General features: G+C 57.4%; 6 protein-coding genes and 1 pseudogene across 26 annotated transcripts in view; 6 read left to right on the top strand and 1 right to left on the bottom strand.

The window, feature by feature from the left end:
- The first annotated feature begins 19,300 nt into the window (after window positions 1-19,300).
- On the top strand, window positions 19,301-20,270 carry LOC137751078 (epiplakin-like; annotated as a pseudogene).
- On the top strand, window positions 20,146-22,166 carry LOC137751077 (epiplakin-like). The gene is given in 4 exon segments (XM_068525500.1): window positions 20,146-20,245; window positions 20,354-20,524; window positions 20,572-21,262; window positions 21,264-22,166. Coding segments are annotated over 4 exon segments (1,635 nt in total). The 3' UTR covers window positions 21,937-22,166.
- Window positions 22,167-23,952: 1,786 nt separating this feature from the next.
- On the top strand, window positions 23,953-29,794 carry NRBP2 (nuclear receptor binding protein 2). Its single transcript, XM_068526173.1, has 18 exons — window positions 23,953-24,405; window positions 24,875-24,997; window positions 25,063-25,164; window positions 25,262-25,351; window positions 25,526-25,566; window positions 25,661-25,755; window positions 25,885-25,908; window positions 25,981-26,064; window positions 26,135-26,190; window positions 26,286-26,381; window positions 27,451-27,583; window positions 27,700-27,802; window positions 27,913-27,963; window positions 28,046-28,181; window positions 29,123-29,176; window positions 29,266-29,329; window positions 29,423-29,478; window positions 29,569-29,794. Exons 1-18 carry the CDS (start codon window positions 24,277-24,279, stop codon window positions 29,635-29,637), a joined length of 1,506 nt encoding a protein of 501 aa, XP_068382274.1. The 5' UTR covers window positions 23,953-24,276; the 3' UTR covers window positions 29,638-29,794.
- A 5,209-nt stretch (window positions 29,795-35,003) lies between these two features.
- PUF60 (poly(U) binding splicing factor 60) lies at window positions 35,004-47,400 on the top strand. Of its 5 annotated transcripts, none has more exons than XM_068526144.1 (12): window positions 35,004-35,116; window positions 39,545-39,643; window positions 41,886-41,981; window positions 42,096-42,185; window positions 43,091-43,141; window positions 45,176-45,337; window positions 45,410-45,502; window positions 45,651-45,864; window positions 45,943-46,133; window positions 46,263-46,398; window positions 46,594-46,829; window positions 46,974-47,400. In XM_068526144.1, the coding sequence occupies exons 1-12, from the start codon at window positions 35,093-35,095 to the stop codon at window positions 47,271-47,273; spliced, it is 1,692 nt and encodes a 563-aa protein (XP_068382245.1). In that variant the 5' UTR covers window positions 35,004-35,092; the 3' UTR covers window positions 47,274-47,400. The 5 variants fall into 5 exon arrangements, with proteins under 5 accessions (XP_068382245.1, XP_068382246.1, XP_068382247.1 ...); XM_068526148.1 differs by lacking the exon at window positions 35,004-35,116 and adding an exon at window positions 35,516-35,583; XM_068526145.1 differs by lacking the exon at window positions 43,091-43,141 and having other exon boundaries at window positions 35,005-35,116.
- Window positions 47,401-48,376: 976 nt separating this feature from the next.
- Window positions 48,377-69,231, top strand: SCRIB (scribble planar cell polarity protein). 14 transcript variants are annotated; one of them, XM_068526087.1, is made up of 38 exons: window positions 48,378-48,585; window positions 49,793-49,910; window positions 50,019-50,097; window positions 50,188-50,277; window positions 50,379-50,435; window positions 50,536-50,599; window positions 50,691-50,765; window positions 50,834-50,978; window positions 51,382-51,500; window positions 51,713-51,912; window positions 52,019-52,185; window positions 52,260-52,387; window positions 52,482-52,616; window positions 53,475-53,642; window positions 54,148-54,540; window positions 55,279-55,341; window positions 55,825-55,914; window positions 56,358-56,435; window positions 57,324-57,647; window positions 57,739-57,819; window positions 57,903-58,157; window positions 58,460-58,570; window positions 58,670-58,963; window positions 59,067-59,246; window positions 64,902-65,012; window positions 65,095-65,142; window positions 65,304-65,378; window positions 66,181-66,243; window positions 66,828-66,911; window positions 67,050-67,175; window positions 67,268-67,427; window positions 67,514-67,667; window positions 67,764-67,949; window positions 68,038-68,180; window positions 68,258-68,295; window positions 68,420-68,494; window positions 68,722-68,773; window positions 68,852-69,231. In XM_068526087.1, the coding sequence occupies exons 1-38, from the start codon at window positions 48,427-48,429 to the stop codon at window positions 68,995-68,997; spliced, it is 5,034 nt and encodes a 1,677-aa protein (XP_068382188.1). In that variant the 5' UTR covers window positions 48,378-48,426; the 3' UTR covers window positions 68,998-69,231. The 14 variants fall into 14 exon arrangements, with proteins under 14 accessions (XP_068382180.1, XP_068382181.1, XP_068382179.1 ...); XM_068526090.1 differs by lacking the exon at window positions 66,828-66,911; XM_068526085.1 differs by having other exon boundaries at window positions 68,722-69,231.
- A 3-nt stretch (window positions 69,232-69,234) lies between these two features.
- Window positions 69,235-89,445, bottom strand: IQANK1 (IQ motif and ankyrin repeat containing 1). The gene is given in 16 exon segments (XM_068525499.1): window positions 69,235-69,425; window positions 69,478-69,728; window positions 69,799-69,933; window positions 70,014-70,107; window positions 70,200-70,384; window positions 70,563-70,622; window positions 70,679-70,833; window positions 79,614-79,699; window positions 79,702-79,738; window positions 79,810-79,879; window positions 79,881-79,975; window positions 80,043-80,207; window positions 80,926-80,981; window positions 80,984-81,058; window positions 89,204-89,288; window positions 89,383-89,445. Coding segments are annotated over 16 exon segments (1,803 nt in total).
- Window positions 89,446-101,804: 12,359 nt separating this feature from the next.
- FAM83H (family with sequence similarity 83 member H) overlaps window positions 101,805-103,832 on the top strand; it is a 10,913-nt gene continuing 8,885 nt past the window's right edge. The window contains exons 1-2 of one of the 4 annotated variants that reach the window (XM_068526108.1): window positions 102,087-102,238; window positions 102,974-103,832. The exon at window positions 102,974-103,832 is cut by the window's right edge and continues 2,895 nt beyond it. The gene's annotated coding sequence lies outside the window, so the exon portion shown is untranslated. Of the gene's footprint in view, window positions 101,911-102,086; window positions 102,239-102,478 lie in introns of those variants that run through there. The other 3 variants (XM_068526111.1, XM_068526109.1, XM_068526110.1) reach the window with 3 other exon arrangements.

Here is a 103,832-nt window from a genome sequence, read left to right as displayed (position 1 = left end):
GGCCTGGGCTGCACAGGCAGGTACTACACGACACCTGTGTCCCCAGTGGGCTCTGCTTAGTGAGCACGTGCACTAGCGACACCCCAGCACAGGCAGATGCTGACAGAAGGAACCTCCCTGGATGCAAAAAAAAGTTTCCACTGGACATTTGTCACCTCAGGTCTTCTGCCTGTACGTTCTGGGGAAGCCCACGTGGAGAAACTAAGCCCGCGTGGCCCCAGGTGGGCTGTGGCTGTGCCTGGCGTGAGCGAACACAACCTTCTCTGGGGGTCTTGCCCGCAAGGCCTCGCAGGATTCCCAGAGATAAAACCCAGTCTTTCAAACACAATCTCACAATTCAAAATTACAAGGCAAATGAAAACAAACCATTATGAATAAGTCAGCATAAACAAAAGCAGAATTAGAACCCAAGGGACTTAGGATATTGGAATTATTCAATGAAGAATATATAGTAAGTTTGTTGAAAATGATTATGAAGTGAAAGAATTTATAATATGAGAAATTAGACTCCATCTAAAAAACTCAAGAAGATTGTAAAGGAATTTAGTTGAACTTCCAGGAATAAGCCACATAATAATGTTTAAAACTCAGTGGATTGATTCAGCAGTGGATTAGACACAGTTGAAGAATAGTAAATTGGAAGACAGATCTGAATAAGTTACTCAGAATTCATTCCAGAGACACAGGGAGATATGAAAGAGGTTAACAGACAGCATATAACAAAATACTCTAACATTGGTCTAACTGTAGTTCTAGAAGAAGATCCTGAAGGAAATAGGGAGATAATTTTTGAAGAAATAATAGGTGATAATTATTTTCCAAATTGATGAGTCATTATATCCAAGAAGCACAATAAAATCCAATCGCGGCAAATGAAGTATCCATATCAAAACACTAGCAAAATTATAGAAAACCAAAGACAAAGATAAAAAATTTTATTTTATTATGATTATTTTTTTGGCTGCACTGCTTGGCTTTCGGGATCTTAGTTCCTCGACCAGCGACTGAACCTGGGCCACAGCAGCGAAAGCACAGAGTCCTAACCACTGGACCACCAGGGAAGTCCCTGAGAAAAAATTTTAAAGCGGTTAGAGAGAAAAAACAGATTACCTACAAAAGGATGACATTTAAACTCATTAGCAAAAGTGGAATCTTCTTAAAGTGTGGTCCATGCATCCTGGATCTTTTGGAAATGCAGGATCCTGGGGCCTGGCACAGGTCCACCGAATCACAATCTGCATTATAACAAATATGCACATTAATGCCATTTAAAAATAAACTTTAAATTTTAGAATAGTTCAAGAGTTACAGAAAAATAGTGAAAATACAGAAAGTTCCCATACACTCCATACTCAGTTTCTCCTATTAACATCTTATAGTAATATGGTGCATAAAATCCCACTCCTGAACATGTATCCAGAGAAAACTCTAATTTGAAAGGATACATGCACCCCAATGTTCACTGCAGCACTATTTGCAGTAGCCAAGACTTGGAAGCAACCTAAGTGTCCGTCAATGGATGAATGGATAAAGAAGATGTGGTACATATATACAATGGAATACTACTCAGCCATAAAAAAGAATGAAATAATGCCATTTGCAGCAACACGGATGGACCTAGAGATGATCATACTAAGTGAAGTAAGTCAGACAGAGAAAGACAAATATCATATGATATCACTCATACGTGGATTCTAATTTTTAAAAATGAAACCAATGAACTTATTTACAAAACAAAAACGGGCTTCCCTGGTGGCGCGGTGGTTGAGAATCTGCCTGCCAATGCAGGGGACACGGGTTCGAGCCCTGGTCTGGGGAGATCCCACATGCCACGGAGCAACTAGGCCCGTGAGCCACAACTACTGAGCCTGCGCGTCTGGAGCCTGTGCTCCGCAACAAGAGAGGCCGCGACAGTGCGAGGCCCGCGCACCGCGATGAAGAGTGGCCCCCGCTCGCCACAACTAGAGAAAGCCCTCGCACAGAAACGAAGACCCAACACAGTCAAAAAATAATAATAATAATAAATAAATAAATTTTATTAAAAAAATACAAAAACAAAATAAAAACAAAAACAAACTTACAGATATTGAAAACAAACTTAGGGTTACCAAAGGGGAAACATGGCGTGGGGGGAGGGATAAATCAGGAGCTTGGGACGAACATACACACACTACTATATATAAGATAGATAATCAACAAGGACCTACTGTATAGCACAGGGAACTGTACTCAACATTCTGGGCTAACCTATATGAGAAAAGAATCTAAAAAAGAATGAATAGGGACTTCCCTTGTGGTCCAGTGGTTAGGACTCTGCACTCTCACTGCCAAGGGCCCGGGTTCAATCCCTGGTCAGGGAACTAAGATCTCACAAGCTGTGCAGTGTTCCCCCCCCCCAAAAAAAGAATAAATGTATATATATGTATAACTGAATCACTTTGCTGTACACCTGAAACTAACACAACATTGTAAATCAATTATACTCCAATAAAATTAAAATGAAAAAAAGGGAATTTATAGCATTAAGCACCTATATTAGAAAAGAAGAAAGGTCTCAAAGCAATGACCTCAGCTACTATCTTATGGAACTAGAAAAAAAAAAAAGAGGAAATGAAACTCATAGTAAGAAGAAGAACAGAAATAACAAAGATCAGAGCAGGAATCAATGAAATGGAAAACAGAAAAATAATAAGGAATAGGGAAAAATCAATGACACCGAAAGCTGTTTTTTTTAGACAATAAAATTACTAAATATCTAGAAAAACTAACCAGGAAAAAAAGAGAGCAGATAAAAATTACCAATATCAGGAATGAGAGAAGTGACATCACCACAGATATTAAAAACATGAAAACGGAATGTTATGAACAAGTTTGTATCAATAAATTCAACAACCTAGATGAAAGACACAACTTTCTTAAAAGGTAAAAACTACTAAAGCTCACCCAAGAAATAGATAACCTGTATAGCTCTGTATCTGTGAAAGAAATTGAACTTGTGGTTTAAAATCCTTCCCACAAAACAAGCCCCAGTCACAGATGGCTTCACTGGGAAATTCTACCAAACATTTACGGAAAAAAATAATACCAATTCTATACAAACTCTCCCAGAAAATTGAAGAGGAAGGAACTTCCTTAACGGGAAAAAAGGCATCTAGGAAATACCCACAGCTAATATCATATTTAATGGTGAAAGACTGAATGCTTTTCCCCAAAGATCAGGAACAAGGCAACATTGTACTAGAGGTTCTAGCCAGTGTCAGTAAGGGGAAAATAATAATAAATAAATAAAAGACATCCATATTGGAAAGGAAGAAGTAAAACTGGTTTTATTCACCAGTGACATGATTGTCTACGTAGAAAATCTCAGAGACTCTACAAAAAAGCTGCTAGAATTAGTAAATGAGTTTAGCAAGACTGTGGGATATAAGATCAAGATACAAAAATCAATTGTACTTCTGTATTGTAATAATGAACGATTAGAAATGGAAATTTAAAAGATCATTTAAAAATAGCATCAAAAGCATGAAATAGGAGTAATTCTGACAAAAGATGTGTAAGACTTGAACACTGAAAACTACAAAACATTGCTGAGAGAAATTAAACAACTAAATTGATGGAGAGATAGACCTTGTTCATAGATGGGAAAACTCAATATTGTTGAGATATTTCTCTCCGAATCAAACTATAGAGTCAATGCAGCTCCGTCAAAATCCCAGCAGTTTCTTTTTTTAAAGAAACTGACAAGCTAATTTTAAAATTATTATGAGAAAGCAAAGGACCAAGAATGACCAAAACAACCTTGAAAAGGAAAAGCAAATTTCAAGGACTTATACTCTCTGACTTGAAGACTTACTGTAAATATATAGTAATCAAGACAATGTGGTATTGATGTCAACATAGATCAATGAAGTCCAGAAATAGAACCATGCATGTATTGTCATTTGATTTGAAATAAAAGCACAAAAGTAATTCAGTGCAGCAAGGGTAATCTTTCAACAAATGATGCTGGAACCACTGGATATCTCTATGTAGAAAATGAACCTCACACTGTTACAAAAATGAACTCAGAATGGATCAAATTGGAATCTTAAAACCATAAAAATCTAAAACAAAATAAATGAGAAAAGTATTTGTGATTTTTGAGTTAAGCAAAGATTTCTTAGACCTAACACTAAAAGCATGATCAATAGAAGAAAAAATTGATAAGTTAGATTTCATCAAAATTAAGAATTTATGGGAATTCCCTGGCAGTCCAGTGGTTAGGAGTCTGTGCTTTCACTGTCGAGGGCCTGGGTTCGATTCCTGATCGGGGAACTAAGATCCCACAAGCCAAGAACTCTCAATACTCAGTAAAAGAAAACAGACCAGTTTGAAAATGGGCAAAAGTTTTGAACAGACACTTCACCGATGAAGATATAAGGATGGTGAATGGCCCATGGAAAGATGCTCAACTTCACTAGTCATCAGGGAATAAAAATTAAAACTATGATGAGAGAACATTACACACCCACTAGAACACCTAAAATAAAAGCACTGACCACATCAAGTGTTGGTGAAGATGTGGAACCACGGGAGCTCTTAGATGAAGCTGTTGGGAAGGTAAAATGGTTCAGCCACAGTCCTAGGTATTTACCCAGCAGAGAGCAATGTGTCCATGCAGAGACTTGGCTAGTCATAGCAGCTTTATTTGTAATAGCCAAAAACTGGAGGGTAACCGGATGTTTATCAACTAGTTGGTGGATAAACCAATTGTGGTCTAACCACACCATGTAAAACAGCTCAGCGATATAAAGAAGTGAGCTACTGATGGCTGCAACGCCATGGATGAATCTCAAAATAATCATGCTGAATGAAAGAACCCAGACAACAAAAGAGCACACATTGTTTGATCCCATTTATATAAAGTTCTGGGCAATGCACAGTAACCTAGAGTGATGGAAAGCAGCTCATTGGATGCCTGGGGCTGAGGGGTTGGAGGGGGTCGAGGAGACTCAGGAGGGCCTGGGGAACCCATCAGCCAAAACCTATTTAAAATCAACCCCTGTGATCTGGCTTTTTCACAAATAGGTCTTTACAATGAGAAATCTCACACGTGCCCAAGGAGACATGGCCAATTTGCGGCATTCTTGGACAGAGGGTAAAGTTGGAAGTAAACCACTATCGATGAAAAATTAATCAGTCGATCTGAGAAAGAAATGGAAAATTTTATTTGAGCCAAATCTGAGGATTATAACCCAGAAAGAACATCTCAGAAAACTCTGAGAACTGTTCCCTGGTTAGAAGTCAAGACGCAGTTTATATAAATTTTTTGAGACAGAGGGCTGCACATCAAATGAGGTATTACTGACAGTTTACACAATCCAGGTCTAAGCGTCATGCTGGTGGGTCATGTGCCCCCTACCAGACGGAGGAGGAATGTTATCTTTCAGGAGTCGTCTTGCTGATGCTGGGAGAATGTCCTCTTCACGGTCGAGCAGGTATTTCTGCCTCTGGGGAGTTCTGGTCGGTGCGCAATGCAGATACATGATTCACGGTGGGGGGAGAGGGGGCCAAAGGGCAGAGACTTTTTGTTTACAATTTTCTTGTCTTGCCAGAAAATATGAGTTTTATTTCACACCACGTAACCCAAGTTACTTCCAACGGGTGAGATATTCACGTACTGTGATAAGTAGAGGTTAAAATGAGAAAGAAAAGGTGGATTTCAAATATCAGACATGAGTAACATGTAAAATAGAAGGCACGCCTGGTCTAAAACATTTTAATGCCTTAGTGTGTTTCAGGACGAGGATGTGGATTTTGATTGATTCTGCACTTTGTTAAATATTCATGTTAAAATTGACCCTTAAAAGAGTGGAGACACAGTGTGTCTGTGGTCGGGAGTCCTGACATGAAACAGGGGAGGTGACGAGCGTGGTGTAACAAAGGGGTCATTGACAAAGATGTGGGCGGGAAGGCCTCGGGCTGGGGCCTGGGTGGCCTCAGGCCGACCTGGGCGGCCTCAGGCCGACCTGGGCTGGGAACTGCTGATACCGCTGTTGACTGAAAAGAGTGCACAACTGAGAACCATGAAAAAGCTGAGAACCATGTTTTCTCTGGCAGACAAAACCGAGGGCTTGCGCCCGGAGGACAGCCTCTCAGATGGCTCTGAGGTTCTGCTCCAAAGAGGTCACGGAGGGGCCGAGATACACAGCAGTTTCTGCAACAAAGATCAGGTAGTCAGCACATCAAAAGATTACTGTTCATTAAAGAAAACCAGACATCTCAGGTTAAGGAATTTAGCGCTTTTCTATGTATGGGAAGATGCAAGAGTCTGGCTCACTGAAATTCCTTGGACGTACACCTCAGCTACCTGGGGGCTGTATCCTGTGCTTTCTCATCCTGAGTCTCCTCAGGACGCACCGTGGCAGGGTGTGGGTGGCCGCAACATCCTCTGTTTACTGATATGTCAGGGGATATTCTTCACCCACACTGTTATGGCAGAACGGGTTTCTCTTTCCCCTGTTTCTAAGGGGTCTGTCTGCTGTTTATTAGCCTGGTTCTGCAAGGTCCCTGGGTGACCACGTAATATTACAGATTTTATTGTCAAAACAGCTGACCCCAGTCAGGGAGCACAGGGGTGCCCAGAAGTTCTGGAAACCCAGTGACTGTCACACTCGTGCTGCCAGCAGGTACCTCCTGGTCAGGCTGCTGGGCCCTCTTCAGTCTAGGAATGGACTGAGGTGCAGCCAGACGGGGCCAGAGCCCCTGGCACACATGGGGGTCCATCCTCCAGGGACCGAGGCAGTGCTGCTCCCTGGCATGAAGCTGAGCCTGTGGGTCCAGGCTGAGCCCTTTGGGGACCACGCACGCTGCTGGCAGAGGGCCTGGCATGGGGCAGGGGAGGCCTCCAGGCAGGAGGCAGTTTCACACACCCCCTGTGTGAGGAGTGGACAGTCTTTTCAACAAACAGCCCTGGGGAAACTGGGTGTCCACATGCAAGGAAGGAAGTTGGATGCTTACCTCACACCGTATACAAAAATTAACTCAAAGTGGTTCAAAGATTTAATTGTAAGACCTAAAACTATAAAACCCTTAGAGTAAATCATCGAATAAAAAAATGCATGACTTTTGATTTGGCACTGACTTCTCAGGTATGACACCAAAGGCACAGGCAACAAAAGAAGAAAAAAGACAAATAAGACTTTATGAAAATTTGAAAATTTTGTTTATCCAAAGACACTGTCCTCAGAGTAAAAAGGCAACCCGCAGAATGGGAGAAAACATTTGCAAATCATATACCTGATTATTATTCAGAATATATAGAGAATTCCTAAAAACAACAACAAAACAAACAACCCAACTCAATAATGGGCAAAGGACTTGAACAGACATTTCTCCAAAGAAGATATTCAAATGGCCAATAAGTACACAAAAATATGCTCAACACCACTAATCATTAGGGACATGCAAATCAAAACTACGAGGTACCTCCCCACATCCACCTGGACGGCTACTATGAGAAAAACAGAAAATAACAAGTGCTGGTGAGGATGTGGAGTAATGGAACCCTTGTGCCCTGTTGGTGGGGATGTAAAATGGTACAACTGCTGTGGAAAACAGTACGGAGGGTCCTCAAAAAGTTAAAAATATAATTACCATATGATCCGGCAATTCCACTTCTGGGTGTATACACAAAACAATTGAAAGCAAGGACTCAAATAGATGTTTGTACACCCATGTTCAATGCAGCATTATTCAGAATAGCTAAAACATGGGAGCAACCCAAGTGTCCACGTATGGATGTGTGAATAAGCAAACTGTGGTCTGTACATACGACGGGACATTATTCAGCCTTAAAAAGGAAGGCAGTTAAGACATGTGCTACCACCATGGATGAAACTGGACGACATTATGCTCAGTGAAGTCAGCCAGTCACAGAAAGACAAGACTGCAGGATTCCACTCGTATGAGGCACCTGGAGTCGTCAAAATGATAGAGACGGAAAGTAGAAGGGTGGTGCCAGGGCTGGGGGCGGGGGAGAGTTATGGCTCCATGGATACTGTTTCTTTTTACAAGATGAAGGGCTATGGTCATGAATGCACCTAACGCCACATAACTGTACTCTTCAAGAAATGGTTCAGGTGATAACTTTTATGGCATTTGTATTTTACCTCAATAGCAAAAAAAGGAAAGAAGGGAATAATTGTGAAAAATTGGAAACGACTTAAGTATCCAAGATTTGGAGAATTATTAAATTGAAAAAAAAAAAAAAAAAGAATCAAGCATTTATCCTGTTTTTGCTACACAAACAGGGACACTGGGTAACCAAACAGTAGGAGACAGGAGTTTCTCTCTGCAGAGACACTCCAGCCAGTGAGCACGGACGGGTAGCAGGCGGGAACGTCTGCATGGGACAGTTACCACCCTGAGCCTCCTGACGGGAGCCCAGACCACGAGCAGACCTGCCAGAATCCCAGCTGATTTCACCCGTGTCCCACCCTGAGACATTTCAGAGCCGGGGGGTTCCCAGGGGGCACCGAGGGGCCGTGACTGGTGCTGGACAAGGGCCCTGCAAAGAGGGGAGTGGGCTGATGGGTTGGGGTCCTGAGCGCCCGCTCCCCCCCCCAGGGGCAGCCGCACCCTGAGGGACCACAGCCAAGGGGAGAAGGAGAGCAGAGGCTGGGAAATGCCCCCCCGCATCCTGGAGAGGACAGGGGCTTCTCCGATGGCCTGACCTGAGGCCACTGGACAGAGACGGTGCAAACACAGGTTTGCCCTGGCCCTCTCTGCGGCGGCGCTTCCCACCCTCGGACCGCCTTCGCGGCCCGTCGGGGAACCAGGGCGTGGCGGTATCTACATCTGGGTGCTGGTTTCACTCTGTCTGGTCCTCCTTGGTCCGACTCCTTCTTTCTTCATGATTGGTCCAGGCCAGGCGGGAGGAGCGGGGAGACTTGCGGGCTCCCTGACCGCGAGAACGTCCGCTCTAAGGAGGCACCGGCACCTTCTTGATTCAGACGAGCGCTTCTCATTCTCATTGTAACATATTTCAGTTATGGCTTCATGGCCTCCAACAATTGGTGGCAAAAGTGGATATTTATTATGAGAGTTTTCCAGCAGATGGCAGCAAAGTGTCTTGTTCGAACAAAAAGTAGTATTTTACTCCAGCTTTCTCTTTTTTAATCTTTCTCTTTCAGTTACCATCCTATGTTACTTAAGAATATATATATTGAAATATAGTTGATTTACAATGTTGTGTTAGTTTAAAGTATACAGCAAAGTGTTTCAGTTATACAAACATACACAATTTACCCCAGCTTTCTGACAGAGAAAGGGAGTGTGGTGTTTGGTCTGGAAGGCTCCACACCAACGCCTGAGGAAGAAACAGTCCAGTCGCTGAAGGGGCCGACGCTCTGACGTCGTCCGGAGCAACCTGTGCTTCTTAACAGGCAGGGGCTGCTCAGCTGGAGGACCGACCAGCAAGCCAGGGGCTTCTCAGCTACAGGACCGACCAGCAAGCCAGGGGCTTCTCAGCTACAGGACCGACCAGCAAGCGTCGTCAAGGAAATCCCCCACTGGGAATATCAAACACGGGACACTGGTCTTGAAACCTGTCCTCCGCAAATACAGATTTCTAATCTCCAAAACAGCAGCCACAGGTAGGACGTTTTTGGAAACTTATTAAACATGTATTCTTCCAAAAGGTGACATTTTTAAAAATCTAGAGCCTGGTTTCTTTATAATATATGACACTCAAAAGATTATGTATTGGGCTTCCCTGGTGGCGCAGTGGTTAAGAATCTGCCTGCCAATGCAGGGGACACGGGTTCGAGCCCTGGTCTGGGAAGATCCCACATGCCGCGGAGCAACTAGCCCCGTGAGCCACACCTACTGAGCCTGCGCGTCTGGAGCCTGTGCTCCGCAACGGGAGAGGCCGCGACAGTGAGAGGCCCACTCTCCGCAACTGGAGAAAGCCCTCGCACAGAAACGAAGACCCAACACAGCCAAAAAAAAAAAAAAATCTAATTCTAAAATAATATTAAAAAAAATATTATGTATTTTGCTTTGATTTCAACCTCTTTTGGCATGAAAAAAATGAACTGATGAGTGAGGATGGGGACAAAGCATTTATCCACAATCTTAGTAAACGTGAAAATGTGATTTGCACATCACTAATAATAACGAGTGTGAAAAGTTTTTTTTAGAGTTTGAAAAAGATAAGCTATGCTATGGAATAGACATTATATGAAAAAAATTTAGGCCGTGTACTCTGACTGACTGATCACACACAGGCCTCTTCCCTTTAATGGCAGAGAATATTCCCAAGAATTAGACATTCTCCACAAAAATATCAGTTGGACATCTACGTGGGAAAAATTATAATGCAACTAAAAGCCAGTCAGTGCACATACATATAAGTGAGTGTGAAGTGCTAAACACACTGCTTCCCAAACACAGCGACGAACACGGACGCTAACAAGTCCACCTGCAGGGACGTGGCTTCTTTTCGCCCCACCCCATCCCACCACGCACACGGACACTTGCTGATCCCCGAGCTTTGCACACGCCCTCAGGTGGTGATGATCATCTAGCTGTCGTATCTGAGGTTTCATTCAAGATTTCCCCTGCACACTGTTCGATTAAAGTTCGTTTATTGATTTGGGGTGATGTGAATATAAAATGTTCCTGTATAAATATTGCTAGAAAGAGAACTGAGTGATACACATGTTCTATGAAGTTCAGGTATTAAACCCCAAGTTGTTCAATGGCAGAAATGTTACCTTGTAGGTGATCTCTGGGCTGTGCCTGTAGTAGGTTCAGCTTTGGGCGAGGCACTATCTAGGGGTCAGAAGAGCATCCAAACAACTGCACACATGAGATAAAGTCAATAGTTTTCACTCGGCAGAAATCATAGGAAACTGTCATAGCGTGACGCCAGGTCACTTAAGAGGAAAGCAACCATCAGTGTCAAACAATGCTACTCATTATTTAGAGTAGGGGTCCCCAAGCCCCAGGCCGCGGACGGGTAGCGGGCACGCGAGTGACGCTTCATCGGCCACTCCCCATGCCCCCCATCACTCGCATTACCCCCTGAACCATTCTTCCCCCTCCATCTCCGCATCCGTGGAAAAACTGTCTTCCACAAAACCGGTCCCTGGTGCCAAAAAGTTGGGGACCGCTGATTTAGAGGATGAACTACAAAACTGAATGACTAAATCATGACAGGTGGGATAAGTGTGATGGTTTTGAATGAGGGGCTGTGTGGTCACGAGTACTGTTCACCAGCGCTACGCCATCCACTGCACAGGAGGACTGCATTGCCACCCGTTGTGGTCAGGGGGACCATGTGACCAGTGCTGGCCAGTGGGGTATGAGAGGAAGTGGCATGTGGCCCCTTCACACCAGAGCATTTAGCTGCCAGTGTAAGACCTTCCCAAGTTCTCACTCCTTAAGCCAGGAGGACCAGCGATACTCCAGATAATGGTAATTTCATCAGCCTGGGTCCTGAAGTGAAGGTGGCAGAGCGGAGCCTCAGCCAGCCCCTGACACGCAACATGAGTGAGGGTAAGCTTTCAGAAAGGAAAGACGAAGCAACCCAAGTATCCACCAACAGATGAAAGCATAAACAACATTGGGTATATACATACAATGGAATATTGGGCAGCCTTTAAAAAGAATGAAATCCTGATGTATGATACAGCCTGGATGAAGTTTAAAGTTACTATGCTATGTGAAATAAGCTGGACATAAGAGGACGAACATGGCATGATTCCACTTATATGCGGTCCCTAGAGCAGTTATTCATAGAACAGTGGTAACCAGAGCTCCAAGGAAGGCACCAGCTCTGGCCGGCCAGGGACAGCCCAAGGGCCTCGGGAGCAGGACAGTCACCCAGGCTTGCCCCCCGGGGAGGGCTCCTGGAAGATCTGAGCTGGAGGTCACCACAGGGAGCTAGAGCCACAGGGCGAGTAGCCGGAGGCATGAGGACCAGTGGGCGCGGCTGGGGCAGGGGCGGCCACACGCAGCCTGCCCACGCCTGCAGGTGAGGCACAGGCAGGCATGCTGCCCACCCCTGGGCACAGAGAGACCCAGGCCTGGGCAGCCTCACACCTCCTTCCCACAGCGAGGAGCTGGCCCACACCTGGGTCTCGTGGCCTGGCAGCAGTGCTGCCTGCAGCGCCTGGGCCCCGCGGACAAGAGGCTCCAGGCTGCACTCCCGGCCACAAGCCGCAGCCAACTCGGGCACGTTTCCCAGCGGGACCTCGTGGGCGGTGTCCTGGCGTTTGGTGAGCAGGGACGGGACGAAGGCAGCTGGCCTGACGCTCCTTGGGGGGATAGGGGCCCAGGCCGGAGCTCACTACTCTATCGGGTCAGGCCTCTCCAGCGGCCAGCAGCAGCCACATAGCATAGCCAGTGTGGGGTACGCAGACAGGGACAAGGACACAGGCGGCCAAAGGTCGGCCCAGGGTCCAGGAAGCCTTGGTGAGCAGGTGTGAGCGTGGGCCTGGGGGGTGGGAGTGAGGACAGAGCCACGGGAGCCAACCCTGGCACCCTCTACCCTGGAAGCCCGGCCCCCCAGCCCCTGTGCCTGTGCAGGTGTCTCGTGGTGCCCTCATGGTCCGTGTTGGAGGTGGCTGGGTGGCCCTGGATGAGTATCTGGTCGAGAACGACCCGGAAAGAGGTGAGGCCTGGGGAAGGGGAAAGACTAAGTCCTCAGGGCCGGGACTGGGGACAGAGGAGGACAGGCCTTGGGTCCTGACCCTGGGGGTCAAGGGGCACCTGCCCCACCCCGTCCATCTGGGACCTCTGGGCAGCAAAGGGGAGGACCAGCCAGAAGATCCACGAGTGGTTCCCGTCCTGGGCTGTGGCCCCAGCCTGCCAGGCTCTGGGCCTTCTCCCTCAGCAACTCCAGGAGTCCCCGGCCCCGGAAGGTGGGTGCTGGGACGGGCGTCTGAGAAGGGGCCCAGGTCCTCCTGGTGGACAGAACACCTGCTCCGATCCCAGGTGGAGGTGCTGAACCCATGGGGCAAGGCCTGGTCATCCCTTCCAGACACACTGGAAGCCTGCTGGGGACAGAGACCCCATCTCTTCCACGGTCAAGGCAGGGAAGCCACTCGGTCATGAAGGCAGCCTCTGAGGACAGCCTGGCCCGGCAGCCCCAGGACCGAGCAGCAGCGCAGGCAGCCGGGCCCGAGGCGGTGAGCAAGGCCTGGACGACCAAGGACACCGGACAAGAGGGGCACCTGGGTCGTGGTCAACGCCTGCACCAGCGGCCCCATGGCCCCCCTCGTGCAATAAAGTCACGTTGGTAAAGCGAAACTGCTCGCGCGGCTGGCGGGGCCGCATTTACCTTGCAAACTCCGTTCAAAGGCCGTCAGGGCGGCGCGGGACGCACCCTGCTCCCTGCGGCCGACCGCGTTCCTTCGCGGTGACTCTGGGGGAGCTGACGAAAGGGGCTGGGTAGGAGCGAGAGGACCTTGCTCCTCGGCAGCCGCCCTCCTCCCCGCCTAGGGGTGTTCACAGACCGTGCGGCCGAGGGGCGCGCGCGGGGGCGTCGACCCGGCCCCGCGTGGGCTTCCCGGTCCCGCGCCCGCGCCCCTCCCGGCTTCAGGGCGCCCGCAGCCGTCGGAAGCACCACGTGCCGCCCCCAGACCTGGGCGGGGCCGCCGAGAGGAGGGGCCTGAGCGGGTTTAAACCGGGAGGCGCCGGTCGCAGGCACAGCAGCGGACGGAGGGACTGCGTACGGAGTGCTGCGGGCACCGTGCGGGCAGGTGGGACAGCCAGGCCGGCGCGGGCGGGGCGGCCGCCGAGCGAAGCCGAGACACCTACGGGGGCTCTCGGCCCGGGGCCTGCAGAGGCTGGGGCGGGGGCGCCACGCGCCCGGAGGTGGCCCGGAGTTCTGGGCTCCGCTCCGGGCGAGCGGGGCGCTGAGGCCCGGTTCCCTCCCAACTAGCCCTGGTGCGCGGGAGTCCTGGCAGTCGCCCCCGAGCCTGGTTCCCCGCACGGGCGTGGGAGACGTGGCAGGGGTCTCGCCTGCCCAGCGGTTTCGGGGCAGGACTGGTGCGCGCCTGGGTGGGGCCGTGCAGGTCAGATTCCTTCCTGCCCCGCCCGCTGCTTTGCAGCTGGAGCCGGTCCGAGCGCCCAGGGCGCGAGGCAATTAGGCTGACAAATTGAGAGGGTGGGACAGCTCCTGGCCCGGTGCTGGGGTGAGGGAGGCCAGTGCTTACCGACGGAGGGAGCTACCTGCCGTCGGGGGTGGATGGGCACCAGGGACCCCTGCGTGGGGCCATCTCGAGACCCTTGGGAGGTAGAGGCGGGAGGGGCTCTGCCACGGGTTCCAGCCTGCGTGACTCTGCTCTCTCCCTTAGCCGCCCATCGTGCCGAGCTTCTGTGTGGCCTTGACCTCTGCAGTCTGCACCCAGTGCGGGCGGGCGGGATCTTTCTGCAGCTGCTCAAAGTGGGCCAAAGGCCAAGGTCACTGCCTCCATGTGTGAGCCTGAGGCAGCCTGGCCATCCGGTTCTGTTCTGATTTGGCTCAGATGGACAGCCAGAGAGGCCCCTCCGCAACCCCCAGACCAGCCTGGCGTGTGCGGGCTGCCCTTCAGGGTACTGATAGGTGACGCCCCCTCCCAGGGATGTGGACCCACCCTCCTCAGGAATTGCCCTCCCACCGCTTGTCCCCTTGGGCCACCTGAAGTGGGGCTGCTCCCAGGAAGCCGCAGGAGGGGCCTCTTCTCAGAGCCCCTTTCCAGTCCTGGGAAATCCGTTCAGCCCCTCCCCGCAGCCACGAGGCCACCCTCCCCTCTGGCCACATGCCACTGCCACTTCTGCTGGTAGCCGCCTCTCTGGGACATCTGTCTTTTGGCTTCTGTGCGATTGGGCTCGTCTGTGTCTCCCACTCCCCAGGCCCTGGACACCCCTCACATGCCCTGGTCTGTCTCTCCCGAGCTCCAGACCCCTCTGTCCAGCTGCTTCCCCAAGGTCCCCACTTCAGACTCAAGGCACCCACTCCCAGGCCCCTCTTCATGTCCTGCCTGGTCAGGGACCAGGGAGGCTCATACCAGGCCCAAGGTCGCTGCTGACCAAACAGGCCATGGCCCAGCCACGGTTACCCAGCTGCGTCAGGCAGACCCTCAGGCACAGGGCCTCTCCCAGCCCCTCACGCCCTCCCCCCACAATGGCCCTCAGGGCCCCAGCACCCTCCCTCCCACGAATCCCTTCTGTGCAGGAAACTTGAGGCTCCTGCTCAGGAGTTTGTCCTGTTCCTCTGGTTTTCCTTGCTGGGCTCCCCGGCCCGGCACAGCACAGCCTGCAGGGTCCCCCCGGCTGCTCCTGACCCTGTGGCCCAGAAAGCCCTCCCGCCTTTTCTGGGTAGCGAAGTGCCTTTTTTCTTTCCCACCCTGGTCCCCTGCCAGACTTCAGGTGATCGGCTCACTGCTCCAACCACCCCGGTAGCCCTGTTACCTGAGGCTTCCTCTGGCTCACAAACCCTCTGAAGGCCGTCCTGGGACGTGGCACACCATACAAAGGAAGCAGGCTGGTCACTGGGCAGGCGGGCAGCACAGCACGCGTCCAGGTCAGCTCGCGGAAGCGGAGGCTGACACGGTTTCAGGGAGTGGCCTCGGGAAGGCTCCTGGGGAAGGAGGGGAGGAAGCAGATGGCAGGGAGACAAGCTGGCTGGTGGTGCGGTCTCAGCCACCCCTAGAAGGAGATCAGGGCAGCCTTGCGTCCACCATGGTCACACCGAGACCTGGAACCCCGCTCAGGCGTCCAGCTGGTCACTCGAACAAAGCCTTTTGTGTTCTTTCCCAAGGCCTGGATCTTAACAACGCTCCTCTCTCCCCACCCCATGTCCTCTTCCCATCTTCTCAAAGGCCTGATGATGTGCCCTGTGCGCCCGCACTGCATGGCCTGCTCGCTTCGGGAAAGCTGAACAAGTGCCATGCTTCCTGGAACCTGGCCGGGGGCGGGGGCGGGAGTGGGTGAGCGCCAAGCCACCACCTCCATGTCTGCCTGGGCCTGGCACGCACTCCGAGACTCTGAGCAGCAGACCAGCTGCAGGCGCCCCCGGGGGTCTGGGCCCAGCATCCGGGCAGGGAAAGGGGGCAACAGGGTTTTGCCCAGGGGTCTCAGCAGGCACAAAGGAGCACCTCTTGGGCCCAGCTATGGGGAGAGAGGGGCCGTGGGGGGATTTAGGGTTCAGGCTCTGCAGAGCGGGTGACGGAGAGCTGCTCACAGCCAGCACCTCTGGGGGCACCATGGAACTTGAGGCTCCTTGCGAGGCCGCTGGGCATAGGTGTCCGGGAGGCAGCTGGACACGCGGTTCCACGACCCCAGGACAGGCTGGGCTCCAGCTGCCGTCAGGGGAGCTCTCCGGCTGAACGGGGAAATGTCACCAGGGAGGAGGGTCCCCCATGCCCCGTGACCCAGAGGTCGGGAGGTCAAATCGGAAATACGTTTGTGGGGTTTGGCAGTTGGAGTCCGAAGTCACCTCAGCAAGAGCTGCGGAGCGGGGGTGAGGGCGCGTGGGGCCGAGACTTCTCCCGAGACCCCGTGTGAGGCTTTGGGGAGCTGCGGGAGGTGAGGACAGGTGTGGAACCAGGACGTGGACTGGCTCCTGGGGCTGGGAGGGAACAGTTACCGCAGCCCGGGAGGCTTCAAACAACAGACCCTTATTCTTCCACAGTTGAGGGGCCAGAATCTGGAATCAGTGCTTCTGGCGTTTGGTGGCGATGCTGGGTTTTGGGGCCTGAAGCTGCATGCCTCCAGTCTGCTTCTGTTGGCTGGGCGTCCTCCCCTGTCTGTCTTCCTGTGAGGACACAGTCGTGTTGGAATAAGGGCCTCTCTACACCAGTGTGACCTCACCTTAACCTTAATTTAATTACATCTGCAAAGACCCTATTTCCAGAGGCCATGGCCCAGAGGACACGGGGCCAGGGTGGGCAGAGGGGGACACAGCCGGGCTGAGGTGGGAGACTTAGGACAGAGGGCAGGGATCTGGCTGAAGCCCGGTGGGGAGCCAGGAGGGAGCAGAGGCCAGGGCAGCAGTGGGTTAAGATGGGGGAGGATTTGGAGGGGTCACTGGGAAGGGGGAGGGAGAAGAACACGAATACATGGAGACCGCCCAAGGGCAGGGTAGGGACGGGGCCTTTGGGGGGCCAGAAGGAGGGCCGGTCGTCGGCGTGGGTACTGAGGCCAAGGGTGGGTGGAGGCCGAGCCTCTGCACCAGGGCCCTGGGGGGAGGGGCGAGGGTGCAGGGTTGAGATGGAGGCCAGAGGATGGCCTATAGGAGAAAACAGAGCCCGCACCCCCCAAGGCTACCGTGGGGTCCCTGTGCTCACATGGTCCCTCCTGGGAGCCGCAGGGCAAGGGGAGGGACCGAAGCTGTATGTGACACCCCTCCCCCAGGAGGGCCGGCCGCACTGGAGGTGGGTCCAGGGTGCGGGGTTGACCTGGCCGTGTCTGCCCTCCCACCTGCCTGGGCCGTCTCGGGCCCCTCACAGAGTCTCTCCGTCCCCACAGGGAGCACAGTGGACCCCGGCTGAGCACGTTCTGCGCGATGAGCAGCCACGCCTCTCCTCTTCACCTCCTGGTCACCAGTGGCACTGAGACGGCTGTCGTCCCCGAGACCGTGACGGCCGTGCTGGGCACCGGCACCCCCACCCCGTCCGGGCCCCAGGCCAAGGCAGCCACGTCCACGCAGGCCAGGAGCATCGCGGGGTGTACGTGGAGGCCTCGGGCCAGGCCCAGCGTCTCTGCGCTGTCGTGAGGCAGGGTCTCCTGCCCTTTGGGCTCGGGCTGGCTCTGCTGGAGGCCCAGGCGGCCACCGGGGGCCGCACGGACCCCGGGCAGGGCCAGCTGCTCCTCGTGTCTGAGGCCCTGCGGCAGGCCTGGTGGGCCTGGAGCGGAAGAAGAAGCTGCTGGCTGCTGAGCGCGCCGTCACCGGGTACCCTGACCCTCTGGGGGTGGGAAGCTGGCCCTCTTCCAGGCCGTAGGGAAGGAGGTTGTGGACAGGGCACTGGGCTGGAGCTGCGGAGGCCCAGCTGGCCACGGGCGGCCTGGTGGACCCCATCCAGGGCGTGCGCATGGCCCCTGAGCTGGCCTGCCAGCAAAGCCTCTTGGCCCAGGAGACATGGTGTGGGCTGTTGGAGCTTGGGCCCGGCTCAAGCGCCCCAGGCTTCCTGGACCCCAACACGCTGGAGCAGCTGCCGTACCGGGAGCTGCTAGGCAGGTGTGTGCAGGCCCCCAGCACGGGGCTGGGCCTGCTGCCCCTCAAGGTCACTTTCCGTACGCTGAGTGGGGCACTGAGCCTGGCCGAGCTGCTGGAGGCTGGGGTCCTGGACGGGGAGACGGCCCGAGGCCTGCGGGAGGGCAGGCTGGCGGTGCCGGATGTGGGTGCACGCACCGAGGTGCAGCGCCACCTGCAGGGCACCGGCGGTGTGGCAGGGGTCGTCCTGCTGCCTGCAGGGCACAAGAAGAGCTTCTTCCAGGCCACGGCCGAGCACCTGCTCCCCATGGGCGCCACGCTTCCGGTCCTGGAGGCTCAGGATGCCACCTGCATGCTGGTGGACCCAGCCACCGGCCGGCAGCTGTGGGTGGACGTGGCGGTCAGGGCAGGCCTGTTTGGACCAGAGCTCCACAGGCAGCTCCTGGCAGCAGAGCAGGTGGTGACGGGGTATCATGACCCCTTCAGTGGCACCCGAATCCCCCTGTTCCAGGCCATGAAGAGGGAGCTGGTGGACCGGCCTCTGGCGCTGAGGCTCCTGGTTGCCCAGCTGGCCACAGGCGGGCTAGTGTGTCCTGCCCGCAGGCTCTGGCTGCCCGTGGAGGCCACCCTGCACGTCGGCTGCCCGGACAGAGACTCGGCAGCATCTCTCGCAGGCGGCTGGCTTCTCGGACCCCGGCATGCAGGAGAGCCTCAGCTACGGGCAGCTGCTGGCCCACTGTGTCACCGACCCAGAGACGGGACTGGCCTTCCCGCCCAGCTCAGTGGGGAGCCCTGGAGAGGAGCCACAGGGGCCCCCGTTCACTGAGCACAGCACCCGGCAGGCCTGAGAGCCGCCGTGGCCACCGTCTCCACGGGCACGTTCCAGGGCCGGCCCGTGTCGCTCTGGGAGCTGCTGTTCTCCGAGGCCGTCCCCGTGGAGCAGAGGGTGCCGCTGAGCCAGCAGCACAAGGACGGGGCCCTCTTGGCGGAGGAGCTGGCGGCTGCACTGAGGGCCGCCCACGAGCAGGCTGCAGCCACTGCCAGGACCACCTTTGCTGGGTGAGGATCCCCGTGACTCCAGGAGAGCTGCTGAGAACGGAGATCATCAACCAGGGCATGTACGAGCAGTTGGAACGAGGCCGGACCATGGCCCAGGACATGGGCAGCCTGGCCTCAGTGCAGAGGTACTTGCGAGGCACCGGCTGCATCGCCGGCTTGCTGCTGCCCAGCTCCCAGGAGCCCCTCAGCATCCACGAGGCTTGTAGGAAGGGGCTTCTCAGGCCTGGCACGGCCCTCACCCTCCTGGAGGCGCAAGCAGCCACTGGCTTCATCACTGAAAGAAAACGAGGGGTATTCGGTGGAGGAGGCACTGAGGGTTGGTGTCATTGGGCCCGACGTGTTCGCGAGGCTGCTGTCGGCTGAGCGCACCGTCACCGGCTACACCGACCCCTACACCGGGGAGCAGATCTCTCTCTCTTCCAGGCCATGAAGAAGGACCTCATCGTCCGGGAGCACGGCATCCGCCTGCTGGAGGCCCAGATCGCCACGGGCGGCGTCGTTGACCCCGTGCACGGCCGCCGCCTGCCCATGGACGTGGCCTACCGGCGCGGCTACTTTGATGAGGAGATGAACCACGTCCTGGAGGACCCGAGCGACGACACCAAGGGCTTCTTTGACCCCAACCTGCAGCTGCTGGAGTGCTGTGTGCGCGACCCCAACACAGGGCTCTACGTGCTGCAAGTTGTAAAGAAAGGAGAAACTTACAGGTATGTCGATGAAGCCACAAGGCAAGCCCTGCAATCCAAAACTACCAGAATGCACGTGGGGAGGTTTGCCGATCAGAGGGTTTCCTTCTGGGACCTGCTGTCCTCTCCATACTTCACAGAGAAAAGGAAGAGAGGGCTTGTCCAGGAGTACAGAGCCCGGAACTCAGCCTAGAGCAGTTGCTGGAGATCATCCCCATGACAGTCAAAGAAACAGAAAAGCAAAACCAGGTCATCAAGGTGGCAGCCATCGGAGGCGGGGTGACAGCTGCAGAGCTATTCAACTCGGGAATCATCGGTAAGAAGACACTGGATACACTGCACAGCAGGGGTGGCTGAGGGGCGGGGCCTCCAGCAACTGCAGCACGTGAAGACCTACAGCCGGAAGGCAGTGGCTGTATTGCAGGGGTGGCCACACCCTCCACCCAGGAGGTGATGAGCATCTACGAGGCCAGCAGGAAAGGACTCATCCCCGTGGGGTTTGCGGCCCAGCTGCTGGAGGCTCAGGTGGCCACGGGGTTCATGCTGGACCCCCATGGCCACCAGAGGCTCTCTGTGGACGAGGCCATGGCTGCCGGCCTGGTGGGCGAAGAGCTGCAGGAAAGGCTCCTGAACGCTGAGAAGGCCGCCAAAGGCTACGCAGATCCGGCCACAGGACACACAATCTCGTTCCAGGCGATGAAGAAAAAGCTATTGAAACGGGACTTGGCACTCAGACTGCTCGAGGTGCAGGTGGCCACGGGGGCATCGTGGACCCGCTGCACCACCACCGGCTTCCGCTGGACACGGCCTACAGACGCAGCTGTCTGGACCAGAACACGTACCCACTCGCTGAGGAGCAGAAGTGCATGCATAAAAGGTTTGTGGATCTCAACACGCAGGAGAAGGGGACTTACCAGGAGCTGCAGGAGAGGGGCCACCGGGAAGAGGGCATGGACTGGGCCCTGGTCCCCAGGGTCAGCGGCAGACGGGACTCCAACTTCATCAACAAGGCAACCAGAAGGGCCCTCAAAGCCGAGCGGGTGGATGTCACAGTGGGAAGGTTCAAGGGCCAGAGACCATCGGTCTGGGAACTGCTGAACTCAGAATACTTGACAGAGGACAAAAAACGTGAGTTAGTAGTAAAATACAAGAGGGACACGGCACATGCACTAGAGAAGGTAGTAAAAGTTATTTTCGAGACAACTGATGAGAAGGAAAAGAGCAATAGACAGTTATGGTTCAGAGGGGTCAGGAGGCAGATCACAGCCTCTGAACTCTTCCAATCAGGCATCATCACTGAGGAGGACCGGAGGGAGGGCAGGCCACCGTGGAGGATGCCAAAAATGCCAGGGGGTAAAGCGCTACCTGGAGGGCACCAGCTGCATCGCGGGCATGCTGGTGCCCGCCAAGGACGAGCCCAGGCGCCAGGAGAAGAGCATCTACCAGGCCATGTGGAAGGTCGTCCTGAGGCCAGGCACAGCCCTGGTGCTGCTGGAGGCACAGGCAGCCACCGGCTTCGTCATCAACCCCGTGGAGAACCGGAAGCTGACTGTGCAGGAGGCGTTTGCAGCCGGGATGTTCAGCAGTGAAACCTACCAGAAGCTGCTGTCAGCCAAGCGCAGCGTCACTGGCTACACCGACCCCTACACCGGGGAGCAGATCTCCCTCTTCCAGGCCGTGAAGAAGGACCTCATCGTCCGGGAGCATGGTATCCGCCTGCTGGAGGCCCAGATCGCCACGGGCGGCGTCATCGACCCCATGCGCAGCCGCCACCTGCCTGTGGACGTGGCCTACCGGCACGGCTACTTCAACAAGGGGATGAACCGCGTCCTGGAGGACCCCAGCGACAACACCAAGGGCTTCTTCAACCCCAACACACACGAGAACTTCACCTACGTGCAGCTGCTCCAGAGGGCTACTCCTGACCCAGAAACAGGCCTCTTGTTTCTTCTCTGTCTGGAAAGTGAGTGGGTATTCTTTCTAATTGGTTGTTTTTTCCAACCCTGAAAAACATATGACAATATTTTTAAACACTTTTTAGTGTGCCGGTATCTGTGTGCAATGTGTTCAACTTACGTGTACAGTGACATTCTACTCTCTTCCATCCTTTTTTGCTTCTGGTTCCTCATTGCATTAAAGGAAAGGCATTGTCCTTTGTGATTTTTTTCTTTTCACCCTTGGTGTTATCAGTTGTGAATTTTCAATTAAAATTTCACAAGTGGCCATTTCTGATAGACTCTGATGTATTTAGAGTGAAGGACTTTCCTTTGTTTCCTTGGCCTATCACACTGAAGTGTATGCATCAATTTGTTATATTCCCATTTTAATTAAATCCGTTCTTTTCAGTTATCGATTTTTCTCCTGTTTGTTGAGTAAACCATTTCCCATCAATTTCTCGCTGTAGTAAGTGCCTTTTGGGTCTCAGTTTGAGGTCCACCTGCCATTATTTTCCATCCTATGGCTGTGCTTTGAGGGGGCAGAGGCTGATTCTGTCCCCTGGTGCAGCTCTCCCAGTTGGTATGACCCCCTTGGTTTGCGTCACCAGCTTTGTTCTGGAGGTACGGCCTTTACAACGTACAAAGAATTGTTAGTATGTCAACAAAGCTTTTTTCTTTGATTTCAGTTTTTTGAAGGTTCATCCAGAGAACTCTTTATCCTTATTGTAGATATGAGGTTAATCACGGGAGATAAGCATTGACAACTTAGGTTGGCATACAGTCGTATCCAGAATGGTCTCTGCTTACACTGCAGTTCAGGTATCAGACGCTCGGATGAGCCTGGAACTTCAGACACTCATTGCACAGTGTCTGGCTGGGGCAGGTGACAGAGGGCCAAGTCTTGCTGGTCCCTCCTTTGCGACACAGAGCGTTCTGAGCAGTGTGAGTGATGGTTTCACAGGATCGCCTGAGGTGGGTGGAGTGGGGAGTGCGGGGGCTATGCTGGTCCACCAGGATGACGGCAGTGGAGTTATGTCTATGCAGAAGGTTGGGAGGAAGAGAGGTGTGCAGGGGACTCTGAGAGACCAACAGGCTGAAGGCCTTTGAACCCGGGGGGAGGAGCAGGAGGTCAGGGTTGTGGTTTAAGTTTGAGAGAAGGCACACACGTGTCCACTACTTTTCTCTCCAGAAAGACATAGTGAAGGGAGGGTGAGGGCTCAGCAGGTGTGAGCGGGAGGAGACTATTGAAAGGTAGTGGGGGTTTGGGATAAAGGGGGTTTTAGACAAGAATTCTAAAGCACATCCCCTGTTGACATGGCTGGAGAGTGTGGGGGGCCTCTGGGGTCGGGGCTCCCTTCTGATGGCTCCACTGTTCCTGAAGAGCCATCAGCAGAAAGCGGAGAGAAGGCCATCCCGGAATGTGGGAAGGTGGGTGTGTGGACGTGAAGGGGAAACACCGAATTGCAGGCCAGTGGGAGGTCTGTGGTCACTAATTAAAGTCCACCTGCTTGCGTATTTTTGTCTCCTTCGGGGACCCTCCCACGTGTTCCTTAGGGGAGGGGGGACGTGCCGGGAGAGCTGGCCTCCCCGACGCCCATCCCTGGCCTTCCCCCAGACCCTCGCGGTGATCCCCGGGCCGAGCGGGCTGCGCGCGGCCCGCTCCACGCTGGGTTCACCCCAACGCGGGCGCCCGGGGACTGGGCCGGGTTTCAGGATGTGTGTGGCAGGAGTGTGGTGGGGAATCGGTGCAGGAAGTACCAGCGGCTCCCAGGGCTGGGCAGGGCCGGTCGGCGCAGGCCTCTGCGCGCCCGGGGAGGCCCCGACGGACCCGGCTCCGGGCCGCCACGCAAACCCCTGCGCCCGGGCCGCTCGCCTCAAGCTGGTGCCGGGGCAGCCGAGAGCAGCGAGTCCCGGGAGGAGCCTGGCTGGGACCAGGCAGCTCCGCCGGGAGGGGGCCTCGGGAGGGGCGGGGCCTCTGGGCGGGGCCCTGGGCGGGGAGGGCGGGGCCTCTGACGGGGCGGGGTCCGCGAGGCGGGGCCTTCGTGGGTGTGGGCGGGGATCGTGGGCGGGGCCTCGGCCGGGGTGGGGCTCCACGCGGTGGGCCCCTGGGCGGGGGACAGGTGGGGTCTCCGCCGGGCGCCGCAAAGTCTCTACCTTCTACGGGGAATCTCCGCTCGGGCTCCGGCCAGGGGAGGCGGCTCCGGCGGGGCAGGCGGGCTCCACCCCCCCCGGCTGGCCGCGCGCCCGCGCCTCCCAGTTCCCGGAGCCCGAGTAGGGGCTCGAGGTGGTGGCGGCGGCGGCTCCGCTCCCAGCTGGGCGTCTGGGCGCGGGGCCAGGACGGGAGGGGAGCGGCGGCGGCGGCGCTGGGCGGCGGATAGCGCGGAGGGCGGTGGCCTGGACCCGCCGAGCCATGGCGGCCCCGGAGCCGGTGCCGAAGCGGGGCCGGGAGCGGGAGCGGGAGCGGGAGGACGAGAGTGAGGACGAGAGCGACATCCTGGAAGAGAGCCCGTGCGGCCGCTGGCAGAAGCGGCGGGAGCAGGTGGGCACAGCGGGGAGGGGCGGGTCGCCACCCACCTCCGGCGGAGGGGCCCTTGAGACCACGCGGGGCCGTGCGGACTCTCGGGGAGCCAGAAAGCCGGAAACCTCTCCGAAGCGTCGCGCAGGCGGCCCCCTTCTTGACGGGCCCTTGCACTCCTTTAGCCTGGCGCCCACGCCCTGGTGAGGAACCCCCGATTCCCTAAGTCTCCTCCCGAGACCACCTCCCCATGCCTCTGGGACTAGCTGTTAGTCCTCTGGGGACCAGCCTCAAAAACACCCGGAGCATGCCCCAGATCCCCTCAGCCCAGCCCAGGATACCAAGCCTCTGCTCCTGGGTGCCCAGCTTCCCCCCAGAGCAGGCCAGCGCCTGCCTCACATGCTCGGGCTGCTGGAAAGGAGGTGAGCGGAGACCTAGCCCGCACCCTCTTCCTCTCCCCCACGCACCAGCTCACTCGTGCCCCCCCCACCAGGTGAACCAGGGGAACATGCCCGGCGTCCAGAGCACCTTCCTGGCCATGGACACGGAGGAGGGGGTGGAGGTGGTGTGGAACGAGCTGCACTTCGCTGACAGGAAGGCCTTTTCGGCCCACGAGGTAAGGCCTGCTGCCCCCCACCCCGCCCACCCCTCCCCAGCCTGGTGACCGCCCCCCCTTCCCAGGAGAAGATCCAGATCATGTTTGAGCAGCTGGTGCTGGTGGACCACCCCAACATTGTCAAGCTGCACAAGTACTGGCTGGACGCCTCGGAGGCCCGAGCACGGGTGAGCCCTGGGCACACCACGGGGAGGGGGCCGCCAGTGGGTGGGGCGGCTGTGGGCACCCACCGTTGGTGGAGCCCGTGAGCCTGCCGCCTCGCAGGTCATCTTCATCACAGAGTACGTGTCATCGGGCAGCCTCAAGCAGTTCCTCAAAAAGACCAAGAAGAACCACAAGGCCATGAATGCCAGGGTACAGGGAGTGGGCTGGGTCAGCGTCAGGGACAGGGTGGGGTCGGGGTGCACTGGGGACAGAGGTGGTGAGGGGGTGCTGGGCGGCCCTGGGCACAGGAGCGGGGCTGGGCCGGGGCACCTCGGGCCCAGCTGCCTTTCCTGCGCTCATCCCACGGAGTCCGTCCGCCGCCAGGCCTGGAAGCGCTGGTGCACGCAGATCCTGTCCGCGCTCAGGTGAGGGCCTGGGCTTGCCCGAGCACCTGCCCTCGGCGCCCCCACCTCCCCGGCACCCCTGACCCAGCTCCGCCTGCTCTCTCCTCCTCCCCAGCTTTCTGCACGCCTGCAGTCCCCCCATCATCCACGGGAACCTGACCAGCGACACCATCTTCATACAGCACAACGGCCTCATCAAGATCGGCTCTGGTGCTGGCGGAGCGGGGCTGGGCAGGGGCGGGGGGCGGGGCTGGGGGACCTGTCTGGGCCGGGGGTGGACGACGCCCAGTGCCCCATCACGCTGACGCCTGCTCTTTCTCCCCGCGGTGACCGGCTCAGTGTGGCACCGGATCTTCTCCAATGGTGAGTGGGGACCCTGGGGGGACGGAGCGTGGGAGAGAGGTCCGGTCTGCTCATCCCGCGCTCTCGCCATAGCGCTCCCAGACGATCTTCGAAGCCCCATCCGTGCTGAGCGGGAGGAACCTCGGAACCTGCACTTCTTCCCGCCAGAGTATGGAGGTGAGTCTGGGAGGTCCCCCCTCACCCCCGGCATCCGCCTTACCTGCCCTGACCTGCTCTCCCCTTTCAGAGGTTGCCGATGGCACTGCCGTGGACATCTTCTCTTTTGGGATGTGTGCACTGGAGGTACTAACCCCGTGGTCTCTGGGCCCCTCCCAGCTAACTCCTCCCATCCCACCTGTACTGTCCCTTCCCCATGCCTGACCTTGCCCTGCCCCCAGATGGCTGTGCTGGAGATCCAGGCCAACGGGGACACCCGAGTCACAGAGGAGGCCATCGCTCGCGCCAGGCATTCTCTGAGTGACCCCAACATGCGGGTAAGCAGCTGGCCCTGCCCCTACCGGCTGGCTCTCAGTGTTCCAAGGAGGGCCGGTGCGGTGCTTTGGGCAGGCCTGGAGGTGCAGCAGGTCAGGGCCAGGCCCGCTGCGCAAGCCTCCACCCCACCACCCCCGCAAGGAGGGCCTTACTGGGCGTGCATGTTGAGTTGCAGACGTGAAGGCTCTGAGGGCACATTCTCAGCACAGAGAGACCGGAGAGATACTTCCCGTGTGGGCACAATTTTTATGCCTATTTTATAGATAAAGAAACAGGTTTAGAGAGGCTTTAGAGCGAGTGGTGGAGCCGATGTTTGCATCCAGGTCTGCCCGATTCCACATCCCCGCCTGTAAGCCTTCAGGAGACCAGTTAGAAAGGACGCGGTCCTAGCCTGTGTTGGGGGCAAGGTGGGTGGGGAGCCGGCAAAGGGCATGCGGACGGACGGAAGCTGCAGCCACAATCTCTCTGGCCAGAGTCTGGCGACTGTCTGGCTTCAGCGCATGACCTCTGGGGATGGGGGAGGGAAGTGACGGGGCCTGGACAGGACTGACGAGGAGGTGGAGCCAGGATGGACCGGAGAGGCAGTGGAGGGCATGGATGTGGGGCAGGGCAGGGACACTTCAAGGTCATCTCCGGAATCGGGCCTGACCTGAGGCAACCAGAAGAGGGGCAGGCTGTAGGTAGGCGGGCTCTGGCTGGGCTGCACTGACCTCGAGGCCCGCGCTGATCTTTCAGCACTCTGCCCAGCCCCAGGGCTGCGAGGCGGGGGCTGGTGTCCTCCCCGAGCAGTGCAGCTTCACCTGTGAATTGGGGACGACAGTGCCAACCCGCCACGATTTTTGTGAGGGGAGCTGGAAGTAGAGCACGGGCAGTTCTGGGCCCAGGGCAGACACAACTGCCCTGTTTGAAGAATCAGGTCCTGGCTTGTCTGCTAACGGGCTGCCTCTACTCTGTGCACGTTGCTCCACGAAGGCTCCCACGGGGTTGGACCCTGCAGGGGCCCCTTCTCCTCACACAGTGGGGCCAGAGTGGAGGGGCTCCACCGACTGCAGCCCCCTCTCCACACCCCAGGAGTTCATCCTCTCCTGCCTGGCCCGGGACCCTGCCCGCCGGCCCTCCGCTCACAGCCTCCTCTTCCACCGTGTGCTGTTTGAGGTGCACTCGCTGAAGCTCCTGGCCGCTCACTGCTTCATCCAGCACCAGTGTGAGGGGCAGGCCGGCCTGGGGGTGGGCCAGGGCCTGGGGTCGGGATGCAGAAGGAGGCCCCGCAGGACCTCGTGCTTCAGGGCCCACTGCCCTGTGTGCTCCCACGGCCCGCAGACCTCATGCCTGAGAACATGGTGGAGGAGAAGACCAAGGCGACGGACCCGCACACGGTCCTGGCAGAGATCCCCCGGCCGCCCCGGCCCCCGTTGCAGTGGCGGTGAGCGGCCTGCAGCCCGGAAGCCTCCCCTCTCCTCCCGGCCACGCCCCCCCAGTCCTGCCCCCCCCCGCAGGACCGCCGCCCTCATGTTCTCTTCACACCCATACTAGGTACTGTGAGATCTCCTGCTTGGAGCTTGACAAGTTCCTGGAGGACGTCAGGTGAGGGCTGGAGTGAGGCTGGGGAGTGGGCAGCTGTCAGGCCTGAGCCCTCAGCTGCCACCACCCCGCACTGTGTCCCTAGAAATGGGATCTACCCACTGATGAACTTCGCTGCTGCTCGGCCCCTGGGGCTGCCCCGTGTGCTGGCCCCACCCCCCGAGGAAGCCCCAAAGGCCAAGACCCCGACGCCAGAACCCTTTGACTCAGAGACCAGAAAGGTAAGCCTCTAGCCTCCACAGGCCTGCCCACTGCCCAGACGGGTGCCCTTATCAGGGGTTTCAAGTCCCCCAGCCCGGTTCTCCTCCAGGCTGCCAGGAGAGACCAGGTCCTGGCTAACCCCCTTTGTGGGGCTTGGGGGGCAGTCGTACAAGCTGGGATACCCCCTTTCCCAGAGGCTCCACAGGGGAAGACCCCTGCAGGCCCCTGTCCCATACACGCTGCCTCTCGGATCCCACCTCCTTGGCTTGATGATTTGCTGACATCTGTGACCTGGTGTTTCCGCCAAGGCCCCCAGGCCCTATTTCCCCCGTCCCCTCCTCCTGCTAGGCTCCCCACTGGCCAGGGGCCTCCCCGGCCACCCTCTCCCTTTCCTTGTCCACACCCACTGGGCTCCAGAGCCTCTGGCTTTGGCCTTGGGTGTGTCTCCATGGTTACCTCCCTGATCTGGGCCCCCTCTGTTCCCCACTTGGATGCTGCACAAGCCCCCAGCCTGGCTGCCTTCCCCGGCTTCCCAACCAGAATTTATGTTCTAATAGCCACAGCTGGGGGTCCTCAGCGCACGCCCCCAACCCCCCCCCGCCCAGCACGCTGAGGCCTGGTTTTGCTGGCATCCTGTGCTTCTGCTGTCATATCCCTGCACACCTCGCTCCTCCCCCACCCCCTTCCCACAGCTCTCTCTTTGTTCAGGTGTTCTCTTCACCTGTGAAAACTCCTATTCATCCTTCAGTACCCAGCTTCAATGTCTACTCTGGAAGTTTCCCTCAACTCGCCAGGCTCCTAGCAGTGAGATGTGCTTCCTAGGCTCCCCTTGGAGACCGTCCTCATTTCCGGTCTTTACGACCCCTTTGTGTCTGGGCCCCTTCGACACAGCATCTGCTTTTGCTGCCCAGTTGCTGAGTTCCAGCCTTCGTGGGTGACCTTGGCCTCCCCCTTCCCCCAGGTGATCCAGATGCAGTGTAACCTGGAGAGAAGCGAGGACCAGGCGCGCTGGCATGTGAGGGGGGGGCGCCGCCCACAGAGGCGCGGGAGCGCGGGAGGGGCGGGGCCGACTCCCGAGCCCACCTCGCCCTCCCGCCTCCCCAGCTCACTCTGCTCCTGGTGCTGGAGGACAGGCTGCACCGGCAGCTCACCTACGACCTGCTCCCAAGTAGGCCGCCGGGCGGGACCCTGGGCGGGCGCGGGGCGGGCACGGGTGGGCGGCGCTGCGGCCTCACGCCCAGTCCCCACGCCCCTGCCGCAGCCGACAGTGCCCAGGACCTGGCCGCCGAGCTGGTGCACTATGGCTTTGTCCACGAGGTGAGGTGCGCAGCCGGGTACGGCCAGCCTGGGAGGGCCGCAGGGTGGGCCGCGCCCCACCATCCCCCATGCCTCCCTCCCGCCCTGCAGGACGATCGGCCGAAGCTGGCCGCCTTCCTGGACAGCACCTTCCTCAAGTACCGTGGAGCTCAGCCGTGACCCTGATCCCGCCTCAGCACTCCAGCTCCCCGGCCCCCGGGAACCAGACCTGGTGGCTCCCGTGGGGAAGCTCGGCATTGGCCCCGGCGTCTGGGTGGGGGACCAGGGCCCCCTCGGCCTGTGTGCCTGCTAGTGAGGACCCTCCCCCTTCCACAGCTCCCAGCAACCCTGCGGTGGGGCTGAGGGTGGTGGGGCCAGGCCCGTCAGGGGCGAGGGAGCCAGGGCTGGGGCTGGGGGGCTGGTTAGGCCCCGCATGTCCTTAGGGTCAGGATCCCCCCCCATCGGCCAGCTTCCACAACTCAGCATCCCTCCCGTACCCTTCATTTCCACCCCCGACGCCGTCTGGTCATGAGGGGCTGCCCTGCAGGGAAACGCAGCACAGTGCTGGGGGGCTGAGGGGCGGGGGTCGGCCCTGGACAGATGTGTGCCCTGGGAAGTGCTCCATTCCAAGTTGCTACCGCAGAGCCACACGAGGAACCAGAATCGCCGCCTTAAACCCATGGTAAACCACCTGCAGGTGTCAGGCGTGGTGCTGGGCACTGGGCAGGGCCACGGCCCTGCAGCTCCATGTGGCTCTCGCACCCCGCCCCCCGGCCAGTGCAGACCCTCCAAAGGGCTATTTTCTGTCCTTGTTCCCTGGCCTCGAGTGGTCAGGGTCAGGCACCCTCCCTGCTCCTCCCAAGCTCACCACCCCTCCTGCTACCTCTCTTACCTCCTCCTGTGGCAGCTGCCTTCCTGGGTCCTAAGGCTACCAGCCCCGGCTCCCTGTCTCCTCCACCCCTACCCCCCATAACCCTAGCCTCCGTTCACTTGGACCACCTCCCTTCATTTTCAAATGTAGTTGATCACTCTTAAAGATTTTAAACTGCATGTATAAATTTAGCACATTCAGGTTTCTAAGCATCTCAAATGTCAAACAAGAAAAGCTCACCACTGTGTTAGTTCTCTGTTGCTGCTGTCAGGGTTTACCACAAACTCAGTGGCTTAAACCAGCACACTTAGATAGTTCTGTAGCTCAGAAGTCTGGCACAGATCCCACCAGACTAAAATCAAGGTGTTAACAAGACTGCGTGTCTGTCTGGAGGTTCTAGGGCAGAATCTACTTCCTGCTTCTTCAGGTTGTTGGCCTGCAGGTGTCAGGCGCGGCGCTGGGCACAGGGCACGGATTCATTTCCTCGCAGTGATGGGGCCGAGGTCCCCACTTCCTTGCCTGCTGTAAACTGAAGGCCACTCTCAGCTTCTAGAGGCAGCCACCTCCATTGGCTCACGGCCCCGTCCTCTGTGTTCAAAGTCAGAAACTTCGGGGGGAGTCTGTCTCATGAACTGTGTGTCTGGTTTTCTGCAGCCGGGAAAGCTTCGTGTGACTAGGTTGGGTCCACCCGGATAATCCAGGATGATCTCCCCATCTCAAGGTCCTTCATCCTAATCACATGTGCAAAATACCTTTCACCAAGTAAAGTAATATTCACAGGTTCTGGGGGTTGGGACACGGACATCTTTGCAAGGGGCAGGGGGTGGGTGTCATTATCCCACCTACCACATCACCCTAGCCAAAACCCTAAACCAAAACACCTTACCAAGATGTATCAAATGAAATAAATGCACCAATACGGTGAATCTCAAGTTATCTTAAACATTCCAATACTCTTTACAAAATTATTCAAGTTCTCACACCTTTCAATTTAAAATTACTATCTAAAATAACTTACACATCTAGTTGGAAACGCTGATGCTGTCTGATTCTGCGTCATCTTAAACAGTTTGAGTGTCCAATGCATAACAGATTGTACCAGTGATTAAACTGAACTCAAAAGGATCAATACTATCATTGCTTCATTTAATGCCTATGTTGAGGTTTTCATTTTAACTTTTATCTTTTCAAAGTTATATACACATTATTTTAAAAGTGGAATTTTTTTTAGGCCAATAATAAATAATAAATACTGTCTCTAACCCTGACCCTTTCCAAATTCAACTCTCTTAGCTGTTTCTTCAGGCATTTAAAATGCATGTTTCACAAAATCGAACGCATGGTTTTACTGTCTTTTTATTGGTTTTTGACATCACATGTCACCTGCTGGTGTCCTCTGGGGGGAAGGGGACCACTGGCCTCAATCCCCTGACCCAGCATCATCCCCGTGTGATGGGTAGTATTACCGCTTCATTCCCACAGGTCTCAGCAGAGAACAAGGTGTCCTAGGATTATATTTGCTTTCTTGCACAACTTTTTGTTTCCCCTGGAGTTAATCATTGCCTTTTGGGGGGCTTAGTTTTCTACGTGTCTCATTCATTCCTCCCTAGATTCTCCCGCAGAAGTGTGAACCTACTCTGTCTTGAGATTTGTTGCAGAGCTGGCTGCTGTGTCATCTTTTCCTGGAGCCCCCAGCCTGCCCACTCTCTGCCCCAGGCTACTTGTTCTTGGGTTTGTGACCCAGCTGTCAGCATGGGCTACGCCTTCACCAGCACCTCCCTCCTCTGGTCTCTGGAACCCATGCTTTCTTCTTCCTTCATTCACCGTCTGTTTGAGGAGGAACGTCCTGAGCGAGGATGCATGGAGAGTCACGGAGTCATTCCTGTTTGCCCTCACTACTCTCACATCTGCTTGTTCGTGCAGCTAGGGACAGTGTTGGGCTGGTGGAAGATTACTTCTTGCCAGGACTTTGAGGGTATTCTGTCATTTTCTTCCAGTCCCAAGAACTCCCATGCCTTTCTGAGTTCTGACCCTTTGTGATTTCTTCTCTCTCTCTCTGGATCTTCTCTTTACCCAAGTGCGTTGGAAATTCTCAACGATGTGTCCTGATGTAGACCTCTTTCTTTTATTTTGTTATTTTTAATTGAAGTTAGTTGATTTACAATGTTGTGTTAATTACTGCTGTACAGCAATTTCCATTATGGTTTATCATAGTATATTGAATATAGTTCTCTGTGCTATACAGTAGGACCTTGTTGTTTTGTTTTTTAAATATTCAGTTATTTATTTGGTTGCGCCAGGTGTTAGCTGCAGCTCGAGGGCTCCTTACTTGTGGCATGCGAACTCTTAGTTGCAGCATGCATGCAGGCTCTAGCTCCCTGACCAGGGATTGAGCCCGGGCCCCCTGCATTGGGAGCACAGAGCCTTACCCACTGTGCCACCAGGGAAGTCCCTGGACCTTGTTGTTTATGACCTCTTTCATCTATTGTCCAGAGATCCCAACCCTTCAGTTCTAGGAAATTTTCTTTGCTTTTCTGGTGATTTCTCCCCTCTCCTTTTCTGGAATGCTTACTTAGATGTTGGACTTATTTTTTGACAGGTGCAATATGTGCTGGTTAAGGGCATAGGCTCTGGAGCCATTCTGCTGCTTCCTGCTGTGTGACAGTGGTCTGTGACTCCACTTTCTCACCTGTAAAGATGGGGATAATAATGGTCCCCACTTCATGGGGTGGTTGTGAGATCGCACAAGTTAACTGTGAAAAGTAACGAGAACAGTGCCCAGCACACAAGCACTCTGAACGCAGCAATGCCAGATTTTCACAGGGGAAGCTGCCACCAGGGGGTGGTGCTTTTGCCCCCCACAGTGGTGGTGGCAAGCCCCAGCCCATCCACCCCTTTATCCACCCCCTCTGTTATGGAGGCCTCTAAGGCGCCCGGCCAGCTCTAGCACTGGGGAGCGCTGACAAGTGTGACAGTGACTCCATTGTCTGCTCTCTAGCTATATGGTTTTGTTGTTGTCATACATTCTGGAAAATTACAGCTTTATCTTTCAACCTTTCTGTTTAACTGTTCGTTTTCCTCTCACGCTTTTCATTTATAAGTGCTCTTTCTCGTTTGCTGAATGTTCTTTCTTTATGGCCTCTTGTTCATGTTTTCGGATGCAACAGCCTCTCTAATCTCCCTGAGGATACGGTTTTAGCTTTGCTTTTTTCCTCCTTCTTCTGCTCGCTTTATTGGCTGTGTTCCTTCTGAGTCCCTTTTCCTTTTGCTTTTTTGTTTTTTCCTCTCCCTCAGCTGTCTGGTGATCCTGGGTTGCCCAGTTGCATTTAATCTTAGTGGCTGGGGCTTATTGCCTGGTGAGCTTTGAGATCAAGGATCGAGCCAGGCCATTCTCCTGACCACCTCCCAACTGCCAGGCTTTTCTTCTGTGTTGGGAGCTAGTGCAGAGATGAGCTCTTCTCTCTGAGGATTGTGGGTGCCACATGCTTGGGGCCGGACTCGGAGCCAGGGGTGGAGGTGGCAGAAAGGCGGGAATCTCACGTATTCCCCCACTTTCAGAACAGGACCCTGCCCCCGACGGCCAACCCAACGGAGAGCGCCTCTGCTGGAGCTCACCTCCCAGCCGCAGCCGGTAGGGGCTGAGCCCTGGAGTCTCTCTTCCTTTTCACAGTTGCACTTGCGTGAACGATCTCCTGGACCCCGACCTCCAAGATGCGAAAGCAGCTGCCGCTGTCCACCTTTCTTCAGCTCCACAACATTCCACTCCTTTGTCTTCATGGGTTGCTTCCTTTATAAAATCCTTTTCCTATCATTTTAGAGGGAAGGGAAATGAGGCAAATATTGTTGGGTTTAACCAGGGGTGTCTGTATTTCATGTCAAACTCTCCCAGGATGGAGAAGAGACCTGCCTAGTTGGGGAAGACACCTTGCTGCCTCAGGCAGGCTGAAGTTGCTAAGCTGACAACCTCAGGGCCTGAGCCTCACTGAGTGAGGGTCTTGGGACCGGGTGGGCATGCAGCAAGCGTCCAGGGTAGTTCAGCACCAGGGATGGACACCAGGAGCCTTTAAGAAACAGTTCAGAACTAAGGGGACTCTGAGTGCATACCCTGCCCACGGGATTGGTTCAGAAGCCTGTCTCTTGGGTTGCAGTTCTACCGACTGTATGTCAGTGACTCTACGACGCCATCAGCGCAAAAGATGCAGTGTTTCATGGGTCAGTAGGAAAGAGAAAATGCGGCCATTAGGTGACAGCACACCATGCATTGGTAGGCGCATTCAGAGATGTTATGACGCAAAGATGCATCTCGAAATCTGAGTCCGAAATACAGCGATTCTTTGTCACTGCTTTCAACCGCAGCCCTGGAGAGGATCGGGCCGTCTGTGCCCTGCCTCGGGTTTTCCTGCAAAGCAGGCAGAAAACCGACCAGAGGCCGGAGGGCGGCAAAGGACGAAGCGAGCGGTGGACTGGGACGCACAGAGGCCGGCGGAGGGCGGGGCTGGCGGCGAGCAGAGGCCGGGCGGCAGCGCGCGCGCCCCCAACACGCCCCCGGCCCCGCCCCTTCTGTCCGCCCCTCCCGGAGCGTTAACTGTTTCTCCCCTCACCGGAAGCGCACTCCTTTTTCCTTCCACGTCGCCCGGGGAAAGGGTCTTAATCGCGAGAGTTCCGTCCTCTTGAGAGTTCCTCCGCCGGCACCCAGATCGCGCGAGACCGCGGAAGGAGCCGAAGCGTGCGGCGCGCGCGCGCGGCGGCCGCGACGGGCGCAAGATGGCGACGGCGACCATAGCTCTAGTAAGTGAGCACCCCGTGACCGCGGGCCGCCGCTCAGATGGCGAGAGCGGGTTGTCGGCCCGGCCAGGGCGCCGAGGGTCCCCCGGGGATGTGGCGGTCGCTCCGGGGCCCCGCGCGAGCTCCCGCGTCCTTTGGTCGCGCGAGGCGGGGGCGGGGCGGGCGCGAGGCGGGGGCCGGCCTGCGGCCGCAGCTTCCGGCCCGCAGATTGCAGCTTCCGGCGGTCGGCGCGGTAGGCCCTGGCGCGGTGGGGACCCGGGGCGCAGCTGGGGGCCGTGCCGCGCGCCGAGCCGGGTCCCTTCGCGGTGAGGCCGGTCGGGCCCCGGTGGCGGTCATCCCTTTCTGTCGATGGGGTGCGCCTGTGTCCCCGACTTGAAGGCGGGGCTCCTGGGAACCGTGGCGTTTCTTCTCCCGCTAGTGTGAAAGGGGCCGCTGGGCGTGCGGGGGCCTGTAGGAAGCGATCGGGCCCGGTGAGGAGGGAGGCCTTGGCTTCTTGCGTACACAGCTGTGAATTTGCTCTCCGCTGATGCTCAGCGGGGAAGAGGTTTCCAGCCAACAGGGACTCCGTCCTGCTATCCCCACTCAGGAAGGGAAGACGGGGTCTCTCATTGCATGTTTCCTGAGCAATCACATTGTCCCAAGCGCTGTGCGAGGACTTGGGGGAACAGTGGGGAACCAGAGACAGTCTTGCCCTTTTCCGGGGTCTGGTGGGCACTGGAGACCAGTACCCACCCAGGGTGCCTGAAGTGCTAGGGGGGTGCGGGCACCTAAAGGAAGGAACCCCTCCTGCCCTGCTTAGTGCTCGCCTCCGTCAGCCACGTGGAGCAGTTAGCATAGATGGACAACTCCTCCTCACACAGCACTTCCGTGGTGAAGTCTCCCTTCACTCTTCTTCCTCCCAGGCGTGTGCGACTGACTCCCCTCCGGGACCCTTCACACGGCGCATCCCTTTCTTTACCTGCCACTCTCCCCCGACCTGTACTCAGACTGATGTGGTGAGGTTTGTCTAAGAAGGCAGCTTTTGCAGGTAGATGGAGGCTGGACTGATAGGGGAGATGTCTGAGGGTCAGGGGGTGTACTTAGACTGCCTTGGCCATGCTCTCAGCTGGGGGCTGATGCCCAGAGAGGGGACCGAACCTGTCGCACTGGGGAAGAAACTGACCCCTAGTGAGAGAGAGGCCCCAGGCTATGAGGGGGGCCCAGTGTGTGATTCTCAGGCCTAGCTAGCTTCACTGTCCTCTTTCTGCCATGTCCTGCTTCCTGTTGAAGCCATGAGAGCAACTACTTTTGTGAGAGGGACGTTAGAGAGAAAAGAGGTGAAGGTGGAGGCTTGGAGGCCACCAAAACTCCTGGGAAGGTGTAGGAGCAGGAGAGGCCAGTGAGAGTCATGTCCCCAAGCGTCCACAGACCTGCGTCAACACCATGCCCCAGCCTTGCTCAGGGGGACTCAGCTCTGCTGTGGCACAGGGCCAGACACAGGTGGTGTCATAGTAGAGGTGGGTGGGGGCACTGAGTCTAAACCCTGTAAGCTGAGGTTTTCGATAAGGGTCTTCACTGGCCGTTTGACTCCTTTCAAGAGGTTAATATATGTATGTTAATAGGTGTATGTAAACCGTAAAGGCCCAGGCTTACCTCATCAGCTTGTGGGAGTGAAGTCCAGCTTGTGGTCCAACACCTTCCTCTTCCTACCTTTTGAATGGATAGGTTTCTAGAAGGGTTATCTGTTTCCCTGCAGTCCTTTTGGGGCATATTGAGAGCTTGGTCTCTGTCTTCTGGTCCATGCATGCTGAGCAGTGCTGGTTTGCTGTCCTAAGCTGTGGCTTCAGCTCTTGTGGGAGGTGGAGTGGAGTGGCACAGTGATCTCGTGGGGAAGGACCCAGGAAGATACAGCAGTGCCTCTTCTGACTTGGGAGTGCCTTCCACCTGGTGGCTGCAGAAACGGGCCATAGCCCCTTCCTCTGACACTCGGACTCACTCCCACTTGGGACCATCATCCTTGGGTTCCATCTGGCAGGAGCGCTGGGACCCTCTCCCCTCCCCGGGGCACAGTTGCTTTTTTTCTCCTTCTGTGGGTCCCAGCCTGCATGTCAGTTCACAGAGAGGCCTTTTCCCTGGAAGCTACGGCCCAGTGTGCCTTATGGCCCCTCTCTTCCCGCCCTGTGCTTGGTGTTCTTCTTAGCACTTGTTAACTGCAGAAATAATCTCACGTAGGTGCTGGTTGGTATGTCTCTTGTCTTGTTTTGCTGCATCTGCAGTGCCCTGCACAGAGCCTGGCCATGCAGTGGACAGCATGGCACCATGTGAAGGGGACTGAGCGGAAGGAAGGCAGTGTCCTGCAGTGGCCCTGCTGTGGTGACTTGGCTCTGGATGTTGTAATAATACTAATGGTCATTGAAACCTATGGATTGCTTGCCATGTGCAGATGGATTGCCTTAAGTACTTTATATGGAACCACTCACTGAATCTTCCTGCCAGCCCCAGGAGACAGGCCTGAAGAGCCTGAAGCCTGGAGATGTTAAGTAATTATGTAACTTTTTTTTTTTCTAGTGGAAATAATCCTTTTGCCCTGGGCTGTTGATCACTGGCAGTGCTGGGGTTTGGGTCCCAGAATCATGGGGCAGCACTGCACCCCACCCCACCATACACACACACCTGCCAGAGGGGGATTCGCACCCCTCAGGGCACTGCTGCCTGGTGGGGGCGGGGTGGGGGGCTTTGTGAGCGCAGGGCGTGCTGCATTCATTGCCAGAGGATGACAGCATGGGACTGGCTGTAATGATAAATGACAGTTTCCTTTAAGCTCTTTTAGCATCTGCTTAGAACAGACCCCTAGGCTCCGTGGGACTGGAAACTTTGTTTCTGCCATGAATGGGGTAGGATGTGCTTCCTAGAGTTCCTGGTGAACTGAATTTTCCTGGGAAGTCTCTTCTGAGCTGTGCTCTGATCTCAGCCCTGTCCTGGTTCCTGTGTTGGCTATTACAGTAATTTGGGGGAGTGGTTTATAAGTGTGCCCTCAAGTTGACTCTGCTCACAGGGGTCTAAAGGTTGGATTGTATCCCCAGACCTAAGTTATCTCTTGCTGTGGGTCTTAAGAGGCAGCCTCTGCTCTGGGTGTGTTCTGGGGGCTGCCAGGGAACTTGGGGCAAAGCCAGACTCTAACCCTGTCCCCAGATGCCATGTACCCACTGGGTGGGGCCTGTGTCAGCAGGTCCCCCCTTTCCTTTGTCTCTCTCTGGGGCACAGTTTCTAAGCAGCAGTGGTGCCGAGTTCAGAGGGGTTCCAGGGAGGCAGCAGGGCTGGGTCGGCCACAGCTTCTGTGCCCACTGGCCACGTCTCTAGTGCAGTCAGGTTTGTGCTGCTGTCTCTCCTTTGAGGCTGGAACTCCTGAGACATGCTCTGGCCAGGTCGGCCCAGCCTTTGGCTTTGTTTGTGCACGGACCCTCGAGGGTGGGCATGGCTGTCGCCTGTGTTCAAGATATCTGTGGGTCTCGTCCTTGATCTGGGAGCGGGTTCCTGCTGTGCGGCATCTGAGAAGGTGGGGAAGTCTCAGGGCCCTTCCACTAAGACCCTCACCCCTGTGACGTTGCCCACCTTCTGCCCTTGGCCTGCCGCCCTTCTAAGCCTGGTCGGGAGCTTCTCCTTCCATTGGGCTGGCTCTGCACGGCAGTGCTTCTCGGCCCCTCTAGGCGTGACCAAGCTCTCATCTGCCCTGAGTTAGACAGCCGTGGACAGTTTGCTGGGGGAGGGAGGCGTACACTTACACATGCAGACCCCCTGCCCGGCCCTGCCACTCAGAGGGCAGCCCTCCTCAGAGCTGTCTTCAGGAGGGGCCTGGGACCTGCCCCATGGGCTTGGCCAGAGACTGTTGAAGGCATTGGGGCTGGTGCTGAGCTGTGGGCTGGCCCAGGCATGTGTACAGGGTGCTAAAGAGGTGCCTCTGTTTGCCTCAGGAGGGAGACGGCCATCTGTGCTCCTTGTCGTCTTGTCCTGCGCGGCCTGGCCCAGCCTGCCAGTAGGAAAGGAAGTGATCTTTAGGACCTCAGCTGTGTGGCCAGAGGGCAGCTCTCGACCCACTCCTGCCTTTTGTTGGCCTGGGGCAGGAGCACAGCTCAGCTCTCTACCGTGTCTCTTTCTGGGGACTCGTTGCCAGCTCGGGGCTGCCCCAGATTCTGCTCTGGTTTCTGCCAGGCCAGCCCCTTGTGCTGGGCTCTGGGCAGCTGCAGGTGTGCTGGAGGAGTGGGCAGGGTGAGGTGCAGTGAGGCAGTGTCAGGAGTGTTCAGGGGCCATGTCACAGCTGGCTCCTTCCTGGGCCCCTGCCGGCCTCCCTTCCTGGTCCGTGCGGAGCTCAGCTCTTAACCAGGAAAGACGAGAGAGGGCCTGGGTGGCTGGGTCTTGTGAATGTCCGTCACATCGTCTCCTTCCTGCCTGCAGCAGGTCAATGGCCAGCAAGGAGGGGGGTCCGAGCCGGCGGCGGCGGCGGCGGCGGCGGCGGCAGTGGTGGCAGCGGGAGACAAATGGAAACCTTCACAGGTACTGACCTTAAGCATCCTCGCCCTCAGGCCCGCCTGCCCGCCCGCCCGCCCGCCTGCCTGCCTTCTCGTCCCTGGGCCCAGAGAGACCTGGCAGGGGGTGGGGCGGGAGGAGCCCGAGGGACTCTTCTCTGCCTTCTGGGCAGAGATGCCTGTCCTGCCCTCTCGCCACCCAGCCTCCAGCCACCCAGCCTCCAGCCTGGCTCTAGCCTCCTCCTCCCTGCCTCTACTTGGCGTCCTCCCTGCTTCTGTGGTGGGTTGAAGCCTCATGTGTCTTCAGACACCAGGCAGATGGTGGCTGTGGTCAGGTGGGGTGTGAACCTCAGCTGGTGGGAGCCCTTCACCGTCGGGGTCATACAGAAGGGCAAACGTGTTGTTCCAGAATGTGCAGAGTATTCTTAAGAGCCAGAGATACAGAGTTTCACTTGAGATCTCTGATTTAAGTAAAACGTGAAAGCAGAACCATGTGTAAGTCAAAGTACAAGTCTGGGGGCCTCGGGCAGGGCTTCAGGGTAGGCGTGGGAGATCTGGCCAGTTCTGGTCGCCGAGCCGGTGGGAGTGTGGGAGGGGGAGCCGGGTAAGAAGTTTCTTCACGCTTCTCCACGGCAGCGCCTGCGTCCGGAGGGTTGAGGGGCTGTTCGGCTGGGCCCCCAGCACGCTCGGGGGAGGGCCATGGCACGCAGCCTGGACCCTAGGAAGTTACGGGGACTGAAGCTGGTGGGCCCCTCTAGCCAGCCCTCCCCGACCCTGGCTGGCTGTCTAGCCAGCCATTGGTTGGTAGGAGAAGGGCTTTTTGTTTATCAAGACAAAGAGGAGATTGAAAAGTTTCTAAGGGGCTGAAAGGGGGTAGCATTGGTTACCATGGTGACAGCCTGCTCTGGAGTCATAGCCCCAGGCTCTCGGGCCTCTCTCCCACTATGGAGAACTGGGCTTGGAGCCAGCGAGAAGGAGGACAGCCTCGCAGGGGCCAGACTCGGTCGCCAGGGGAGGGGCTTCCAGGGCTTCCTGCCCTTTGACCCTGTGCTGGAAACCCCGCATTCCAGCTGGTCAGGGTGGTGGTTCTTGGGGTTTGGGTCATCCAGCCCCTTCCTGCCCCCTTTGTACCTCTGTCCTTGTTCGTCACTCCTGTGCTGGCGACCTGCCTCTCTTCTCTGCTGTCCCTCCCGAGGCTTCATGCTGGGGGCTGCAGAATACCCCCTCTGGAGCGGTTGCTGGCCACCCAGCAACTGGTGGATAGGCAGGTGTGTTCTAACTCCCGACACACATGCTCTTCTGGGTCTGGTGGCCGTGCTTCTCTTCCAGCTTACACAACTGTTTTCTTCCCCCTGCAAACAGCTTAGAAATGAGTTTTGATAGAGGGCATGTAAACAATCGTAGTAGCATCCACTGTGGTCTGCAGCAGGCTGGGACACCGCCACCGCCACCAAAGCGTCTCCTCGTCCCTGTGCTCGCCTAGGGTGCTGGTGGGTGTCCGCTTCTGTCCCCCTGTGGCTGGCCTGCTCCTGGCTTCTCTTACCAGGGTGCTATGCACAGCCCAGGGAGGAGTTTGGTGGAGGCGGGTTGGAGCCCTCCTCGGGGCTGCGGTGGCCTGGGAGAACAACTCCGGGCTCTCCGGGCAGTGTGCACAGCGTGCAGGGATGGGTTACCGCCTGGAGCTGTGCTGGGAGGGAGCCCTTGCCCATACTTGCTCTTTGAGTGGCCCCTGGATCTCGTCCCGAGCAGGGAAGCCGAGTCTGGGGCCATGAGAAAGTGTGGGTGCCAGGCAGTCTGGGAGCGAGGAGTCCCAGGACCTCCAGAGAGCCCTGGCCCCTCCCCTTGTCTTAGAGGACAGCTGAGGCCGGCTCTCTTGTGCAGCATGGGACGGGGGTTCTGGGGTCAGGCTTGCCATGAGGGCTGGGCCCTTCTTACTACTTGCTACCTGTCTTGGTGACTCCTGCACACCTGGGTCCTGCAGCTGCTCTGGGTTACCCAAGGGCCCCCAAGGTGTCTGTCTGCCTCGGTGTGTGTCCTCCCGGTGGGTCCTGGAGGAGACCGGCCTGGGACAGGCATAGGGATGTCAGGTGGGCAGACCCACGTCCAGGCCAGGCGGGAGACAGTCTCTGTGAGGACCTGTCTGCCCCTGGGAGCGGGCTGAGCTGCAGGCCACGTGCGGTTGTCGGGGCAGAAGGTGGGGTGGGCTCCTGGGGCCGTGTGAGGGAGGTCTTGAACTCGTTCTTAATGATTTCCCTGCTCCCCATCACCAGGGGACGGACTCCATCAAGATGGAGAATGGGCAGAGCACAGCCGCAAAGCTGGGACTGCCTCCCCTGACGCCTGAGCAGCAAGAGGCCCTCCAGAAGGTGAGCGTGTGCGTCCTTCCCCGGGCGCTGCGGCAGGGGAAGCCGCTGGGCGGGGGAAGGCCCGTCTCCCCGCGGGCCGGGCGCCCCCGTGCTCCTCAGCACCTTCTCCCACAGGCCAAGAAGTACGCCATGGAGCAGAGCATCAAGAGCGTGCTGGTGAAGCAGACCATCGCCCACCAGCAGCAGCAGCTCACCAACCTGCAGGTGAGCTGCCCCCCACCCCCCCCGCCGCCGCCTCTGCCTTCTCTTCCTCCTCTCGTACCTGCGGCTGTCCCCGCAGGGTGGCGTGCTGCTCGGTTTCTCAAGGACTCCTTGGGACACCCAGGTTCCTCCCTGAGGCACGAGTGGCCCAGCCTGACCCACCTGTTGAGAGCCCACTGCCCACCCCCCCCCAACCCTCCTCTGCGCCCTGCCGCCCTTCCCGAATCGGCTCCTCTTCTTGGACTTCAGACTGTGGCCCTGAGCCCGTGTGCCCCCAGGCGGCGTGGCTGGTGTTGCAGCCCCTAGGAATGTTCCTCCCCGCCCCCATGGCCTCGGATGAGAGCAGTCAGGGCGCCCTGCAGGGAGTTCAGTCCTCGGCTTGGGGCCCAGGACTGAGAGGACAGGCTGGGGACGCCTCCACGGGGCCCTGCTCTAGGCCTGTGGCCAGAGGCTGCCTTGGCTCTGGGGAAGAGGACAGGGTGAGGCTGACAGGTGCCTGGGCCTCGAGCCCCCCCCCCCCGCCCCCTGCCCCCCGCCCCCTGCCCCCCGCCCCCTCCCCCTCAGATGTTCATACTGCCAGGAGACACCCTGGCTCTTCACTGTGCTCCATCCGTTCCTCCCCTCCCCCTCCCCTCCCCCCCCCCTCCTCCTCCTCCTCCTCCTCCTCCTTCTCCTCCTCCCCCCCTTCCTTCTGCCCCGCCAGCCAGGCTGCGGGGCGGGGCACCTGGGGCTCTGAGGCCCCCCTGGGCAGGTGCCGGCGGCTGGCCACTTGGCCGGCAGTGTGGGAAGGCAGGCGGGCCTCCTGGCAGGGCGGGGACTCCGGGCCTTGCCGCTGTCTGCGTGAGGTGTGACGAGAGCGGAGACTGCTCGGCTCCAACAGACTGAACTCTGTCTTTACTGTCTTTCAGATGGCAGCAGTGACAATGGGCTTTGGAGATCCTCTCTCACCTTTGCAATCGGTCAATAGACATGCTCACTTCTTCCGGGGCTCATGTCCTTAGTCAGGGCTAGAGGGGGGCAGTGTGGCCTGCGTGCTGGGGACCTTGCTCCCCATAGCCGGCCCTGCCCGCCAGCTCGGGACGAGCGCAACAGAGCGCCAGGCGTGGCGGGGCCAGTGGTGTGGGGGGCACCCACCCCGGGACCGCCCGTGGGGAGGCCTACATCTGCTCTGAGGGCCCGCCTTAAAACTAAACGGCCAGGTAACTGCGGAGGGCAGCCGGCCAGGAGGGTAGCTGCCCACGCCAGGCCCGCCTGTACCCATGCCGCCTGCACGCACGGGGTGCACCGCCGGGCCTCCAGCTCCGCCGGTCTCCAGGCTGCTCGGGCTCCTGGCTTGGGGTCAGGCCCCCGAGGAGAGAAGGCTCTTAACTCATGGCCCCATCAAACCCTGGAGGGAGGACGGATGGATGGGGTGGGGGGCTGGGGGGACCCAAGCGAATGAGAGAGGGAAGGACAAGGACCGGGCCTCGGGCCTGGCTGTCAGCAGGGGGCGGAGGCCACGCGGCCGGGGAGCAGGCAGAGGCGGTGGCCGTGGCCCTGGCTGCTGTCAGCAGGAGTCTGGGAAGGAGAAGCCCCTCCATCGCCCAGAGGCAGGCTGAGGAGGAGGCCAGGCCCCTCTGGGGAGTCTGAGGGGGAAACGCGGCCTTCGCTGGGGGTCATCCCTGGGCGTGCCGCTCTCGTAGGGGAGACGCAGTCCTGAGCTCGGGGGCCAGACAGTCGCTGTGTCCTCTCTAGGAAGCGTCTGTCTGTGGGGACAGGTCAGGGAGAGGGCTCTTGGCACACCTGCTGTTGGGGAGCCCGCACTGAAGAGGAGACGTGCTCCTATCTTGGAGAACTTTGACCTGAGGGGCAGCTGGTTTCATGTCTGGGGCGCCTGGTGCGAGAGGGGATATAATTCTACTTTTTTGGTGGGGGGGTCCTTGGTCTCAGCAGGGAGCCTGAGGCCTGTTTGTTGAGAGCATAGTTTGAGGAGGGGAGTCCCATTTGGGGGGGGAATTCTAGTCTGGGGGAGATGTGGACCTCATTTGTAGGCCCCTTTCTGAGGGACGGGGGGCCCGGCCTGTTCTAGGCCAGTTGATGTATCTAAAAGAAGCTGGCCTCTGGTTATGGGGAACCTCGTGAAGGTGTGGGGCTCCCCTGTTGAGGGGCTAGAGCCAGGGCCCCGTCTCCTTTGCCTGCCCTGGGCCTGTGGTCTCCTCCCTGGGCCCAGCTCCTCCCAGTGGCCCATGGCGTGTGGCGCTAGGACCCTCCCTACCAGGCATGTCATATGTGAGGTGGCAGGGGGGGAGCTGTCTCCTTGAGGGAATGGGGAGGTCCCCCGGCACAACTGCCAGGCTCGCCCCAGCGTGGAGGCGGTGTGTCTGCCCAAGCAGAGCCCAGGGGCTTCTCCTTTCGGCGGCTCTGCCACCTCTTGCTGTTCCCGGGGAGTAGCAGCCCTTTTTTGTGAGGGTTCAGGCCCTGGGGCCCTGCGCGAGCGGCTGCTGGTCGTCTTCTCTCCGGGGAGCCCCGTCTGGGCTCCTCACCTCCTCCCCGGGGGCTCTTCTGGGCGGTAGCTGCCCTGTCTTCTGTCCCCTCTCTCGCCTCCACACCAGTGGGTCCCTGCAGCCTGGCGGCTCCCCCTTCCCTCTCTGTCGGAGTGCACGGCCAGGACACTGGGAGGACCTCTCAGCCCACCCGGGTGCCCGGCCCCAGACTGGAGGGCTTGCGGCCCTGCCTTGCGACCACCTGTCAGCTTCGCTGTCAGCCTGCCCGGGACCTGGGTGGGCAGGGGTGCGTCCGTTTCCTGCCTCCAGGCCTGCCTTTCCTTCCTGGGGGTGGGGTCCTGCCGACCCCCACCACCCTGACTGCAGGGGCTGAGCCTGCACCACGCTGCCGTGTGGGGAGCCCTCCCCAAGCGGAGCCGGGTGGGTGGACCAGGAGGGGAATGGGCTGCCTAGCCTCCCACCACCCCCTCACAAGCCAGTGGCTCTCTCTCCCCTTGTGTCCTGCTCCAGATGGCAGCTCAGCGACAGCGGGCACTGGCCATCATGTGCCGGGTCTACGTGGGCTCCATCTACTACGAGCTGGGGGAGGACACCATTCGCCAGGCCTTTGCCCCCTTTGGACCCATCAAGAGCATTGACATGTCCTGGGACTCCGTCACCATGAAGCACAAGGTGAGATTCCATCTGCCCTGCCTTGCCCCACCCCCGGGCTCTCCAGGCCTAACAGCGTGTTCCTGCGTCCAGGGCTTTGCATTTGTGGAGTACGAGGTCCCAGAGGCCGCCCAGCTGGCCTTGGAGCAGATGAACTCTGTGATGCTGGGAGGCAGGAACATCAAGGTGAGGCCGGGGGTGGACCTTGGGGTCAGCGTGTGGCACGGGTGTGCTCTGTGCTCAGTCCCCCCGAGATGCAGAGCAGCCCCTCCAGGAGCCTGCAGCGACCCGGCCTAGGCTGACTGGGCACTCTTCATCCCTGCCTCTCCCCCAGGTGGGCAGACCCAGCAACATAGGGCAGGCCCAGCCCATCATAGACCAGCTGGCCGAGGAGGCGCGAGCCTTCAACCGCATCTACGTGGCTTCTGTGCACCAGGACCTCTCGGACGACGACATCAAGAGTGTGTTTGAGGCCTTCGGCAAGATCAAATCTTGCACACTGGCTCGGGACCCCACGACTGGCAAGCACAAGGGCTATGGCTTCATTGGTGAGCTTGGGGAGGCGGGGTGGTGGTGAAGCCCACCCGACACCGTGGCTGGCCCTCACTGCCGCTCCTGCTCTGCAGAATATGAGAAGGCCCAGTCGTCCCAGGATGCCGTGTCTTCCATGAACCTTTTTGACCTGGGTGGCCAGTACTTGCGGGTGGGCAAGGCTGTCACACCCCCTATGCCCCTGCTTACACCTGCCACACCTGGAGGCCTCCCGCCTGCTGCTGCTGTGGCCGCAGCTGCAGCCACAGCCAAGATTACGGCTCAGGTAAGGGCTGGTGGAATTGTGTGGGTTTGGTGGTGGGCACCAGGCCCCCCTGATCCTGTGCGGACTGGCTCTTTGGTCTTGAGTGGAGGCAGCCAGACCGGGGACTAAGCACAGTGGCCTTGGTTGCAGGAAGCAGTGGCTGGAGCAGCGGTACTGGGTACTCTAGCCACACCTGGACTGGTGTCCCCTGCCCTGACTCTGGCCCAGCCCCTGGGGGCGCTACCCCAGGCTGTCATGGCCGCCCAGGCCCCGGGAGTTATCACAGGTGAGCCTGGGTGGGTCGAGGTTTCCCTCCTTCCCCTGCCCCCTCCTCTGGGCTTGATGCCTTCAGCTGCCCTTAATGAGCTTCCTTAGTCCCCTGTGCCCCGGGCAGTTCAGCCATGCTCAGCGGTGCTGTGCTCCTTCCTGGGAATGGTGGAGGTGGGGGGAGTGACTGCTGGACCTGGTGGGTTTGCTGCAGGTGTGACCCCGGCCCGGCCTCCCATTCCGGTCACCATCCCCTCTGTGGGAGTGGTGAACCCCATCCTGGCCAGCCCTCCGACACTCGGTCTCCTGGAGCCCAAGAAAGAGAAGGAGGAGGAGGAGCTGTTTCCCGAGTCGGAGCGGCCAGAGATGCTGAGCGAGCAGGAGCACATGAGCATCTCTGGCAGCAGCGCCCGCCACATGGTGATGCAGAAGCTGCTCCGCAAGCAGGAGGTGGGCAGCCGGGACCGGCGGGGCGGGGCGGGGCTGGGGCGGGGCGGGGCTGGGGCGGGGCTGGGGCGGGGCGGGGCTGGGGCGGGGCTGGGGCGGGGCGGGGCGGGCCAGCCAGCCACAGCTCTCAGCTGTCCCCCCCCACAGTCCACAGTGATGGTTCTGCGCAACATGGTGGACCCCAAGGACATCGATGACGACCTGGAGGGGGAGGTGACCGAGGAGTGTGGCAAGTTTGGTGCTGTCAACCGTGTCATCATCTACCAGGAGAAGCAGGGCGAGGAGGAGGATGCGGAGATCATTGTCAAGATTTTTGTGGAGTTTTCCGTAGCCTCAGAGACTCACAAGGCCATCCAGGCCCTCAATGGGCGCTGGTTTGCTGGCCGCAAGGTGGTGGCTGAAGTGTATGACCAGGAGCGTTTTGATAACAGTGACCTCTCCGCGTGACCTTAGACCCACTCCCTGGACTTGCACTTTCTCCTTGTTTCCTCTGGGTTTTATAGAGTGATTCGGTGGTATCTTGGGCCCAGCCGCCCAGCCTGTGGATAAAGGTGCAGATGCTGCTGGCCCTGAACGTTCCCGTCTGACAGTGGTCTTGTGCTTATTGGCTCCCGTTGGGGCGCGGGCGCGGGCGCGGCTCAGGGCGAGCACCCGCGCCGTGCGGAGGCACTGGGCCTTGACGGCGGAGGCACTGGGCCTTGACGGCCGAGACCTGAGTGCCGGGAGGAGGGCGTTCGCCGGGGTCAGCAGGGGCTGCTTGGTTACTTGGTGCCCGCGTGGGGCCGCGGAGGAACGTGGGGGTGGCTTTCCTGCTCTGTGGGGCTTCACTGTCACCTGCGCAGGCAGTGCTGCGAGAAGGCTGGCCCAGAGCCCCTGAAGTCCCGGGACACGTTTAGTCTGTCAGGCAAATGAGCGCCGCCTTGGCCCGGCGCCCTACCCTCCGGGAGCCCACGTCCCTGTGAGAGGGGCGGCGGGCAGGATCGTGGGGTCTTGAAGCCAAGCCCGGGGAGGGGGCCTGGCGGGCGGGAGGGGCGGCAGGAAGCCTCGGTCCCGGGAACGGTTGGGGCGCTGGCGTGCGGGAGCTCAGGCCTTGAACGGACTTCAGCTCCCACCATGCCTTGCGCCAGGGGGAGGGAACCGAGCTTCCCGACAGACCGTGCGTGGTGCCGCTACGAGTCTTCGAAGGCACCGGCGCCGCGAGGCCTTGTGGGGGTTGCAGTTCGGGGCGGCGAGGGCGGGCCTCGGCTTCCCGGCGGGCTGCGCGGCTGCCGGCGGTTGTCGGCGGGGCAGTCCGGCGGGTAGTGGCGGCGGTTCCGGCTGCGGCACAGCGGCGGGCAAGCGGACGGCTCGGGTCAAGTGGGCCGGGCGGGATGCGGGGCTGCCGCCGCCTCCTGAGAGTCTGAGCGTCGGCCGGGCCGCGCCCCCACGCCCAGGCCGCCGCGGTCCGAGCGTTCCGAGCGCGGGCCGGGCCCAGCGCCGCCGCCGCCGCCGCCGCCGCCCCGGGCCGCCCCCGGCTCCTCCCCCGCCCGGGCCGGCCGGGCGCTCATGCGGGCCGAGCCCCGCCCCCCGCCCGCCGCCTGAGCCCGCGCCCGCCCGCACCATGCTCAAGTGCATCCCGCTGTGGCGCTGCAACCGGCACGTGGAGTCGGTGGACAAGCGGCACTGCTCGCTGCAGGCCGTGCCCGAGGAGATCTACCGCTACAGCCGCAGCCTGGAGGAGCTGCTCCTCGACGCCAACCAGCTGCGTGAGCTGCCCAAGGTGAGTGGCCGCTGGACCTGCCGCCGGCCCAGCCCTCGCACCGGGTCGGCGGGGTCGGCCTGGCTGCGACAGCCCGCTCCTCTGAGCCCTCAGCAGGCGCTGGCCCGGGCGGGACACCGCAGTCTCCAGTCGGCCTTGATGGTTCTTACTGGCCAGAGCCCCACCCCGGCCAGCCCCACCCTCCTCACCCACCGCCGGCGCTGGCACCAGGTGGCAGCGGTCATCAGGTGCCTGCCTGGGGGCGGGGATGGTCACAGCCTAGAGGAGGAGCTGCAGATTGAAAGCCGTGGGGGAAGGTGGATGGGGTTGGAGTGCATCAGGGTGGAAGGTGAACCCGGCGTGACTGACGGATAGGAACTTGCTGGACTGCTCTGGAGGTGGGGAGGCCAGCTTTCTGTCCGGACTGCTCTTCTCTTCCTCCTGGGTGCTGGGGTGGGGTCGGGGGCAGTCGTCTTGAGGTGCTTGTTCCTGGCAGGTCTGTAGTGCGTTTACTTCCCGCTGCCTTGTTCCTTCTGGACAACTTATTTTTCTTCTCTTAAGGCCACTTGGGAGAGGAGGTTAAAGGAAGCAGGGCACAAAAGGGTTTCCGTTTTGGAGATGGGGTGCAAAGTGGCCTAATGCTTGGGGGCTGCGTGCCACAAAGGGTGTGGCTCCACTCTGGGCTTGGACCAGGGCTCCTCACGGTCATCTCCAGGTCCCACCACACGTTGCCTGCAGCCCCTGCACGCATGCGGCCCGTATCTGTGGCTCTCTCCTATTTTCATTATACTTTGTTTTGGTAGTTGCCGAATTCTTGTCACGGGCTCAGGCTGGGGTGGTTGCTGGGGTGCAGTAGCAGAAACCACCACAGGCTTTGGAGGGCCCACTTGCTGGGTGGGTGGAAGAGGTGATTCAGGTGGTGGGTGGAGCCTTGAGGGAACACAGGGAACAGGGACTCATCAGATCAGAAAAAAAAAGTGACTTTCCACCTAAGACTTGAACGCGTAAGGTAAGTCACGTGGCCGCGTTGTATGGGGGGGGGGGTGACTGTGAGGTGACACAAGTTAGAAGTGCGGGAAGATGTGTGTGTATCTGTTTTTGTTTCCTTGCATTTCTCACTGCAGACCAGGGTGATGGGACAGGACCCGGGGTTCCTGTGTGGCCTGGAGCAGGGAGGGGTCTTCTGCTACAGGGCCCATCACCCCTGACCCTACCCCCTTGCCCACAGCCCTTTTTTCGGCTGCTGAACCTGCGCAAGCTGGGCCTGAGTGACAACGAGATCCAGCGGTTGCCCCCTGAGGTGGCCAACTTCATGCAACTGGTGGAGCTGGACGTGTCTCGGAATGGTGTGGAGCCTGGGGCGGGTCTGGGGTGGAATCTGAGGGTGGCAGGAAGGGCTTTGAGCTCCTGGAGGCTGTGGGCATCTCTCCATGGTGACCCCTCTCTCCTCACAGACATCCCTGAGATCCCCGAGAGCATCAAGTTCTGCAAAGCCCTGGAGATTGCAGACTTCAGTGGGAATCCTTTGTCCAGGTGGGTGGTGGCCGTGGCAGGGGTGGTAGTGGGGCTTGGGAGGTCCTGCAGCCTCTGCCTGGGCATCTGAGGACCCCTTGCTCCACTTAGGCTCCCCGAAGGTTTCACTCAGCTGCGCAGCCTGGCTCACCTGGCCCTGAATGATGTGTCCTTGCAGGCGCTACCTGGGGACGTGGGCAAGTGAGTGCATTCTTGGGGGGTGGAGGGGCTCAGTAGAGCGCTGTTCCTGCACCTCTCCCCACCGTCCTGCCTATCTCACGCCCCGCCCTGATCTTTTTCAGTCTCGCCAACCTGGTGACCTTGGAGCTCCGGGAGAATCTGCTCAAGTCCTTGCCTGCGTGAGTGGGCTTGGCCCTGCCAGCGGCCGGCCTAGGCCTCTTGGCCCCAGGGACCACGGGCCGTGTGGCCACGACAGAACTTGCTCTGTTTTCTCTGCAGGTCCTTGTCTTTCCTGGTCAAGCTGGAACAGCTGGATCTGGGAGGCAACGATCTGGAAGTGCTGGTGTGGAGAGGGCGGGGCTGTCGTGGGTGGGGCGGGGCCAGGCAGGGTAGGTGAGCCTTGGCCGTCACTCTGTCCCTGTCTCTTCTTGCAGCCTGACACCCTGGGGGCCCTGCCCAACCTGCGTGAGCTGTGGCTAGACCGGAACCAGCTGTCGGCCCTGCCCCCGGTGAGTGAGGGTGTGGCTGCGCCCGCTTCACGCTTGTCCGTCCCCTGACTCTCTGCACCTCCCTCCAGGAACTCGGGAATCTGCGGCGCCTGGTGTGCCTGGATGTGTCAGAGAACCGGCTGGAGGAGCTGCCTGCGGAACTCGGGGGGCTGGTGCTGCTCACCGACCTGCTGCTCTCCCAGAACGTGCTGCAGCGGCTTCCTGACGGCATTGGTTAGTGCTGGGAGGGGTGTGGCTGGTGGTGAACCCAGGTCTAGAGAGGGGTCCTGGGGTAAGGACCCTGATTTTGCTGGGTCCTGGGACACAGCCCTGAGGAGGGGTGACTGGCCTGAGGCCGGAGTGGGATGGCTGGTGCTGTTCCTGAGGAGCCGAGGCAGTTTGTGGTGGCAAGTGGGGATGGTGAGCTCGTGAGGGCACGATGGCAGGTCGGGGGGCAGCGGGTGCGTGGGAGCTGGTGGGCGTGGTCAGGTTGGCAGCAGGATGGCAAGGGTTGGGGGGTGAGCTCTCAGTGTTCTCGAGGCACAGGAGGCAGGGTGAGGGGCAGGCTGTTTCAGTCGTGTGGGTGGCTGGGCTCCCTGCCTCACTGAGCCCCGTCACCGTGTTTTCCTAATGCCAGGTCAGCTGAAGCAGCTGTCCATCTTGAAGGTAGACCAGAATCGCCTCTGCGAGGTGACGGAGGCCATTGGGGACTGTGAGAACTTGTCAGAGCTGATCCTCACGGAGAACCTGCTGACGGTGGGGCCCGGCCCCGCTGGTGGCTGGTTTCAGAGTTAGCATGGGATGCAGAGGGGGGGACGTCTGGAGGTGTGCAGAGTGGCGGGAGACCAGCGGCTGGAGGGGTCGGGGCCCCAGCGCAGGGGCAGAGACCGCCCCCTGAGAGCATTCATCTCCCTCCTCACGCTACCTGGGGGCTTCTGCTATCTCTGACCCTCCCTCCTCCCGGCCAGGCCCTGCCCCGCTCCTTGGGGAAGCTGAGCAAGCTGACCAACCTCAACGTGGACCGGAACCGCCTGGAGGCACTGCCGCCTGAGATTGGGGGCTGCGTGGCACTCAGCGTCCTCTCTTTGAGGGACAACCGCCTGGCTGTCCTGCCGCCGGAGCTCGCCCACACGGCCGAGCTGCATGTGCTGGATGTGGCCGGGAACCGGTGAGTAGCCCCCATGCCCGCCCGGCCTGGCTCCCACTGAGCTGACCGTGCCCGCTGTGCCCCCCCACCTCCCCCACCCGGAGCTAACCGTGCCCCTGGCCCCCAGTCTGCAGAGTCTGCCGTTCGCACTCACGCACCTCAACCTGAAGGCCCTGTGGCTGGCGGAGAACCAGGCGCAGCCCATGCTTCGGTTCCAGACTGAGGACGATGCCCAGACCGGCGAGAAGGTGCTCACCTGCTACCTGCTGCCCCAGCAGCCCCTGCCCAGCCTCGGTAGGTTGCTGGGGGGCGGGATGGGGCGTGGCCTCGGGCGGGGCGGGGCTTCCCCTTGATGCGCGCTTCCGCAGAGGACCCGGGGCCGCGGAGCCCTTCGGAGAGCTGGGGTGACGCCCCGCTCAGCCGCGTCAGCGTCATCCAGTTCCTGGAGGCCCCCGCGGGCGACGAGGACGCAGAGGAAGCCGCTGCCGAGAAACGGGTATGGGGGGGGTGGGGTCCCCGGGGGGCTCCCTCCTCCCCACCCCCGCCTGACCCCGGCCCCGCCCCGCCCCTCACCCCTGTGCCCACTGCAGGGCCTGCAGCGTCGGGCTACGCCTCACCCCAGCGAGCTCAAGGTGATGAAGAGGGGTGTGGAGCGTCGAAGCGAAGCCGACTCCTGCAGGCCCGACTCGGCACAGCGCTCACCCTCACCCCCGCCCTCGGAGGAGGTGCCTGGGGGGACCCGCGGGGCGCGGGAGGGATGCCCGCCTTACGGGCTGTCCTGCTCGGGAGCCCCAGGCTGGGTGCAGGGTTCCGGGTCCCGGTGTGGGCATGGGGAACCGGCCAGGAGAGGCTCCAGGTTGCAGTGGGGCGGCTCAGGGCCAAGCGCCCACACCCTCCCGCAGAGCAGGCTGCCTCCACCGAGGGCTGCCGGGCAGACACGGGGGGTCGTGTGGCGTGGACGTGCGGGCAGCTACAAGAGAGGAGCCAGAGGCAGCTGGGTCCTTGGCAGAGGGGACCGAGTAGTGGGCCCATTCCCTGTGGCGTCTTTCTCGGGCGTCTATGTTGTCAGCTTTTGTGAAGGGGGCTGGGGCCAGAACCAGGCAGGCCTAACTCCACTCATTCAGGAGTTTTAGTAGCAGGGTCAGGGGAGGCTTCAGGGCCCCTGGGGTACAGCAGGGCAGCTGGTGCCTGGGGGACAAGTGGCAGGGCCTGTGTCTGTGACACAGAGCCTTCCCCCCTGGGAAGCTGCCGCAGCTCGTCTGCAGAGGCGCGCTCACGTGGGGGTGCCTGCCCTTCCCCGTGCTGGTGTCATCGTGGGTACTCGCAAGACCTTCGAGGGTCCGCAACACAGAACAGTGGCTTTGTGTGCCCATAGCTGTTTGGTGGAGCTTGGCTTCCCTGGGGGTGGGACAGTGGGCACCCCAGAGGGCTGAGCACAGATTCCACTCCCTGCAGGGTAGGGGCAGCTGGGAGGGGGAGCCCACGAGGTGCTGTGGTCAGGCAGCAGGGAGCCCCGGGGTGAGTGGCCTGCACTGTGGAGTCCCCCGGTAGGCGGCCTGACCCACCACCTGACCCCGCCACAGGAGAAGAGGCTGAGCACCGAGTCTGGCCTGAGTGCGGACTCGCACCTGTCTGCCAGCACAGCCTCCCAGGGTGAGCCCGAGGGCCCGCTGGCCGAGGTGGAGGGGCCGAGCCAGCAGGAATCCACGCCAACCACCCAGGAGGAGGTCGTAGAGGAGATCTATGAGGAGGTGAGACTGGCCTTGGAGACTGCTTGCCCAGGGGTGGGCCTGCCGGGGTGGGCCTGCCTCCCCCTGCCCCTCCTCCTTCCCAAGCAGGTTGCTGTCAGGACCAGTCAAGGTGCAGGTGGGTCCCGCAGGTGTGCTCTTTCCTATGTGGAGCCCAGCAGGAGCCATGCTTCCCCAGGCAGGGGTGAGGGCCTGGGGATGAGGGCCTCCACCCCATGGCCAAGTTTGGCATGGGCCCTGCCCTCCCACATCCGTCACCGCCTCACATCCCCCTTTTGGGTTGTTCCCAGACCCCCGAGGGACCTTTATCGTGGCCCTGACGGGAACCCCAGCATCAGGCTGCTGAGAGCACAGTGCACGGGGTGGGCAGAGCCTCCTGGCGCCCCGATCCCCATCCTTCTCTGATCCGAGCGGCGGGGAGCCTCTCAGAGCCCCTGTCTGCTGCCACCTTCCCTGGGCCCGAGTGGGGTTGGGCCAGACCGACGTCCTCTCGCTCGGCCTCTCGCAGCCCACAGTGCGCTTCGCGGAGGACACGCTGCTCCTGCCCAGGGAGGATGGCGAGAGCGAGGAGGGGCAGCTGGAGGCCCCCTGGCCCCTGCCGGGTGAGAGACAGAGGCTTATCCGCAAGGACACGCCCCACTACAAGAAGCACTTCAAGATCTCCAAGCTGCCCCAGCCCGAGGCCGTGGTGGCCCTGCTGCAGGGGACACAGCCAGATAGTGAGGGCCCAGTAGGGTCTGGGGGCTGGCACAATGGCCCCCACGTGCCCTGGGCTCCTCGAGCCGAGGAGGAAGAGGAAGAGGAAGACGAGGAGGAGGAGGAAGCAGCGGCAGGAGCCGAGGAGGCGGACGAGGAGGAGGAGGAGAGGGAGGAGGCCGTGGCCTCTGCACCCTCTGTCAAGGTGGGTCTAACCCCACGCGCCAGCCCAAGCCGGGCCGGCCAGGCCCCTCGGTCCGCGCTGGCGGGATCTCAGGTGACACTCGAGGCCTGTGTCTTGAAACCAGCTGGTGAGGGAGGTGCCTGTCCCCACCTGCCCGCCCTCCTCCCCAGGCTGGCTGCTGACTCCACCCAGAGCTCCCTGCTGGCCTCGCAGCCCCATCCCAGGGCTCTGGCGGCCACTCCTTCTCTGCCCGGGCTCCTCTGCCTGCCCTGGCTCTCCTGAGGGCTGGCCTTCAGGCCAGCCGTGGGGCCCTCACCCGCCTCCTTGTCCTGGTCCTCAGGTGGCTCTCACGGGGCTCCTGGGGTCCGGTCTCCTCCGTGGGCTGCCCCTCTGCCGCAGCGCCCCTGTGTCTGCGGCGTCAGTGATTCTGCCCTGAGCACGGCGGCACGATGCCGTGACAGCTGAGGGGGCCTTGGACAGTCAAAACCGGGACAGCCAGGCCTAGGCTCAGCCCGCGGTGGTGCCCCCCTGTGACCCCGTTTGGCAGGTTGGCAGAAGCAGCCAGGCCTCCAGACTGGAGGGGACCCCGCGCCTGGGGGCAGCGCCAGGCACAGGCACAGGCAGGAAGGGCCCGGCACTCAGGCTGTGGGGGCTTGGTGTGGTCTTTTCTCTCTTTCCTGCTCGCGGTGGGGCCGGGCGAGGCGGTGGCGGGGCTGGGCGTGGCTGACCTGCATGCCCTTGCTGGTCCTGTCCTGACAGGGGGTGTCGTTTGACCAGGCCAATAACCTGCTGATAGAGCCCGCTCGCGTTGAGGAAGAAGAGGTCTGTACTCGCTTGCCGCTCTGTGCTCTGTACCCCAGGCTGCCGCTGGCCTCGCTTCCCGGGCTGCGGGCTCTGCGTCTCCTTCCCCCGCTCCTGCGCAGGCCTCCTCCTGCCGCCTCAGAGCCAGGGCCTGGGGCGCCTGACGGCCCTCTGGCACAGATGGGGGGGACAGGGCGCTGGCCTCCAGGTGAGGGTGGCCGATCTCGGGGGGGTGCTGGGCATCTCCCACCTCCCTGCCTGCGGCACCCCGGCCCTGGCACTGTTAGGCAGCCTTGTCACCCTCAGGCGAGGGCTCTCTCCGGGCTGTACTCCCTCAAGCCCCGGCATCACCCGCCCCGTCCAGCTCCTCTGTGGCCCGAGCCAGCCCTGGGAGAGGTGGTCGGTGGCCGGAGGGGACTGGGCCCTCCCCGCCTCCCGCTGAGTCCACCGGCAGCCCCGCTCCCTCGGCCCTCTTTGGACACCGTGTGTCTGTTCTGCTTCCAGCTGACGCTCACCATTGTGCGGCAGACGGGGGGCCTGGGCATCAGCATCGCGGGCGGCAAGGGCTCCACCCCCTACAAGGGCGACGACGAGGTGAGGAGCCGCTGCTGCCCTGCCCACTCCGTCCTGCTTGCGCCGCTTGGTGGTCCTGAGGACTCTGGGGTCCCCGTCCCCCAGAGAACGAACGGGGATCTGGAGGTCGGGGCTGCCCCGTCTGCCCGCAGTCTTTTTCAGCCTCGCCTTCTTTCGCTGGTTGCCGCTGTGCTAGGCGTGGGGTCAAAATTGTCTGGAAGCTTTTGACCGGCACCTTCTCGCTCCCTGACACCCGGGACCTCGCGACGGCCCGCGCCCAGCCCCTCTGACCACCCCAGGCCCACTTCTGCTTCTCCTGCACCCTTGGGCGTCTCTGCAGCCCAGACTGGGGGGCCTCTGGGCCTCGCAAAGCTGCCAAGGGCCCCTCCCCCAGAAGGGCAGGGTGGAGGCCCCTCCGTGGTCTCTGCCTATGCTCTCGGGCTCAGTTCTTGTTTATTCTCCAGGGCATATTCATCTCCCGGGTATCTGAGGAGGGCCCTGCGGCTCAGGCTGGGGTCCGAGTAGGCGACAAGCTCCTCGAGGTGAGTTGGCAGCCCCCGGCCCCTGTCTGAGTGAGGTACTGGGTTCTCGGGGCCTCACATCCTGGCTGTCGGGTGCTCGGCTGCTTCTCCCGCAGCCAGCTCTTCTCCTGAGAGCCCCAAGCACAGGACCCCTGGTGAGGCGTGCAGCTCATTAGCCAGAGCTTCAGGGGGCCCAGATGCCAGCCCCTGAGGCAGAGACCCCCGTCTGGGCGGGAGGCCTGATGGGGTGGGGCTCTGGCCATGCCAGGAGCAGAGATCTCAAGGAGGAATCTGCTCCTGAGGGCTGGTCTAGGAGGGGCTCAGACTTCTAACACGTCTGGGTGGCGGGTTGGTTCCTGCCCTGGAGCCCCTGCCTGTGCACCTGGCCACCCAGCCCTGGCAGGTGAGCTCATCATGGGAGGCCACGTGCCGGTGCTCACAGCTGCCACGACAGGGCAGGGTCTGGGGGCAGCGTGCCCGGCCCACGGGGCAGGGGGGCCAGTGGACAGAAGGCTGCAGGGCCAGGCGGGGCTGCTCCTACACCCGAATTTTATGGAGGAACTGCTGTACCCTGATGTCTGGGAGAGCCTGAGTCAGGGTCAGGGTGGAGGCAAGGGGCCAGAAGCCCAGAAACCACGGGGCACGCTTGGCTGTGGGATTGCTCAGATGAGAACGTGGCAGGGGTTTCCAGATCTGGGAAGCCAGGTGTGGACCAGCAGGAGGGGCCTCCGCCTGCTCTTCTCGGCCTGCTGGCGCCCTGGCCCTGGGCTTGCACAGGTGGTGGGCTCGTAGATAGCCAGTGCCCACAAGCGGGGGCAGTGACGGCCCACCACTTGCCTTGTGGCCTGTCCCCTGCTCTGCCTGCCCACCCGTAGAGGGGCCTGCCCTGACGAGCGCTGTGGCCTGCAGGTGAACGGCGTGGCCTTGCAGGACGCCGAGCACCAGCAGGCCGTGGAGGCGCTGCGTGGGGCGGGCACCACGGTGCACATGCGGCTGTGGCGGGAGCGTATGGTGGAGCCTGAGAACGCGGTCACCGTCACGCCTCTGCGGCCTGAGGACGACTACAGCCCCCGGGAGCGGTGGGGAGGCGGCCTGCGCCTGCCCCTGCTCCAGCCCGAGCCCCCCGGGCCCCTCCGCCAGCGCCACGTGGCCTGCCTCGTGCGCAGCGAGAAGGGGTTGGGCTTCAGCATTGCTGGGGGAAAAGGCTCCACACCCTACCGGGCTGGAGACCCGGTGAGGCGGGTGGGCGGGGCCAGGGAGGGGTGCTGGGGGGCAGGACCAGGCCAGCCTGCGGTAAAGAGCTCTCCTTCCCTCTCCCCTGCAGGGTATCTTCATCTCCCGCATTGCTGAGGGGGGCGCCGCCCACCGGGCGGGCACCCTGCAGGTCGGCGATCGCGTCCTCTCCGTGAGTGGGGGCAGAGGGGCCCTCCCATTACCCAGCTGCCTCACTCACCCCATGGGGCCCCCTGACTGGCCACACTCTTGCAGATCAACGGGGTGGACATGACGGAGGCCAGGCACGACCACGCTGTCTCCCTGCTGACCGCTGCCTCTCCCACCATCGCCCTGCTGCTGGAACGGGAGGCCGGGGGGCCACTTGCCCCCGGTCCTCCACCACACTCCCCCCCACCCCTTGCTGCTACCACCACCACCGTGGCCACTGCCACCCCTGGGGAGCCCGGGCCGCTAAGGCTGGCCCCCAGTTTGCTGGCCGCTGCCCTGGAGGGGCCGTACCCAGTGGAGGTGAGACCCCAGTCCCCACCCTTAACCACCCCCCGGCCCCCTCCTCCACGTCCACACGGCTTTAGGTATGGGGTGCTAGCCGCACCGGTGGGAAAGCAAGTACTTACACCCTCTGCGGCTCCAGGACACCGGGGCATCGTTCAGTAGCGGGTCTCCTCCTCCTGTGGTCTCTTGTGCACCGCAAAACGGCCTCCCTGCGGTGGAGCGCCCTGATCCCACACACTCTCTGGGCTTGGAAAGCGCCCCTTTGGTACTTTGCCAGGCCTGTTCCAGCCACCCCTCCCACCCCTCCATGTCCCCAGGAGATCTGTCTGCCGAGAGCTGGGGGCCCCTTGGGGCTCAGCATTGTCGGGGGCTCCGACCACTCCAGCCACCCATTTGGTGTCCAGGAGCCCGGCGTGTTCATCTCTAAGGTAGAGCGGATCCCGCAGGCATCTTTGTGCACAGGGGGCCCAGCCCAAGCACAGGGCGGCCAGAGCCCCAGCCCACTGCGCACCACCCTCCCCCAACAGGTGCTCCCCCGGGGCCTGGCTGCACGCAGTGGCCTGCGGGTTGGGGACCGCATCCTGGGAGTGAATGGGCAGGATGTGCGGGACGCCACCCACCAGGAAGCGGTCAGCGCCCTGCTCCGGCCCTGCCTGGAGCTGGTCCTGCTCGTGCGGAGGGACCCGCCGCCCCCGGGCATGCGGGAGCTCTGTATCCAGAAGGCCCCTGGAGAGAAGCTGGGCATCAGCATCCGTGGGGGCGCCAAGGGCCACGCAGGGAACCCCTGTGACCCCACGGACGAGGGCATCTTCATCTCCAAGGTGAGCGCCCCCCCTCGTCGGCCCCGCTCCACTGCATTCCTCGGGGCAGAAGGGGGCTCCGGCATGGGCTGGTCCTGAGCTCTGGGGCCGGGTCTCCCCACAGGTGAGCCCCACAGGAGCAGCCGGGCGAGATGGCCGCCTGCGGGTGGGGCTGCGGCTGCTGGAGGTGAACCAGCAGAGCTTGCTGGGCCTGACGCACGGCGAAGCCGTGCAGCTGCTACGCAGCGTGGGCGACACCCTGACTGTGCTTGTCTGTGATGGCTTCGACACCAGCGCCCCCGAGGTCAGTGCCCCCGCCCGGCCGGTGCTCTGCCACGGGGACTGGGTCCTTCCCTGGAGGGGTCCCGGTGACCTGACCCTGTGCGGGCCGGGAGAGCTGACCCTTTCCGCCTCCAAGCCTGGGAAGCGCTCGGCCATCGTGAGTCAGCCCCAGGGGTGACCAGGGCGGTGCCGGGCCCTGGTCTTGGCCACCGCTCATGGCCTGTGGAGGCTCTGGCCCAGGTTGGACGAAGCATGTGCACAGACGGCCTGGTCGTGTCTTGAAAGAAAAGGCTGAGTCACCTGCCTCCAGGTGAGCAGTACGTGTACCGTGTGGCCGCTGGGCCAGGGCAGGATGGCGCAGAGCCGGGCACACGGCCTCCCTGCAGACTCGCACAGGACCCCATCCTGCTGGCCCAGGCACCATCCTGCTCTTGCTGGCAGCGCCTCAGCAGGGAGCTCGGCGCCCAGGATCCCCCCATCCCAGGTGGGCCTGTGGCGGAACCCAGCTGTCCTCCCTCCTAGCCCCCTGGAGAGTGTCTGGGCTCTGGAGGCCTGGTGCCTGGCCCGGTCTGTGTCCTGGACAGGCCTGGCTTCCGAGCCTCAGCGTCCCCTCTGCTCGGGAGGGTCCCGCTGTCCTGCTCTTTTCCGTTTTGTTTTCTCCACGTCTGTCGCCGGGCCCCCGGCATAAGCTGATGCCCGCCTGGGCCTCCGAAGGCTCGTCACCTGCAGTGGCTGCCAGCTCCACCCTGAGGGTGCCCTTGCTGGCACAACCTCTGCAATGGGGCAGTCACCTTGGTTTGGCCTGCAGTGGCTCTTTGGGATGGTGACTTACTGCCCCACTTTCCCTGCGCTGCCGGGGACAGATCACCCTCATTCTGTGTGTCGCCTCCTGAACGGGGAAGGACTCTGCATTCGTGTTCTTTGCTCCAGGGCTGGATGCTGGGCTGGAGGCCCCACTCCCGGGGTTCTGGGGCTACCCTCTGCTGGCTTCCGTGCCCACATCTCTTGTGTAGTCACTGGAACCCTGTCGTTTCTGGGGAGCAGTCTCTCTCAGGTTTCCAGAGAAGGCTTTGCCTTCCATTTACTTAATTAAAACGTGTATTTAAGTGTTTTAGTCCATACGTTTACTTATTTTAAAGCTTTTTGTACAAAGAAAGAGAATAAATACAGCTTCATGGTAAAGGGTAGGGGCTGGTGTGTTCCAGACTTTACAGGGGGCCTTCACTGTGTTCTGCTGGTTGTTCTTTGACTTCCTGCATCTGGCCTTCTCTCCAGTGTTGCTGTATCTGCGCTGTGTTACCAGCCAGAGCGCCCAGGAGCCCATCTTTATGCTTCGGGGGGAGTTTCTGCAGGAAAGAGTCCTGGAAGAGTGGGTGCTGGGCCAGAGGCCACAGGCTTGCCCTGTCTCCCACCCCCTCCCAGCCTCAGGCAGCACCAGCTTCTGTTTCTGTGGGATCTGGCAGGCAGTGCCATCTCGTTTTCTCGTCCTTTTCCTTTTGGGAGTTTGTCTTTAGTCACTAATTCATGTAACTCCTGTAACTTGCAGTTGCTCCTTTGTGTTGTAAGTTTCAGTCTTTTATTACATAGGGCATGAGTGGTTTTGTCTTTTGCTGTTTAGGAATGGCCTCTCTGGGGTTACAGAAATGGAGACTTCTATGAATTAAGTCTTCCAAACTTCTTTATGATCTCTGGGTTTGGTTTTTGCTTAGGAAAAATCTTCTCTGTTGCAAGATTGTCAAAGCACTTTTTTAGAAAACATACAGCTCTGTAATCCACCTGGAATTGCTTTTCAAGCAAATGGATCTTTTGTCCCAATGGTATGCACTAAAACGTCTGTCATTCTCCCACTGATTTGGGGAAATCTGACTTCCTTGTGGGTCAGATCCGCATTCCTGTGGCCCAGGATGGGGCCCTGGGGAGCCGGACGCACTCTTGGGCCAATGCTGCTGTCCTCAGTATAGCCACTTTAGACTGTGTTTCAAGACCTAACCGGTGAAGTCACCCACTTTTTTTTCTTCTTTTGAAAAGTTTTAGTCTGTTTTCATGTGTTTCCTAAATGGACCTGCCAAGTTCCCTAACAAAAGTTGGTTGGGACTCAGGGATTAGCTTTGATCTCTGACTGTGTAAGTTTTCCCCAAGCACATTCATAGGTTGCTCGTTTCCTTATTCTCGTCAGTGACTTTCTTTCATCCCCTAGCGGAAGCCCTGCGTGCGGCCCGATTGGTGGCTGCGGGTCCCCTTTTCCTGGGAGGTCAGGCCCCTCCGTCCCCCCGGGACCCGGTGGTGGTGGTGGCCAGTGGCCTTCCCATGTGCCGACTTCCAGGCTGTAGTTGATATAACATTTTTTTTTAATATGGAGGGCTGTTTCCATTTATAACCCGTAAGAATTATTCTCTGAAGTGGGTGTTGGTTTTCTGAAGTCCCTTCATTGATGGTTTTTACAGCCCTGTGCCAACTGGGGTTGAGGCTCAGCGCACAGGTTTCCTCTGGCTGGCTTGGTGCTTGAAAGGAAAAGGGGTAACACCATTCGTCCCCCCACCCCCATTTCTCTTAACCTCGGCCCACCTGACTCATCTGCATTGACCCTTTCGACCCCTGTAGGAATCAGAGTTTGCAGCCATTTCCCCGAACTTTGACTGGATTCTGCAGACCCACCTTCGTGTCAGCCCGCGCCCTGCCCCTCCTCCGCGGCGCTCTGCACGGTGTGGGGCGGACTATCGTCAGTACCTGCCTGTCTTGCTCTTGGGCCGCAGCCCCTGCGGGCTCCTGTACAGCGGACAGCCCTGGTGGCCGGTCTCCGGCTGCAGGGCCTCGGGGGCCGCTGTGCGCTTTCCAGGACACCTCCTCGCTGTAGTGCTCAGCACGTTGGTGCAAGGTCGGGGATGTTCTCTCTCCTCCGCCTCTTCTCTTCTGTGGTCCTGTCACCTTTTTGATCTGATTTCTGTTGCCTCTTCCTTTTCATCATACTCACCAAAGTCCTGTGTATTTGAACGGACTTTTCAAGTAACCAGCTTTAGGATTTTGATCAAGACTGCCTTTCTTTTTCAGTATTTCCTCGATTACTGCTCTAAGGAAGAACGCTTCAGTTACTCCTTCTACATCTGTTGCTTTTAGTTATTCTACTGACCTTTCTGTAAGGAAGAAATTTTCTTTATCAGCTATTTTTTTAATCCTAAAATAAGATTTTATACAGGAGAGGTGTGATAAATACTTTGATTCTTTCCTTTCATTTGTTGATTTTTTAAATAACAAGCTGGTGCCTTGGAAAACCCCAAAGATGGCTACAGAGGTGTTTTTCTGTCTTTGTTTTTAGGGTCTGTGTATTCTCGGTGTGCCGTCCTCGTTGGGCAGTGTGGCTCCCGTGTCCTTTGAGTGTGACACCTGTCGTTCGTTAGCGTCCTGCTCTCTGGTGTGACCAGGTGTCCATGTATTTCCTGCCCCAGCCCTGGGCGTGGGGTTCAGAGCTGTCACTGGCCTGGTGCTTGTGGCTCTGAGCTGTCGTTGCTTCTGGGCCTCTGCGGCACATGAATCCTGGGAAGTGGATATTTTTGGAAGGAGAAAAATCATGAATTTGTACTGTTACTTTCAATTCATATTTAAGGTTACAGCGTTTTGACTTTTTTGATTTTATATTTGTATTTTTCTCATCTTAAAAACTGTTTCAGTAAATTAAATAACATTACCATAATTATAATTTCAACAAGCAATATCAATATTATTACTAATAATGAAACCATTAATAGCATCTTTTTTTTTTTTTTTTTTTTTTTAAATTTACTTGGCTTCACCGGGTCTCAGTTGCAGTTGCATGTGGGATCTTCGTTGTGGAATGCAGGCTCTTAGTTGCAGCATGCGGGATCTAGTTCCCTGACCAGGGGTGGAACCTGGGCCCCCTGCATTAGGAGCATGGAGTCCCAACCACTGGACCGCCAGGGAAGTCCCCATTAATAGCATCTTAAATTTCTTCATGTCCTTAGGGTTTATCCACCGAGGAGGCACAGTCAAAATACTGTGTGTTTAAGTCACTTTAAATAATTCTCTGAATTGTTCTACTGCCAACTTGACACACAGTTAGGCTTACTTGTTTTCCGTTTTTAGAGATGACTTTAAAAGATGTTTCTTATTATAAGTCTTATGTGGCCCCAAAGCCAAAACTACGGACACGCACCTTGAGGAATCAGTCCCGTCTCCGCCCCACAGGCCATCATCTGCCTTAGTGTTGCTTTCTCCTGCCATTCTTTATTTCTGAAAGATATAAGCAAGTATATAAAATAATTTTAAAGTTGTAGGAAAGCGTCAAGAACACTCACTCAGAGGCCCCATGTGCGTCCCGCCAGCGGTCTTGGGGCAACGCCAAAGGCCACGGTCGGGGGCATGCGGGTGTCTGGTTGCCACGCCTGCTCACGTCTCCCTGACTCTGGCCTTGAACTTCGGACGAGCACAGGCCACCACTGTGTGGAACAGCCCTCGCTGTGGGTCTGTCCAGTGTTTCCTCAGGACGGGCTTCAGTGGATGCCTTTTTGGCAGGGTTATCACAGAGGTGACACTGTCTTCAAGGGCCTCCCACCAGGACGCATGGATGGTGGTGTCCCGTCAGTGACCCTCTCCACGGGGGCGTCTCCGGGTTGCTCCACCGCAAAGTGACTCTTTCCCCCCCCCCTTGAAATTAACAGGTGCTTTGTGGGGAGGTGCTGTGAGACTGTGTAACTGCCCTGCTCTTCGCTGGGCACCCCCAAGGATCAGCCCCGCTGCTGTCCACGCCTCGGTCCCTGGTGGTAGCTCGTGCGCCGTCCCCGTTGTTCCTTCCACGTGCATTGGGCGGCTTCCTGCCCTGACGAGGGGTTTTCCCTTCTTCCTTAGCATAGATTTGCCAGTTTCCATTTTACTTCACGGGTGATAGTTTGTCACTACCGCTGTTGATTTTGCTGCTCAAGCCACCCCAGACTTGGCTGATGAGAGAGGCTTCTGGCTGGCCCTGGCCCTGTTAGCATGACCCACCTTCCTTTAAGCAGCTTACTTTCTGGCACAAGATGTCTGGGGTCATTTCATACTTTCCCACCCAGGAGCACTGGCTCTTTTAGTGGAAAGTGATACTTAGAAGCCAGAATCTGGGCCCTGGGCATGCCCACGGCTGTCGGGGTGTCATGGTCTCAGGACCTCTCAGTGGCTGGAATCACACCTGTGAATGTAGGCACGTTTGCATCCGCGATTATCTCTGTAGTTCTGGAAAAGCGTGTGTTCACGTCATGCCTTTATCACTCATTCCAGTCAACACCACGGATCAGCTCTTCCATATTCGAACAGACTTTTCTGGTGTGAGAACCAGTGTTGGCCTCCTTGCCGCCTGGACTTCCGCCTCAGTCCCTCTCTGTGCCGTCAGCCACGTTGCTGCTCCACGCCCCACCCCTGCCATCTTGTTGTCGGTTCTTTGCTCCCCGGGCTGATTGTTACGTGGCCAGCCTTTTCCGCCCCATGGCCCAGCGTCACCGCCTGGGAATCCTGCCCCGCATCAGAACATCCTCTGGTGCACGCAGCGTACAGACGTGACCTGTGGGTGCCCCGAGTCACAGACAGGATGATGGCGTGGCGTCCTGAGTGGGCGGCGGCGCTGCTCACAGAGCCCGCCCCCAGAGGCCACCTCAGGTACGTGTGGTCACTCAGCCCGCTCCTCCCGCAGGTGTCCCCAGGCGTCATCGCCAACCCCTTTGCAGCGGGCATTGGCCGCCGGAACAGCCTGGAAAGCATCTCCTCCATCGACCGGGAGCTGAGCCCCGAGGGACCCGGCAAGGTCAGAACCGCCTGCAGCCAGCAGCCCCAGGGCTCGGGAGCCTAAGGCCGTCATCAGTGCTGACCACTGTCTCTGCTCACAGGAGAAGGAGCTGCCTGGACAGACCCCACAGAGGGGGCCGGAGGCCGTGGTGAGTGTCCGGGTTGTCCCTGCCCTGCACGGTGGGCTTCTCCGCACGTGGGCCCGTGGCTCCGAGCTCTGGCTGCCCACCCCGCCCCCCTCGCAGCTGCACGTCCCACACTCGGCGGCAGGCACAGCCCCTGGTAGCCCTGTGTCCACTCTGCTCCCCAGGGTCGGAGCCTGGAGAGCCTGAAGCTGGACTGCCGTGCCCTGGCCGCCACACCCAGCGCCGGCAATGTGCAGAGGGTCAGTCCCTGATTGTCACACCCCTGTCCTGGCCTCTGTCTGCTTACCTGTCCGTCAGTCCTGCCCCCGTCTTAACCCCCTTCCCTCCGCCTGAGACCCTTGCAGGGCAGGGGCAGCTTGAGGCCACCGGAGTGGTCAGGGCGGGATCGGGCCCCAGCCACGGTGGGGGAGGACGGGCTGGAGCAGCTGCCGGAGCCCCGGAGACCGTGGCTGGCGAGGAGGCCCAGCGCTCCCAGCTGGGGGTGGGGACGCCGGACGGGAGGCGTGTGCTTCTCATTCCTCTCCCAAAAGCTAGAAATAACCCCTCCCGGAGGGTGTGCCCCACCAGCTGCTGCTGGGAGACCCCGCAGGACCGACCGTGAGTGGTCGGGAGGAGGCTCCAGGAGTTGCAGTGGGGAGGCTGCGCTGGGTGAGAGGCCGGGTGGGGCCTGGGGGCTGAGGGAGCCCGCTCAGGGGCTTTGTGAAGACCCTCCTCCCTCCCTTGGCCACAAACAGGCAAGAGCAGGAAGTCCCCAGGATGGGTGGGAGCCCAGTGTCCTCTGACCAAGAAGGGGCACAGCTGCAGGGGCGGCTGGCAGCAGTCGGGGCCTCCCTGGCTCATGGATCTCTGCGGCTCACGGGGAGGGTGGGTGGCCCCGCTGTGGGGAAAGCCCGCCTGTCTCGGGATGTTCCCTGGGCTGGTCAGGTCAGGGAGCTGAGGACCAGCCTCTGCTACCAAAGCAAGCACCCCACCCCCCAGGTCCTCCTTGTGGGGCCCCAGCCCTGCCCAGCCCTCATCCCACCCACCACTCGGCTCCTCCAGGTGCCGTCTGGGGCAAGCGGCGGGAAGATGTCTGAGGCCCCCTGTTCCCCTGGCCACCAGCAGGTGAGTGCACACGGGGTGGGAGGGTGGAGGACTCCAGAGGGGTGCTGCCTGCAGAGCCCCCTCCTCTGGGAAGGGGGTTGCCAGGGGACAGCGCCTCTCCCCAGCTGCCATCCGGCACTCTTGAGGACACAACCTGTGGGCCCCTTCCTGGCAGAGCTGGGTGGCGTGGGGCTGAGGAGCTCCTGTGGCTTCCCTGGGCAGATGGGCTGTGGGTGGTCAGGGCGGCCTCACCCCCATCCGTCCTCCCGTCTGGGAGCCCCTGGGGGCCAGCTTGGCCCTGCCCCCACCCCCACCTGCTTGCAGAGGCTCCCCGGTTCTGCTGTATGGGGAGGGCCAGGCCGTGGGCACCCCCCTCTCGCCTGGTGGCAGGGTCGGGGTGGGCACTGGAAGTGCCAGCTTGGAGCCCAGCTCCCAGCCTCTGCCCCTTCCCGACACGGCAGATGGGTGAGTGTTGGCCTCACACCCTGGACACCCACCCAGCCGCCCACCTTGGCTCCATCTCTCTTTTTTCCCCGCCCTCCCCCCCATCCTTACATCCCCTCACCTGAACCGATTCTCCTGGTCCCTGCATCTGCCCTTTGCAGACAAAGCCTGGGGTGATCCAGCCAGTGGCTCAGGCCTGGCCAAGGGGCTCCCCAGCCCTCAGGGGCAGAGGTGATCCCCAATCCGTGAGTGCCCTGACCCCTGGGGGCGGGGGGGGGGGGGTGGGAGGGGAGGCAGTCAGCAAGGACAGCTGGTGGTGGGACGGGTGGTGGCTGCAGCCGGGACAGCTGCCACCACACAGCTCACTTTGCCCCCTCCGCCAGCCCCCCTCCCCGCCCTCCCCGCCCTCCCCGCCCTCCCCTGACGAGCTGCCCGCCAACGTGAAGCAGGCGTATAGGACCTTCGCTGCCGTGCCCGGCCTGCACCCGCCCCTGGAGGCCCCTGCCCAGGTAGGTGGTGGGCGGCCCACCGGTCCCCTGCTGCGTGTTCCTGCCGGGGTGCGAGACCCGAGGGACCGGCTCTCAGGGCGCGCTCTCCCCAGCCCCCCACGCCTGGGCCCACGGCCTCCCCGGAGCAGCTGTCCTTCCGCGAGCGGCAGAAGTACTTCGAGCTGGAAGTGCGGGTGCCCCACACGGGGGGTCCCCCTAAGCGCGTGTCGCTGGTGGGTGCCGACGACCTGCGGAAGATGCAGGAGGAGGAAGGTGAGCAGCCGACTGGGTGGGGGGGGGGTCGGGGAGGGGAGCACCGGCTCGCGGCCTGACCCGCCCCTCCCCTACTCCCTCCCAAGCCCGAAAGCTGCAACAGAAGAGGACGCAAATGCTGCGCGAGGCGGCGGGGGACGCGGCGGACGCGGCGGGCGCGGGGCGCACGGAAGGCGAGGCCCCCGAGGAAGAGGAGCCCGAGGAGGAGCTGCCCTGGGCCGGCCGGGGCCCCGCCGCAGGGTGAGCGGGGGGAGGGGCCGCCCCCCAGCGTCGCCCCCTCCCCGCTCTCCGCCCGCGCGGCGCCCCTCCACCCGGCTCTCCTGTCGCCCGGCCCAGGCTTGGCCCCGCGTCCCCCCCGCCGCAGGGAGGCGGCGCTCCGGTGCGGACGGCCAAGGCCGAGCGGCGCCACCAGGAGCGGCTGCGCGTGCAGAGCCCGGAGCTGCCGGCGCCTGAGCGGACCCTATCCCCGGCGGAGCGCCGCGCCCTGGAGGCCGAGAAGCGCGCGCTGTGGAGGGCGGCCAGGTGAGGCCCCGCCCCGCGCTGCTCCCGCCCCGCCCCCTCCCCCGCCCTCCGACCCTGCCCAGCCCGCCCTCCGCTCCCCTGCCCGCAGGATGAAGTCTCTGGAACAGGACGCCCTCCGCGCACAGATGGTCCTCAGCAAGTCTCAGGAGGGCCGAAGCAAGCGAGGGCCTCTGGAGCGCCTGGCCGAGGCCCCCTCGCCAGCGCCCACCCCGTCACCCACCCCCTTGGAAGGTCTGTGCGTCGTGGGGAGGCGGGGGGCTCAGCCTGCGGCGCGGACCTCTCCCGACGTCCACTTCTTGTCCCTCCAGACCTCGGCCTCCAGACCGGCACCTCCCCGGGACGCTTGGTGAGGAACCAATGGCTGTTACCCTTCCCTGCACTCCTCCCCTGGTGGGGGGCAGGGATCCAGACTCCCCCACCCCTCTTTCTTCTTACGCTCTGTACCTCTCTCCGCACGCTGTCCTTTCAAGGCCTTGTCTGGGAGGAAGTTTGACTACAGGGTGTTTGCAGCCCTCCCCTCTTCCAGACCTGTCTTTGACATGCAGGTACCGGGCCCTCCTGGCCCTTCTGCAAGACAGCCCAACCAGCTCCTGCCACCTTTCTGCTGTGCCTGTCACCCAGCCCTGTCCCCTCCTCTGGCACCCTCCCTGTCTCTCTGTGGCCCACCCCCCCATCCTCCAGCCAGGGCTCAACAGGGACCCACCCAGGCTCAGGTGGGTGGTTTCAGGCAGGTCCGGGGCGGAGCCCTGAGCAGCCCTTCTCCCCATGACAGTCCCCAGATTTTGCTGAGGAGCTGAGGTCCTTGGAACCGTCTCCGAGCCCTGGTGAGTCGGCAGGCGCGGCCCCGGGTGCTCCCAGGGTGCCCAGGGCCCATCAGCTCACTCCCTGCCCCCGTCGGCCAGGTCTGCCAGAGGAGGATGGAGAGGTGGCCATGGTGCTTCTGGGCAGGCCTTCTCCAGGCGCCGTGGGCCCCGAGGAGGTGGCCCTGTGCAGCAGCCGCCGCGCCGTCCGGCCGGGGCGCCGGGGCCTGGGCCCGGTGCCCTCCTAGAGGGTCAGGGTACCTCCCCCGACTTGGGGTGGGGGCCCTGCCAGCTCCAACACCACCCTTGCCTCGAGTCTTTTAACCTGGCCATTAGCATTTTAAAGAGGTCCCCTCAGGAGTTCTGGCCGCTAACTGCCCCCGCCCCAGCCGGGACCTCCTGGCGAGACTGTAACTAGTGATGTTTGTACAACCAAAGACTCTATTTTGTGGTTTAAGGAGAATAAAATTGACTACGTTTTACCTCTAGTCTGTCTGTCTGTCCACCCGCCGGCACAACCAACGCCCACCCCTTCTGCTCCTCCAAATGTGGGGCCCCGGTGCGGGGACCACGAACTCCCACGTCGCCCCGACTGTGCACTGCCTCACAGCGGGAGGAACTGATTGGGCCCGCTGGCCGGGGTACCCCAGCTGGGGCTCCCGGCCGGCCCCCTCCCCTGCACGGCGCACGCCCAGAGCCCTGATGCGGACGCGTGCACGTTCGCGGACCCGGCGCCCTGGGGCGCAGCGGCCACCGAACCTTGGTGCCGGAGAAGAGGCGGAAGTGCCCCAGGCGCGCCTCCTGGCACTGGCTGGGGCTGTACTCGGGCCGGTCGGTCGGCGACAGGTTCCTCTCCCGCTCCAGCAGCCCGAGGCCCAGCAGCTCCTGCGCCAGGCCCAGCTGCACCGCCTCCAGCTGCCTCTGCGCCGCCGAGAACAGGTCCACTTCACGCAGGTCGGACACCCGCGGCTTCCCGAACCTGCGGGGAAGGCGGGGGGCGGGGGCGGGGGCGGGGAGGGCCGGGGCGCCCCGCCTTCCGCCAGCCTCACCCGAGCGCCCCCAGCAGCGCCAGCCTGATCCTCTCCGGCCTCAGGTGGTCTGGGTTCACGGTGTCCACATAGTTGGTGTCCTGGTAGCGCAGGAAGGTGGCCGCCTGGCCCGAAGGGTCGATGACAAGAGGCCACCTGGGGGTGGCCGCTAGGTCACCGCCGTCGGCCCGAAGCCTCGGCTCACCCTTCGCCCCTCGCCGGCCGGGACCAATGACCTGCCGTCAGCGCGGATGCGATCACCCACGTCCTTCAACAGCACGTCGTGGAGCTCGGTGACCTGACACTTCAGCCCGGGCGCCTCCTCCTCCCCTGTGGGGATGTAAGTGGGGGGCCAACCGGAGGGCTCGGCGCCCGATCCGCCTCCCCGGGCCCCTCTGGCCCCCAGCCCGAGCCCCGCCCACCCTCCTGGGCCCGCCCCCCGCACTCCAGCCTGGCCAGGGCCGGGCTCTCCTCCGCCTTTTGGGACTCCTACCGGAGCCTGTCCACTCGGGCCTCCGCGTCCTTGACGGCCTGGAGGAGGGGCCCTACGCTCCGCTCAGGGCAAGGCCGGACCCCCACCCCGGCCTGCCGGGCGCAGCCGGGACCCCTAAGGAAGGGGCTGGGAGGGGGGCCGCCCCGCCCCCGCCACGCGGCTGCGGGAAGGTGACACCCCGGGTTTGGGAGTCTGGGCCGAGGGGGAGTAGCCAGCCTGCCAGGGGGAGTAGCCAACCTGCCGACTCGAGGGGCGCCTCCCTCCTCCCACCGGCTCCTTCCGGGGGGCTGGCTGCACACGTGTTGGTGACACTTGCTGCTCCTTGGGCAGCTGTTGCACTTTGAGGTTCATGCTGGGGTGGGGGGAGGCGGGTCAGAGGAGCTCCTGGCCGCCTCCCCCCACCCCCACCCCCCTCTTCAGCACCACTTGGCCTCCGCCCCCCTGTGCTGCTTGGTCTCCTGGCCCCGGCGCTGCCGCTGGGCCTCCATGTTCTGGAGCATGGCATCTGTGAGGCTCGGGTCCCAGCACTGCAGCATGCTGACCACCGCGTCCAGCGAGGCCACCTAGCGACAGAGGACAGTGGTCAAAAGCCCAGGGTGTGTTCTGTGTCCTGCCTGACCTGGGGAGATGCTGTTACACTCCCACTTCAGAGAAAAGGACACCGACTCACAGAAATGTGGCCCTCACAGCTGGCCGGGGATGAGCCCCGAAGCGCTGACCATCATGGTGCCGCGCCCCCCAAAGCCAAGCCCCCGAGGTCCTTGCAGTCCCCCTGCCAAGACCACACAGGCCTCCACCTTCCTCTTCTGCCCTCCTCCCTCCACACCCCTGCCACCGGCCCCCGGGGCTCCCTGCTTGTGTCCACTGCATGCAGGTCCCTGGCTGCAGTTCCCTGCCTTCGCGGTCTCCCTACAGACCTCAATCTGCAGGACACAGCCCTTGGGGCCACACTTATCCCAAATCTCACCACTCCTGCTCCTCTGAAGTCCCCCCACCCCGGAGTGATAAAGGGGCCACAGGAAGCAGGGTTCTCAGCAGGGAGGGATAGGTGTTCTCCAATATTTTATTTCTTGACTCAGGAGGTTAATCCAGGAGTATTTCCTTTGTCATTTAATCGAGCCACACAACTTTGATTTGTACAATGTTCAGTATGTGGTTTGTATTTTAGAAAGGAAAGTTCAAAGATGTGTAAAATCAAGGATGAGAGAGGAATGGATGGATGGAGCAGATAAATGAATGGAAGAGTGAACATAGGAATGGGTCCATGAATTATTAACTTAAGGAACTGTGAATACCTACTTAAAAGAATAACAGCTACCATTTATTGAGCACTGTGTGCCAGGAATTGTGCTAAAGAATTCCATTCATTGTCTCATTCGTCTTCAAAATATAGGAACTGTTATTAGCCCCATTTATGAATATATGGAAGCTGATATTCAAATAAGTTTAAAAACCTGCCAAAGGTTAGTTTGCAAGTAGAAGAACTGGAATAAATGGAAAACTAAATGAGTGAACACATAAAATAATAATGTAATGGGTGAATTTATGAATGAGTTAATGAATGGACAAATAATGAGTAGATGAATAAGTTGATGAATGAATTAAATGATAAAAGAATGAAGGATTCTTGGATTAATTGAATGAATGGAAGAAATATGAATTGATACATGAAAAATTAATAGATTAAGGGATTTAATGGATGAATAACTTAGATAAGTAGATGGTTGGTTGAGCAAATGGATAGATGAATTGATGGGTGAGTTCAATCATTCACAACTTTTGAGTGCCTTTCATGTGACAACCAAAATGTATGACATTGGAGAATACAACTGTGGAGTGAACTAACATAGTCCCTGCTTTCTCGAAATTTTTTCTCAAGTAAACAGCATGAAATGTGTGTATGAATGCACAGATGAAGAGATGTGTGAATTAACAGTAGTTAAATAAATGAATACATGAGGATGACTTAAGATGGTAGTAAGGCTAAAGTGGATACAGTAATGAGGGGATAGACTGGCAAGTTTATCAATAAATGATTCATAAGTTAATGAGAAAATGTGTGAACTGATGAAACATTAAGTCAAGTACTGGGAAAAAAGATTGTATTCAATGGATAAACTTGTGAAAACAATGATAGATGGGTAGATGAACGATAAAGGGATGATGGAGGGAGGGACAGATAATGATTGATAGTTATTTAATTCTTCTACATCATTACTGATTTTTCTGTCTACTTGTTTCACCAATTATTGAGATAGGGATGTTGAAATCTGCTACTATCATTGTGGGGTTAGTTCTCTTTGTAGTTCTATCAGTTTTTGCTTCATGTATTTGGAAGCTCTGTTAGTAGCTGCAAAAACATTTAGGATTCTTACGTCCTCTTGATGAAATGATCCCTTTGTCCTTATGAAATGATTCTTTTATTCTCAGTAATATTCTTTGTTCTGAAGTCTACTTTTTCAGATGTTAATATAGTCATTTCAGCTTTCTTATATTTAGTATTATACTGGCGTATTTGTTCTATCCTTTTAATTTTCACCTATCTGTATCTATTTTATTTATTTTTTTACTTTTTGGCCACATTGCACGGCACGTGGGATCTTAGTTCTCCGACCAGGGATCGAACCCATGCCCCCTGCAGTGGAAGCACAGAGTCTTAACTGCTGGACCGCCAGGGAAGTCCCATACTTTAAGTTTGTTTCTTATAGGCAGAATATAGTTGGATTTTTAAAAAATTTATCTTTATTTTTTTTTGGCTGCGTCGGGTCTTAGTTGCAGCACGCAGGATCTTTCATTGAGGCACGTGGGATCTTTTTCGTTGTGGTGCGTGGGCTCTTTGCTGCAGCACTCGGGCTTCCCTCTAGTTGTGGCCTGCAGGTTTTCTCTCTCTAGTTGTGGCATGCAGGCTCCAAGGTGCATGGGCTCTGTAGTTTGCGGCTCTGCGGGCCCTCTTGTTGAGGCGTGCGGGCTTAGTTGCCCTGCGGCCCGTGGGATCTTAGTTCCCCAACCAGGGATGGAACCTGCGTCCCCTGCACTGGAAGGTGGATTCTTTACCACTGGACCACCGAGTAAGTCCCTATAGTTGGACTTTTTAAATCCGAATGACAATCTCTGCCTTTTAATTGGGGTGTTTAGACCATCTACATTTAATGAGATTATTGATATAGTTGAGTTAAAAATTACCCTTTGCTATTGTTTTCTACTGGTTCCATCTGTTCTTTTTTTCTTTTTTCTTTTTTTTAATATTTATTTATTTATTTATTTGGCTGTGCCAGGTCTTAGTTGCAGCACGTGGGATCTTCGTTGCCACGTTCGGGATCTCTGTTGTGGCATGCAGGATCTTTAGTTGCAGCATGCAGGATCTTTAGTTGCAGCATGCAGGATCTTTAGTTGCGGCATGTGGGATCTTTTAGCTGTGGCATGCAGGATCTAGTTCCCTGACCACGGATCAATCTGGGGCCCCCTGCACTGGGAGCGTGGAGTCTTAACCACTGGACCACCAGGGAAGTCCCTGTTCTTTATTTTCCTTTTCTTCTTTTTTTGCCTCCTTTCTGATTGCATATTTTTTAGAATTCCATTGTATCTCCTTTATTATCTTATTAACTGTAACTGTTGATATTTAGTGCTTACTTTAGGGTTTACAGTACATATACACCTATAACTTATTACAATCTACTTTCAGATGATATTGTACCACTTCACATATAGTATAAGAACCTTCCATAGTATATTTCCATTTCCCCCTGCCAACCTTTATAATATTTTTGTCAAACATTTGAGCCAAACAACTATAATTTGTGCAGTTTTCAGTATGTGTATCTACGTGTGTTATAAAATCCCATGACATATTGCCATTATTTTTGTTTCTTCAATTACCTTTTCAATAAATTTAAGTAATAAGTCCCTATCTCATATATTTACCTAGGTAGTTACCCTTTCTAGTGGTCCTCACCTCTTTTGAGTGGATCCATATTTACATCTGGCATCCCTTTCCTTCTATCGGTAGGGCTTCCATTAACATTTCTTATAGTGTGAGTCTGCTGGTGATTGATTCAGCTTTTGTATGTCTGGAAAGGTATGTCTTTATTTTGCCTTCAGTTATGAAAGATATATGCACTGGGTATAGAACTCAAGGCTGACAAGATTTTTTTCCCCCTTCAGTACCATTAAAGGTGCTCTCCACTGTCTCCTCACTTGCATTGTTTCCAACAGGAAATCTGCCATAATCCTTATCTTTGTTCTTCTGTCTGTAACATGTCTTTTTTTCCTCTGGCTGCTCTTAAGATTTTCTCTTTATCACTGGCTTTGAGAAATTTTATCAAATTGTGCCTTAGCCTGATTTTTCTTCCTGCTTCTTGCTGAAATTTGATGTTTGTTGAGATTTTGGGAATGTGGTTTATACTTTTCATCAAATTTGGAAACCTTAAGGTTATTATTTCTTCAAATATATATTTTTTTCTGTTTCCTTTTTTAAAAAAATAAATTTATTTATTTTCAGCTGCATTGGGTCTTCATTGCGGTGCACGGGCTTCTCATTGCGGTGGTTTCTCTTGCTGCGGAGCACGGGCTCTAGGCGCACAGGCTTCAGTAGTTGTGGTGCATGGGCTCAGTAGTTGTGGTTCACAGGCTCTAGAGCGCAGGCTCAGTAGTTGTGGTGCATAGGCTCGGTTGTTCCACGGCATGTGGGATCTTCCCGGACCAGAGCTCGAACCCGTGTCCCCTGCATTGGCAGGCAGATTCTTAACCACAGCACCACCAGGGAAGTCCGTCCTTTCTTTCTTCTCTCCTTTGGAGACTCCAATTACATATATATGAGGCCTCTTGAAATTGTCCCACAGCTCGTTGATCCTCTTTTCGTTTGGAGGAATTCCTTTTTCTCTGTGTAGTTTTATTTGGAGTAGTTTCTATTGTTTAGCCTTCAAATTCACTAATCTTTACCTCTGTTCTGTCTAATCTGACATTAATCCCATCCATAGTTTTTTGTTTGTTTTTCGTCTCAGACACTGTCATTTTTACCTCTAGAATTTAAGTTTTTTATACCTTCCATGTCTCTATTCAATTTTTCAAGCATCTGGAATACAGTTATAATAGCTGTTTAAATGTCTTTTATGCTAATTCTAATATCCACATCAGTTCTGGGTTTGTCTTGATTGGTTGAGTTTCTCGTTATGGTCATATTTGTATACATCTTTGTATGTCTGGTAATATTTAATTGGATGCCAGACAATGTACATTTTGCCTTGTTAGGAGCTGTATATTTTGTATCTCTATATGTATTCTTGAATTTTGTTTTGGGATACAGTTAAATTACTTGGAAAGTTTTATCCTTTGGGTCTTGCTTTAAGGTGAGGCTGTACCAGAGCGGCATTTACTCTAGGACTAATTATTCCTCTGAGGCAAGGTCCTTCTAAGTGCCCTACCCAGTGCCACATGGATTGTGAGGTTTCCTGCTTGGGCTGGTGGGAAAAGGCTAGGCACTGCTTCCTTCCCTCCTGACAGATGGCTCTGTCCCCAACCTTGAGACATTCTGTCACACACATGAGCCATTGAGTACTCACCTGAATCCCCAAAGGGGTCCCTACACACCTCTGGAATGCTCTTTATCTTTTTTTTTTTTTTTTAATTTTATTGGAGTATAGTTGATTTACAATGTTGTGTTAGTTTTATGTGTATAGCAAAGTACATCAGTTACACATATACATATAACCACTCTTTTCTAGATTCTTTTTCCATATAGTCCATTACAGAGTATTCAGTAGAGTTCCCTGTGCTATACAGCAGGTCCTTATTAGTTATCTATTTTATATATAGTAGTGTGTATATGTCCATCCCAATCTCCCACTTTATTCCTCCCCCCATTTCCCCGCTGGTAACCATAAGAAGTTCGTTGAATACATCTGTGACTCTATTTCTGTTTTGTAAATAAGTTCATTTGTACTATTTTTTTAGATTCCACATATAAGCGATATCATATATTTGTCTTTCTCTGTCTGACTTACTTCACTCTGTGACAATCTCTAGGTCCATCCATGTTGCTGCAAATGGCATTATTTCTGAAACGGTTTCCCTTTGCAGCTCTATTCTCTCTGGCACTTGCAGTCTGACTGCCTTGGAATCCCTGGACTCTGAACCCTGTCTCCTTAACTCAGGGAATTGACCAGGCTCTGCCTGGATTCCCCCTTCCTGCACCACAGCCTGGAAGTGCTCTCAAGGTGGTTAGCTGGGCAATCAAAGGGCTCACGTAGTTTATTTCCAGCCTCTTGGGGATCACTGATTATTCCCTGATGCCCAGTGTCTTGAAAACCATTGTTTCATGTATTCTGTCTGGGTTTTGTTGTCGTATTTCAGGTGGAAGGATAAATCAGGTTGCATTTACTCCACCCTAGAAGCAGAAATCTCTGTTCATTTTTTTTCAACCTTCTTTCTGTGTTTCATTTTGGGTAATTTCTATTTCTATGTCTTCTAATTAACTAATTTTTCTTTCAATGTCTAATCAGCCATTAATCACATCCAGTGTGTTTTTCACCTCCAACACTGCAGTTTTCAGAAGTTTAGGAGTATGTACAAAAAAATAGAGACAGATGGATGTAGAGGTGTGCTGTGTGAGATACAGCTGTAAGTTTTAATGCCCTTGTCCACTTATTCTGTGATCTGTGTCATTTCTGAGTCAGTTTTGATTGATTTTGCTCTTCACTATGGGTTATATTTTCCTGTTTCCTTGCATGACTGGTAATTTTATTAAACTTTTATTTGCAAACAATTACAGATTTACAGGAATTTGCACGTACCCTTAACAAGTTTTCCCCAATGATGGCATCTTATACAACTATAGTGCAATATACAAAGCAGGATATGGACATAGTACAATCCACAGACCCCACTTACTTTGTTTCAGCAATTTTACATGTATCCCTTTGTATGTCTACAGTTACATGCAGTTTTATCGTATGTGTAGATTTGTGTACCCGCCACCACAGTCAAGACGCGACCTGTTCCATCACCACAACGCTCCTCTGTGTCACCACTTCTAGTCACATCACCTCTCTCCCCTTTCCTTCCCTGCCCCTATTCCCACCCCGCAAAGCACTGATCTGGCCTCCGTCTCCATAATTTCATCGTTTTGAAAATGTTATGTGAATGGAATCAGACAGTATGTAACCCTGTGAGATGCGCTTTTTCACTTGGCAAAAGGCCCTTGAGACCCGTCCAGGTGTTGCTGTATCACTAGTTCCTTCCTTCTCACAGCTGAGGAGTGTTCTGAGGTGTGGACTGGCCTGAGTTGGCTTAACCTTTCACCTACTGAAGAACATCCAGGCTGCTTCCAGTTTGGGGCTGTTACAAGCAGAGCTGCTGTGAACATGCGTGTGCACACTTTCATGTGGACACAGTCCTCATTTTGCTGGAACAGAATGCCCAGCAGTGTGTGCTGAGTCCCATGGGAAATGTATGTGCAGTTTCTTAAGACACAGCCCCACTGTGTTCCAGGGCAGCTGCACCCCTTTACGTTCCCACGAGCACTGGGTGAGATCTGGCTTCTCTGCACCCTGTGCCATCCCCAGTGGTTTCCATTTCAGCATTTCTACCAGGTGTGATGGTGTTGAACAGCTTGTGTTTATTGGCATCATTATATCCTCTTCAGTGAAATTTCTCTCCATGCCCTTTGCTCACTTTATAACTGGATCGTATCACTTACCATTGAGTTTTGAGAGTTGTTTGTATATTATAAATATGGGTCCTCTGTCAGATATGTGGTCTGCAAGGATTTTCTCCCTCTCTGTGGCTTGTCTTTTCATCCTGTTAACAGGGGCTTCAGCAGAGCAAAAGTTTTACATTTTTAGGAAGTTCAATTTGTTGGGTTTCTTTTTTTTTCTTTTATCGATTGATTGTGCTTTTTGTCTAAGAACCCTTTACCAAGCCATAGGTCCCAAAGATTTTCTCCTGTGTTCTTCTAAAGGTTTTACAGTTTACATTTTGCATTTAAATCCTAATCCATTTTGAGTTCGTTTTTTATAGGGTGTGAGGTTTAGGTGAAGGTTCATTCCTTCGCCTGTGGACGTCCAATTGCTCCAGCACCAGACTGTCCCTCCTGCAGCCAGTGGCCTCCCGCCCCCACCGCCCCGCCACCAGTGTGCTGTCCTCTCAGTGCCCCCTGCCCCCTGCCCCACCCTCAGGCACCGGCGGGCTGGACATCCTCCTCAGCACCCCTCAGAAGGCCGCCTGCATGCTTCTCCAGCCTTCATGCCCCGTGCCCACCGCCCGGGCCTGCCCCAACACGACCCGCGGAGAGGTGGGCCTCCCTGTGCCCCGTCCTCGCTCCAGCCCCTCTGAGGCCATGGCCAGGCCCTTTGGTCCTCCTAGCCTCACATTTTGCTCCTTTGAGGAGGAAGCAGGAGGAGTTTGAAGCCAAAGGCTCTGCTGGTCTTTTAAAACTTGCCCTGTTGCTTATTAAAGAGGAGAAGCCAAGAAGAGCAGAGGGGATGCCTTCCAGGACAAGGGGGCAGCACCCTGAGGAGGCAGCTGGGGGTGAAGGTGGCGCCCGGGACACGGGGTCCCCAGGTGGCAAAGGCCCTGGCACCCCACAGGTGGAAGCAGGGGCTCAGCAGCAGACCCGGGCCAGTCCCACATGTTCCAGCCAACACCTCGGCTCTACAGGCTGGGGTGGAAGGACACACGGCTGAGATGGGCGAGGGCCTGAGATTCCAGCCAGACTCATTTAAAGAAATTAAGGCCGTGGCATTAGGTGATCCAGCTTCACGGCTGCTCCCACAGGCCCTGGGTCAGCCTCATCTGACCTGGCCTCCTGCGCCGGGGAGAAGGCCAAGCGCCCGTGTCCCCAGCCTGGCCCAGGACCTGGGAAAAGGCCCCTTGACATCGTTCCCAGGCGCCACGGAGGAGCTGCCAGGCCGAGCCGCCTTGCAGGGTCATGGCTCCGAGCCCCAGGGCTCAATTTTCTCAGAGACGTGGAAATTCTGAGTGAGGGGCCAGGGGGGCGGGCCTAGTGCTGCCCTCAATGCTCCAGAGCTCCCGCGCTGGCTCCCGAGGAGCCAGTCTGTTTCTCCACCTCCCATGGTAACACTGCTTCCAAGGTGGGCTGAGGGTCCAGGGACGTGAGTAGAACCCCGGCCACAGGAGGCCCCCAGAAACCGGGAGCTGTGGTCTTGATCGCGTGTGCCCGGTAAGGCTCATAGCGAGGACTTCGGGAAGGGAAGGGCCTGCAAAGGCCTTGCAGGTGGTTCTGGGTCGTGGAAGGTTCGGGACCAGCCGGGGCGGGGCCCCCAGGCTCCTGACAGCTTTGGGGGTGAGGGAGCAAGCGCCCCGGGGGCTTCTGCCCACGCCCGCGCACCTGCTCGGGGATGCTTCCGTCGTCCGCATACACCCGGGGGTCAGCTCCGAGCTTCAGAAGCACCTCCACGGCTTCCAGGTGGCCCCGAAGGCCGCTCGGTACAGCGGCGTCCGGCCGAAGGCGCCCTGCTGGACGCGCTCACTGAGCACGGCCCGCCCGGGCGAGGCGCGGCCCCCAGTCCTCGCCCGGCGCCCACCTTGCTGTTGCGACTGGCGCCCTGCTCGGCTAGCAGCTGGATGGCCAGGGACTGCCCGCCCGCCGCCGCTGTCCTCGAAGTCCACCAGGGCCAGGTGCCGCTGCAGCCGCCGCGCCGCCCGCGCCGCGTCGCAGCTCACGCCCTCGCGGTTCAGCAGCGCGTCCACCTGCGTCGGGCGGCAGTCAGCGGCGCCGCGAGCTCAGGGCCCGCCGCCCCGCCGCCCCGCCGCCCACCTCCCGCAGGATCGCCTGGATCTCGCCCAGGTTCCCGTCGAAGGCCGCCTCCAGCAGGCGCGCCCCGCGCTGCCGCTCCTCCTGCCGCCGCCGCTCGGCCGCCGCCGCTTCTTCCCACTGCCGCCGGGCCGCCGCCTGCTCCCGCCGCAACAGGGCCACGAAGGCCTAAGGGCGGCCCAATGCGGTCACCGCCCCAGCCCTGAGCCCCCAGCCCCGGTCCAGACCCGGGAGCCCTGCAGTTCCCGCCCCCGAGCCCTCCTTCCCCGCCCCCAGCCCTGCGTCCCCCCGCCCTAACCCTGCGTCCCCGCCCCCAGCTCTGCGTCCCCGCCCCCAGCCCTGCGTCCCCCCGCCCTAACCCTGCGTCCCCGCCCCCAGCTCTGCGTCCCCGCCCCCAGCCCTGCGTCCCCGCCCCCAAACCTGCAGTTCCCGCCCCCGAGCCCTGCAGTTTCCGCCCCCCAGCCCTGAGTCCCCGCCCCCAACCCTGCAGTTCCCGCCCCCGAACCCTCCTTCCCCGCCCCCAGCCCTGCGTCCCCGCCCCCAGCCTTGCGTCCCCCACAGCGCTGCGTCCGCCCCCCCCGCCCTAGCCCTGCGTCCCCGCCCACAACCCTGCGTCCCCGCCCACAGCCCTGCAGTTTCCGCCCCCGAGCCCTGCAGTTTCCGCCCCCCAGCCCTCCTTCCTCGCCCCCAGCCCTGAGTCCCCGCCCCCAACTCTGCAGTTTCCGCCCCCGAGTCCTCCTTCCCCGCCCCCAGCCCTGCGTCCCCGCCCCCAGCCTTGCGTCCCCCCCAGCGCTGCGTCCCCCCCGCGCCCCGCCCTAGCCCTGCGTCCCCGCCCCCAGCCCTGCAGTCCTGACCCCACTCCGACACCCACCCCCGTAGACCTCACCTCCCTCTGCAGCTTCTCCATCAGCTCCAGGTAGTCCTGGTGGTCCTGATCACGTGGGCCTGCTCCTTTCTCGCCAGGAGCTCCGGGAAGGCTCACTGGATGGTGGTGGCTGCTTGGTCCTCCGCGGTTGGCCCTGCTAGTGGGGAGAGGGCTTATGGATCACAGTGCTCCCCTCCACGCTGCGGTCCACGCGGCTGCAGGACCAACACCAGGTGTGCCCGAGCTCCAGGTTAACAAGGCGAGCGGAGCAGGCGCACTCCCTCCTGACCTGACGAAAGGATCAAAAATGTTCTAAAATCCACAAACACGACTAAACCAGAGTAATCCACCGGCGGAGAGCAAGTGAGGAGGTACAAGGAGTGGCAGCCGAGAGCGGAGAGAGGAGCTGGGTCTTGGCACAAAGTCTCCTGCCCTTCCCCACCCCAGATACAGCTGGGACCCTGCGAATACCTTCTGAGCTCCCAGCCTGGGAAGATGGTCTGGAGAGGTTGGTGGGAAACCCGAGGAAGTCTGAGAAAAAAGGCTTCTGGCAGAGAAGCCCCTTGTGGATCCCCACAAGACCCCTTCCCTCTGAAAGCCAGAAGGACCTCTTCCGAATTCAGGCACCCGCATCCATAGGCGGGGCTGACTGGGCTGAAGTGGGGGTGTCTCAACGCACAAGCCCACTGGAACTCAGAATAGGGGGCCCAAGGCCCCTGAGAGCTGTGATCCACTGGCGGCACACGCGGCCTCGCCCCAGCAGCGCCCTTGGCTACAGGGAGGGTCCGAACGCCTGCCCTAGGAGAGACGTCCACACCCACCTGCCACTCTCTGCCCATGTGATGAGGCGACCAGTTAGCCTCTCTGGGCCTCAGTGTCCCTTTCTCTAAAATGGGGTGATGGTAGCTACACCCCACAGGGATTTCCAACACTCCAATAATAGAACACTGTGAGTCCTGAAAGTAACTGCTCAACCTATGTTTCCGTAATTGAGACTCCAAGCAGAGGAGAGCCAGACCCAGTGGCCATGCTCACCGTGAAAGAACTGGCAGGCGAGAAGGTGCAGACATGCCATAGGGAAGGGATGACACGGCTTTCAGAAGACGCTGGAAGAAAACAAGCAGAAAAGCCAGCTGTCCAAAAGCACCGCAAGCTAGGGAGGAACTTAATAAAAACAGAAATTCAATAGAACAAGGGATCAAAGACAAGATGGGAAAAACAGAATGAGGAGGTAAAAGAGTCATCACAGAAAAGAAGACAAATGGAAAACAATACTCAGTTCTGCAGACCAACAACTAAAGCAGGACCAGCTGAAAATAGAGCCGATGTGGTGTAGAGTGGAGCTCGGGGCAGGAGAGAAGCGTTTGGGAGGGTCACAGTGAATGCTAGCAAGGAGATGGAAACCGGAAGGAGGAGACACAGATGATGACGATAAAACGTGACAATAATTAGTGTCTCTAGAATGCGGAGACTAGTGATGCGGAAAGTATTTAGAGATAAAATACAAAAAAATTTTCCTGAAATGAATCTTAAGACAAAAGGGACAAAGAATATACCAGGAAACAAAACAACTGGCAGGTTGTTTTTAAGGTTGCTGACTCTTAAAAAAAAAAAAAAAGTTTTTGGGATTTCCCTGGTGGTCCAGTGGTTAAGACTCTGTGCTCCCAATGCAAGGGGCCCGGGTTCAATCCCTGGTCAGGGAACTAGATCCGGCATGCCACAACTAAGAACCCGCTTGCCACAACTAAAAAAGATCCCACGTGCGGAAACGAAGATCTCACATGCAGCAATGAAGACCCCGCGTGCTGCAGCTAAGACTCGGCACAGCCAAATAAATAAATAAATATTATATATATATATATATATATAAAGTTACTCGAGGACCCAAGCAGAAAAGAAATCAAACTACGCTCTCCTAGGACTTTTTTTTTGATAAATTTATTTATTTATATATTGGCTGTGTGGGGTCTTTGTTGCTGCGCGCGGGCTTTCTCTAGTTGTGGCGAGCAGGGGCTACTCTTCGTTGTGGCATGTGGGCTTCTCATTGTGGTGGCTTCTCTTATTGTGGAGCACGGACTCTAGGCATGTGGGCTTCAGTAGTTGTGGCACGCAGGCTCAGTAGTTGTGCCTCGCGGGCTCTAGAGCGCAGGCTCAATAGTTGTGGCGCACGGGCTTAGTTGCTCCGTGGCATGTGGGATCTTCCTGGACCAGGGCTGGAACCTGTGTCCCCTGCATTGGCAGGTGGATTCTTAACAACTGCACCACCAGGGTAGTCCCTCTCCTAGGACTTTTTATAGCAGCATCAAATGTAGAAGTCGATGAATCGGTATTCACAGAATTCCAAAGGGAAAAGAGTAGCTCCAGAAGTTCCTGCACGTGGTTCTGCTTCTGCCATGTCAATGAAGGAGGTTAGGACCAGTCTTCCCAATGACAGCAATAGAAAAGACGGACAGAATGAATATGCTGTAAAACGTGTCTGAAGGCACTGCAAAGACGAAGGAGGTGAGCTCAGGGCAGGAGAGTGCAGGAGTGGCCCCAGACCAGCAGACAGGCTTCCCCTGGCAGCAGCCACCAGCACCAGAAGCACAGCGCCAGGGGGAGGGCAGGGGTACAATGTGAGCAGGGCTTCTGCAGGTCTCAGCAACAAGGGGACAAAATCTGTATTCCAGAGCACTGGGTAAGGGCTTAGGGTTGCCAGGTTTAGCTAATAAAAATACAGAACATAATCCTGAGGACATACAGTAAGAAAGGATTTATTGTTTATCTGAAATTCAAATTTAAATGAGTGTCCTGTATTTTATCTGGCAATTCTATTGAGTAAGAATCCTGAAGAACTCCATCCTTTGGGAAATAAAGCAACCCTCGTGGGAACGGAATCCTCAGCTTCAAATCACTCAAGCCCCTGACTAGATTAAGGTAATCTGAGTTGCCTCTAGCCTTGGTGCCTACCAGAAACTAAATAAGTCTCCTCTGGAGGAAGATGTCATTGTCCAGGACTTTAGCATACCTCCAACATTTTTAATAGGCAATGTATAGCAACCAAAAAATATCAGGCTAATGAGGAACCAAGATATGAGTGAAAAACAAGAAAAATGATGAACAATAGAAACAGACCCAGATGCAGCCAATAATGGAGTTCTTGGACATAGACTTTAAAATAATTATGAGCGATATATTCAAGGAATTAAAAGACAAGACTGAAAAGTTTGGGCAGAGAACTGGAAACAATAATAAAGAACCAAATGGAAATTCTAGAATGTAAAAATACAAAACATAAATTGAGAGTTCAATGGCTAAGTTTAACAGCATAATAGACATAGCTGGAAATAGAATTAGTAACCTGGAATACAGTACAAATGAAAATATCCAGATTAAAGACAGAGAGACAAAAGGAAAGGTCTGACGCCGATGTCATGGGAGTTGCAGGCATGAGGGAAAGAGAGGATGGTAGCAACGTTCAAAGAGAATTTTTCAGAACAAACAAGAGATCAAGTCAGAGCTTTGATACGCATGAAGAATCCCAAGCAGGATGAGTACAAAAACAAGCAAGCACACACAAACACCAGAGCACACCATAGTATAATTGCCAAAACCTAATGAAATGAGAACAATCTTCTTTACCCCTTCAAAGGGGTAAAAAAACAGTTTTTAATGCAGAACAAACACACCTTTGGACAAACAAAACTTTAGGAGGATTCAGTAGCAGCAGACCAACAATGAAGAGAAAGACAAAAGAGAAAGAAAAAAGGCAGACGAGACAAAGCCAAATGGGACATGGAGGTGCAGGTAGGGAGGGTGCATTGGAAAGAATACACATAAGAGTTGTGCAGAACAGTAGCACCAACATCACAGATATATGAGAGCTAAAACACACACAAAATAATAGCATATCTATTGGAAGAGGGTAAGTGTAGTTAAAAGGGCTAAGATTCTTGCATTGTCAGAAAAGTAGAGAGTTATAGTATAGTAGACTTGAGAATTCGAAGATATGTTGTAAACTCTAGGGTAACTACTAAAGATTAGTAAGAGAACGTTGTGGCAGACACACACTAAGGTAATGCCCTGTGGCTTATGCCCTGTGTGAGCCCTCTCCTTGAGTGTGGGTAGAATCTGTGAAGTAGCTTTAATCAGGCAAAGGTGATAGGCTGTCACTCCCATGGTTATGTTACATTCTGGAAGATTCCATCTTAGCAACTGACTCTCCTGCTGGTCTTAAAGAAGCAAATGGCTGTGTTGAGAGCTGGCTGCAGAGGGGCCATGTTATGGGGAGCTGTGGGCGGCCTCCAGGCCTGCAGAGCACCTCCAGCCAATGGCCAGAGAGGAGCCAGGACCCAGTCCTCCAAGTAGACAGATACTGCCAACAACCCAAATGAACTTGGAGGTGGAGTCTTCCCCACTCAAGCCTCCAGTGAGACCACAGCCCCAGCTGACACCTCGACTGCAGCCTGTGAGGTCCTGAGGGGCACCAGGTGGGTCACCCTTAGATGCCCGACCCACGGAAACAGTGAGATAGTAAATATGTGTTGTTTTAAGGTGCTAAGTTTGTGGTAATTTGTTATGCAGCACAGAAAATACAAATTTATACCTAACTGCTAAGAGTAGAAAAAATTGGAATAATAAAACATTTTAACAGATTAAAAGAAGGCCAAGAAGGAGAGTAAAAAGGGACACCAAGTAAATTGAAAATTATGAAGTAAACACTAAGATGAGATTTAAACACACATATGTAATTGATTACATTACATGTATTGGGTTGGCCAAAAAGTTTGTTCTGGTTCAATATCTGCAAAGCAATCAATGTGCTACACCACATTAACAAATTGAAGAATAAAGATCATATGCTCATCTCAATAATGCAGAAAAAGCTTTTGACAAAATTCAACATACATTTATGACAAAAACTCTCCACAAAGTGGGTATAGAGGGAAGATACCTCGACATAATAAAGGCCATATATGATAAGCCCACATCATACTCAATGGTGAAAAATTGAAAGTGTTTCCTCTAAGATCAGGATCAAGACAAGGATGCCCACTCTCACCACTTCTATTTAACATAGTTTTGGAAGTCCTAGCCACGGTAATCAGATAAGAAAAAGAAATAAAAGGAATCTAAATTGGAAAGGAAGAACTATCACTATTTGCAGATGACATGGTAATGTATGACTTTAGGATAGAAAATCCTAAAGATGCCACCAGAAAACTACTAGAGCTCATCATTGAATTCAGTAAAGTTGCAGGATATGAAATCAATATACAGAAACCCGTTGCATTTCTATACATTAACAATGAACTACTGGAAAAAGAAATTAAGGAAACAATCCCATTTACCATTGCATCAAAAATAATAAAATACCTAGGAATAAACTTACTAAGGAATTAAAAGAACTGTACTAGGAAAACGATAAGAAACTGATAAAAAAAAAATTGAAGATGACACAAACAGATGGAAAGAGATACTGTGTTCCTGAATTGGAAGAACTGAAATTATTAAAATGACCATACTACCCAAAGCAATCTGTAGATTCAATGTAATGCCTATCAAAATACCATGGATATTTTTCACCAAACTAGAACAAATAATTTTAAAATTTGTATGGAAACACAAAAGACCCCAAATAGCCAAAGCAATCTTGAGAAAGAAGAACAAAATTGGAAGAATCACACTCCCTGACTTCAGACTATACTACAAAGCTACAGGAATCAAAACAGTATGGTACTGACACAAAAACAGAAGTGGAGATCAATGGAACAGGATAGAAAGCCCAGAAATAAACCCATGCACCTGCAGTTAATTAATCTATGACGAAGGAGGCAAGAATATACAATGGAGACAAGACAGTTTCTTTAATAAGTGGTGTGGGAAAACTGGACAGCTACATGTAAAACAATGAAATTAGAACATTCTCTAACACCATCTACAAAAATAAACTCAAATGGATTAAAGACCTAAATGTAAGACCGGATACCATAAAACTCCTAGAGGAAAACATAAGCAGAACACTCTTTGACATAAATCACAGCAATATCTTTTTTGAATCTGTCTCCTAAAGCAAAGGAAATAAAAGCAAAAATAAATAAATGGGACCTAATTAGACTTAGAAGCTTTTGCACAGCAAAGGAAACCATCAACAAAACAAAAAAACAGCTTACAGAATGGGAGAAAGTATTTGCTAATGATATGACCAATAAGGGGTTAATATCCAAAATATAATAAACAGGTCATACAACATCAAAAAAATTTTAAAATGGGCAGAGAACCTGAATAGACATTTTTCCAAAGAAGATATACAGATAGCCAAGAGGCACATGAAAAGATGCACACTATTGTTAATCATCAGAGAAATGCAAATTAAAACCACAATGAGATATCACCTCACACCTGTCAGAATGGCTATCATCAAAAAGACCACAAATAACAAATGTTGGTGAGCATGTGGAGAAAAGGGAACCCTGGTCCACTGTTAGTGGGAATGTAAGTTGGTGCAGCCACTGTGGAAAACATTATGGCAGTTTCTCAAATAACTAAAAGCAGAACTACCACATGACCCAGCAATTTCACTCCTGGGTATATATCTGAAAAAAATGAAAACACTAATTGGAAAAGATACATGCACCCCTATTTTCAGAGAAGCATTATTTACGATTGCCAAGATATGGAAACAACCTAAGTGTCTATCAACAGATGAATGGATAAAGAAGATGTTCATCTATATATATAACAATGGAACAATACTTAGCCATTAAAAAAGAATGAAACTTCATCATTTACCACAAAAAGGTTGGACATGTCCAGTATTATGCTTAGTGAAATAAATCAGAGAGAGAAAGACAAATGCTCTATGTTATCACTCATATTCAGGATCAAAAAAAATAAAACAAAGAAATGAATATAGCAAAACAGAAACAGATGAACAGATATAGAGAACTAGTAGTTACCAGTGGGGAGAGGGAAGGGGAGGAACAAGATAGGAGTAGGGAATTAAGAGGTAAAAACTACTGTGTATAAAATAAATAAGCTACAAGGCTATATTGTACAACACAGGGAATACGGTCAACATTTCATAACTATAAATGTTTTATGGAACTTCCCTGGTGGTGCAGAGGTTAAGAATCCGCCTGCCAATGAAGGGGACACGGGTTCCAGCCCTGGTCCAGGAAGATCCCACATGCCGCGGACCAACTAAGCCCGTGTGCCACAACTACTGAGCCTGCGCTCTAGAGCCCGCAAGCCACAACTACTGAGCCCACGTGCCACAACTACCGAGCCTGCTCGCCTAGAGCCCGTGCTCCGCAACAAGAGAAGCGACCGCAATGAGAAGCCTGCGCACCGCAACGAAGAGTAGCTCCCACTCACCGCAACTAAAGAAAGCCCGTGCGCAGCAACAAAGAGCCAACACAGCCAAAAATAAAAATAATTAATTAATTAAAATAAATCAATAAATAAAAATAAATGTTTTATAATCTATAAAAATTGTGAATCACTGTTATACACTTGAAAGTAATATAAATATTGTAAATCAACTATACCTCAATTAATTTTTTAATTAATTAAATTTTTTAATTTAAAAATAAATAAAATAAAAATGCAAAACTATGTACCTCCTACAAATGTTATTTATTTATTTATTGCCATGCCCCACGGCATGTGGGATCTTAGTTCCCTGACCAGGGATCAAACCCAGGCCCCCAGCAGTGGAGGCGGGGAGTCTTAACCACTGGACCACCAGGGAAGTCCCCCTCCTTGCAAAATTTAAAGTTGACATCTAAGATTTTTCATAATAAGTTTAAATAGTTGCAAAAGATCAAATTTGTGGTATATGATAAAAATTTAAAATAAAACTCTTACTTTGTCAATGGATTACATATACCATAACCATTTCATACCCCTCATCACCCTTTTTAAAATATACACAAGCAACTTCTTTTATAATTAGAAATGGCACCTAGTGACTTTCTCCTTGAAATTTTATATCTATCCCACTTTCTTCAAAGATTTATATCCTAATATATTTCATGCCTTTTACTGATAATCCTGTAATATTTCCTATAATATATAGTCATAATAAATTCTTTTGAAATTCAGTTTTAAAGTTTTCCCCGTAAGTACAAGGCTCTACATTAAAAAAAAAAAAAATTCTCCTGTACTGAGTTGTCATTACTGTTAGTGTTAGCACACAATTGTTCAAAATGACTAATATATTACAAAATTTGGCTGTGTAATCATTGAACATAAAGAATGAAAGCTGTGCAGGAAAGGCATACTGTAGTGAAACGGGTGGGATTTGTATCCGACGCACCTAGCAGCCCGGCCGCCCCCTCGCTCCTGCCTGCGCCCCTCTGCGCCCCCTTCCTGCTCCCTGACTCCCCGCTTGGCGCGGACACCTGTCAATCACGCTCGGACTGCTGAGCCCACGTGGCTCCGGACAGCTCCCATGGCCGTGAGGTCCACCTGCCCTCTGGCTCTGCGCGACCCCACCTCTGCGCTCTGCTTGTGCGCCCACCGCCCCTTCACCGTCAGGCACCTGCCCTTCTGGACCATGCCCGGACGGCTCAGGAGAGGTCAGGCCCCCGGCGACCCGTCCTCTCTGCCCGCTCGGAGGTCAGAACAGCCGGGTGAAGTCCCAGCAGCCCGGGCTGCGCTGAGCTGACCGCCCTTCAGAGCACGTTCCCAGCCCCCACGGGCTCCCCGACAAGCTTCTGGATTCTGATCTCCCCAACAGCTTCTCTTTCTTCCCGTGGTAAAGGAGATGGCTGTTTCTGAAAGGGTCCCTGTACCTCTGTGTCCCCTTCTTGGTTTTTTTAGACTTCCAACAGCTGTTCAGCCAACTTTCATATTAAAATCCGTCTTTTAAATTTCGTTAGTCTCTTGTTTTCCTGACTGCACTCTGACAGGTACCAGAAGGTGCCAGGAAACAGACCCTAAGAGGTACTAGCATGCAATCTACTCAGTCATGTTTTTGTCCTTGACCTGGCACCGAGCTCCCTACCAATGGGAAATGAGATGCCCGTAATCCAGGCGAGAAGTGGTAGGTGTCACAGCAAACCAAATTCGCACCTGCATCCTTCCGGGAGGGAGCCCACAACCCACCCCGGTGTGAACAGATCTGCCTCCCAGCCTCCCAAAGGGCCCTGTCCACTTACTAGAGTGACCATGCCCTGGAGGAAGGGCAACAGCCAGACTTCTCAGGGACTAACCTCCGGTTCTGAATCAATTCCAGGGGCCCCCAAACACCACTGTGGTCCACTAGTCAAAGTGGGGACTTACCATGCACAGGAGAAAATGGAATTTGGCTCCAAGTTCACATTGTATTGGTCCTGGTAGTTCTGCAGACCCACCCTATGGTTGTTTCCCCGGTTCCTAAATGTGTAAGTAAAAGATACATTGTCAGATGCCCTCTGGAGAGGCCCACGTAACAAGACCGAAAGCCAGCAAGAAACTGAGTCCCTCATCCAAGGTCCCCAAGGGAGCGAACCCTTCCCCAGTCGAGCCCCGAGGTGAGACCACAGCCCCAGCCAACGCCTGGTAGCAGCCTGTGAGACACTGAACAGAGGGCCCCGCTGAGCTGTGCCTGGATTCCTGACCCACAGAGACCACGCGGTAACACAACAGCCACTAAATCCGTGATCTGTGAAGCAGCGCTAGGTAACTGACACTGGTGCTCCCCCAGCCGAAGGACTTGCAAGGAGCCAGCAGGCAGAGCGGAAGCGGCTTCTCTCGCTGTTACGTCTAATGACCCACTGAAGGTATTTTTGTTTCCTCTCTCCATGACTCTGAGGTCTGCTGGTTGAGAAGTCTTAGTTCCCAGGATAGGAACACTTCCACCAGGTGACATGAGGATGGTTTGAATTGAACACTGAGACCTCTGCCTGACCACTAAATTAGCAAAGAAGGGAGTCACTGCGCTGACTGGGGTAATAGATTCTGACTACGCAGGAAGGTCAGTTCACTGCCCCTCACGCGGGTAAGGAGGACTGTCTGGAACCCAAGGTATTCCCTGGGGAGCCTGTCACTCACACATCTGATAGTAGACGTCAACGCAAAACTAAACCCACTGAAAACGAACAAACAAATAAGCACCTATGACGATTCAAATCCTTCAGGTAAAGAGCCCAGACCAGCAGGTGTCCTAGCTGAGGGCAAAGGGCACATGGAATGGGCAGTGGAGGGAGGGAGCCCATGGTCAGTTACGGAGATGAGAACAGCAGTGGCTGTGTCTGTTTGTTCCATGTATTTGTATATATTGACTAATTTCCTTTTCCACTCTGTTTTATTCTCCTATATTTTATGTCAGGTTTGTTGGTGTTGGTAAGCTTTACAATTTTGTGTTTAAGTTTCAGGAAATCCAGGTTCCAGGTGAGACGTGAATGAATTTAAGGCGCAATTAATATCACCCAGGGATGTAGAGGCCCCAGGGACACTGTTTTCACTTTTTGGAAAGACAGTGAGACCATCTTCATCCACACCCAGGACAGTTGCACCCTGTCAGGCAGAAGCACACGCTGCCGCGTGGAAGCTCACACGCGTGGGAAGGGCGTGTGTGGAGGTCACAGCCCAGGGCCGAGAGCGTCGGTCAGCACGCCTTCCCTCTCAGCATCAAGCCCACCCTTCCATGGTCCGCTTTGTGCTGCTGGGGCCGCAGCAAACCACGCAGCTCCTGTGCCAGCAGGGGGCACGAGAGGGGACCTGCAGGCAGGAGGTAGCAGAAGGACTCCGCTCTTCTGTCTCCTTGACGCACTCGTGCTGCCCCGGCAGTGGCCACGCTCGCCAGCATTAGCTGCTGGCTCCGCACCAGAAAACGTCTCCTGCCCCTTTGCCAGAGGAGAGAGGCCTTTGTGAACCACGATGACCTCGCCTGAAGTCCCTAGGTCCCCCTTTGCTGCACGCAGGCCAGCAGTCAGTCAGGGGTCGGAGCAGGGGGAGTGGGGAAGTGCAGGTCGGCTGCAGAAAGAGGTGGACTACTTCCAAACAACGTTTGTTTGTTTGTTCTTACAGGAAATGGCTAATGTTAGCCTTGAAGCCTCCACCTGACTAGGACCCCTGGGAAGGTTCAGAGGGCACCCCTTCATCAAAACAATGGAAAAACACACCCGTGAGCTCAGTGGTGGCTCTCCTCTGGAGGCTGGGCTGGTACTGGGGAGGCCAGATTCACTGCCCTAACATCAATGGGGTGACGGGATTCCAGAACAGAAGAGGCTAAGCAGCAGCACTGAACTCTCGGAGGTAAGATGGTATCGCGATAGGCAGCAGGCAGGGTGGCGGTCAGGAGGCCTTGACCCGGGGCGAGATGCAGGGCAGTCTACGGGATATTGCTCAGTTTGTGTAGTCAGAGAAACACCAGGCTCTGCCAACCAGAAATCTGACATCAGCCACTGGTGTCTAGTTCCCAGACATAAGTCAAGGTCAAAGAGTCACAGCTCCTAGATTGAAGAAGATGCCAGATGCCCTTGGAGAAGGACCGTGCGATGCTTCTACAAGTGCTCTCCCAATGATGACTATTCTCCCAAGCCTTCCCTGGAGGGGTCGGTGGCCTCTGCCAGCATCCACTGTGCACTGGGAGATTGGGATTGACATATATACACTATTGATACTATGTATAAAATAGATAACTAATGAAAACCTGCTGTATGGCACGGCGAACTCTACTCAATGCTCTGTGGTGACCTAAATGGGAAGGAAAGACAAAAAAGAGGGGATATATGTATTCATATAGCCGATTCACTTTGTTGTACAGTAGAAACTAACACAACATTGTAAAGCAACTACACTCCAATAAAAATAAAAATAAAAAGTCCATTAAAAGTATTAAAGAACAAATAAAAACAGTAAGGAATTCCTGGGACAACATCTAGGATAAGGCAGAACCCAAAGAGATAAGCCCAACAGTCAAAGTTGCTTAATCCTAAGGGCATTTGCCAAATATGAAGCAAAAGCTATAAATCCAAAAAAAAAAAAAGAAGAAGAAACAATTGATAAGCGGGACTTCATTAAAATTAAAAGTTTCAGGACTTCCCTGGTGGCGCAGTGGTTAAGAATCCGCCTGCCAATGCAGGGGACACGGGTTCGAGCCCTGGTCCGGGAAGATCCCACATGCCGCGGAGCAACTAAGCCCGTGCGCCACAACTACGGAGCCTGCGCTCTAGAGCCCGGGAGCCACAACTACCGAAGCCCGCGTGCCTAGAGCCCGTGCTCCGCAACAAGAGAAGCCACCGCAATGAGAAGCCCGCACACCACAACGAAGAGTAGCCCCCGCTCGCTGCAACTAGAGAAAGCCCACGAGCAGCAACGAAGACCCAACGCGGCCATAAATAAATAAATAAATAAATAAATAAATTTATTAAAAAAAAAAAAAATTAAAAATTTCTGCTCCGTGAAAGACTGGGAGAAAACATTTGCAAAAGATACAAATGATAAAGGACTGTTATCTGAAATATACAAAGAACTCTTAAAGCCCAACAGGAAGAAAACAACCTGATTTTAAAATGGGCCAAACACCTGAACAGACACCTCACCAGAGAACATACACCGATGGCACATACGCATATGAAAGCTGCTCCGTGTCATCTGTCATCAGGGAAACGCAAATTAAATCAACAGCGAGATACCACTCCACACCTATTCCAGACACTTAGGACGCCAGATGCAGGAGAGGGTGTGGAGCCGCAGGGACTCGCGTTCATTGCTGGCGGGAACGCAGGGTGGTGCAGCCACTTTGGAAGACAGGCAGTTTCTTACAAAACTGAATATACTCTAATGATTCGGCAGTTGTGCTCCTCGGTATTTACCGGAAGGAGCTGAAATTTTATGTTCACATCAAATCCAACACACGGATGTTTATAGCAGCTTTATTCGTAATTGCCAAAACTGGGAAGCGACCAAGATGTCCTTCAGTAGGTGAGTGGATAAATAAACTGTAGTCCATCCAGACAACGGAATGTTATTTAGCACTGAAAAGAAGTGAGCTATCAAGGCACAAAAAGACATGGAGGAACCTTAAATGCAGATTACTAAGTGAAAGAAGCCAATTTGAGAAGGCTATAATACTGTATGATTCCAACTATTTCACATTCTGGAAAAGGCAAAACTTTGGACACAATAAGAAGATTGGTGGGGACTTCCCTGGTGGTGCAGTGGTTAAGAATCCGCCTGCCAGTGCAGGGGACACGGGTTCGATCCCTGGTCCGGGAAGATCCCACATGCCGCGGAGCAACTAAGCCCGTGTGCCACAACTACTGAGCCTGCGCTGTAGAGCCGGCGAGCCACAACTACTGAAGCCCACGCGCCTAGAGCCCGTGCTCTGCAACAAGAGAAGCCACTGCAATGAGAAGCCCGCACACAGCAACAAAGACCCAACACAGCCATAAATAAATTAATTAATTAATTTAAAAAAAAAGATTGGTGGTTGTGAGGGATTGAAGTGGGTAGGAGGAATAGACAGAACACGGGGGAATTTTAGGGCAGTGAAAATACTCTGATACCACAGTGAGGGATACATGTCATTATACATTTGTCCAAATCCACAGAATGTACGACACCGAGAGCCCTAATGTAAACTATGGACTCTGGGTGATGACGGTGTGTCTGCGTAGGCTCATTACTTGTCACCAGTGTCCCACTCTGGTGAGGGATGTTGATAATGGGGGAGGCTATGCATGTGTGGGGACTGGGTATCTATGGGAAAGCTCTGTGCCTTCCCCTCAATTTTGCTCTAAAAAAATAGAGCCTAAATTTAAAAAAACGAAGAAAAAAAAAAGATTTGAGGAAAACAGGTGTGGTGGGGCCCATCACATCTCCATTAAACTCACCTGTCTGGCCTTTGCGAGAAACAAATAACTGTGGAAGATGGTGGATGACAGGAAACTTACACAGGCAGCAGAAGCAATCAGGGCTGCCAGGCTGGAAGTGGCGTCTCCACTGCAGCAGATCCACACAGCCTCTGGCACTGTGGCGTGTAACGGCTGACTGGCCATGGCTTTCTCCTCCTGTCCGTGCCTGCAGAGCGTCCAAGCAGCAGGCCTTCCCTGTCCTGTCTCAGGACCACGGTTACTCTCTGGCTTCCTGTCACAATATAGTTCATAGGGACCGCGGTGGGCAGAATGGCAGCCCCCCGACGACATCCTTGTCCTGTTCCCGGGAGCCGGTGAATCCACTGTGTTACATGGCAAAAGGCGATCAAGATTGGAGATGGAACTAAGGTTGCCAATCAGCTGACCTTAAGATAGGGAAACCCCCCGGGATTATCTGAGTAGGTGCAATGTGATCACAAGGGACCTTACAAGTGGAAGAGGGGGACAGGGGAGACGCAGAGGGAGCTGTGACTTTGGAAGAAGGTTGCTGACTTTGAAGGTGGCGGAAGAAGCCACCAGCCAAGGAATGCGGGCGCCTCTAGGAGCTTGCAGAGGACAAAGACACAGATGGTCCTCTAGAGCCTGCAGGAAGCATGGCCGGCTTGCCGAGACCTCGATTTTAGCCCACTGAAGCCCACGTCGGACTTCTAACCCACAGACCCGCAAGATAATACATTTGTGCTCTTATAAGACACTAAATGTGCGTTCATTGTTCTTATAGCAGCTACAGGAACTAATACAGGAACCCGGGCCATCCTGACAGTTCACTGATCCGGAAGTTCCAGAGGGTGGGAGATAAAGCCACGCTAATGAAGTTTTTAGGGTTCATAGATCTGGGACATGCCAGGTCACCTTAAAGGAAAAGATAAATTGCTACGCCTTGGACCTCCTTCCGTCAAGAGGCCCAGCGCTTGGCAGGCCTCTCAAGACTCTGGAGCAGCAAGTGCCGTATTCGGGAATAGCACCCCACCCACGTCCTGGGAGACCCAGAAGGCTAACGCTCAAGCCCAGAGGTCATGGCAGAGGCGTGGGCTGCCAGGCTGCCGGGCCAAGTGGCCAGCAGGTCTGATAAGCTGGAGGTATTTGTGGGGAGAAGGATGCCGTGTGGGACCTCCGGCCAACCCGGTTGGAGGGCCGCGGCGCAGACTTCAGGCTCCAGAGCAGAGCTGTGCCTTCCCTGGTAGAACCCAGTTCTAGGTCTGGAGAACAGCTCCCGGGATGCCATCGGCCCCAGTGGAGCCTGGAAGTCCAAGGGAGGCACCGGAGGCGGTTCGGAGCCGGGGTCAGCGGCCAGCAAGGCGGGAGGGAGAGAAGGAAGCCGGAGCACAGAGAGCCGTCCCTGGGGGTGGGGGCTTGGGCACAGGCTCAGCAGGGAGCAGTCGCGGGAGACTAGGCACGCGAGAGGAAGGCCGCGACGGGTGTGCGCTTTGGATGCGCTGTGGAGCTTGAGGACACCCAGGGGAGGGCTGGGATGCGCCTGAATGTGGGTCTGGGCCGCAGGAGGAAAGACTTGGGTAAAGATTTTTGGGTAAAGATTCGGCTCTGGAGGCCGCTGCCGAGAGGCCACAGCGGAGGCTGCGCGCTGAGAGGACAGGGCCTGGGACGGAGGGTGCCCACCGCCGTCCCCGGGGTGCCCGCGCCCCGAGGTTGGCTCCCGCCACGGCACGCAGAGCGGCCGGCGGGTGGACCGGGCGATCACCTGGAGCTGGAGGCGTCGGGGAGAGGGGCTCCGCACACACGGCCCGGGCGCCCCCTCCCGCCGGCCGGCCCGAGAGCGCAGCCGGGGCCCGCGGGCTCTCACCTGTCGGGGCCTCGGGGCGCTCCTGGGGTGCGGGCCCCGTCGCCAGCTGGCGCCTGTCTCCCGGCTTCCCGGGGGCAGGGGGGCGGTCAGCGCGGCCGAGGTGCGGACGTGTACGGGCCACCGGCAGAGGGGCCGCGTCCCGGCTGTGCAGGAGCGGCCGCCCGCAGCCGCATCGCGAAGCCACCCCGACGGGGCCACGGCCTCCGCAGCAAACACGGCCTCCGCGGGGCGCCGCAGGGGGCGCCCGCGAGCGCCCGCGGGCAGGACCGCCCCGCACCTGGGGCCCGAAGCCCAGGCTCGCGAGCCGAGGAGTGGAGAGGCCTCCGGTGGGCGGACCCTCTGCCCCCGCCCCGTGCCACTCCCTTGCGAGGCGCCCACCCTGCTCCCCGGGGATGCTGGCTGTCGACCTCCCCGCCAAGCCTCTGGGGAAAGGGCTGAGCGGGAGGGGGTGCAGCAGGCAGGGCTGGGCCAGGCAAACCAGTCGAGCCAGTGTGACAGAGCTGGCTGGGATGGGGCCCTGGGCGTGGGTGTGAGTCAGCGGCCCCGGGCTGGTGAAATGCTGGGGAGGAGTCGGTCCCAAGCCTCCCTCCCACCAGGAAGCGGGAGGTGGGGGGCACCAGCACTCAGGCTGGCCCTGCCCCTCCTCCCCCACTTGCGTCCCCAGGGCTCCAAAGGCTGGCCGGGTGGGGTCTCCTTGGGCCCCTGCGGGCTGAGCAGCCGGACCCCCCAACCAGGGCGTCCCCACGAGCCCTGCCCCACCTCAGGGCAGGCCGGCTCTTCCTACCCCCCCATCTCAGTCCACAAAATGCCACCTGGGCCTTTCAGGGTCCAGTTTCTTCCACCAGCCCCCGGCGCAGCCTGGCCCCCAGCAGGAGTCCACCACGAGGGGGCGAGTGGGTCCATCAACGCCACAGAATGCCCCAGACAAGCTTGGGCGCCCCAGGCTCCTCCGAGCACGCTGGCTGGGGGCTGAGGTGCTCAGCGTGGGCTGGGCCAGGGGCTCCCGTGGTAGTTGGGTTAGGATTGTCTGTGGCTGGTGAGCGTCTTGTCTGGATGGCCAGTGAGGCTGGGGAGGCGGCTCCTAGCCCTGTGGGCTGCAGTTGGAGTTTCCTGCGACCGGGGGTGGACGGGGTGGGACAGGGGTGGTGGGGCACTGGTGCCCGCCCAGGGCAAGACCAGACTCGTCGCTACACACAGCCGGCGGTCTGGCTGCCGAGAGTCACCTCCTCCAGTTTCTCTCAGTCTCCCTCCCAGTCTGGCCAAAGAGGCCCGTGCCCATACAGTCCTGCGCTGTGTCAGCCCACCAGTCAGCCTTCACGCCGGGTGAGCCACCGCGACGCCGAGTCCCTATAAACTGTCTGGCGTGGCCCAGCCTGCATGCAGAGTGGGGCTGTGAGGCCCACAGACAAATCCCAGGCCAGAGCCTCGGCGCTGTGGGCACCAGCCAAGGGGAAGGGCAGACACGAGGGGCTGCAGGAGCAGAGGGCCCACCGTCGTGGCCTCCCAGGGATGCCCTCTGAGCCCGCCTGATCGCGGCCAGCCAGCCGATGAGCCTGGGCCCCCGGGGAGCAGACACCTGGTAACACAGGCGCCAGATCAGGGCCATGTCTGGCAGACGAAGTCGAGCTCGCAAACCCCGGGCCAGGAGGACGGGCAGGGCACAGAAGACCACGGGCCAGCAGGGCCCTGAGGCCAAGCCGCCGCCCCCTGCCCCAAGGGGCCCTCGGGACGAGGCAGGGGCCCCTGCGGGGCACGTGACCGGCAGCAAGCTGGCTCCCCAGGGACACACCAGAGTGGCCAGACCAGAGCGGCCACAGGTAGCCAAGAGGCCGGAGAAGGCCACCGCTCTGGGGTCCGAGCTGGTGCCGGTCCCCGCTGCGGACGTGGAAGGCTGCAGGGCGGGCGGCCTCACACCGGGCTGGGGGCCCGAGCCGCTGAGGCTCCGCGAGGTCCAGCTGTGCCTGGCCCAGGAGCAGCTGCTGCTGGAGGACCGGCGGCAGCGGGTCCAGCTGCAGATGCAGCTGTGGCCGCAGCAGCTCCGGGAGGAGCAGGCCTGGGTGCAAGTGGAGGGGCTGGAGCTGGCCATGGCCTTGGAGCAACTGCGGAGCGAGGGCCTTGAGGCGCTTCGGACCCAGGACCGGGTAAGGCCTGGAGGGGGTGTGAAGGTGTGGGAGGCTCCGGACAAGCCCCAGGGGTGTGGTGACCCTGAGGGCCACCTACAGGTCCTGCAGGGCTCCAGGAGGCCGCAGCCCAGTGGATGTGTGCCGCGGCACACCTGTGGGCCCGCTTTCACGTCTGCGCAGTGAGGCTGGTGCCCACCACACAGGGCATGGCAAAGACCGCTGCACAGGAAGCCCTCTCGGGCTGGCCCAATGCTTGACAGGTAGAGGGAGCCCAAGGAGGGAGCTTGTTTAGGGAAACTGAGGCAGAGGTGTCTCTGTAGAGAACCCAGGCATCCTGGCCAGGTGGGCCGGGGCGGGAGCTACCCAGCACAGTGCTCCGAATGTGTGGGGTGAGGGCTGGGTCCAGGGCCCAGGTGGACAGTCAGCAGGTAGCAGAACTGAGGTCCGTCATCCCCCCGCCCTCCCCGACACAGTTTCCTGGCCCACCGGCCTGGCCTCCTGTCTACTGCAGAGCCTGTTCCTAGGGCTTGAGATGGCGGAAGCCGCACGTGGCGCCTGAGCCTGTCATCCTCGTTCCTGGACAGCTGCCGCCTCAGATGCGGCTGGGGCTATTTTGGGGAGCTAGGGGCTAATCTGGCTTGGTGTGAAGAGCAGTCGCCACCCTCCCTCCAGATCTTGGGATCTGGGAGGCCTCTGGGGTCCAGGCCCACTCCAAGCAGAGGGGCTGCAGCAGAGCAACAGGGTGTGGGGCTCTCTTAGCAAGCACAGACCCCAGTACAGGCCTGGGCGCTGGGAGGACCTGGAGCCGCAGCCTGGAAGGTGCTGGCAGCTTAGCAAAGAACTCAGATGAGTGTCGTGACGGAGAAGAAATGGGACTCAGAGAAGAAGAGTAACAATGGGTAGGAATGGACATGGGACGAGATGCCCTTCCTGGCCCATAGCAGGACCAGGAGGCCAAGGACAAGCTGTCACGTTTCAGCCTGGAAGTGGCTAAAGAAAGGATGGCCTGAGGGAGCGGCAGCAGACAAGAAAAAGCACAGGATAGCCTAGGTGGAGCAGAGGGTCAGAGTGGACCACATGCTTAGTCTGAGAATTCCCAACATGAACTCAAGCCCTGCCCTGTTTCAGAACCTATATTCAGTCCACACGGGCCTGCTTCCCATCTCCATGTGTCCTAAAGCCACGTTCCTCTGAACACTGTCCCCGGGACCCCAACCCCAGTCCCAGCCCCAGGGGTACAAGACTCAGGGTCAGGGTCTGGAATGGACATCTGAGCTCTGAATTCTCAGTCTACCACACTCCAGCCTGACTCAGAGATCCCCTGAAGGCCATTCTCAGAGAGAAAGGTCTTCCCGGAAGGACTGTCCCTGGGTGGCTGCATAGCATGTGTCACAAGTCAGAGTTTGAGCAGGGTTGGACGTCAGAGGGCTCACACTCACCAGCAGCGGCTCTTGGCTTGGCTCTGTGGAGGGACGTCTGCCACTTCCCTGACGCAGCTTTGGGTCCCCGCTTCTTACTGCTCCTTCTCCTGGGGGTGAGTAGGAAAGGTCAGGGAGGGTGTGGTCAGAGTGGCAGCGGCTGTAGGGCCAGCATCACACACTGGCTTGGACCTGTGTGGACGGACAGCAGGTGCCGAACTGGGGAACACAGGATCACCCCGACAACACAGCTTCCTGCCGGCTTCCTGGCCCACCCGCCTGCCCCTGGTTCTTGGGGTGTGTGTGCCCAGCAGCCTGAGTGGGAATGCCTGGCAAGAACATCTGGCCACAGCTTGTCCCCCTTGCCCTCATTCCCCTGGCCCCTCCACCCTGGCTCACCCATCCTCACCCCAGGGTCGATGTCGGGTACCCATCTCCCTGCTCCAAACTACTGGGCTGCCAGCTGGACCAGCTTCATCCTAAACACAAGCCTGAGCCAACCCTGCCTTGCTGAAGCCTCCATGCCCCCACTGTCCCCAGCACTGCCGCCAGACACTGACAAACCCCCCCCCCCCCGCCCTCACCGGGCATGCCCAACCCTCTCTCGTCTTGGCCTCAGCAGGTGGTGTTGTCAGGGCCTGGAAGCAACACCCCTCTCCCTAGTCCACTCAGTTGACCCAAGAATTCATTTCCTCGGGAGGCCAGCCCCAGGCGGTGGGTTCTGAGTAGGGATCTGAAGTGTTTGCGGGGGACGCTGGGGGGACCGAGGCAGCTAGGGGCAGCTGAGGGCTTCCGTGTGTGTCTGTGCATGTGTGTGCACACATGCACACGGAAGGAGCATGTGGGGCTCAGAGTGCTTGCAGGGTCCCACGTCTGTGTGGGGGTCGGTAATGCAGGGTCCCCGGTTCGTGAAGGACTCTCAGTGCTCATGTAGTGTCCTGTATGTTGCAGGGTTCTGTGGGGGTCAGTGCATGAGGGACCCCCCGTGCATGCAGAGCGTCCTGTATGTGTGGAAACTGGCATGTGCCCGAGTATGGCAGGCGCAGGACTTGGTGTGCTTGTAGGGTCCTGTATGGATGCAGGGTTCTATGTGAACGGGGGGGTCCTATGTATGTAGGCGCTCAGTGTGCGTGTGGCATCCCTTGTGTGTGCAGGTCACTGTGTGCCTGTAGAGTCCCCTGCCCACAGGTGTGTGCAGAGGACCCCGTGCAGTCAGTGTCTGTTAACGCGTGAGCGTGGGCGTGCCAGTGGGGTCCAATTATGTGGAGGGGGCTCGGTGCCGGGATTGGTCTGGGAGGGGACTGGTGTGGGGTGGTGTCCACACGTGTGGGAAGGAAGGTCCCTTGGGTGCAGTGCTTTTCCTACACGTGTGTGAGGTCGGCGTGTGTCGGGGATCTGCGGTCAGGGTCCCTGTGTGCCCGGGGCGGGTCCCAGGTACTTATGGGCATCCGAGTATGGGGGCGTGTCTGCGCGGGCGTCGGGGTGGGGGACGTCCGGGTATGGTGCGGGGCCCCTGTGCTCACAGGTCCCCAGGCCCTGCCCTGCCCGGGGCTCGGCGCCGCCTCCACCGTCTCACCTGCTTCACCTGCCTTCCGCAGCCAGTAGGCGAGGCCAGAAGCGCCGCCCCCCGCGTGGGGCTGGCCCGTTTCCTAGCGACTGAGCCGGAACTTCCGAGTCACCCTGACTTCCGGGGCGAGGGTTCAGGGGTCGGGCTCAGGGACCTTAAGCCTTCGGCGAACAGATGGGCGCCTGGGGGCGCGGGGCCCTGGAAGTCGGGGCCTTAGCGGTCTCCGGGGGTAGCGGGCCGGGGTGCCGGGGTGCGCCGCCGGGGGGCACGGCCAGGTCCGGGGCGCGGGCGGGGGTCCGGGGGAGCCGGGGCGCGGGCGGGGGTCCCGGGGGCGGCGGCGGGCGGGCGGCCGGCGGAGGAATGCGGGCGCGCCGCGGGTGGGGCCGCTCCGCCCCCAGGTGCTGCCCGGGCAGGCAGACAGCAGGGACGGCGGGCGGGGCGGGGGCGGGAGCGTGAATCAGGCCGCGCGGCGGGCGGACCGCGGCAGGGAGTGGCTGCCGGACCGACCGGACCGCGAGGCCGCTGGGCGGCGGTCGGCTCCTGCTGCCCTTGTCCCGAGACCCCGCGCACCTGGCCAGGTAGGGCCCCCTCCCCGGGCTCCAGCCGGGCGGGGCGCGCGGGAGGGGGAGGCCGCGGCCGGGCCGGCAGGGTGGGGCGGGGTCGGCGCCACCGGCGCCCCCCCGCGCGGCCTCACCTGGGCGGCCCGCCGGCCCGCACCTGGGCCGGGTCCTCTCAACCCGGAGCGGGGCGGTGGGAGCGCAAGCGCGGCCGCGTGCACGGGGGTCGGGCGGGTCTGCCCGAGCTGGGGGCGAGGGGGCGCCGCGGCCGCGTGTGCCGGTGTGGACGCGGGCGCTCTCGCTCGACGCCGGCCCAGGAGGAGCTGAGCGGGGAAGAGGCGCCGGGCCTGGGTCGAGCCAGCCCCGGCTGGCCCGACTTGCTCCCGCCCTCGCGGCCTAGCTGGAGTCTGGAGAGTCTGCCGGGCCTGGCCTGGACCCTTCCCTGGGGCGCCCCTTCTAGGCCGCCATGGCCTGTGGGTGGCCCGAGTGGCCAGGGCTCGGTCTGGTTCACACCGTAGGGTGCAGGGGAGAGCGGAAGGCCCCGATTCCCTGGCGCCCAAGTTCCTGGACTGGGGTGGGTGGATGGGACACCCGGCCCAGTCAGCCTAACTCCCTGGGGTTCAGTAACCCCCTTTGGCCCTGCAGTGTGCACCGGAAAACTGCAGCTCACCCACTTCCAGACCATGAGCCTCCCCTGCCGGGATCTCACCCCCATCCTCCTCCCCTCAGCCTAATGCCTCTGTCTCCCTGGCGCAGGGTCCGTTCACCTTGTGCGCTCGCCCCAGATCCTTCCCTCCGGATGAAACCCCAGGCCTGCCCTGTGGGAAAGACTTCCGGTGGAGGCCCCTGGTAAGGGAGCCCACTAGAGCCCTGAGGGCCGTGCCTGGAGGCTTTGACGCTGTGTCAGAGGTCAGAGGTCAGCTGCCAAAGCGCGGGATTCCTGCTGAGTCATCGGCCTGGGTGGGATAGGCGCCCCTCCCTCCCTTAGGGCAGGCATTTGGTAGGCAAATGTGAGGGGAGGCACGCTGGTGGCTTCTCCACAGCTGGCTGGGAGTGGCCACTGCCCGGTCCACAGTTCAGGGGTGTGCAGACCCATGAAAGGAAAACAGGCAAAGGAATAAAGTCTTCGGGATCATGGGTATAGCTGTGTAGGCCAGGGCAGGGCCACCTGGCGGGCTTACTCACGACGGGCGCCCCTTCCTGACCAGTCCTGTCGGATGAGAAGGTTCCTTGCCCACCCTGGGATCCCCTGTCCCCCCACTGCATGCAGCCTGGGCAGTTCGTGTTGATTCCCTTCCCCAGTGAAGTAGGAGGGGATGACCTCCCTTCTAGCAGGTCTCCCCGGCTTGGGAAGCGGCACCCTCAAAGGCTGTCAGCGGGATAGCGCCCCCCCACCCCCGCCAGTCACATACAGTTGGAGATCAAACGCACACCCTGCTGTCAGATACGGGGGTCCCCCGCAGTGTGGGGGGGGGGTGGGAGGAATTGGGAGTTTGGGATTGACACATATACACTACTGATGCTATGTATAAAATAGAAAACTGATGGGAACATATCTATAGCACAGGGAGCGCTGCCTAACGCACTGTAGTGTCCTAAATGGAGGGGATATATG

Source organism: Eschrichtius robustus, chromosome 17 (assembly GCF_028021215.1).
Source record: "Eschrichtius robustus isolate mEscRob2 chromosome 17, mEscRob2.pri, whole genome shotgun sequence".
Taxonomy (NCBI): domain Eukaryota; kingdom Metazoa; phylum Chordata; class Mammalia; order Artiodactyla; family Eschrichtiidae; genus Eschrichtius; species Eschrichtius robustus.
The sequence above is the reverse complement of the archived record's forward strand: the minus strand, read 5'-3'. Positions and strand labels throughout refer to the sequence as shown.

Bases quoted from the DNA above. Each gene is read 5' to 3' on its own strand.
- SCRIB (XM_068526078.1), top strand. From the start codon at position 48,427: ATGCTCAAGTGCATCCCGCTGTGGCGCTGCAACCGGCACGTGGAGTCG. The intron at 50,979-51,381 runs GTTAGTGCTGGG...TCCTAATGCCAG, and splicing joins GCGGCTTCCTGACGGCATTG to GTCAGCTGAAGCAGCTGTCC. The intron at 55,342-55,824 runs GTCTGTACTCGC...TTCTGCTTCCAG, and splicing joins CTCGCGTTGAGGAAGAAGAG to CTGACGCTCACCATTGTGCG.
- PUF60 (XM_068526144.1), top strand. From the start codon at position 35,093: ATGGCGACGGCGACCATAGCTCTA. The intron at 45,865-45,942 runs GTGAGCTTGGGG...CCTGCTCTGCAG, and splicing joins CAAGGGCTATGGCTTCATTG to AATATGAGAAGGCCCAGTCG. The intron at 46,399-46,593 runs GTGAGCCTGGGT...GGTTTGCTGCAG, and splicing joins GGCCCCGGGAGTTATCACAG to GTGTGACCCCGGCCCGGCCT.
- NRBP2 (XM_068526173.1), top strand. From the start codon at position 24,277: ATGGCGGCCCCGGAGCCGGTGCCGAAGCGGGGCCGGGAGCGGGAGCGG. The intron at 26,065-26,134 runs GTGAGTCTGGGA...CTCCCCTTTCAG, and splicing joins CTTCCCGCCAGAGTATGGAG to AGGTTGCCGATGGCACTGCC. The intron at 27,803-27,912 runs GTGAGCGGCCTG...CACCCATACTAG, and splicing joins CGGCCCCCGTTGCAGTGGCG to GTACTGTGAGATCTCCTGCT.